This window comes from Petromyzon marinus, chromosome 30, assembly GCF_048934315.1.
Source record: "Petromyzon marinus isolate PM22_M1 ecotype Great Lakes invasive population chromosome 30, UKy_Petmar_22M1.pri1.0, whole genome shotgun sequence".
Classification (NCBI taxonomy): Eukaryota; Metazoa; Chordata; class Hyperoartia; order Petromyzontiformes; family Petromyzontidae; genus Petromyzon; species Petromyzon marinus.
In genome coordinates this window covers 6,335,764-6,443,471 of record NC_133696.1, presented here as the reverse complement: position 1 = coordinate 6,443,471, position 107,708 = coordinate 6,335,764, and the positions used below count along the sequence as shown (strand labels likewise).

Genomic DNA, 107,708 nt, shown 5'->3' with positions numbered 1-107,708 from the left:
TGTATATAGGTGCTGCCGCTTGTATAGCGTCCACAGTCTAGTTCCGGCCGCAAACCTATAAAACTCTGTGAATTTGACGTCATCGGCCATATAACGCCAATGGCTAGACAATGCTGTTTTTGTTGTGTGCCCGTGACATAACCAAAAGCGTCGCGATTCAAATATTCACCATCGACTACATTGTACGTGCACAGCGACTGTGTCCCTTGCCATCCACTGCCGGATGAGAGCCTCCCCACGCTGTGCGAGTGTGTTGAGAATTAGTTTGACCATACTTCACCATGGTGGTCAGTATGGGTCGGTACATCGGGCGTACAGTTTAGCAATTTAATTGGCAGCACTGGCAGTTCTTTTCTGTACCTGCTTAGCTGCCTTGTTCTCCCTTGACCTTGCACATTGCCAGGGCGCTCGGTTCATCGGATGCAACTAAACTAGGGACTTCAAATAGTCCCATGGTTACTGCATATTGCAAATGACAAAATAGATATGCGAACAACGTCTCCTCATCAGCGGTCAGGCCTCCTTTAATCAGTGCTGGTGTAACTGCCGGATGTTACAGGCAAGGACCCCCCCCCCCCCCCCCCCACTTTAACCTGTGGGTACGAGTTCGTCGCAAATGTATATAATACGTGATTATCTTTTAAAACAAATGTATGATGCGTAACTCGCCACGCGAGTGTTGCAAACGAGGTCAATTAATTTGACTCGCACCTTTTCCCGCAAACTGGATCCGTACAGCTCCCAGCTCGAGAGATTCGCGTTGGGCCCACGTTGGTCTCATTGATGCCCTGTTGCGCTTTCACATCTTCGATGTGGCCGACGCCTGTTCCAAAACCAATGGCAACTTTCCACCGAGCACCCCGAGACGGCGCTGCACGAATACCATACGTTTTGTAGTTGCACGAAATTCATTTCTTTGTTATTATTGCGTGGACCGGCTCCGATTAGCTTAAATCAACAAATCGCACCGCTAGTCCCTGCGCGTGTGCGCTCGCTGTGTAAAGTTTGCAGTGGCTGCGACCTTTGTTGCGGTCTCAACCAACGGGAACCTCCGGAGTGATAAGTTCTCGCGGAATAATGTCCGGGTCGCTGGTCGACTTGACTAGGAGGCGCGTGACGAGACAGCCGTGGCGAGATGTACACTGGATGTGGTATGCCAGGTGCGTAAAGATGTTTCGGGTTGCAGGTAACAACTGGCTTCGGTGACGCGTAACTACTAGTAGCCATAGCGGGGGGGGGGGGGTAATGCTGGTCGTGGTATGCCGGGTGCGTAACATTGCTTCGGGTCGCTGGTAGACTGCAGTCGGTGGTGGTACGTGACTATCAGTCACAGCCATAGCGAGAGGTACACTCAGTGGCTGTGGTGTGCAGCGGTGCAGAAATGCTTTGCGGATCACCGTCCTTGGAATGACCCCATCTCAAACGGGGGCACTGGTGGGGTGGACCTCGCGCGTCCATCTGGCCTCTGCGCTCGTCAGCGGTAATGTCCTGTCCGTGGATCTCGTCGCATTGTTCAGGCTTGCAATGTTTTGTCTGCCGGTGTTGGCAATCGTCCGTCTCATGTCGTCATAGTGCACTTGGGGGGGGGGGACAAATGACCAAACTGAACTTTATATTCTTGTTTCTTTCGGTAAAGTCACGTAGAAGGGAAATAATAAAATAATACAAATATAAACAATACAATTCTCACGACGTTTCGATTGTAACGCAAGCAATCATCATCAGGTGTGAAAACCACAGCAAGAAATTATTTTTTTTTATTTCCCTTTTACGTGACTTTACTGAAAGAACCAAGAATATGAATCCCTGCAGTCACGAAAGCTTCAAATCGAAACTTAACTTTTTTTTGTGCGCCATTCAACGCGTGAAGGAAGCTGATACATCAATTAATGCGAGGGCTGAATGTGAATAAATAATTTCACGATCGTACCTTCGTATTTCCTCTGGCTAATGTTTGTGCCGAGTGTGCTGTGCATGGAAATGTGTTGCCTCGTTTCGCTTCCTGGACATCTGTGGAAAAGAGCTTCATAGCTCATCGAATTCCTCCAGGTATAAATGCACCTTTTGATTCTGACTTTGTGCCCCATAGGGACAGTTGCCACTGAAGGTCTCCTGCATTAGTGTGTCTCGATGTACCTCCGATTAGCACGGTTGACTACGCACGGTGCGAAAGAAGTTCACCGTTCATATATGTACTGCATGACAGGGCGCCGTGTAGATAATTAAGCGATGATGATGATGAGCGCATGGGTTAAATACATGGCCACGGTACAATCAGTCCCATCATCATCATCTTTCTAGGGTCAATAAAACGAGCACCATCTTGTGAAGTTGCACTCATACATTGGACGTGACTTTACTTCGCTTGGCAAACGATTTGGTGATGCTGCGTTGGCAGTGGTGCACATTTAACAACTATAAATATTTATCAAAACATTTATTTTCAGGCAGTCTTGAGATTTTTTTTATTTTCTCAGTAAAGCCTAGGGGGGTAAATAACACTCATTTCGCACATGCTGCTTGTAATGCGTGCAGCTTTTGTAAGAACTGATTTCATTGTACAGGTTTCCCGCTCATCGTGCGGGTTCGGTTTGTGCGATTTCGCTTATTTCTAACTCAAAATTCGCTTGAATTCACTTGTGCGGCTATACGGTCGCACTTGGGGCAACATTGTGTGCGTGTGTGTACTGTATGCGCTACTTGGCAGGTAGCTGTCTCGTGCAGTTTCGCTTTGCGCCGCCTTTTGTTTTTTTTAGAACGCATCTGCTACCGCACAACGCGAGAGAAACCTGTATTTATTTGTTGCATGGAGTGAGTGGTGGCAAAAAATTGGTTCACCTCCTCGAGCGAGCAACGTGGCGATCTCAATTTAATTCCTAACAAGCGATATCGGAACCGGTCCTGGGCTCACCCTTCCCTCCTCTGCCCCACACTCTTCGTTGTGGTGAAGTATGGTTAAACCCACCTCCCCATGAGTGTTACAGCGTGGATGGGAGGGTAGAGAGACGTTTTAGCCACCAGTGGATGGGGCAAGATGCGCACAGAACAGAGATGAGAATCTAGGGCCCCCTTGAGCATCTGGCGGGGTCCTAACACTGTTGTGTTTATTTGGGGGGGGGGGGGGGAGGTGCTTTTGCCTAGCACCACCCCTCATGGGGTAAGGGGAAGATGTTACCACGGCCACGGTAACTAACGAGGTAACCGCGGACGATCCGAAGGAAGACCCATGAATATTTAGCGGTTGCGGAAACCTCCCGGGTATCGAGAAAACCAGCCCCCAATAGGCGGTGCCGTGTGGTCTCGTTCGGTGTTACTCGGCTGTCCAAGCCGGTTTGAGTCGCGGGAGTGAGAGAGGATTAGAATGCGACACGGCGACCGAGCGTGAAACGTTGTGGGGGTGGAAAGGAAGACTCGTGAGGTATGGAACGCGCATTTGTGGTAGCGTCGGCCGCGGATTGTAAGACAAGTGTTGGGGGGGGGGGGGTCCCCCTGTAATTTCAAGCAAACTTTGGGGAGGGGCGTCTTATATTCCGGTAGTGTAGCGGTTAGCGCGCTGCGCTATGAACCTGACGACCCGGGTTCGATTCCCGCTCACGGCCAACACCAGTGACGATTATCTGAACCGGTCCTGGGCCTTCCCTAGGTCGACTCAGCCTCAAACGAGTACCTGGTGCGGTGGGTAAAAACATTGCCACTGGGGAGACTAAGGCGGTCGGGCGTGGTGCTGGCCACCCACCCCCTCGTGTACCGTTCCGGCCTTCATAGGTGCTCGCCAACAGCACTTGCCCCTACAATCTGTTAAGGCTATACGGGGGATCTTTGTCTATCGTTGCGTGTCACCAGACTTTGTACAACTCATTAAGAGCGCTCGCGCCGACCTGTATGCGTGCACTATCGCACCCTCGCTCATAATCTCGTAACCTACTGCTCGTCTCGGATCAAGACATTCGTTCCTCTGCGTCCCAAAGACGCGTCTTCCGACTCGCACGGGGTTGCCCGCGCGTCCGTGCTCGCCTCGAGGCTCCCCCGCCCCGTGTCAATGCAACTCCCCCTTACCCCCCACGCGTCTTCTCCCTGACCGAGCGTCTGTTCTTGATGTCTTCAAGGCACGGCTCAAAACTCGCATCGGTTTTTTTACGTATTTATTTTCCTCCTGCTGCTTTTGGTTCTTCGCTTCCTCGCCACAACCCCCGTATGTGTTACTTGCTCCTACACGTTTCTCTCTCTCTCTCTTAGCCGTACGACCTGGGGCGCTACGGTGGCGAAATTTTAACTACCTCGCCTGGTATACAGGAAGTCGTGCGTTCGATCCCGACCCTGACGCCTGCTGCTGTATATTTGGAGTTTGCGTGTCTCTCCCTCTCATCATCATCATTACGGTGGCAGGGAGATGTTAACAACCTCGCCTGGTATACAGGAAGTCGTGGGTTCGATCCCGACCCTGACGATGCCTGCTGCTGTATATTTGGAGTTTGCGTGTCTCTCTCTCATCATCATTACGGTGGCAGGGAGACGTTAACAACCTCGCCTGGTATACAGGAAGTCGTGCGTTCGATCCCGACCCTGACGATGCCTGCTGCTGTATATTTGGAGTTTGCGTGTCTCTCTCTCTCATCATCATTACGGTGGCAGGGATACGTTAACAACCTCGCCTGGTATACAGAAAGTCGTGCGTTCGATCCCGACCCTGACGATGCCTGCTGCTGTATATTTGGAGTTTGCGTGTCTCCCTCTCTCCCCGTGGTCGCGTGGATTTTTCTCCGGGTCCTCTGGTTTTTCCCTCCACGCGTTTAGAGCAGAGGGTCGATAAACCCGCGACTCCAGAGCCGCTTACGGCCCTTTAAGGACCGCTTCGTGGCGTTGTTCATGAAGGATCCCACCGTCTCGTCTTCACCACAGTGCAATGCGGCTCTTGAAATATTTAGGGGCTTTTTACCAAATTAAAAAAAAATATCGCTCTTCGTGTTTTGTTGGTTTCCGAACCCCTACTATACATTTCCCCGTGATAAGCCACTTCGTTGAGCTATCATTTGTGGCCAGGTCGCTTCTGAAAATGAAGAGCTATATAGGTCAGTGGGCCTTACCTAGTAAAATAAAAAATAAAAAAAATTCTAAGACTGCCTCCCACGTGGCCGTAGTAGTGCTGCGTAATTGCTCAAAGCGCTTTTTTATTTCTTTTTTGATAAACACTTAAAAAACTAATGTATTACTGTTATTATTTAGGTGCGTCTTATAATCCGGTAGATGCGCGTGTGACCAGTTTGTACTTCATTGAGCTGCGTCTTATAATCCGGTAGGTGCGTGTGTGTGTGGCCAGATTTGTACAACTTTATTGAGGTGCGTCTTATAAGCCGGTAGGTTCGTGGGTGTATGACCCAGATTTGTACAAATTTATTGAGGTGCAACTCATAATCCGGTAGGCTCGTGTGTGTGACCAGATGTCCACAACTTTATTAAGCTGCGTCTTGTAATCCGGTATGTTCGTGGGTGTGTGACCCAAATTTGTACAACTTTATTGAGCTGCGTCTTATACTTGGGTAGGTTCGTGTGTGTGTGACCAGATGTCTCCAACTCTATTGAGCTGCGTCTTATAATCCGGTAGGTTTGTGTGTGCGACAGATTTTGTACAACTTTATTCGCGCAGGGCATAAAGTTTGAGGTGCGTCTTACTTTCCGGAGCGCCTTGTAGTCGCGTATAAGCTGATCGAATGGCAATTGACTGTTTTGGATCTAAGAATAGGGTTTTTTCCTCTTTTTTTCTGGCAAAAAACTGAAACCTTTTACAAGGAATCATGTGTACATTAACCACAATACTTGTGGTCAGAATGAAAACAAAAAACATACTCTGATAATACGTGCATTGTCCTTGAAACTGATTGGTCCACATCAGAGACAGCTTTCTTTTGAGCCTCGTCTCAAACTGTGCTAGACTAGAGGACGCCAAAAGCCGAACAGCACAAAGGCAATGCCACTATCAGAGTAATGAGAGCTCGGGGTGAGCATCTACATCATGGGACCTCCTTTGCTAGTACCAAAATATAAGAATAGGGGTTTTTCCTCTTTTTATGGTAACCAAACATATTTTGGTATTGGCAAAGGAGGTCAAATTATGTTTTGGATCTTTTCAGTCCATCTCTAAATAGTCTCATCGACCTCACGGGACAGGTATTTGTTTTCATGTGTGCAATCGGCAAGTTTCATATTTAAAATTTCTCGAGTCTGGCTGCTCAGCAACTGCAGCAGGATGCCAGCGATTTGGTGTGCAATTATCATCCTTCTTGCCTTTGGCGTGTTGCAGGAGTGGGCAACTCTCTCATTGTTCACGGCAAACAAAAGTTCGGAATCGACGTCTGGGTTTTTGAGACATCCAACCGCGTTGGTTGCCAGCTGACAGACTGCATCGGTATCTACCGCGAAATAGTCGTGTGCTATGAAGAAGGGCGGTTTTCTGAAACGTTGCCTATCATATATATTACATATTTAAGGCCAACAGTGTGTTATATTGACGAATCTGTTGAGTATTTTTTTATTGATGGCCAGCAGTTCACATTATGATTATTCCCCATTGAGCCACTCCCTAGGCGCACGAGAGACTGCATTGGTGCTATTAATAATAGCACGTGACTTGATTTTAAAAGGTTGATGGATATTAACAATACCACAGTGTGCCTTAAGGAGGTTTTCAGTGAGCGCCTACTACTCGCTTTGACGTGCTTTAGAAGAAACACAATTGGGCTTAATGGGAAATAAAGACGTGAAAGTGTGCACATAAGCAGGCAGCAGACGTATGCGTGGCGTTACACCACTCAACCTCTTGCGTACGATGGCAGCAGTGTGTTGTTCAGGAGCTCGATGCCAATGTCTGAGGTCTGCTGGCCACGACGAGAGGGGCTTCAGCAGAGAGAAACAGAGAGAGAGAGAGAAAAAGTTCGTGTCCTTTTGCTGTCCCTCCGTTGAAGGACCGCAGACCACAGCGGGGTTTTTTTTTAAATTAACGATACGAATGACTGCGAGGCAGAGAGAGGAACTCACGGGTTTGGAGAACACGTGCGGGTTAATTGCGTCATCCAAACGATTGAGAAAAGTGGGCGGGGCTTGAGCCAGGACACGTCGTGGCTCGACGGTGAAGGGTGGTCAGGGAGTGGCAGCCAAGAAATGGAAATGCATCCGAGAGGACAGTCGACACATGGAGACGGAGCGATGCAATCGGTTCGTGGTGCAGCAGGTGCCTGGGTGGATTCGCTACGGCGCAAAGGGGAGCGGTGGCGCAGTGGCTCGCGCGCTGCGCTTCGAACGCGGCGACCCGAGTTCGATGATCTTAACCGGTCCTGGGGCTCCCCTAGATTGACTCGGCCTCAAACTAGTGGCTGGTGCGGTGTGTAAACGTCGCCACCATCTCTCTCCAAATTCTTCGACGTAACAAAGGCAAAGATCCCCCGTATAACCTGAACACACTTTTGGGGCAAGTGCTGGTAGCGAGCGCCTATGAAGGCCAGCACGGCACACGACGGGGTGCTTGGCTAGCAGCAAATAAATAGTAATGATGAATATTAAATTAGATGTTAACTTAAAAAAAATACACGACTTCAATGTTTTAATGCGAGTGTTTAAAATAAACTAAATAGCCCGCATGTGTCGTGACTTTTGGGCCACGCTGGATAATCAGGAGGAAGTTTGTGACGGGTGGCAGATTGCGCGCAGGATGGAGAAGGAGGGAAGGTTACCCACTGTGGACTTTTTGGAGTGAGTCGCAGAGTCACTGGCGGCATTTTGGATGTTGACTGTGCAACCGATATGGCTTCACGGAGCAGGATGTGACGGCAGAGTGCGTTTCGTTCAGCTTGACACAGTTGGACGTACGGGAGGGCAAAATGTCTACCCTCAACTCGTATGTAGGGCACGCGAAACAGACCTCCGGAGTGATCTCATCTCGCCTCACTATCCACACCGAAACCTCACTTGACCCACCACACCTCACTTGAACCACGCCACACCTCACCTCAACACAAGCCCTTCCCGCCCTTTATTGATGTCTGCTCACACAATCCCCAAGGCACGGCGCGACGCGGGGCTATCGTCATTCAGCAGTGGATTGGCAAAAGGCCTGCCTCGACATTGTGTGTACAGCGCTCGTGAACGTCGTTGCTGTACTGCCGACGGAGACGCGTCCGTGCGTGTTCGCGCGCACCGAAGCACGCCTTTGTGAGATTTCCAGTCATCGATAATTGCCGATAATGAATTATTTTTTTTTGCGGGGTGCGTTATTGCACGGTGCAAATATTTTGAGTAACCAATGTGCGGAAGACCGACCGCCCTTCCTTGGCAATAGTCCGCGGGACATTTCCGATGCAAGCAAGCAGCAGCAGCAGCAAAAAACACCCGCAGATGCGACTCGTCACGGATTTACACCTCCTTACTTCGTTGTCGCGAGTTCGTTTGACACGCAGGCTTGCGAGTTCCAATATTATCCATAATAACGTTTTTTTAGGCCTTAGATCGCGTTAAGTATACATGTGTCGTAGCCCTCCGGCAAAGCCCACGTGGGTGTTTGGGTCGCGTGGTGGTGGTGGGACGGGATCGTCGAGTTGCGGTCGAGAAGCGGTGACGCCGCAGTAGTTAAGCAGCGCACCACTTTGCGAGCCGTGAAACCTGAATTGGGGGGGGGGAGGACCCGACTGACAGGATTGGCATCTTCTCCAGTGGCGAGGGAAAAAGTAGAGACATTTTTAGGAAACCGATCCTTCCTTGCCCCCCCCCCCCCCCCCCCCACTTTTCCCACTTCACCAAAGCCACATTCATGAGTGTGGTGAAGTATGGTCAAACACCACCACCCACTCCCTCCACCCCGCAGCATCCACACAAAATCGTGCATCAATTACGATGTTGTGTGGACGCGCCGATGTCGATATCGGCGTGTTGGTGATTACAAGGCGTGACGTCTCGCGGCCTCACATCGTTGTTATTGAGCTGATCTGGCCCGTGCCTTCCAATCACTCCAGCCCAGGTGCCCGCAACATCACAACCCACTGGGGCATTGAAGTGACCCAACAACAAAATGACTCGATCCCGAGGGGCCACTTCAGCCAGCCCCTTGGAACAGCAGGTCTCACGGAAGACGTCTGACTCACCAGCCTTGCTATACATATATCTCTCTACATTATTATATAGTGCGTTCATTCGGAATTATAATCACACACGTCTATTGAGTGGGAGTGGCGTCGCAGTGGTTGGCGCACTGCCCAATGAACCCGAAACGTCGTGATTTTTTGTTATTTTATTTTCACCTACGTGACTTTACCCAATAGAACCAAAGAGTATGGATCCTAGCAGTCACGAAAGCTTTAAATCTAACATTGTCATGATGTCAATGTTGTGCTTGCTTATGGCACTTGCCCCAGCAGTCTATTTAAGGATATGCGGGCGACCTTTGTGTGTCTTTGAGTATGTATGTATGTATGTTGAACTTCTTTTACACTGTGTTAATCGGAGGTGAGGTCATGAACATGAGCAGACTACGATTATTTGAACCGGTCCTGGGTCTCACCTAGGTCGACTCAGCCTCAAATGAGTACCTGGTGCGGTGTGTACACGCTGGGGAGACAAAGACGGCCAGGTGTGGCGCTGGCCACCCACCCCCTATATTGTGCCGCGCTGACCTTCATAGGTGCTCGCTAACAGCACTTGCCCCAAACGTCCGCTAAGGGATCTTTGTCTCGTGAAACACAGGCACGTGTTCTCCTCGCAGTAGCGAGTGCCAGAATGCTGGTGGGAGGGGGGGGGGCTAGGAACATGGAAGGATATTTCATAGAAACGCAAGGCGCTTTATTTCACGTCGATCGAATGGTAACTTTTGCCGTTCACGTATTGCAGATTGTCCTCAAGTGCGGTGAAGTCCGAACATCGTGCTCATCACAAAGCGTCCACGTGGCACGCCCGAGCAGCGACGATGAGAGGCGACGGTAACTGGCATGCCCACGTGCAACGAGTTTGGCGCGGTGGCGGTGGTGGCATAACGTTCGTGCATCACAGCGACAAGTGCCTGGGTTCGATTCCCTGGCTCGGTCTCGTCACTCTCTCCCGTCTCTGTGTGGAGTTTGGATGTTGTGTGTTCTCTCCCCATGTTCTGCGTGGGCTTTATTCAGGGGGCTGGCTCAAGTGGCCCCTCGGGCGCGAGTCATTTTGTTGTTGGGTCACTTCAATGCCCCAGAGGGTTGTGATGATGCGGGCACCTGGGCTGGAGTGATTGGAAGGCACGGGCCAGATCAGCTCAATAACAACGATGGGAGGCCGCGAGACCTCACGGCCTTGTAATCACCAACACGCCGATCTGACGTCGGCGCGTCCACACAACATCGTAATGGATGCACGATTTTGTGTGGATGCGGGGGTGGAGCCATGGGGGCTTTAAATAAACTTGCACCACGGTTTCAACTGCCACGCCGGGAAATCATATCAAACCAGTGACCTCTGGATTGCAAGTCCCGTGCGCTGCTCACCAGTTTCGTTTTCATTTCGTCCTTACCCCGCACCTTCGATGAGCACGGTTGGCTACGTACGGTGCGAAAGAAGTTCTACCTACATATGTTCGTAGACAGCGGCATCCCGTAAAAAAAAATTTGCTCTCGGTAATTTTGTTATGCCCTCTCTTGGTGGCAGTAATCTTCAAAGTGTCGGTGATCGGAGTCTTATTTATCGTCGGCGTTTACTGGGTGAACAGCACGATAGAGCTCAAACTGGAACGGAGGATTTGGGACGTCTTCTCCAAAGGTAAGACTCCAGGTGTCCCTTCGCAACAAGAGACACGCAGGCCCGTTCTTTGAGTGGCGTGGTTTCACTACGTACGGTGCGAAAGAAGTTCAACATACGCACAGTACATACGTACGTACTGACACTCATGGGGGGTGGTTTTCCATTGGCTGGTCGCCGTGCCGAACCAGAACCAATTCGTGTAACGATTACCTGACCCCCCCCCCACTCGCCCCCCCTTCGCCCCCACCCCTCGCCCCCCAACGATTTCAAGGAAAAATGGGGGGGGGGGGCGATTTGGATTGTGATTTCATGAAACAATATTTTTATATTTTGTATTACCGGCACTTTTGTTTTGCTTCGAGGTTATTTTTGCTGACTTTTACGGTTTTGTTAACACCATTAACTCAGATGTAACGTGACCGTATCATGTGGAGCTCATATTCATGAATTGTATATGTACGTGTGTATGTTGAACCTCTTTCGATATGTACACAACCAACCATTCTACTTTTACACACAAACTTGAATGCATCATGTATCATGGACTTTCATTATTTTTTTTATGATGTAGCCTTTAGAACGTTAATCGACATTTCTTATTGCTCTTTTGTGTGTGGACTGCAGATAACGTTGAAGCTACCTTCACAGTGCCAGGTTTGTATGTGTGACTGATAGGCTCCTCATGAACACATCACATGGGAAGGTGGCTGTGTGGATGGATGACTGGGTGGATGGGTGGGTGGCTGAATGTCTGGATGTGTGACTGGGTGGTTGTGTGGATGGGAGTCTGGGTGGATGTGTGGATGTGCTACTGTGTCGATGTGTGGCTGGGTGGATGTGTGGATGTGTGGATGTGTGACTGTGGATGTGTGGCTGGGTGGATGTGTGGATGTGTGGCTGGGTGGATGTGTGGATGTGTAGCTGGGTGGATGTGTGGCTGTGTGGATGTGTGGATGTGTAGCTGGGTGGATGTGTGGCTGTGTAGCTGGGTGGATGTGTGGCTGTGTGGATGTGTGGATGTGTGGCTGAGTGGCTGTGTGGATGTGTGGCTGGGTGACTGGGTGCCTGGGTGGATTTGTGGCCGGGTGGGTGGGTGGATAGGAGGGTGGCTGGGTGGGTGGGTGGCTGGGTTTGTGGCTGGGTGGCTGGGTGGCTGGGTGGCTGGGTGGTTTGGTGGGTGGATAGCTGGGTGGGTGGTTGGGTGGGTGGCTGGGTGGGTGGCTGGGTGGGTGGTTGGGTGGCTGAGTGGGTGGGTGGCTGGGTGGCTGAATGGGTGGGTGGCTAGGTGGTTGGGTGGCTGGGTAGGTGGCTGGGTGGGTGGGTGGGTGCTGGATTGGTGGCACAAGGGTCAGAGCATTGAGTCTACACCGCTAAGACCCTGGGTTCGAATCTGGGTTTTAGCCGCTGGTAATTAAAACTGATTCTCAAGTACGGTAACCTTAATTCGTACTGGAAGTACAGCACAGCACAAACACCGTACAGCACAATTGTGACATGCAGTAAAAACAAACGTTACGAGACTCTGAAATCATCACATCGTAGGAAATTCATCGCATCGTGTAAAATTAACTTGACGCGACCGCCATATCCATGCTCCCGGTTGCCGTTGCGTGCAGCGGCAACGACGAAGGGCAAGTGCGGGAGAGCAGAGGCGTGCCCGCTAGGCCACCTGGCGTTCAGGATGGCGAGCGGAGAGAACACCTTCATCGGGCCCCACATTTGCATCGAGAATCGAACGTGAGTCGTACCGCCCCGTAGGGACTCGGTCTCCCGTGCGACCACGGCGGCTCTCTCCGCAATGGTTGGTTTGTGGGTTGTGGTGGTGGTGGCCGTGGTGAGCGCGTCCGCGTGCGAGTGCGCCGTTTTCTGTGACGGAGTCCGACGTTTTCGCTCCGTGTGCGCCGACCGCGATTCGGGTTCCTAAAGAAGCTCCCAGAACGAGGAGCAGAACGTCGGACGATGTGCCGGAAAGCTCGACTGTTAGTCGCGCGTGTTCAAAATGACAACCACCGAGGTGCTGTGCAGTGGCGAGTTAGCCACGGCTGACATTGGTGGCGAGTTAGCCACGGCTGACATTGGTGGCGAGTTAGCCACGGCTGATTATGGTGGCGAGTTAGCCACGGCTGACATTGGTGGCTAGTTAGCCACGGCTGACATTGGTGGTGAGTTAGCCACGGCTGACATTGGTGGCGAGTTAGCCACGGCTGATATTGGTGGCGAGTTAGCCACGGCTGATTATGGTGGCGAGTTAGCCACGACTGACATTGGTGGCTAGTTAGCCACGGCTGACATTGGTGGTGAGTTAGCCACGGCTGACATTGGTGGCGAGTTAGCCACGGCTGATATTGGTGGCGAGTTAGCCACGGCTGACATTGGTGGCTAGTTAGCCACGGCTGACATTGGTGGCGAGTTAGCCACGGCTGACATTGATGGTGAGTTAGCCACAGCTGACATTGGTGGCGAGTTAGCCACGGCTGTTTTTGGTGGCGAGTTAGCCACGGCTGTTTTTGGTGGCGAGTTAGCCACGGCTGATATTGGTGGCGAGTTAGCCACGGCTGTTTTTGGTGGCGAGTTAGCCACGGCTGATATTGGTGGCGAGTTAGCCACGGCTGTTTTTGGTGGCGAGTTAGCTACGGCTGACATTGGTGGCGAGTTAGCCACAGCTGACATTGGTGGCGAGTGAGCCATGGCTGTCATTGGTGGTGAGTTTGCCATGGCTGACTTCGGTGGCGAGTGAGCCACGGCTGACATTGGTGGCGAGTTAGCCACGGCTGACATTGGTGGCGAGTTAGCCACGGCTGACATTGATGGTGAGTTAGTCATGGCTGACTTCGGTGGCGAGTTAGCCACGGCTGATATTGGTGGCGAGTTAGCCACGGCTGACATTGGTGGCGAGTGAGCCACGGCTGTCATTGGTGGTGAGTTTGCCATGGCTGACTTCGGTGGCTAGTGAGCCACGGCTGACATTGGTGGCGAGTTAGCCACGGCTGACATTGGTGGCGAGTTAGCCACGGCTGACATTGGTGGTGAGTTAGCCATGCCTGACTTCGGTGACGAGTTAGCCATGGCTGATATTGGTGGCGAGTTAGCCACGGCTGACATTGGTGGCGAGTTAGCCACGGCTGACATTGGTGGCGAGTTAGCCACGGCTGTTTTCGGTGGCGAGCTAGCCACGGCTGATTTTGGTGGCGAGTTAGCCACGGCTGACATTGGTGGCGAGTTAGCCACGGCTGTTTTCGGTGGCGAGCTAGCCACGGCTGACATTGGTGGCGAGTTAGCCACGGCTGTTTTCGGTGGTGAGTTAGCCACGGCTGACATTGGTGGTGAGTTAGCCACGGCTGATATTGGTGGCGAGTTAGCCACGGCTAACATTGGTGGTGAGTTAGCCACGGTTGACATTGGTCGCGAGTTAGCCACGGCTGACATTGGTGGCGAGTTAACCACGGCTGACTTCGGTGGCGAGTTAGCCACGGCTGACTTCGGTGGCGAGTTAGCCACGGCTGACATTGGTGGCGAGTGATGGTGGTGAGTTTGCCATGGCTGACTTTGGTGGCGAGTGAGCCACGGCTGACATTGGTGGCGAGTTAGCCACGGCTGACATTGGTGGCGAGTTAGCCACGGCTGACATTGGTGGTGAGCTAGTCATGGCTGACATTGGTGGCGAGTTAGCCATGGCTGGCATTGGTGGTGAGTTAGCCACGGCTGACTTCGGTGGCGAGTTAGCCACGGCTGATATTGGTGGCGAGTTAGCCACGGCTGATATTGGTGGCGAGTTAGCCACGGCTGACATTGGTGGTGAGTTAGCCACGGCTGACTTCGGTGGCGAGTTAGCCATGGCTGACATTGGTGGCGAGTTAGCCACGGCTGATATTGGTGGCGAGTTAGCCACGGCTGACATTGGTGGCGAGTTAGCCACGGCTGACATTGGTGGCGAGTTAGCCACGGCTGACTTCGGTGGCGAGTTAGCCACGGCTGACATTGGTGGCGAGTGAGCCACGGCTGTCATTGGTGGTGAGTTTGCCATGGCTGACTTCGGTGGCGAGTGAACCACGGCTGATATTGGTGGCGAGTTAGTCACGGCTGCGAGTTAGCCACGTGATATCTGAACCAGCGCTGGGCCACCCTGCCTAGCCTTCAACTCACACTGAGTAGCGTGGTGAAGCACGGTAACAAAAAATACTCCCCCATGAATAACACAGCAGTGAAAAGTCCTTCATCCAGCAGTACATTGACAACGCGCCCTGCATTTCGCTATGTTATAGGAAAAAGGCACGAGACCTGACAGGGAATTGTGTACATTCACATGCGATCATGCACATTTTCAGTCCAGCTGGGGCACTGAAAACACATTTAGTACATTACGACCGTAATTTATATCGACTGACCGAATATTGTTTTGCCCTGTATGCAGAGTTATGGATGGCGACTTATACAATGTGGGGCTTGGACTTAACATTGCTGTTGTGAATGGTAAGTGGCCGTATTTGGTTATTATAATGCTTAATTTGTTATATTTTTCATGCGTGACAAAAACGAATCCACGTCCACCCCCTGCATTTTATTCCTGGTGCGCTATCAGCGTCATTATTATGAGACAAAGAATCCATTCGGAAATCTCCCAATAGCCCAAGAAATGTTCACTTAAATACTTATGAAAATCTCTTTAAATCACCTTGCGTTTATCTCCACGCGTTATGAAGAAGAACCATTGCCCGGAACATCACCAATTATATATATATTTTTGACAGTCACAATGTTATTAAAAGAGGGGTTTTTTGCTTATCTTTACACGTGGGATTGATACTTGTCACATGGCAGCCAAATGGATATATAAACTCTCAGCGCTGACATTTAGCCAAATTAGTATAACAAAAACGTGAATATGATGACACCATCAACTCGCTGTACTTAAAGGCACCACGGTGGCGAGATGTTAACCACCTCGCCTGGTATGCAGGAGGTTGTGGGTTCAAGCCCGGCCGTGCCGCCTATATACTGTAGCATGTTATCCCCGTTGTCGCGTGAAGTTTTCTCTGGCTTCTCCGGTTTTTCCCTCCACATTTAGAAACAACATCCGTTTGTTGCATTTATCTGCGAAATTTTTACCTAATAATCCACTTTCGTTGCGCTATCATCTGTGGCCAGGTCGCATCTGAAAAAGAGCCATATAGCTCAGTGGGCCTTACCCTGTTAAAATAAACCACAGTTTGATCATTTTTTTACAAAATTTCAGAGGTCGCCGGTTTGATTCCATCTCCTGGCGCTGGCAGTTGAGACAATGGTGCAAGTTTCTCAATCCCCCGACTGCCACCGCCTCTGACCACCCAGTAGTGCACGTGGGTTCGCCACAATTAGTGGATCGGTAAATCACATGTGGTGGGGTAAAGTGTGGGCACTCACACGTACAGCCAGTGTGGAAAAGTAGAGGCTAAAATTCCCTGGAGAGGGGCTCTCTAGAGCTCCCTCTAGTGGAGGCTATTCCACCAGCAGTGGGGATGAGCAAGGAATTGCAGGGCTGCACCATTACCATTTGTTGATTGTAATAAAGGTTACAATCGTCGTACTTTATTGTTTTTAGCCGAGATCTTTGTTTAAAAAAAACTATACATAAGAACCCAGCAGGCTCTCCTCTGCTCATAAATAAAATGTTATAAATAAATTGTTTGACGATGAAAGTAATGATGAACTCGCGCGTTGCACTAGTTGCGCTTGAGAATTTAAGAGGACTAAAACATATCTATCTCGCGCAAGCCTGCCGTAAGTCACGTGCCTTCTGCGTGACTACCCCCTGAACATGCGTTTCGATCCTGACCCTGGCGAATATTTGGCTGCTATAAACTCCCACGTGATGAGCCACTTCGTTGAGCGGTCATTTGTGGCAAGGTCGCTTCTGAAAAAGAGCTATATATAGCTCAGTGGGCTTTACCTCGTAAGAAAAAATATATAGTTTAGTTTTTATTGTATATTTTCTTTAAAGTGATTTGTTTATCTTTCCTCCTACTTTGCACTCCTATCGTGTTTTATATTGTTTGTTGTTGTCACGTTATTACTCGCCCCTACAGGACATCTGTGAAAAATTGCTTTATTGCTCATCGGATTCCTCCAGTATAAATACATATTCTGATTCTGAAAACACACTGCTTCCCCATGCACCTCACTTCTCGCTCGCTCCTTCCTACCTTCTCCCTCCCTCTCTTCTTCCCTCGCCTCTCATCACCACCACCCTCTAGCTCCCGACATCATTCCATCTCCCCGTCCTCCCCTTCCAGCACCAGCGCTCCTCCTCCTCCTCTCTCCCTGCTGCTCATCTCGAGCCCGTGCCCTCCTCTTTGTCCGTCTTGGGGGAGGCGACTTCCGCCCCGGCCTCATTTCCCTCTCCCGTTCCTCTCTCTTCTCCCCGCGCATTGCATCCTCGACTCTGCTGCCCCTTCCCCTTTAGCGTGCCGCGGCTACGACGTTGCTATCGCGTTCAAACCAATTGCACGTCTCATTTTGAACTTTGAAAACAAATTCCTCTCGTTGCACAGGAGCAACAGGCGCTGTTATACACACGGAAGTGTTTGACACGTTCGAAGGTGGTAAGTTTGGCCTGCCCACGCATCTCAATACATGCACTTGTGTGCACGGCTACATGCCTACATCGCAATTGCATGCCCACGTCGTAGCCGGGGTGACCTTCAAACGCATCAGAAGGTCACAAGGTCAATGCGCGCATCTCCTTCATGAGTGGAAAATTAAGAGACAGGCCACGGGACGGCTGTGCTCAAGCACACCCAAACTATGGACCACACAGTCCATGTTGTAGCAGAATGTCAAAACTGCTACAACATAATAGCTCGCTGGTGTAACAAAAAATAAAAACCATCATCGAAGAACCTGGTTTTTGTCTTATTGAAAACGCGCCTATCTCGTCGGCTGAGATTGCAATGGCTTTGCCACGGTTCATCTCACACATTTGGGTGCCACTTTTAATTGATGCTGAGGGTGGTTTCCAGTGGCGATGAGGGATCAATGCGGCCCCAAGGTTCAGAGTGCCGAGCTGCCACCGCTGCGATGTCACGTGACGTGCGATGTCACGTGACGTGCGATGTCACGTGACGTGCGATGTCACGTGGCGTGCGGTTCAACCTCCGGCCACGGTTCGCGCGAATCGCGCGAATGACCGTCACGGCTCCGTACAAAATTTTGTTTACGAGCGCGGTTTCGGGAACGGGGAGGCTCGGGAGATAACCACGGACAAGCGCCGCGAAGGCAGTCGGCGGCTTCCCTGATCCGTGTGGATCAGAGAAGCCGCTTGAAGGGATCTCGGAAGCTGTTTAGTCATACCCGCTTCAGTGGACCTTTGTATAACACAGTAAGCAAACGTTCCATCCCAACGTTGCGCTAACGTTGGTCCAACATTCACAGGGATTCTTTCTTGCAGCGTGCCAATATGTTCAGAAGCTAAATGCCGATGTCTGCTAGTCACGAGAGGGCTTTGTGCGAACGTTTTTTGAGCGATGCAAGGTCCTGTTTTCGGCATTTCAGCTCTCCTGACCATCACCTCGATTGAGAATCAGAATATGCATTTGAGAATCAGAACATTTACTTATGCTCGAGGAATCCGATGAGCTACAAAGCTCTTTTTCACAGTAGAACGACGGCCATTTTCACCTGGTCGACGGCCATCAGTGGTGTTGAAGGTGACACGAATTCGCGTAAGGGGCCGTCCATAAATGACGTCATGCACCTAGGGGGGGGGTCAGACATTTATGACGATGTGTGACGAGGGGGGGGGGGTTTGAGAAATGTGACGTCACATCAAAATGCGCAACTTTAAATAAATATAGACAACACGTTCTACTTATATTCTTGGTTCTTTCGGTAAAGTCACGAAGAAGAGAAACAATAAAATAATTAAAAAATAAAAATATAAAACAATAAAATTCTCACGACGTTTCGACTGCAACACAAGCAATCATCATCAGGCGTGAAAACCACAGCAAGAAAATTTAATTAAGTAGACTTTTTTATAAATGTTGCCTCCTACAACATCAGAGTGCAGCACCACATTTAAATACACACTACAATGACAATAGTTTAAAACGAATTGAAGCATGTTTTATATTGTTTTGGGGGGGGAGGGCAGAGCTTTGTGACGTCATATTTGAGGGGGGGGGTCTGATTTTTTGTGACGCCGTGTGACGAGGAGGAGGGGGGGGTAAAAAAATCGTCCAAAATTGCGTGACGTCATTTATGGACGGCCCCTAACAGGTGCGAAGGCTACAAACCTCCAACACGCCGGCTTAACGTTAACGTCTCGGCGGATGTCGAACTTTTTTTTCAGATATCACAGAGCTCATCAACCTCCTGAAGATCGTAACGGACGGCTCCTTGCTGCTGATTGCTTCGTTTGATGAACCAGCCTCCAAGTAAGTCCCTTGGCCAACAAGTTGTGTACACACCCAGGGCTCAATGCCGCAGAGTTTGAAGTTGATATTGTTTGGCCAGGCGAGAACTCAAGAGACCAGGATTATAGTCTAATTTGTAAGAGCGATGACCTTGGGGCTTTAGTCTGCCACGAGGACGCAGTGAATGCTGCTGTGTGTACACGGGGGACTCCTCTACTTACGAACGTTCGACTTAGGAACTTTCAGAGATACGAACAAGCCTGTCCGTATGTCCAGTTTCCTGTTCAGACCGAGAGTCGTAAGTTCAACCGCCGCACTACGGATGGCGGTGCTGGCATCTATATATGCAGAATGTGAAGAATCAGTGGCATCTACGTCTCTACAGGAGATTATACAACTTGTAAAGCCATTCCCCGTGTTTAGTGTACATGCCGTAACAACGCGTTTGGAATCGACAGGAGTAAAGATGGACTTACGAATAAATCGAATTACGAACAGACCTCTGGAACCTAACTCGTACGTAAGTAGAGGAGTCCCTGTAATTCCAATCGCAGTTAATCTGCGGTGTAACTTTTTTTTCAAACGTGGCAAATTTGGATTTTGACACCGGCACGCGATTGGCCGAACGCTTGCAGATGACGTCACGGGATCTTTAACGTCCCCCCGTGACGCAGAGGGCGCGGGGATTCTCGGGTGGGGGGAAGGGGGCGGCGGTGGCAAGGTGGGGAACGGCAGCCACGGTGCCCTCGGCATTAAGCGTCAATTATTCAAGTTTCATGACAGCTAAATGCGAGCACCGGTGGGTGCAGTTGGCAACAGGGGACCGAGGCTGCTGTGCCCCTCCCCCCTGCCTCCCTTCCTCCTCCCCAATCTGCTGAACGAAGGCAAAGCGCGGGGTCCCCGCCGTTTCACGGGAGGAAGAGGAGGTGGTGGAAGGGCGGGGGTTCCTTGGGGGGGGGAGTAGGGTGGGGGGGGCAGCAGAATTGTATTGCGCAATCGTCTGCACGCGCGGGCCCACCGACTGGGGTTGCCAACCGTCCCGGCCAGACCCGGAAGGGTTTGCAACTCTAGCACCGGCCCTGACTCTGCCGGTGAGAGTGGTCGTCGGCCTTTGCGGAAACTGGATTTCAGCTCGTCTTAAAATAACTAAGGAATGCTTTGTTCTCACTCTGGGGTTGTGCCGGTTTTGTTGCGCGTGCGATAGGCAACACTCGCGTTGAACAGGTTCATCCTCGATAGAAAGAAAGTTCAGCGTACGTTGTGTGCGTGTGTGTGTGTACGTACGTACGGGGCCATCCATTTAGCACGTCCAGATTCAGACATAGACCCATGTACTCACGTAGAGGCACGTAGGCTCATGGAGAGAGACCCGCAGGCTCATCGGGAGAAAGTCTCACAGAGACTTCAAATACTCATACAGCGCCCGTAGACTCACATGTGCCGCCCTTAGACTCGCATAGCGACCCATATACACTACTCACTCATATGAAGACCCATAGATTCGTATAGAAACCCATAGAATCACACAGACACCTATAGACACACCGAGACCCAAAGACTCGCAGAGACCCCGTGTGTGTTAAAACACATGAAATAACCCCGATGTGTCCTGACCTTTTGTGGGTCATCCCTGTTTAATAAACCCACGTCTGCCATCGTGCTGGGCGGATCTCTGTGTCCCCTTGCAGGCTGAACGCAGAAGCTCGCAACTTGTTTGCTGCGATGGGAAGCCGCTTTATAAAGAACATCGCCTACCGGGACACGTGGGTCTTCGTGGGCACGAAAGGCAACGCGAACAGCTCTCTGTTCGAAGCGGTAAGCTCGGGGTGGGGTTTTTTTTCTTCTATTTTTATCGAGGGTTGTTTTTACGTCAGGTGCACGTGCACGTTGAACTTCTTTCGCACCGCACGTAGCCAACCGCGCTCATCGGGAGGTGCCGGGGGGGGGGGGGCGGGAAGGACAACAAACTGACCACAAAAAAGAAGTTCTAAAGAAATTAGTTTGTCAATCTAGAGCAGGGGTGGGGAACGTCCGGCCCGCGGGCCGTATGAGGCCCCGCGAAATAATTTGGTCTCTGGCCCTGCCAAGGCAACTGCAGGCGGGACTCGAAATTCAATAAATCTAGGAGAGCAAACCTGGAAAAGCAGTTGCGAGTAGCAACATCATCAATACCAGCTAACATCATCACACGCCTTACCAAAGAGAAGCAATTCCAGCCATCACATTAGGGGCGAGTTAATTAAATGTTTGACTGAATATAACATACTCTTGGTTCTTTCGGTAAAGTCACGTAGAAGGGAAACAACTTTACCGAAAGAACCAGGACTATGAATATAACGGGCAAATTTTTATGTTGAAAATTTTGTATGGCCCGCGAATGATGTTATAAATATACAAGTGGCCATTGGTAGGAAAAAAAAGGTTCCTCACCCCTGCTTTAGACGAATTCAAAGTTCACAGCCCCCAGTGGATTCCTGCTAGCGGAAGGAAGAGCGTATCCAGACGGCCGCAGAAGAGCATCTGAAAGCGCTCGGTGCGGTGTTCGATGGCCAGTCAAAAGCCGCTGTTGCGGCTGCTGCTGCTGCTGCTGCAAGGATGACCGATTAAAGAATTGCCACACTGAAGAGGAGACCAGGCGGCTCAGAGGACAGAGCGCCGAGCCTAAGCACCGCCGCTGAGATCCTGGGTTCACATCCGGCTTTGCATTTAGAAGTCTTTTTTTGCCGCGAGATAAGCCGCTTCGTCGCGCTAATCATTTGCCATAGCCAGGTCGCCTGTGTAGCTCGGTGGGCTTTACCTGGTAAAATAAAATGAAACAAAAAATGCGAGTTCGGTTCGAGTCGATGATTTTTGCTGAGCCAGGTGACAGTTCCCCGAGAGCACGGCGGGAGTCGCGGTGGCCAGGTGAGCGCACGCACGCCTCGTGTCGCCTCGTGTCTCCTCGTGCTTGAAAGTAAACTTGCGGGGTTTGTTCTCTGTCCTTCCTTCCCTTCCCTCCTGCCTTTTGTAGCACACGAAGAACAACCAGGAGACGAACAAGTACCAGGGTTGGCCGGAACGCGTGGAGATCGACGGCTGCATTCCGCTGAGGAAAAGCGGTGGCGCGACGCTCTGAACGCACACGCACACACACGCACGTGCACACGCACACACACGCACGTACACACACACACACACGCACACACACGCACGCGCACACACACACGCGCGCACACACACGCGCGCACACACACACGCGCACACACACACGCGCACACACACGCATGCACACACGCATGCACACACGCATGCACACACAAAGATAAAGATCCCCCGTATAGCCCGTATAGCCCGTATAGCCCGTATAGCCTTAACAGACTGTTGGGGCAAGTGCACCTATGAAGGCCGGCACGGCACACAAGGGGGTGGGTGGACAACACCATGCCCGGCCGCCTTTGTCTCCCTAGTGGCGATGTTTACACATCGCACCAGGTACTAATTTGAGGCTGAGTCGACCTAGGGGAGGCCCGGGACCGGTTCAGATAATCGTCACCGGGTGTTGGCCGTGAGCGGGAATCGAACCCGGGTCGCCAGGTTCATAGCACAGCGCGCTAACCGCTACACTACCGCTCCCCACTAGATAAAGGCGGCCGGGCGTGGTGTTGGCCACCCTCCCCATTCGTGTACCGTGCCGGCCTTCCAAGGTGCTGCTCGCTAACAGCACTTGCCCCCAACAGTCTGTGAAAGGCTATACGGGGGATCTTTGTCTTTGTGTGTATGCATAGGTTCTCGTTAACAGCACTTGTCCCAACAGTCCATTATCTCTACGGGGATCTTTGTCCTTGGATGTACGCATGCATGGGGGCAGCGGGGGGGGGGGGGGCTCGTGCCTGCATGCACGGGTGAATTTTTACGAATACCCAAATAAACGTGAATAGTAAGCAGAAAGTGAAGAGAAGATCTCTCAGGTTTGGTCAACTTCAAACCCCAATATCCCACCCCCCTTGCCCTCTTCCTCCTCCTCCCACCCTCCCGTCCCTCAGCCTCACCTTAATCACCAACCCGCATTGACCAGCATGGTGAAGTAGGTGTCAAATGACACACACACAGCCCATGCGGTGATCGCGTAGAGGCCCTCATCCAGCAGCGGATTGACAAAGAGGCCGTCAACGTGTTCGCGGAGGATTGTAATTTCACCTGTCGCTATTACCTGTGACTTCACGAACAACCTCCTGGACGCTTGTGAATTCGATCGAGGTGAACAAGTTAGGGTTTCTCCAACAGCAGCTGTCACATTCTCCGATTCAGTGCTTCTCAATCGGGGGTTACATGGAAACCCTGGGGGGGGGGGGGGGGGGGTAACGTGGCAATGTCCCAAGCGTGTACGTGGGGTGATTTATAAACGTGTGAAATTATATCATACATGGGAGTCATTGGTGATTAATCGCGTTTGAATCTGCCAATATAAATTAACAGCAATACAATCTAAATCCACGTGGTAGCCTACAACGATATATATATAAGATCTGTATAAACTCAATTATTATAAACAATGTTGTCTTACGAGTTAGCGTACCTCACAAAATGGACATTTGGTTAAAATATTGATGTTCAATATTGATACATATTTTTCTTTGAACCATTTGGGTCAGGCAAGGGGGGTACTCGGTTGAAACACAATTCAATAAGGTGGTACAGTCGCCAAAAATATGTTTTAAAAACATGTTTTTAAATGCAAGCACTTTTATTTTCTCTCAAAAGTATGAAATTAATAATTTTGACCCCATAATATATCAAATTTGATGTGCTGAATGAAAGTGGGTGGTTTCCTTTCGATGTGTTTAATTTTCTTTATGCAAGCCACCCACTTTTATTCAGCACATCACATTTGATTAATTGAGTACAATTAAAAGTGTGTGCGTTGAAAAAACGTGTTTTTTTACCACATTTAATTTTATTTTAATCTTTAAAAAATAATTAGTATATGTATATATTCATTCTAATATCAAAATCCAGAAAATAATCAAACTAGTGTTATTGTCTGGATAATTCTAATATATTTGAAACAGTGCAATAACATTTTAAGTTTAAAAAAACACGAAGGAGCCCAGAATGGGCGGGACCCGGATTGGTTCTTTAAATTAATTCTTGACTTGTCACGCGAGAGGCGACCACGAGTCTGTGTGTACAACATTTCAGCTCGTTCGGCTTCGTAGATCCCAAGATATTGCGCGTCAAAGATTTGAAAGAATATTAACAGACGACAGGACAAGTTAAATAAAAGTGTAGATCTGGACTTAAAGCTTTCGTGACTGCAGGAATTCATTTTCCCGAAGACGACCGCTTGTGTTGCGATCGAAACTTCGTAGTTTTCTGTTACTTTTGATTATTTTCTTTGAAACTATCTACGTGACTTTACCGAAATACACAAGAATATGAAATAAAAATGTGTAGTAATAATAATGATAAAAGTGTCTAACAATAGTATATTTTTTAAACGTTGAGAACCACGTGCTCTGATTGCTAAATGTACGCTCCCTCGAATTTGAACCACGCTCTGCCTGGCTGGGCTGGCAGTTGGAGGGGAGGGTGGCTGGCCGAATTATTATGTCTACGTGATGACTTTACCGAAAGAACCAGAGAGCATGGATTCCTGCAGTCACGGAAGCTTCAAATCAAGACCGAATTATTATCGTTGCCGAACGGGCACAACTCAGATGGTGGCTCCAAATCCTGTTTCAGTCACTGCAAGGGGTAACGAGCCAGCCCAGTCGCAGATGGACTGCGCTGGAGAAACCTTGAAGAATATGTGATGTCACGTGGATAGGCATTTCTCTATCGTGGGTGCGTGTGGGAGAGAGGACCATGGTGGCTGAATAAGAAAGGTGGCTTTAAAAAAAAACCGCAGACATTTGAAGGGGGTCTCAAAGACTGTGCTGTCAACCCATACTGTTTACCCGTATTCTTGTACAGGGAAATTGAGTACAAAAATGGTTTGTGTAGCTCCCTTGTGATGGGACTTTGCAGGATGAACGTTGAGATTTATAAGGGGCATGGAGTGACCAATAAGATATTAATTGGTCTGTAATCAGGTAGGGCACTGATCAGGGGTTGACAGCCATGACCTCTTGACTGAAAGCTTTCGTGACTGCAGGAATTCACATTCATTGGGTCGTTCTGTAAAGTCACGTAGATAGATTCAAATTAATAAAAATAAAATAAACAAAAAACTACGACGTTTCGATCACAACACAAGTGATCGTCATCAGGAGGAAGAAAGAGGGGGGGGGGGGAAACTGCTGAGTCAGACTGTTTTAAAGGTTTTTCAAAAACGACCTCCTTCCACGGGCCGTTCTCGAGCACACATGAGCTAGCGCAATGCTCTGCGAGCGTTCAGAACGGACGCCTCATTAGGTCGTGGCGGATCTCCTTTTCTCATTCCTGATGCTCTCTCCCTGCTCCCCCACGCCCTGCATCGTCCCCATTCCGCTGTAAATGTGCACCGATGCCAACACTGCCGAGGGCGATATAGGCACGTCAAATATAGACTGGTTGATCGATTTGCACGATGTCGATACGGCGTAGAGTGGAAGGAAAGTTGAGGGAGAAAGGGACAATTTCTGAAAATTGCCCTGTCTGAGGATTAATGTTGTCGATGTTCGCCGTGCCCTAAGATGATGCTGCTGACTGTCTCGCGTCTTGTGTGTGCGGCAACTGTGGTTGTGTGGACCGATGTGTGAGTGACAATCTGTCTTTCTCTCTCTCTTCCCCCACGTTGGTTTCGCTTGGAGCTCCGTGTTTGAAGGAAGGCGGGTTGGCTGCCGAGACTTAAATTGTTTACGAAGTGGTCTCCAAATGTGTCGATCGTGGAGCCAAGACCTGTCTCAGTTTTTTCAGTTCATTTATTTTGGTATAGCCCTGTGAGCCATTCGGCTCTTGAATCGGGTGCAACCACAACAAACAAAAAACAAAAACACGAACAAGAAAAACATCTTAAAGTGACTATGTGACTGTGCAAACAGAAAATCCAAGAAAAAAAACAGCAAAATATCCCTGAAAAAAGCGCCGTACACCAACGCTGTGTGCAAAAAATCCCAGTGGGATGCAAGTCAAACAACAACAACCACAAGAAAACTTAGATTAAGGCCATCAGTCTAACTCCGTACTACAACAAAACAAACATGTCCAAACCAAAAAAACGTTTTCCAAATCACCAAAAAATAAAGCCATAATTGCAACGTAACAGTGATCAAAGGGACTGTGACCGAATTTGTACAATAAACTACATAAATAACATGTAACACCAAATCCTAGAGCCATAGCATGAGTTACTCCACAACAGCAGAGGCATCAGTCGGAGGATCACATTTTTCAATGCACCTTTAAGATCAGCACGCTAAATCAAAATACAGATAATACTTTGCAGCGTCAAACCGAGGCACGGCGGGTCTCACCAGCGTGGCCTATAAAGTGCTCGTGACTCCTCGCTTCTCGGAGGATTCATATCGTCACTTGTATCTATTGGCGGGGGGGAATGGGTTACGTTGAAATAGAAAAAATGTTTGTTGTCCTTTCCCCGCACCTGCGATTAGCACGGTGGGCTACGTACGGTGTGAACGAAGTTCAACATGCAAGTTTCAAGAAATGATTTTGCTTCAAAATTCTATGCAATGCTTTATTGTAGTCCGTCTGCGTCGAGTACTCAGCTCATGGTGTGTGGGCTCTGGTGATGGTGGGGGTTCGTGTGAAATAATAAATAAATGCGTCAATGAGTTTTGCTCACTTCAAGTTGATCTCAGAAGTAGGTCTATGATGTCTTCTTCCACGCGCTGTTCTCTGATGCAATAGTGGTGTCATTTAAATTGCACGAGCCGCCCCAATCTATCATGATACAAGAACATATGGAGAGAGAGAGAGAGGTCTGAATTGCACGCACACAGCCAAGGTGTCAATCAGCTCCTGGATCAGGGCCTCCCTCCCACCCCCCACACCTTTGTGGGACATTGAGGGATATCTTCACCATACTTCACCACGCCGGTCACCGCGGGCTGGTTGAAGTTGAGTGACACATCAACGGTGGACTTTGCCGCAATGCTCCCTCTCCGTGCCGTGGTCGGTGGTCACCCATTCCGAGCGATGTCCAGGCTCAACTTCTCGCTTCGCTTCCGACCTGTGACGAGATCGGACTCGATGCAGGTGATTTTTTTTTGCCGTCGGCAAAACTGGGTACGGTCACGCGAATAAAAGCGCAACAAGTTACACCCATCGCGTTTTGTGAGTGGCGGCTGGAGGCCACGTACGAATGAAAAACCCAGCACATTTAACGTTAACACATGCCCTGTGACGAGACACATATACCGGGGTGAGCATTCAGACAATGTATAAGAATAGGTTTTTCCCCTTTCTGGCAAACAAAACAGGTGTTAAGTTGTTAAAACACCAAATGGGGAAACCCTATTCTTATATTTTGATACTGGCAAGGGAGGTCCCATTATTCAGACAGTCATTCGAAGGGTGAATCAATGCCAGACAAGATCAGCCTATTATACAATCACCCTTTTAACAATAAAGTTAGATCACATGAATATAAATGTGTTATTAACTCGCCACACCCGACGCAACCAATTCGCAAGGGTCGTCACGTGAACAAAACGCGCCAATTAGTTATTTACTAGAGCACAGCGGTGTGTTGGAGAGTAAACCCACCCACAACATTTGAGTTCGACGTTTCGCTGGTGACTACAACAGCCAGCTTCGTCAGGCGATTTGCCGGAATTGGGTTTAAAGACACGTTTATATTTACACGATCTAACCCCCCCAAAAAAATATCTTTGTTAAGGATTATATTGGTCACGAAAGCCTACGGGTTAACCGGACCCTTTTTGACACGTATTAACTTACCACAAACCTTATCTTATTTACGTTTGCCCACCGTCCGTCACTCGTTCTTGATTCAACAGACTAAACAGGACGCGATCGCTCGGCTGGACAGATTTATTTAAATGCTTTTATTTTTTGTTGCCGCTCAAATATTGACAGGAGCTCGTTGGCAGTCCGAGCGCTGAGCAAATAAGTCGCGGCCCGATCGTTGCCGCGTACGTGCACAGCTAAAAAGTCCGAAACATTTGTTTAACCGAACGCTCACAATGGGTCCGGTCCATCACGAACGTGCCCACGCTGATCATACACAGAGTGAGCTCTTTGGAATAACAACAACAGCAACAACAACCCCGTTTTAAATGTTGCAAAAACTGGCTCAGACTCAACGATGGCTCCGCGAACAGGTACCCTGGGCGCCACGGTGGTGAGATGTTAACTACCTCGCCTTGTATACAGAAGTGTCGTGGGTTTGATCCCGACCCAGTTTCCTATTTGGCTGATATAAACTCCCGCGCGATAAGCCACTTCGTTGAGCTATCATTTGTGGCCAGGTCGCTTCTGACAAAAAGAGAGCTATATAGCTCAGTGTGTCTTGCCTTTTAAAACAATTAAAAATAGTAAATACCTAAAATGAAGATATAGTAATAAGTTTTACACTTTTAACTGGCACAAAAACTGACACCTTTATTCAAGGCATCATGTTTGCAATAACCACAACACAAGCAGTCAAAATGCAAACAAAAGAGACAACTCTGATAATAATATGCACTGTCCTTGAATTTGATTGGTCCACACCCGAGACGGCTTTTCTTAGAGCCTAGTCTCCACTGGTGTTGGACCAGAAGACGCCAAAAGGCGTAACACCTATTGCTATATCTTGTTACTGGCAAAGGAGGTCTCATAATGTAAATACCTAAAATCAGTTTATCTCGGTCGTTCGTCTTAACCATCTGCTACCCACCGTCCCTTCTTGTGATGTGGCCTGACCAAGCCCGCCAGCTATATCGCTCAGTGAGCTTTACCTGGTCAAATAAATAAAAATGAATATCTTCATGTTAATAGTCCGCCAGTCACTGGTTCAATGGTGGTGGTGGTGGGCATGTGATGTTCTTGGGAGTCCGATGTCATTCGGGCCACGCTTGGCCAGGAAAGGGGAACGCGACGCGAGGCTGTAAAACTCCACGAGCATCCATCCGCCTGCTGCCGCCTTCATTTCGCTTCACCTGGCCGCAGTGCCACGACAAGCCCCGTCGTTCACAGTCAGTGGCCGCTGATTGATTCAAGTAGATGCATCCTTGTGAAGACGCCACGCCTCATTCAGACGTCAGGCTTCGGAATACATTGTGGCTGTCCTATACGTGGAAATGTCTTGGCGCGGTTTGCATTAGCCCCGGAGCAAGGAATTAAATGCGTGCCCACCACCGCTTCGAAGTCCAGCTCATCCCTCCCTTCCCGCCGCGGGGCAGCCGGCGCAGCTGCACCGCCTGCACACCAACAGTGGCGATTGAATTTCCATGAGGGCAATACGAATACAGAGAGCAGTGCGCTCGCAGAATTGTACAATGGACGTTACGCAGTGCTAGAGTGTGTTGACGCGGAGTGTGTGTGCAATCTGAAGTTATTCTAAACAAATAAAACATGACGTTTTTTTATCGAATTAACTTGCAACGTTGCGACGTTGCTGTGTTGCCGTTAATATGGTGGCTCCCAAAGGCACCGCGTGACATTTAGTTGGATGTTTCTTTAATTACTTAAGCGGATTAAATCGTGGTTTGAAATCACCCATCAAGGGGCTGCTCAATTGACATTTGCACAGGACTGTATGATATCACGTTCTGTAGACACTTACCCTGTATACATAATGGACAAATCTCGTCTCAGAGTGAGCCCGATCATATCAGATTGTGCAAACTCGGCAGGCTGCGCTCCGGCTCTCGTGAGGTCACGGATGCACGACGGACCACACTGCTGAGAAGATGATTGCCTGCAATCTACCAACCCTCGAGGACCTGCACACCTCGAGGACCATGAGGCGAGCGAGGAAGATTGTGGCCGATTCCTCCCACCCTGGACACTCTCTGTTCCAGCTACTCCCTTCCGGCAGAAGGCTGCGGTCCATCAGGACCAAAACCTCACGCCACAAAAACAGTTTCTTCCCATCCACTGCTGGCCTCTTCAACAAGGCCAAGGGCTTACACTGACTTTAACATTTTATCTACAAAATGACACCTTGCCATATTTACACTATGTTACCCTATTTGTATTTTTTATATTTTTAGATTGTATCTTATAGCTACTTTATATTCAATATTTATTCAAAATTTTACATACTTTAGCCCCTTAGTGTTAGTTAGACTTTATACCTTTAGTATAGTTAGACTTTATACCTTTAGTATAGTTAGACTTGTATACCACTTATTTTAGATTTAAGATTACTATATTGTGAATGTATGCTCCTTCCTGCCAAAGTAAATTCCTTGTCTGTGCGAACTTTCATGGCGAATAAAACCCTTTCTGATTCTGATAACAGTTGCTATAGGCTACGCGAGGGTTACGCGGTAGGCAGCACGTGGAGGTGCAGCAAAATAATATAATAAAAAATAATATAATAAAGTAATATAATAATAAAAATAATATAATAAAAATAATATAATAAAAAATAATGTACACCTCTAAAGCGTCTTTCGGCCGGAGATCACAAGTCATTGTACAGACAAAGATCCCCCGTATAGCCTGAACAGGCCGTTGGGGCAAGTGCTGTTAGCGAGCAAACTGTGAAAGCCGGCACGGCACATGAAGGGGTGGGTGACCAGCACCACGCCCGGTCGCCTTTGTCTCCCTTGTGGTGATGTTTACACACCGCAACAGGTACTCATTTGAACTCGGGTCGCCGGGTTCATAGCGCAGCGCGCTAAACGCTACACTGCCGCTATATAACACACACACGGCACACGTGTGCAGGCTCATTGCTGTGCCGTAACTTCTTCTACGGCTCTCCGACTTCACCAACGCCCCGCGTGGTGAAGTATGGTCAAACAATTCATCCCCTCGTCCAACAGTTGATAGGTCATGGCTTTATTGATGATGATGATGATTTGTACTTCAGTGCCCCATTAAACATTGAATGGCAACTGCCTCTCGCGCATCGCAGCTATGCACTTATAGACGCATTACAGATTGTGCAGTTGCAATTATTCGATAAAAACTGAATAAATAGGAAATGTTAAGTTCGAGTGAAGTGCAGTTTAATCGCGACAATGGGGCAATGTTTACGTCTTTGTCCATTTGAACTTCGTGCGTGAACATGCCCACGTGAGGGACGTCCATAAATGACGTCACGCGATTTTGGACGATTTTTGACCCCCCGCCCCCTTCGTCACACGACGTCACAGAAAGTCAGACTCCCCCCCTCAAATATGACGTCACAAAGCTCTGCCCCCCCCCAACCAAAAAAAACACGCTTCAAATCGCTTTAAACTATTGTCATTGTAGTGCGTATTTAATGTGGCGCTGCACTCTGATATTGTAGAAAACATTTATTAAAAAGTCTATTTCATTAAGTAGAACGTGTTGTCTATATTTATATAAAGTTGCGCATTTTGATGTGACGTCACATTTCCCAAACCTCCCCTCGTCACACATCGTCACAAATGTCTGACACCACCCCCCCCCCCCCCAGGTGCGTGACGTCATTTATGGACGGCCCCTGAACGTACAAACGTGAACGTGCACGCGTGAACGATGTTGTGTGGTCGCCGCGTGCGGGGATCGAACTCCGGTGTCTAACGCCGGGGGCACGTCCGTAGCGCTAACCACTGCGCCACCGCTCCCCACTCACTCACTCACTCACAAAGACGGAGATCCTCCGCGTAGCCTCAACAGGCCGTTGGGGCAAGCGATGTTAGCGTGAGGCACCTGTGAAGGTCAGCACGGCACACGAGCTGGGCTGCGCCACGCCCGAGAACGCAACGGTTGTGTACGCACTACACGAGCTACTCATTTGAGGCCGAGTCGACCTCGGGGAGTCCCAGGACCGGTCAGTTCAGATAATCGTCGACCGGCGTTGTGGCCGCGAGCGGGAATCGAACTCCGGGGTCGCCGGGTTCGTGAGCACAGCGCGCTAACCACTGCGCCACCACTCCCTCCACACACACACACACGCGCGCGCGCGCACGCGCACACACATGACAACACGCGGCACCTGCTGGAACCGTGTCGTCATTGACCACGTAGGAGAGAGGATCTGCTTCCTCCACTTCCGACTCGAGCGAACCGAGCGCACCTGGGGCAGGCAGAGGAGGCAGGTTCGTGGTGCGGACGCTACCAGGTGTGAGCCCCCCCCGCCGCCGCGCCCCCCCCCCGCGCGCCCCCCCCCGCCCCCCCCCCACGCTAAGGTGTATTAAAAATCCGTTCCCACAGGTGAGGCGAGAGTTGCGAGTTACCGAAACTGCGCCGAACCGTGCGTGCGTTTACATCCGCGGTGAAGTCAACGAGAGCCAACGTGATCGTATCGCTTGCCCTCTTGCTTGCTATCGGAGACCGCAGCGCCGTCTCTCGTTAACAGCCCGCCAGAAGCCGGCGGGTGGATATTCCACGTTCCTATGACGGGTATGTTGCGCGTCGAGTTTCTCTATCGAGACGACAACTTGTTGACTTTCCCAAACTTATCGGGGGGGGGGGGAGCTGCCGTCATCCAGCAGTGGATTTGATCTTCGGCTGGTGGTGGTGGTGATGATAACGATGGTGATGAGTTACCAAATAATATATACACGAACGAGCGGTGCGATTCAAGTTTATGCCGTCCATAATACTGTGGTGGTTTGCGGTGTACAGCGTCACAGCCTCTGTACCTACGTGGTAGTTTGGTGACTGTGCCATCATCCTCACCCTACTGGGGTAGAGCCCTCGCCGCCCCCTACAATCCAACACCCCCCCCCCCTCCTGCGATACGTAAATCCACTTAGTTTTTTTTATTTTTTTTATTTTGGTATAGCCCTGTGAGCCTTTCGGCTCTTGAATCGGGTGCAACCACAACACACAAAAACAAAAACACGAGCAAGAAAAACATCTCGGCACACCCGCAAACACCCCCCCCCCCATTAATTTGGCACAATTATACGACCCGTGTCACAGGTCAGCTGGCCCCTGATGAATCTGTCGTCTCAATGATATTGTTTTTGAATGGACCGTATACGTTTAAGTAGACGTAATCGACCGTGAATGTTTTGCGTTCCTGCAAACGGAGAAATAGCAGCACAACTGCACGGACGAAACTCCCTGCTGGATGGAGCCTTCTACGTCGCGACCTTTTGCAGACTTCAACGTTGGCATCGAACTCCTGAACGCACAATATCGCTGCCATCGTAGCAAGACTGGTATAGCATGCGTACAGGCATGAATAACGCCCTAGCACATGAAACTTATTATGATTACAGTATTGTCGCCTGGCTCACCGAGAGATTATGATTGCAGTATTGTCGCCTGGCTCATCGAGAGTTCAAATGACGTGCATCGAGGTGAAGGGTGCAGCCCTGCAATTTCGTGCTCACCCCACTACCGGCGGAAGGGCCTCCACTCTCGAGAGAATCTCTCTTAGAGAGAGCTCTCCTCCCCCCACCCGCCTCTTCATCTGGTACTTGAGCCTACACGCTGACCAGACGTCTCGGAAGGAAAGAGGTGTGACGATCCACACGTTACCCCACCACACGCGGGCACGAGCAGCCGATCAACGGAACTGAGAGGGGTGGCCCTTTTCGACCGCTGGGCGGACAGAGGTGGGGGGTTTGCCACGGTTGCGAGATGTTGACGACCTCGCCTGCTATACAAGAGGCCGTGGGTTTGATCCTGACAGCTGGCGCCTGATGTATATTTGGAGTTTCCACGTCTTGTCTTCCCGTGGTTCGCGTGGATTTTTCTTACGGGGGCCTCCGTTTGTTACCTCCACATTTGGAGTAGTTGGCTGCTGTAAATGACCTACGTGATAAGCCGCTTCGTTGACCTGCCATTGTGTATGGCCCAGGTCCCTTCTAAAAAAAGAGGTATATACACACAAGGTGCTTCAAAGAAATGTTGACACTTACATGGGACTATCGTTTTTGTTAATGGAAAAAGAGCGGATAATGCACTGTAACATGATAACAAATGTAACGTTGATAGCTTCAAAAAAGTTAAAGAGTCTCCCACTTGTTCCACCCCTTCCCGTCCCTCCCCTACCCTTTCCGTGACCCCTAAGTACCCTCTATCGCTATCACTCATCCTTCAACCCTTGCACGCCCCTGCCATCTAAATCATTATATTATGTTTCCGTTATTTAAACTATGTCAAGCGCCTTAAGTGAAGGCACTCGGGCTCCATGAAGCCGCGAAACGTTGCGCTCGAAGGCCAGTCCAGTAATTAAGTCGTTCAACCACACGCTTTTTTTCCGCATTGTCTACGGTGACCGTGATAAACAAAAGTGGCAATTAACGTGTTGACGAGACGAGCCCATTGACCACATCGCAAGCACTGCACTGCTGCGGCTGCAGGCTTCACCCCTTTGAAGGATGAATGAGCGGGAGATCCACTCTGCTGCAGAACAAACGGTTGAGTGGATAGCGAATCTAACATTGCATCTTTAATCTGCTGTTATTAAACCAATACCAAAAAAAGACCGTCTCTTTTTCAAGGGTCAATGGTTCATCGTTTATTCACAATGCAGCTGCAGTCTCTGAGTTTGTTTTGTACAATTGGTCAAGGAAGCCATTTCGGCCCCGCAAAAGCGGAATTTGGTTTAGCGTGATGAACAGGTTTTTTTTATTCTACAAGAAGTGCAGTGGGCTGACGAAACATTTCCGGATCAAATCGGCAAGTGTTCCGAACCCTGCTCTCCCCCCCACCCCTCATCATGACTGTATATTAGTCCTCTGCCGAAGCTGAATGAAGGTATTATTTCACCGGAAGCATCGGACGACATTGGCAGCTGAGTTCACGTTGTTTAACCAGGTGGGAACTCAAGATTCCTGGACGAACCGCATCTGCAAGAGTCACTCGGGGTCATTTAGTCTGCCAGTCGGGGGGGGATCGATGATTGCCGCTGTGTGTGTGTGATCTCAAATGAGCTGGGTGCGGGAGTGTAGCGGTTAGCCGCTACGCTGCACTACGAATCCGCCGAGCCCGAGTTGACTCAGCCTCAAATGAGTATGCACTGCATTGTGTAAACATCGCCACTGGGGAGACAAAGGCGGCCGGGCGTGGTGCTGGCCACCCGCCCCTTAATGTGCCGTGCCGGCTTTCACAGGTGCTCGCTAACAGCACTTGGCTCCAACAGTCTGCTTTGATTCCGAATTAATAATTTGTCGCGAAAAAGATTTCAACGTTGGCAAGTGCGGGCCTTGGCGCCGGGCAGCACACAGCAGCCCTTTTTCACTTGCGAATGACGTCGCACGGGGGTCTTCAACGTGCAAGTAAAAAAATTCGTGTTTTAATATTTCCGTGGGTTTTTTTTTACGGCCCCTTTATAACATATGCTACAGGCCCCCCACACTAGCTTAATCCGGCACCGGTGGGGGTCTTTGTACAGACGTTTGTCAGACCACGGGAGGTGGGGGGAGAGGCCTTCACCCAGCAGTGAATTGACAAAGGGCTGTAAACGAAACTCATTCATTGGCCAGCGCAGACATGGTCTATCCACTGCCGGATGAAGGCCTCCCCAAAGCGTCGCGATCACACGGTAATTAAACCAAAGCTGTCCTCATTTCTTTGTTTGGATACAGAGGTGAGTACACACCTGATGTGCTTCTTGTACAGGCTTGCCCAAAGGACAGTGGGGTTGTTCTCTATATTTAACACATCGGGGTTATTTTAATTTATTTCCACGAATGTTCAAACTGACTTCACAATGACGCACGCGTGAATTCTCTTTTGAACTGAATTTAGGGCTTTTTTGTGACATTTGCACCGGTGTCATCTTTGAACGTTCGTCAATGATGTTTTGTCGTCTAAATCCACTCGGGGTTCTTCTTGGTCCAGTTTAGAAAAAGGTGGATTTGAGGTGACCTTCGCAGGAAGAAGAAGAAGACGAAAAATAATGAAAAGGAAAAAAATGTTAACTTAGAGAAAAAATCAATTAAAATGTTTTCATGCCAGTGTTGAAATAATTTCAGTAACCCGATGTGTCCTGACTTTTGGGCCACCGTCTGTATTGCAGCTGACCCTGTACTGACGTCCAGCAAGACCTTGGCATTGTGAGGTTCACTGTTCTCAAGTGACAAGGGCAACATCGCAGACAATGAGGATTCCAGGTGAGACCATTTGACACTGAGCACTCGGCATACGCGTGGTATCAGGTTATCATCACTCAATAAATACAATTGGGAAGTAATATATTGGTGCTAAATTCAAGTAAGCAACGGCAATAACGATACTGACCGAAACGACATCGTGTCGTACGGTACATCGTGAAAGCGGCCAAATACTTTCAACGCGTGATGTTTATTCTGAATGTGGAGGAAAACCGGAAGACCCGGAGATAAATCCACGCGACCACGGTGAGAGAGAGAGAGAGACACGCAAACTCCAAATATAGAGCAGCAGGCGTCAGGGTTGAGATCAAACCCACGACCTCCTGCATACCAGGCGAGGTAATTAACATCTCCTAGTCACTGCGGCGCCTCCACGGTGGGGAAAAGAGGAGGCCGTTGATCACGTTACAAAATTGGCAAATTTGAAACATTACCTGAAATTTACTCAATTGGTCTGTGTAAACATCGCCGCTGGGGGAGATTAAGGCAGCCGCTCGTGGTGCTGGGCACCCCACCCCCTCGTGTGCCGTGCCGGCCTTCCGAGGTGATCGCTAAGAGCCCTTGCCCCAACAGTCCGTTAAAGGCTCTACGATGCCGTGATCCGCGCCCGCAGTGTTCGTGCAGATCGTGGGGGTCGCCCTGTTTCTCATCATGGTGCTGTACGTGGGAAACCGCACGCTGGAGCTCAACCTGGAGAAGAAGATTAAGGACATGTTGCCAGCTGGTGAGAGTTCAAGCCACAGGATAACTGGAATTCACACACACGCCCACACGGCAACGCCGCAGGTGCCTTTTTGTTAAAAATAAAGTGCTTTTGCTCTACTTTACTGAAGGTAATCTGATTAATTTTAGGGTCGGGTGGTGTATATTCGTCCATTAACCTCAGCGGGTTGAATTCCTGCCCACGGTTCACATCAGTGGTGAGCGATATTCCGAAGCGATCCTGGGGCTCCCTTGTTTACCAGTCGGCACTGACCTGCGTAGCGAAGTATGTCCAAACTAACACTACGAATGACACTGCACAGAAAGGCCATCATCCAACCGTGGATTGATAATAGCTGCAAATTATTACCTAGTTTTAAATGAATTATTTCATTCATATTGAAACCTGGTGAGCCTCTTACCAATTGTTATCTCTTGCCATACTGCAGGTCACCTCACTTCTGTTTATGCTCCTTTTACCACGCTGCTCCACTCTGGAGTTCTCTCCCGTACTCTATTTTCCAAAATTCTTAACACAATAAAAAAACCAACTTGCTCAATTCAAGAATTGTAAAACCGTCTATTTGGGGATACTGCTGATGCGTTCGATGGTGATGTACAAGCGTGAAATAACGACGACAACAAAAATGTCCAACGCGTTTGACGTTTCGGGCAATGGTCCTTTCATCGCGTGCGCCTCCTGGCACGTAGTTTTCCTCCTGAGGCGGTGTTATTGACGGACGTGTTGGGTTTTTTTTTATCACGGAAACTTTGCTCAATTCAAGAAATGTGTTCACACTTCTGCTGTTACAACTGAAGTGGTGCTTGGCGTTTTGGGCCTTTCAGCCTGTGCTCAGCAACTGTGGTTTTACAAGAAAATATACAGTGGCAAAGGTGCCTTTTCTTGCCAGTATCAAAATATAACAATAGGTTATGTTTGCATGTTCACCGCAAGTACGCGTGGCGAATGCAGACAGGATGCCTTGCAAAAGGTTTTTGTTTGGTATTTTAACATCTCTTAACACCTGTTTTATTGCCAGAAAGGGTAAAATCTATCCTTATGGTGCCAAAGGTATTAGTTTCCTTTCTTTATCATTTTGTCTGCTTGGTAAAGGAAGAAGGTGAATTTTGGTTGTGTGGAAACAGGTTTCTTTTCAGTAAAAACAGGCAGGCATAACCGGACATTTTGTTTCCTTGGCAACCGTAATGGTTGACTTCAGGTTGAATTTTGATTTAAAGCTTTCGTAACTGCAGTGATGTTTGTTTGCACAACCAGGTTGTGAAACGAGGCCCTAAGATTAGGCTTTACCTGGTGAAAACAGGAATGTGTCTGTTCTACGTAAATTCCGCCTCATTTGCGTCCACAAAAGTACGCATGTCGAACAAATACGGAGCACACAAATGCCGTGGAACCCATGTGACACCGAGTTTGATTTCCAGCCAGGACCAACGTCAGTGGAGAGTGATGTCTGAACCGGCCCTGTGTGCCCACCCCTTCACCAATCCGCGCTGACCAGCGTGGTAAAGTATGGTCAGAGAAACCCTTGAAAGCCACGTGGCACAGAGAGGCCCTCGTCAGTGGAATATCCTCGTGTACAATGGGGTTTCTCTGGGCACTCCAAAATCCCTGGCACACGAGGCCAAACGCCCATTCACGAAATTGGCCAAACATCCCCAATACGGGTTCCTCCAGAAAAAGACTCGGTGAGGCCTTCCTGGTTAGACTACGTGATTGTCATCGGTATCATCATCATCATCATTCGGCTTTGTCTATCCGCTGCTGGATAAAGGCCTCTGCACACCATCGCCATTCCCTCATGGTCCAGTGCTGCTACCGTCTGTCTCACTCTCACGGACCGGACATCTGTGATGAAAGAGCTCCATAGGTCATCGGATTCCCCCAGTCTAAATAAATTTTCAGATCCTGACTCCGGCACTTTTAACCGATCCGGATCACTCCGTCTCCAAGTTGATTGTCCTCTCGAATGCATTATCTTCTTTGGCTGCTATTCTATCACGGGTACCGTCCATCATCCATCATCCCCCTCGAGTGATGTGTCCGACCCATGCCCGCTCACCTTGGGAATTGGTGTACTTATGCATTTTGAACTTATATACTTTATCTGTTCATATTAAGGGTTTTTGGGTTAGATTGCGAAAGTATGAATGTGTCGTAACCCTCCACCACCCGACACAGCCAGTAAGGTTTGTCATCTTAACAATGCCCCAATTAGTTTACTACTTCAGCCCACCGGTGTGTTGGAGAGTAAATCCACAATATTTACAATTTGAATGCAACATTTCTGTGGTAATTACATCCAACATCATCGAGCGATTTGCCAGAATAGCGAGGAAATCCACTTGCTTCCGGTCTTAAATTGTCGCGTTGTTTACGTGACAATCTTTACAGGCTGCGTCGGGTGGTGAAGGGTTACGACACATTTATACTTACACGATCTAACCCAAAAACCTCTATTGTGAATAATATTGGTCGCGAAAGCTCGATCTATTTTACATATTTATTTGTAGTGATTTGGTAACATTTCCTATAATTTGTACACCAAACGTTTTTCTTTGTACTGCTTTTTTTTGTAACTTTCTGACCCACCCCTACTGGACATCTGTGGAAAAAAAGCTTCATAGCTCATTGGATTTCTCCAGGATTAAGATTCTGATTACTCCTCTAATTATAAATCATAGGTCTCGTTTGGTTAAATTGTATAGGTATAATGTACTTTTTTTTTTTTTTACTATTTCACATTACAGTATACCTGCATGATTCAACCCAAAATAAACTAATCATCAAGTTTGTCGAACACGTAAGCTTTTCGCAACAAATATTATTCATGATAACGTTTTTTTGTTGGGTTATATCGCGTAAATATCAACGTGTCGTTAACCCACAGCACCCTACGTAGCCAATTAGTAAGCTTTGTCACGTGTACAAAACCTTCCAATTAGTTACTGCCATTTGGTCGTGAAAGATGATGTAAAAAATGTACTATTATGAATTGTGAATGTAGGTAATGGTAGTAATTGTTATTGTTAGTATGCACTAACGATGTTGTTGTTTTTAATGTCATGTGATGAGTGCAGAAATTAAAATCGTGGCTGTTCAGAGAAAAGGTAATTGCACACAAGACAATTACCCGTTTATACTTTTCAATTATAGTAATTTGAATTCTTCATCATTGTCATCAGACATGATCAGTCCACTGCGGGATGAAGCCCTCCCCAAGGCCTTCGCCATTTGAGGGCACCATGGTGGCTAGATGTTAACTACCTCGCCTGGTTTACAGGAGGTCGTGGGTTCGATCCCGATGCTGATGTCTGCATATTATGAGTTTGCATGCTGTCATGGTAACAGGGGTTTTCCCTTCAGCTCCGCTAGTTTTTCCCTCCACATTTAGAATCAACATGCGTTTTGGGGATTTTGGCTGATGTAAAGCCGCTTCGTTGGGCTATTATTTGTGGCCACGTCGCTTCTGATTAAAGAGCTGTATCGCCCAGTGGACCTTACCTGGTAAAATAAAAAAAAATAGTTTAGTTTCGTTGACATTTAGTCTCTGAATAATAAAAGCATCTCCAACGTCTGTGCATCGCAACCTGCACAGTATAAACAAAGACAGCACAGGTAGAGATGGTGAACCACAGTGCAGTCGAAACTATCATAATAACTGGCTGCTGTAAATACACTGGTCTGGTTCAGAAGGGTGCATAGCCTCACGGACCAAACTGTTTTTAGTCACAGTCACAACAAACACCCCCCCCCCCACCCATCAGTTTATCATACCATTTATTTTTCCGCCCATGCTAAATCTTTTTTGTAAAAAAAAATCACAGTCGCTAAGCACAAGACCAAAAAACCCACAACGCCAAGCGGCCAGCCAGCAACAAACAGCACTCGTGAAATGGGTGCCTAAAAAAGCCATGATTGACTGGAACACCAAGACGTTCTTGGTGTGTGTCTTTGTGTGTCTCTCTCTCTGCATGTGTGTCTGCCTGTGCTTCCTCGGTGTGTGTGTCACACTCGGTGTGTCTTTGTGTGTGTCTCTCTCTGCATGTGTGTCTGCCTGTGCTTCCTTGGTGCGTGTGTCACACTCGGTGTGTCTTTGTGTGTCTCTGTCTGCATGTGCGTCTGCCTGTGTTGTTTCCGTGTCTGTGTTTTATCATTCATTATTACCTGATGATGGTCGCTTGTGTTGCAACCGAAACGTCGTATTCTATTATTTTATTTTATTTTCTACGTGACTTTACCGAAAGAACCAAAGAGTAATTCCTGCAGTCACGAAAGCTTCGAACCCTGTTGTTGTTGTTGTCGCATTGCTTTGTTCGTGTTTTATTGTTGCTATAGTAACCAGGTTGCTATGGTGTCACCAGGTCCCCGTTAAAATGTATCACTTATTGCCCAGTTGGTTTTACCTGCGCCACGAAAATGTAACCTCACCTAATGAACAAGCTTTTCTTAGCCGTGACCGGGTATTGAATTCGGGGCTCTGCGTTCCTAGCCCGTTAACCAGGTGCTCGTCAACTAAGGTGGTAAGTGGAGGTTGGTAAGTGGAGGTTAGTCAGCGGGTATCATATATTATTATTATTATTGTTGAGTGCAGCTACTCACACCCGTGAAATGTGTATTAGTCTCACTGCAAATGTATGGGACTTTAGGTGTCTTCCGTCGTGGTCACGGTGTGTGTGCGTGTTAAGCTGCATGCAAATAAGTGCACGTATACGGCGCGGGAAGCGGTAGCGTAGCGGTATTGGGCCTCCAGTCAGTCAACGCATCCTGAAAATAAGTACCTGGCGCAGCTGTGGGGACATCAGCGCTGGGGAGACAAAGGCGACCGGGCGTTTTGCTGCTCACACCACACCCACTCCTGTACCAATAACTGGATTTTAATCGGTGCTCGCTCACATCACTTTAACCCAACGGGCTCTGTAGGCGACACGGAGTGTTCTCGATTTGAAGTTTTCGTGACTGCGAGGATCCATATTCTTTGGTTCTTTCGGTAAAGTCACGTAGGTGAAAGAAAGAAAAAAAAATCACGACGTTTCGGGCTTAACACAAGCGCCCTACGTCAGGTGGGACCACCACAGCTAGAAACATTTGCTGGGATGGGCAAGAGGGTGCTTGTGTTGCGCCCGAAACGTCGTGATTCTTTTAAAAATCTTTTTTTCTCTTCTTTCTTCACCTACGTGACTTTACCGAAAGAACCAACGAGGGTATACACGGGGTGTCTTTGTCGGCGCGCGTGCGTCCGGAGGAATGTGCGCAGTGGTTTTTAGCACAGTGCGCTGCAGACCTACATTCACCCCAGTTCGATTACCAGCCGAGGTTCAGTGGCAAGTTAGTACCTTGACGTGCATTGGGCAACTCCTTTGTCCGAACAAGATTCCAGCATGTGGAGAAGGACATGGAGCGGAACATCAGACATGATATTCATATTCTTAGTTTTTTCGGTAAAACGTTGAAGAGAAACAACAAAATAACAAAATATATATAAAACAATAAAAAATTCTCACGACGTTTCGACCATAACTCAAACGGTCATCATCATGAGTTATGGTCGAAACGTCGTGAGAATTTTTTATTGTTTTATATATATTTTGTTATTTTGTTGTTTCTCTTCAACGTGACTTTACCGAAAAAACTAAGAATATGAATTACTGCAGTCACGAAAGCTTTAAATCAAAATCAGACATGATGTCAAGTAACGCGCGGCACATCCCGTAAACTCAACGGCAGCTTGAGCGGTGTTTAACTTTTGACTTGAAGCTTTCGTGCCTGCAGGGATCCACGCTCTCTGGGTCTTTCGGTAAAGTCAGGGAGGCTGAGAAAAATAATAACAGATCGCGACGTTTCGGACGCAACACAAGCTTCCGTTATTTTTCTACCGACGTGACTTCACCGAAAGACCCTAAGAGTATTGGTGGTTAACTCTCTGTGTGTGTGTGAGTGTGCTGGGTCTCGTAACTGGAGAGCTTTAGGGGGTTATCTCTGTGTGTGTGTGTGCTGGGTCTCGTAACTGGAGAGCTTTAGGGGGTTATCTCTGTGTGTGTGTGTGTGCTGGGTCTCGTAACTGGAGAGCTTCAGGGGGTTATCTCTGTGTGTGTGTGTGCTGGGTCTCGTAACTGGAGAGCTTTAGGGGGTTATCTCTGTGTGTGTGTGTGCTGGGTCTCGTAACTGGAGAGCTTTAGGGGGTTATCTGTGTGTGTGTGCTGGGTCTCGTAACTGGAGAGCTTTAGGGGGTTATCTGTGTGTGTGTGTGTGCTGGGTCTCGTAACTGGAGAGCTTCAGGGGGTTATCTCTGTGTGTGTGTGTGTGCTGGGTCTCGTAGCTGGAGAGCTTTAGGGGGTTATCTCTCTGTGTGTGTGTGTGTGCTGGGTCTCGTAACTGGAGAGCTTTAGGGGGTTATCTCTATGTGTGTGCATGTGTGCTGGGTCTCGTAACTGGAGAGCTTTAGGGGGTTATCTCTGTGTGTGTGTGTGCTGGGTCTCGTAACTGGAGAGCTTTAGGGGGTTATCTCTCTGTGTGTGTGCGTGTGTGCTGGGTCTCGTAACTGGAGAGCTTCAGGGGGTTATCTCTCTGTGTGTGTGTGTGCTGGGTCTCGTAACTGGAGAGCTTTAGGGGGTTATCTCTGTGTGTGTGTGTGTGCTGGGTCTCGTAACTGGAGAGCTTCAGGGGGTTATCTCTGTGTGTGTGTGTGTGCTGGGTCTCGTAACTGGAGAGCTTCAGGGGGTTATCTCTGTGTGTGTGTGTGTGCTGGGTCTCGTAACTGGAGAGCTTTAGGGGGTTATCTCTGTGTGTGTGTGTGCTGGGTCTCGTAACTGGAGAGCTTCAGGGGGTTATCTCTGTGTGTGTGTGTGCTGGGTCTCGTAACTGGAGAGCTTCAGGGGGTTATCTCTGTGTGTGTGTGTGCTGGGTCTCGTAACTGGAGAGCTTCAGGGGGTTATCTCTGTGTGTGTGCGTGTGCTGGGTCTCGTAACTGGAGAGCTTCAGGGGGTTATCTCTCTGTGTGTGTGCGTGTGTGCTGGGTTTCGTAACTGGAGAGCTTCAGGGGGTTATCTCTGTGTGTGTGTGTGTGCTGGGTCTCGTAACTGGAGAGCTTTAGGGGGTTATCTGTGTGTGTGTGTGCTGGGTCTCGTAACTGGAGAGCTTTAGTGGGTTATCTGTGTGTGTGTGTGCTGGGTCTCGTAACTGGAGAGCTTTAGGGGGTTATCTCTCTGTGTGTGTGCGTGTGTGCTGGGTCTCGTAACTGGAGAGCTTTAGGGGGTTATCTGTGTGTGTGTGTGCTGGGTCTCGTAACTGGAGAGCTTTAGGGGGTTATCTGTGTGTGTGTGTGTGCTGGGTCTCGTAACTGGAGAGCTTTAGGGGGTTATCTCTATGTGTGTGTGTGTGTGCTGGGTCTCGTAACTGGAGAGCTTTAGGGGGTTATCTGTGTGTGTGTGTGTGCTGGGTCTCATAACTGGAGAGCTTTAGGGGGTTATCTCTATGTGTGTGTGTGCTGGGTCTCGTAACTGGAGAGCTTTAGGGGGTTATCTCTGTGTGTGTGTGTGCTGGGTCTCGTAACTGGAGAGCTTCAGGGGGTTATCTCTGTGTGTGTGTGTGCTGGGTCTCGTAACTGGAGAGCTTTAGGGGGTTATCTGTGTGTGCTGGGTCTCGTAACTGGAGAGCTTTAGGGGGTTATCTGTGTGTGTGTGTGTGTGCTGGGTCTCGTAACTGGAGAGCTTTAGGGGGTTATCTCTATGTGTGTGTGTGCTGGGTCTCGTAACTGGAGAGCTTTAGGGGGTTATCTCTGTGTGTGTGTGTGTGCTGGGTCTCGTAACTGGAGAGCTTTAGGGGGTTATCTGTGTGTGTGTGTGCTGGGTCTCGTAACTGGAGAGCTTTAGGGGGTTATCTCTGTGTGCGTGTGTGCTGGGTCTCGTAACTGGAGAGCTTTAGGGGGTTATCTGTGTGTGTGTGTGTGCTGGGTCTCGTAACTGGAGAGCTTTAGGGGGTTATCTGTGTGTGTGTGTGTGCTGGGTCTCGTAACTGGAGAGCTTTAGGGGGTTATCTCTATGTGTGTGCGTGTGTGCTGGGTCTCGTAACTGGAGAGCTTCAGGGGGTTATCTCTCTGTGTGTGTGTGTGCTGGGTCTCGTAACTGGAGAGCTTTAGGGGGTTATCTCTGTGTGTGTGTGTGTGCTGGGTCTCGTAACTGGAGAGCTTCAGGGGGTTATCTCTGTGTGTGTGTGTGTGCTGGGTCTCGTAACTGGAGAGCTTCAGGGGGTTATCTCTGTGTGTGTGTGTGTGCTGGGTCTCGTAACTGGAGAGCTTTAGGGGGTTATCTCTGTGTGTGTGTGTGTGCTGGGTCTCGTAACTGGAGAGCTTTAGGGGGTTATCTCTGTGTGTGTGTGTGCTGGGTCTCGTAACTGGAGAGCTTTAGGGGGTTATCTCTGTGTGTGTGTGTGTGCTGGGTCTCGTAACTGGAGAGCTTTAGGGGGTTATCTCTGTGTGTGTGTGTGTGTGCTGGGTCTCGTAACTGGAGAGCTTTAGGGGGTTATCTCTGTGTGTGTGTGTGTGCTGGGTCTCGTAACTGGAGAGCTTTAGGGGGTTATCTCTGTGTGTGTGTGTGCTGGGTCTCGTAACTGGAGAGCTTTAGGGGGTTATCTCTGTGTGTGTGCGTGTGTGCTGGGTCTCGTAACTGGAGAGCTTTAGGGGGTTATCTGTGTGTGTGTGTGCTGGGTCTCGTAACTGGAGAGCTTTAGGGGGTTATCTCTGTGTGCGTGTGTGCTGGGTCTCGTAACTGGAGAGCTTTAGGGGGTTATCTGTGTGTGTGTGTGTGCTGGGTCTCGTAACTGGAGAGCTTTAGGGGGTTATCTCTATGTGTGTGTGTGCTGGGTCTCGTAACTGGAGAGCTTTAGGGGGTTATCTCTGTGTGTGTGTGTGTGCTGGGTCTCGTAACTGGAGAGCTTTAGGGGGTTATCTCTGTGTGTGTGTGTGCTGGGTCTCGTAACTGGAGAGCTTTAGGGGGTTATCTCTGTGTGTGTGTGTGCTGGGTCTCGTAACTGGAGAGCTTTAGGGGGTTATCTCTGTGTGTGTGTGTGCTGGGTCTCGTAACTGGAGAGCTTTAGGGGGTTATCTCTGTGTGTGTGTGTGTGCTGGGTCTCGTAACTGTAGAGCTTTAGGGGGTTATCTCTGTGTGTGTGTGTGTGCTGGGTCTCGTAACTGGAGAGCTTTAGGGGGTTATCTCTGTGTGTGTGCGTGTGTGCTGGGTCTCGTAACTGGAGAGCTTTAGGGGGTTATCTGTGTGTGTGTGTGTGCTGGGTCTCGTAACTGGAGAGCTTTAGGGGGTTATCTCTGTGTGTGCGTGTGTGCTGGGTCTCGTAACTGGAGAACTTTAGGGGGTTATCTCTGTGTGTGTGCATGTGTGCTGGGTCTCGTAACTGGAGAGCTTTAGGGGGGTTATCTCTGTGTGTGTGTGCTGGGTCTCGTAACTGGAGAGCTTTAGGGGGTTATCTCTCTGTGTGTGTGCATGTGTGCTGGGTCTCGTAACTGGAGAGCTTTAGGGGGTTATCTCTGTGTGTGTGTGTGTGTTGGGTCTCGTAACTGGAGAGCTTTAGGGGGTTATCTCTCTGTGTGTGTGCTGGGTCTCGTAACTGGAGAGCTTTAGGGGGTTATCTCTCTGTGTGTGTGCATGTGTGCTGGGTCTCGTAACTGGAGAGCTTTAGGGGGTTATCTCTGTGTGTGTGTGCTGGGTCTCGTAACTGGAGAGCTTTAGGGGGTTATCTCTCTGTGTGTGTGCATGTGTGCTGGGTCTCGTAACTGGAGAGCTTTAGGGGGTTATCTCTGTGTGTGTGTGCTGGGTCTCGTAACTGGAGAGCTTTAGGGGGTTATCTCTGTGTGTGTGTGTGTGTGCTGGGTCTCGTAACTGGAGAGCTTTAGGGGGTTATCTCTGTGTGTGTGTGTGCTGGGTCTCGTAACTGGAGAGCTTTAGGGGGTTATCTGTGTGTGTGTGTGTGCTGGGTCTCGTAACTGGAGAGCTTTAGGGGGTTATCTCTGTGTGTGTGTGTGTGCTGGGTCTCGTAACTGGAGAGCTTTAGGGGGTTATCTCTGTGTGTGTGTGTGTGCTGGGTCTCGTAACTGGAGAGCTTTAGGGGGTTATCTCTGTGTGTGTGCGTGTGTGCTGGGTCTCGTAACTGGAGAGCTTTAGGGGGTTATCTGTGTGTGTGTGTGCTGGGTCTTGTAACTGGAGAGCTTTAGGGGGTTATCTCTGTGTGTGCGTGTGTGCTGGGTCTCGTAACTGGAGAGCTTTAGGGGGGTTATCTCTGTGTGTGTGTGCTGGGTCTCGTAACTGGAGAGCTTTAGGGGGTTATCTCTCTGTGTGTGTGCATGTGTGCTGGGTCTCGTAACTGGAGAGCTTTAGGGGGTTATCTCTGTGTGTGTGTGTGTTGGGTCTCGTAACTGGAGAGCTTTAGGGGGTTATCTCTCTGTGTGTGTGCTGGGTCTCGTAACTGGAGAGCTTTAGGGGGTTATCTCTGTGTGTGTGTGTGCTGGGTCTCGTAACTGGAGAGCTTTAGGGGGGTTATCTCTCTGTGTGTGTGCATGTGTGCTGGGTCTCGTAACTCGAGAGCTTTAGGGGGGTTATCTCTCTGTGCGTGTGTGCTGGGTCTCGTAACTGGAGAGCTTTAGGGGGTTATCTCTCTGTGTGTGTGTGCTGGGTCTCGTAACTGGAGAGCTTTAGGGGGTTATCTCTGTGTGTGTGTGTGTGCTGGATCTCGTAACTGGAGAGCTTTAGGGGGGTTATCTCTCTGTGTGTGTGCATGTGTGCTGGGTCTCGTAACTGGAGAGCTTTAGGGGGTTATCTCTGAGTGTGTGTGCTGGGTCTCGTAACTGGAGAGCTTTAGGGGGTTATCTCTGTGTGTGTGTGTGCTGGGTCTCGTAACTGGAGAGCTTTAGGGGGGTTATCTCTCTGTGTGTGTGCATGTGTGCTGGGTCTCGTAACTGGAGAGCTTTAGGGGGGTTATCTCTGTGTGTGTGTGCTGGGTCTCGTAACTGGAGAGCTGTAGGGGGGTTATCTCTCTCTGTGTGTGTGTGCTGGGTCTCGTAACTGGAGAGCTTTAGGGGGTTATCTCTGTGTGTGTGCTGGGTCTCATAACTGGAGAGCTTCAGGGGGTTATCTCTGTGTGTGTGTGTGTGCTGGGTCTCGTAACTGGAGAGCTTTAGGGGGTTATCTCTGTGTGTGTGTGTGCCGGGTCTCGTAACTGGAGAGCTTTAGGGGGGTTATCTCTCTGTGTGTGTGCATGTGTGCTGGGTCTCGTAACTGGAGAGCTTTAGGGGGTTATCTCTGTGTGTGTGTGCTGGGTCTCGTAACTGGAGAGCTTTAGGGGGTTATCTCTGTGTGTGTGTGTGTGTGCTGGGTCTCGTAACTGGAGAGCTTTAGGGGGGTTATCTCTGTGTGTGTGTGCATGTGTGCTGGGTCTCGTAACTGGAGAGCTTTAGGGGGGTTATCTCTGTGTGTGTGTGCTGGGTCTCGTAACTGGAGAGCTGTAGGGGGGTTATCTCTCTCTGTGTGTGTGCTGGGTCTCGTAACTGGAGAGCTTTAGGGGGTTATCTCTGTGTGTGTGCGTGTGTGCTGGGTCTCGTAACTGGAGAGCTTCAGGGGGTTATCTCTCTGTGTGTGTGCATGTGCCGGTTCTCATGGCAGAGATCGAGAATATCTCTCCGGAGGAGAAGAAGCCGTATTTCAAGTGCGGTCTCCCAGAACCGTGCCCCGACAACCACCTGCCCTTCCGAGTGCTCACGGGCGCGGCCAACATCGTCGGACCAAAGATCTGCCTGGACGATAAAATGTGAGGGGGTTGGTCGTGTGGCTCGGAGGGTCCCTCGCACCATGTCAGAGAGCGCTCATGTGTCACTCGTCACGTGTCACTCGTCACGTGTCACGCGCCGCACCACCCACACAACCCTCCTCCTCCCCTTCCTCCTGTCCACTCTGCAGACCTCACCGCACCAAAAGCCACCATTGGCACGCTTCAGTTACCGTATTGTGCTGAAGCACTTTGGGACCTGCTTGAGTGTCCGAGATTCACTCCTGCACTGATTTTTTTAAAAATTGTATTGTTTGGGGTGAAGTTCTCGCCAAGCCATCTCTCTCAGTCTCACGATGCAACAATCCATCAATGCATGGGTGTATGTTGAACTTCTTTCACACCGCACATAGCCTACCGTGCTAATCAGAGGTGTGGGTGAAAAACAACAAGCTAAACACGAAAATAAATTCCGAAGAAATGTTTTTCCAATCTAGATTTAAAAGTGCATAGCTCGAGAGGCTTCCTAATATAGGAAGGAAGAGCGTTCCAGACGACCGCAGAAATGCATGAGCAAATCTCGTCGCTCCACCATCACTCCACCATTTCCGCTGAGGTTGTCCTCTCATGGCTGTGTTCCTCCCTTTCCGTGTCTGATGTTCAACTTACGCTTTCAATGTGTTCAATTGAAGGCCTCCCCAAACTGTTTCCATTTGCCCCGGCCTTGCATTTAGCTCCCATGCATGAGCTGATTTCATCTCTCTGTCTCCGTGGTGGATATCATTTTGGGCGCCACGGTGGCAAGATGTTAACTACCTCGCCTGGTATACAGGAGGTCGAAGGTTCGATCCGGACCCTGACGCCTGTTGTATATTTGGAGTGTGCGTGTGTATCTTTCCCCGTGGTCGCGTGGACTTTTCTCCGGTTCCTCCGCATTTTCCCACCACGTTTAGAAACATGCGTCTGTGAAAAAGAGCTTTATCGCTTAGTGGGCCTTATCGGCAACCTGCAACTCATCGGTGGTGCTGAAGCGGTAATAACTTGGCATTTTTGTTCACCCGTTGCGGGTGGAGGGAGGGTGTACGACACAAAATTTTATAAGAAATCACTTATCAATCATGATATTGGTCGCGAAAGCCCACGTGTTGAATTTGTTTTAGATTTACATGGGAAGCGGAGTACCCGGACGAAACCCGTACATACGAGGGGGAGAACACAGGCGGTGGGGGGGGTGTAACACTCAAAGGTTTGCAAAGACTGTCTTACGGATCCACTTGCTGTACTGCCCTCTGCCGGCCAACTTACTTCCCAGCGGGTATGTTGCACAAATCTGTGCATGATCCACCAACCTTGCCTCCAGTGCCTTGGATGGCGGCAGGCCTGCATATCCACCGCGCCAGGCTAACTAAATCAACGTGCAAATGAAAAATGGGCAAAGAAGCGTGGGGAGACGGGAATGCGCACACTCGGAATGAAGGATGAGCAACTGAAAAAGAGGAAAACATGGACGAGGGAACAATCGGAGGTGAAAGGGATGCTATTTAGCCCCCTGTTACAAGCAGCCCCTTTTGCCCACTTCAGTAATTTGTTTCTTGCTGTGGTTGTCCCACCTGATGACGGGCACTTGTGTTGCGCCCGAAACGTCGTGATTTTATTTATTTTATTTTCTACCTACGTGACTTTACCGAAAGAACCAAAGAGAATGGATCCCTGCAGTCACGAAAACTTCAAATTTAGACCATTCCGACTATTAAGAAAAGCTCGCTCGGGGCAGGTCACGTTGCGAGAAGGGATGCTGGCCGATGATCGAGGACAACGACGATGCCGTAGAAGCCGAGGAATGGAACGCACCCGAGAGGGCCTCCATGCCGGAGATGGAGCGATGAAATCAGCTCCTGTACGTGTACTAGATCAGGGGGTCGGCAGACGCGCGGCTCTATGAAGGAACTGCTTGGCGAGGTTATTTAATAAGGACCACCGTCTCGTATTCACGTGCATTGCGGCTCTTGAAATATCGAGTTTATTAGGGAACTCGAAAAAAATGGCACTTCTTGTTATTTTGATTGCCCCACCCCTGTACTGGATGGATTGTTGTTGTATCGTGGAGGGATCTTGGATGATGGGGGACAGTGCCGGATTATCCCAGTAGCAAAAGTAGCTACACATGCTACGGGCCCCGCACTTTCAAGGGCCCCGCGCTAAACTATTTCAAGCAATCAATTCCGGTTCAGTGATTATGCACTTGCTCTATTACTATAGTACTATACCGCCTTCAACTTTAAAGAACGACTGGGTGTTTCAGGTTAGCGATTTGTCGTATTATCTGGCTGTATAGCAAATGAAAAAATACAATTACTCTACTGTTGAAGTAAAAAAAAACTATTTGTTGTTTTATTTAAGGCCCCTTTATAACATATGCTACAGGCCCCGCATTAGCTTAATCTGGCTTTGGGGACAGATTGGGGAGGCCTTCGTCCATTTGTGGATTGATCATGGCTGATGAGTAATAGTCTAATGGACTTGCCGGTTACTGCAATAAATCCTTGCTCTACTGCTGCTGCTGATTGCTGTTTGCTACTGAATGCCGTCGCAGAATAATGAGCAGCGCCAGAAACAACGTGGGACGGGGATTCAACATCGTCATCGTGGATGGTGAGTTTACTTCCATGTTGTTGTTGTCTGTCTTGATATATCATTGTGCGAACCGGTCCCGGGCCTCCCCCGAGGTCGACTCGGCCTCAAGCGAGTGCTCGGTGCGGTGTGTAAACATCGCCACCAAGGGAGATAGAGGCGGCCGGGCGTGGTGCTGGCCAGCCACCCCCTCGTGCGCCGTGCCGGCCTTCGTAGGTGCTTGCTAACAGTCTGTTAAGTCTTTGTATTTGGCTGGAACGTTCCTAGCGGTTAGCACACGCAGATCTTGGCAACCACGATCTGTAGCAGCTGGGAGAAGCTCCACGTGAACTCTCATGGACATTTTGAGAATAATTATCATAATTTAAAAAAATGTGGTTTTGCCTTTTAATAATTTGTACACGAGTGGGTTTAAGGAACTAAAGTGGCAGATTCTCAGCTTAAATTGATCACAGATCAGTCTATTAAGTCAGTCGGTCGACTAAAAGGACCTTGTTGTCGCCGATTAATCGGCTTCCTTTAGCAACAGTGGCAGTCGACGCATCCTGCCTTCCGAAGGCAGGAAACCCCCCTACAAGCCACGCCCCACAGTGACGCGGATAATTAGCATGCCGATGACATCACCGAAAGGGCCCCGCCCATCAACCTCTCATCCACAGGTGATGGGCAGGGTGAAGCTTTTTTTTATCTTTTCCCCAACCGCGTTTGTTACTTGAAGAGCTGAGCAAACGAAGCGATAATCGGAAAGAGTTATCGGTTACTTGTGTAATTGACGAACCCGGGTCTTGCTGTGTGTGTGTGTGTGCATTCTCCTCCGATTCGTGTTGATTCTCAGGAGTGAAGGGAAATGTTTTGGAAGTTCACACCTCGGATGTGTACAATGGAGGTAAGAGAGTTTCCTTGGATGTCTCCTCTTCTTTGCTCCTCTGCCCAACTCAAACTCCAACCTCGAGCACTGTGTAGGTTTTCGCGGTTGTCCCCGACAGTCCTCGTGGGGAGTGGTGGCGCAGCAGTTAGCGCGCTGCGTCACGAACCCAGCGACGCAGGTTCGATTTCCGGCTCGCGGCCAACACCGGTGACTGATTGTCTGAACCGGTTCTGGGCCTCCCCTAGCTCGACTCAGCCTCAAATGAGTACCTGGTGTGATGTGTAAACATCGTCACTGGGGAGACAAAGGCGGCCGGGCGTGGTGGTGACCACCCGCCCCCTTGTGCGCTAACAGCACTTGCCCCAACAGTCTGTTACAGGCTATATGGGAGGGCTTTGTCTGTGGTACGGCCCTCCATTGCGTTTGTCTCGTCACTGCGTGTTGCGTGGCACGGTGTCCGACGTTTCCCTCCACGTGCTGGAAGCTTCTTCAGGAGCAATTAGATCACGACGTTTTGCTCGAGACTACATCGAGCATCATCAGGGCAAGATCCAGGACGTCAAATTTAACAGATCCAGGACGCTGAGACTGTTGGGCAGATCATAAGGTGGCCCAAACCCAGCAATGGTCTATTCCTTATACAAATGGATGTGTTTGTTTATTCCTAGAAATCGCTAAACTCATCGCGTTCCTGAAGACCATAAAGGACGGCTCGATCGCAATCATCGCCTCGTTCGACGACGCGTCCACGAAGTGAGTCTCGCTGCGTTTCATCGCAACAGCAGCAGCAGCAGCAGAAGCGCTAAACTGCCTCACGACACTGCGCCTCTTTTTCATCGGACGCGGTTGTTTTTTTTTTCCGTTCGTTCCTCATCGCGTGCGCTGTTACACAGCAAGTCGTCCTCGTTTAACGCGGTAGATGCCTTCGCGAAAACAATTTCCCCCGTGAGCAACGTAATGATAAAGTGTTTGGTGCGATACGGTGCACGCGCGCGCACAGTGAGATGGCGGGACAAGCAGCTTGGGGTAAGGAGCCGCCGCGTTTCCGTATCATTCCGCCTACCGCGTCGCACCGCTCGGCTGCTGCAGCTCAGGAAAGTAGTTCGTTGTCAACCGCTCGTGAACCGCGTCACGAGGGCGAGCGCAGAGTGTTCCCTCCTCGTGTGTAAGAACCCTGTGGATAGCAAAACACGCGCCAGCGGTGGACTTGCCGCACACGGACGCACTTGCACGGGAGTGCATGTTGCGTTAGATTGTCGGCAGAGGGCAGTGCGGACAAGGATCCATTGTTGGACTCCCACCCGCCCTCCCCGCCCTCCCCCAACGACTTTTCTTGCACATTTAAAATGTTGCCACCTGTGACCCGCACGGCGTGGGCAGGCCTCGTGGTCAGAATGTGACCGCGACGTGGAAGTATACAGCCCACCGTTCGTAACCGCAGCGCGACGTCCGCCGCCTCCGTCGGACACCCCGTGGCACAGGGGCAGGAACCGTTGTGGAAACTGGCAGTTTACGTGTGTGGGGTTCTGAGCAGTGGCGGGTACGGTGTGGTATTGGGTTATCGTGGGTACCGGTACAGTGGTATCGGTATGATGGTGCCGGGTATGGTGGCATGGGTATGGTGGTATTGGGTTTGATGGTAGTTGTGTGGTGGGACCGGGCATGGTGGTTCCTGTATGATGATACCGGTACGGTGGTTCCTGGTAATTGTGGTACCATTTTGGTGGTACCATTATGGTGGTTCCCTTCACATACCAGCACGCCTCGATCGCCGTGTGCATCTACGAAGACGGCGTCGTGTGCTCGCGACATCGGGCGGTGACGGGCACGGCCTTTGGTTAATTTGACCGGCTCGCCGTGCCGCCGCGTAACTGACTTCGGCACAAAACATCCCAACGCTGGAAATTACCCGCGAAGAAATCACTCTATTGAGATCGCACGTGGCTGGCAACAAACAACATCCGTCGCCCTCGACTGCAAGAAGATGACACAGGACCTTTGCTGAAAAGGAGTCTTGCGACTCCGTGATGCTTTCCCGGGAAGCACGCTTAATAATCTCTTTGTTTTACTCGTCCGCTCTGCAGCTTGAACGACGAGGCTCGGGGTCTGCTCGCGGACCTGGGAAGCAAGTTCATCAAGGACCTGGGCATGCGCGACAACTGGGTGTTTATTGGAGGCAAGGGGCTGAACCTCAAAACGTCCTACGAACGGGTAAGGGTTGACCCCCTGTCGAAGCGCAATTACCGGTTAATCGCCGCACGACTCGCATTGTAAATGTTGTGGGTTTACTCTCCAACACACAACCGGTGTGCTGTACTAGTGACGAATTTTTTTTATGTTTTGTTTACGTGACGAAACCTTGCTAATTGGCTGTGTCCGGTGGTGGCGGGTTTTTCGACACATTTCTTTCATGGGACCTCTTTTGTCGGTATCAAAGTATGAAACATAAGAATAGGTTTTACCCTTTCTGGCAAAACAACAGGAGGTGTTAAGATGTTCAAACACCAAATAGAAACCTTTTGCAAGCCATCAAGTCTGCATTAACCACATGTCCTTGTGGTGAACATTCAAACAAACATGCTCTGATAAGAAATGCATTTTCTTTGAAACCGATTGGCCTATACCAGACACTATAATGGTAGGAAACGTAGTGGACTGGAAGCCCAACCGGGATTAATTCACAGGAGGCAGGGGATTCATTGTGTATGTCTGTGGATCTCTGTCCACGTGTATTCGGACACCCGGATAAAATGGGAGGGGCGGGGCTGGTGGAGTGGGGAGGGTGGGGAGGGGAGGGTGGGGAGGGGAGGGTGAGGGGAGGGTGGGGAGGGGCTGGGTGGGGGGTGGGGCTGGGTGGGGGGTGGGAGGGGTGGGGCTGGGTGGGGAGGGGCTGGTCACCCCGTGGTGCCCTTATAAAACTCAACGTTTAACCTACTCACGCCGGCTTGTGCCCACCCTCACAGTCGGGCATATTTGCGGAATACACCACGTGGTGCCGCCATTGACCCTGGCCATTGACCGAGCAACCCAACGTTCCTACTACCAGCTCCCTCCGCAGGAGAATGTGTTTAACGTTCTCTGGTCCTGACACTGGTGAGACCGGGACACATTTATATTCACGCGATCGAACTCAAAAAACCTCCATTATGGATAATGTTTGTCGCGAAAGCCCACTATGTGTTCACCTGCACGCGCTCTCTCATGCCGATGGGCGTCTATGGCTCCAGATTGAGCAGGAAACCGTGCAGGTGAATTTATTGAGAAATTCGAACGCGCTGGCAGTGGCTTTTCTTACATAGACCTACAGTGATATGTGAAGCCTCACTTGTCGACTAGCAGAGGCCCGCTCACAACTCACTCACGGCTCTGCAAACTGTTCATCTGCAAAGATAAAAAAAAAAGATGAAGCACCAAAAATATGTTCATGTGAAGGGGGCGTTTAGTGTGCAGTCATTGGTATGGCTTCCAAATGTTTGCACAGCTCAACCAGGACACATTGGGAGCTGGCAGCCCCCCTCCCTCTGCTAGCCCTGCCCACTTTCGCATAGCCACTCCCACTCAACCGCTATCCCCGCCCACTACTCATGTAGTCCCGCCCACTACTCAGAATGCCTCAGCCACTACTCTACTGGACATCTGTGACTACCGGAAATGAGCTTCATAGCTCATCGGATTCCTGCAGTCTAAATAAAGACTCGGAATGTGATTCCACTCTGGTGGCCCTGGCCTTTGCTCGCATCACGAGTCGAGCGTGAGGCCACACCATCTAAAACACAGTGACAGCCTCTCTGAAACCACCTGGACTATCCCAGCCAAACCGGAGTGTTTGGGTTGTTGGTTCATTAATGACCTGGCTGAGACCATTAGCTCACCACTCTTGATGTCCGTCAGGACGTGTCCAGCGGACTGGCGACCTCTGTGTTGTAAGGCGTTGCTGTGACATCATAGGGAATGACATCACTTCCTGCGATGTCATAATTTCGGTTCGATATTAAACACATTTTTGGATCCACTGTTGGTTCGTATCTAGGTCCAAGTTTTGTGAACAGATCCCTGCACGTGCTGGAGGAGGAGGAGGCTTTCACATGGCTCTGTGGCTACGTGGGCTGACATCCACTCGCACCTACATAACATTGACATTCATCTTCTTTGGTTCTTTCGGTAAAGTCACGTATAAGGGAAATGATAAAATATATATTTTATTGTAATAGGTTTTACCCTTTTAACTGTTAAAAGGGTAAAACCTATTACTATATCTTGTTACTGGCAAAGGAGGTCTCATAATTTATTTTATTGTTTCCCTTATACGTGACTTTACCGAAAGAACCAAGAATATGAATCCCTGCAATCACGAAAGCTTTAAATCAAAATTGACAAACATATTTTTGTTCTCGCATATCTGGCGCTCTCAACTATGTGACAGTCACGTCCAAAAGCATTCGCGAAAGAAAACTCCCTCTTGACGTCAAGGAGAAGGGCGATTACAGTTAGCGACCAGGAGAGGGCGACATTGGCTTGAGCGAGTGCGGAGTGTGGATTGCAAACTAAGCCACGCAAACTATTCACCGCCCCAACATTCGATTAATTCTATCTCACTCGTTTTGACTCTCTCGTTTGTATTGGCTATCATTTGCGTGGTTTTGGTTTCCTCCATAAGCCTTAATGCAACGTGAGCTTATCGTTTGGATTTCAGTTGCATACATCGTAAATGTGCATCCATAAGCTCACGATTTGATGTCACAGCAATAAGGATACATTATTTTTTTCGACGAATCGACGCGTCGCCATGCCTATTAGGGCAATGTCTCTGCTATGAAGTAGGGCCATTACCTGTTGTTGATGCATGTGTTTAGTTGTGGGCCACTACCTGTGCAGTATACAAAAAAAGTTTCTTGTAGTTCGTGAGATAAGTACAGGGACTCCTCTCCTTATGAACGATTCGGGTTCCAGAGGTCTGTTCGTAAGTCAAAATTTACTCCTGTCGATTGCAAAAATGTTGTACGGCATGTACACGAAACACAGGGAATGGCTTTAAAAGATGTCGATGCCACAGCTTGTTCACGTTCTACAGATGTAGATGCCACCACCGGCATCGATTGCGCCGCGGTTTAACTTGCGACTCTCGGTCCGAACAGGCAACTGGACATACGGACAGGTTTGTTCGTAGCTCTGAAAGTTCGTAAGTCGAATGTTCGTAAGTAGAGGAGTCCCTGCATGCATGTGGCTGTCGTTGAAATGTCGATCGTCAGGCGGTGCTCAGAGTAAGAGTAACAGGATAAAGGTACGGCCCCGAAATGTCTTTCTCAAGCCACTGCTGGCAGAAGTGCCTCCACCCGAGGGAGCTCTCGAGGGCAATTGATCCACTCTTCCACGCTGGTCAGTTGTGTTGGAAGATGCGGGAGTATACCCACGCTTGATCCCACTGCACGCACCCTTCTGATGGCGATCGCACTGTGGTGTAACACGGGTCTATACCGCTCGGTTGACAGAAGCAGCGGGGATATTATTATTTTTTTTACTTGGCACATTGCTTCAACTGCCGCACCGGGAGATGGAATCGAACTGGCGACCTCTGCATTGCAAGGCATTGCCGTGACATCATGGAAGTGACATCCCTTCCCGTGATGTCAATATTTCGGAGTCGATCTTCAAACAATGTTATTGGATTCTCTGCGAGGTCGCATCTCCAGGGCCAATGTTCGGTCTTTTCTGAATAACCAGATGAGTGTTAACAGATCCCCAATGACAGTCTGTTCACCGTTGTTGTTGTTGACTTGTCACCCTGGCAGCACATCAAGAGCAACAAGGATACAAACAAGTACGAGGGCTGGCCTGAGCTGTTGGAACTTGAAGGCTGCATCCCTCTGAAGTTGGATTAAGGCTCAGCCACGTGTCTGTGCGGGAATTCACGGCAAATGTTGGGAAAGCACATCCGTATTCATCTTCCGTATTTTCAAACTCCTCTGAAACATGTACAAGCACAACTCGAAAATGTATTGCTTCAATATTCTGTTGCATTCTAAAAATGACTTGATGCAACCCAGATTACCCCTTCAAATAAAGGCAACGCACCATGTTTCTCAACGGCCCTTTATTTCGTTTCCTAGTTAAAGAGTAATACTACAATTCTGTAAGTACAACTTTTTTTTATATATATAAGGCCATTGGCCTCCCTTGGCTTTCCAGACCAACAGCGTTTGCTCGTAAACTCTGAGATGGTTTCGACCTTCTGGGCATCATCAGTAGGGCCGGGCCTATTTAAAAACAAATTACAGCGTTGCTTTTGCATGCTGTCCACTTTTGGAGCTTCGGGAGTGTGAATTTTCGTTGATGGGTTTCCCGTTGAACCGCGTTATATGATTGGCATGGCAAATCCCCCCACCCCTCACCCATTATTCAGCAATGAGGCTTGTTAAATAAATGCTGCGGAGTTGGAAGATTGCACAGAGAAGAAGCCCTGTTCAATATTAATCGCAATATTGTATACAACATTGATTGGAGTTATGCTTCCTAAAAAAAAAATATTTACCAGGTAAGGCCCACTGAGCTATGTAGCTTTTCTTCAGAAGCGACCTGTCCACAAATAATAGCTCAACAAAGTGGTTTATCTTGTGGAAATTTATATCAGTCAAATACTAAATTTCGATTTAAAGCTTTCGTGACTGCAGGGATTCATATTCTTGGTTCTTTCGGTAAAGTCACGTAGAAGGGAAATAATAAAATAATAAAAACCAAACATTTAATAAAATTCTCACGACGTTTCGGCCATCCTCAGGTGAAGAACAGAGCTGTCAGAAAGACAGCTCGCGTTGTGAGAATTGTATTTTATTATGTTTGATTTTTATTATTTTGTGGCCGAAACGTCGTGAGAATATTTTTTTATATAATGTTTTATGTTTATAATTTTATTATTTCCCTTCTACGTGACTTTACCAAAACGGCCACATACTCTCAAACGTATGTTTCTGATTGTGGAGGAAAAAACCTGATGACCCTTAGAGAAATGTACGCGACCACGGGGAGAACATGAAAACTCCAAATATACAGCAGCAGGCGTCAGGGTCGGGATCAAACCCATACACTCCTGCATACCAGGCGAGGTAGTTACCATCTCGTCACCATGGTGCCCTCATATGCTTTCACATATGCTTTTACCCATAATCTTTCACATCAAGGCATGAGTCTATATAAAACATGTGCACTCCAAGTAAGACGTTTTAAGTGAGAAAAATAAGCATGGGGTTTTTTTTCATTTCAAGGTTAGGTAAATTATTCCACTTAGAAAAATAAATGATTATCCTTTTTCATTTTTTCTTTAAATAATAATGTAAATACGTGTGATGGTGTTCAATGGGATGTCATTTTTTTAAGGAATATATTTTTAATTCATATTATTACATTTTCACACACCTTTAAAAGATAAGTCAAATGGAAATAGTGCTTATCTGAAAACAAACCTATTAATTCAAATACCAGTGGAGCATATTCATCCTCTCAGTACTTAATTGCACCCAGAACAGTCTGAAATACTGTTCCAGGAATTGTGTTTGCACTCCACCTCACCTTAATTTATTCTCAGAGTACAGTAATATAATAATATATTTCTTATGTGTAGGCATACCTTTGTATTCTAGTGGTAGTGCCTTACACCTGCTCCAAATCCAGCCCTAGCAGTGTTCCAGAAAATATCGAGCAAGAAATTAAGCCCTGTTTACACTCTTGATACTGCTGGCAAAGTAGTTTAGATCAGTACTTTTTGTAGGGGTGCGTTTGTATGTTTCAATTAGAATTTGACCCTTCTGAAATGTTACACGATTGTGTTTATGAACGGAAGGTGTAAAAGTAGGATTAACAAAAATTGCCCAAATACAACTCTGGCCTGTTTATCTTGTTGGTTTACAAAGTTAAGAAAGGTCCGGCCGCAAAAGTCAGATTTGTTGTGTCCCGTAAATATTAAAGGTTGTAAACTTGTACGGTTTCTAAAGACGATTTATGGTGACAGGTGAAGGTATATGTATGTCTATTGAATAAGTGTCTTATTATTAAATATTTCTGTTCAGGTCATGTGAATTTGAGCATTGATTTTAGACTGCCGAATCATGGGTCATCAGAATGATTTAGCACATTTGTTATTTGAGACATTCTTAAAGCACAAGTATATCACTCGGGCTCTGTGTTTTTCAGACAATTATAGTCTCCCAGTAGTGAGCGATGTTCATATTAGATTCTACCCAATTAAGCAATTTGCGAGTAATTCTTCAAATATGCAATTATTTCAATTGCGACGCTGGGATGTTGAACTTCTTTCGCATCTTACGACATGACATTGTCAACGTCCACTTTGAAGCGGATGGCAACAAGCCGCGAATGCGCATCCGGGTGACCGTGTCGTAGACAATAATCACCGCTCGATGACACGATCTAAAACGCATCGCATAGGCAATTATCCCCCATTGTTGCCGATGGAGGCATAGGCTAGCTTTCGCCGAAAACCAAATTCAAAGGAACTTTGTCTGAGAACCGGTAGTTCAAAGCGAACATTCATGACCACAGGCACTCTAGGCGGAGGGGGCGTCGATATGTTAAACACAGAGGGGTTGGTGGCAGCTCTCTCGCAAAAAAAACACTGTCACGTGTACACGTACACGCAGGCTCATCTCAATACGCGTTTCCCCTTGTGTCCGCCCTTGAGTCTCCCTAGTGTCACCCCCCCCCCCCCCCCTCGTGTTCCCCATGAAGGGCACGTGGGAGTGGGTAGAGAGCCTGTTCCCCCACATTCCCTTTGCTTTCATCACGAGTCAGCTTTTGAATTGGCCTCCTCGTGTTCAGCCCCCACGGCTGTACTCCAAATGTGTCGCACGCACACTGAAGTGAGTGGTCACATGAGCCCCCGGAGTCCGTGAGTTGGCATCTCCTTTGGAACGAAACGTACTGATGTGTTTCTAGTGAAAGTGTGAGCATGTTTGAGAAAGATTTTCTCTCTCTCGATAAACTTTCCCGAGTTGTATGTGAGCAAGCGTTTGCACGTTCGTTTCAGAAGAGCATTGCAGTTAAAACTGTAATGCTGTCCTTCATATGTTCCCGATAAATTACGGTTAAAGATTGCACACTAGTATTCGTGAATTTTCCTTGAAGATGCAATGGGAGAAACATTTTAACTTGCATAATGTAGGGTCAAAATTGGAGGGCGAATGGTTTAAAGGCCCAAAACCTTACCCAGATTGCTGCGTATAACAACAAATCTTTGTGCGTGCGTTAATTACGTTGCATGCCTCCGACTTCATCCTCTCCCCATCACACCAAAGCCATTTTTAACAAACAACAGCGTAATGGTGCAGCACTAAAATTGCTTACTCACGCCACTGCTGCTGGAACGGCCTCCACTGACAGTTCTAGAAAGCGCCTCTGGGAGGGTACTTTTGAGCAGGCGTCTTGGAAGAGGTGGGAATAAACCCACACTTTCATAGGGGCCGTCCATAAATGACGTCACGCGATTTTGGACGATTTTTGACCCCCCCCCCCTTCGTCACACGGTGTCACGAAGTCAGACTCCCCCTCAAATATGACGTCACAAAGCTCTGCCCCTCCCCCCCCCCAAAAAAATATAAAACATTCTTCAAATCGCTTTCAACTATTGTCATTGTAGTGCGTATTTAATGTGGCGCTGCACCCTGATGTTGTAGGAGAAAACATTTATTAAAAAGTATATTTAATTAAGTGGAACGTGTTGTCTATATTTATTTAAAGTTGCGCATTTTGATGTGACGTCACATTTCTCAACCCCCCCCCTCCTCGTCACACATCGTCACAAATATCTGACCCCCCCACATGCGTGACGTCATTTATGGACGGCCCCATAGCTGTCAGCCCCTTATCAGTGCCTACCTTATTACAGACCAAATGAGACCTAATTGGTAAGGCTGAACGATTTGGGGAAAATATCTAATTGCGATTTGTCTGACAGATATTGCGATTGCGATTTGATTTTGGATTCCATTTTTTTAAAGTCAAGCTTCAGTTCAATATTCACTGTGTAATATATTTAAAACACGTGATGGAGCATTACCACATCATACCATCAAAATATGAACTGCTCTATATATTCTAATGCAAGGATGAAAACTTAAAAGATATTAATTGCTTCCCACATGTATTTATTAAAATGTTTAATTGATATAGAACAATCAAACATAGAACAATTGTTAAGTTAAGTAAATAAAGTTATAATAAGAATAACAAATATAACAATTCCAATAAGAAAGTAATCGGACTTTTCAAATTGCAAAAAATCGCAGCCTTTGCGATTTGCCAATCGCATTGTTTCAATTTGCGATTTCGATTTGAAATCGATTAATCGTTCAGCCCTACTGATTGGTCACCCCATGCCCCTTATACATCTCAACGTTCATTCTACAATCTTGACTTAAAGCTTTCGTGACTGCAGGAATTCATATTCTTGGGTATTTCGATAAAGTCACGTAGATAGGTTCAAAGAAAATAACAAAAGAAATTGTTATTATATGTTCATTCTACAAATTCCCATCACAAGGGAGAAACACAAACAAATAGACGATGTTTTTATTGCCCGTATTGAAACGGCTGTACGCCTTATGGACCTGAAAACTCAATTTCCCTGCACAAGAATACGGGGTAAACCGCATGGGAATACGGGTATGCAATGTATCCCACAACACTCTGGCGTACGCATTTATAATGCTGGGCGGACAGAGGTCAGGTGGGGCGGGGTATTTAAGAAACTTGGACAATGTATCGAGTGCCGTGTCTGGGTAATCAAATCGAACGCGCGACCTCCGGAAGGAAACAAACATTGACGGCCCAACATCGTCGTCCATAAACACTGCATTGCAAAGTCCAGAGTGCAAAATGGGACCTTTTTTGTGCGAGTATCAAAGTACGAAATGTTCACCACAAGTACGTGTGCTTAATGCAGACATGATTCCTTGCAAAAAAAATAATTTGGCGTTTGAACATCTTAACACCTTTGATTTAAAGCTTTCGTGACTGCAGGGATTCATATTCTTGGTTCTTTCGGTAAAGTTACGTAGAAAGGAAACAATAAAATAATAAAAATATAAAACAATAAAATTATCACGACGTTTCGACTGCAACACAAGCAATCATCATCAGGTGTGAAAACCATGCTGCTGTGGTATAAACGGTTTGCACACTGGATATGAAAAAAAATAAAACAGGTTTTACCCTTTCACAGCAAGAAAATGTTATTGCTGTGGTTTTCACACCTGATGATGATTGCTTGTGTTGCAGTCGAAACGTCGTGAGAATTTTATCGTTATATATATTTTATTATTTTATTGTTTCCCTTCTACGTGACTTTACCGAAAGAACCAAGAATATATATTAACACCTGTTTTACTGACAGAAAGGGTAAAACCTGTTTTAATTTTTTTCATATCCAGTGTGCAAACCGGTTATACCACAGCAGCATGCAAATTTATGTTATTGAGGCACTGTAGTTCGGTTATTTGTGATGCAGCAGAGGGATAGTATTTGGGTGTCTGTTACTTTTCTTGGGCTCATTTTTCCTGGCCTCACGTTGTTCGTGGGTGGCAGCTCTTGCACAGAAAAGGACACCCGACAACGATGTGTAAACGATGCCTTGTTCAAACAAATATAAAACTGCCACAAACCAATAGAAAGCTAACGTGCAATAAGGCCAATGGATGGATGGGTGTCTCACGGATGATGTTTACCGTGTCAAAGCACCGAATTAGCCAGCACTGCCGAGAACCTGGGGTTGAATCCAGGCTTCAAACTGGGACGAGGCTGCTGGTATTTGCCCAGTCACTAATTTCTGCATATGAACAATCCATATTAATTGTGGTTTTGTCCATCAATTCGGCATAAATCAGAATTAAACATTTTAGTTTGGCACGCGACATATGATGTTTGCAAAACTTCAGGGTCGTATATTCCTCTCTGTGACATTTTATATATTTATTTATAAAAACACTTTTTTTTTCATTTACATTTTTTCTCTGTATACGTTAGATGGAACTGGAACTTAATAAACTGTCATTCCGTACATTTCGATTCATTGCTCATCGTGTTTTATTTGGCCACTCCAGTTTCCTCCTCCACATGACACACTCCAAAATTAAATTGGTCCAGAATTCCAGGCCGGAACCTTTAAAACAACATATAGCACAATATATATTTTGGCCTGAAAGCTAGGCTGATAAATACGTGAGGACAAATACTTGTTGGAAATATTTAAAATAAATAAATGTGTTGTTGCGTGAGAGATAACAAGACCGGTTTTAGAAAAATGCAAGCTCCCCATGTCTCCTTCACGTCAAATGCTAATTGAAATGTCTCGATAGACGCAGCATGTTTTAACCTGGCTCCTACGTGAACCAGGTTAAGTTAAAAAGAAAGTTTCCTCTGAGCCAGCATTGGCGCGTTGAAGTACGGTCAAACAACCCCTATGACGAACACGCCATGGGGGAGGCCAATCATCCAGCAGTGGATTGACAAGAGGCTGCACACGTACACAGAGAGAACACATTAGATCTATTCATGCGGTTGAGTTTCCCGTCACATAAGGACGGCGAGTTGCTGACTGCTGTGGATGGGCTGGAAAAAAACAAGTCTTGTTCAAGGCTTCCTCGTACTGTCTTTAATTTTATTATTTATTTCTAACACTACTACCCGAACGTATTAAAATAACATTTCCCACGCTCGATCACTCCCACATGCTCCGGATTGTAAGACGCGCTCCTCACCCCGCCCCCACACACCTCCCACCGTGTTTAAGCATCAAGTTGTGGATGCGTCTTTATAGTCCCGTAGGTACGCAAGTGTGACCAGGTTTGTACAACTTCTGTATTGACACCGGGTACAAATAGGGTTTTTTTTATTGGGGGGGGGGGGGGGGGCGTCTTATAATCCGGTATAGATTCGTCTGTGTGATTTGTATATCTTTATTGACACCAAAAACAATTGTTTTTTAGGGGGTGGTGCGTCTTACTATTGAGCGCGTCTTATAATCCGGTCAGGATTCGTGCGTGTGCGATTTGTACATCTGTATTGACACCAAAAACAATTGTTTGCGAGGGGGTGGGGTGATGCGTCTTACTCTTGAGTGCGTCTTATAATCCGGTATGGATTCGTGCGTGTGCGATTTGTACATCTGTATTGACACCAAAAACAATTGTTTGCGAGGGGGTGGGGTGATGCGTCTTACTCTTCAGTGCGTCTTATAATCCGGTAAGGATTCGTGCGTGTGCGATTTGTATATCTTTATTGACACCAAAAACGATTGGTGTGGGGGGAGGGGGGCAGGCGGTGGCGGGCGGGGTTGGGGTTGGGGGTGCGGTCTTACCATCGGGTGCGTCTTATAATCCGCAAACGAAACGCGTTGAAGGTGAAACGAAATCAACGTCTGAAGGTAAAAACACCCCGCGGATCTGGCATGGCGAGCCACGTCTGGGTGTGCGTTCCCCACGGCGTCACCGTGACGCGTCCTCTATGAACGTCGCTCGCTCTCTCTCCCTGGCGTTCCTCCCTATTCATTGACATCGTGACCATCGCGCTGGACACACATACACACGCTGCAACGTCTCTCCGCACACAGACACACAGACACACGCTGCAACGTCTCTCCGCACACAGACACACAGACACACGCTGCAACGTCTCTCCGCACACAGACACACACACACGCTCCAACGTCTCTCCGCACACAGACACACGCTGTAACGTCTCCGCACACAGACACACGCGCACGCACGCACACACGCACGCATCACTGGCTGTAACTATTTTATCGACCCTCGGGTAAGTGGATGATGATGATGGTGGTGGGTGGAGGCTGTCGTGTGAGCGGTGAAAACGTTCATAGCGTATCGCCGTGTCGATTCTCGTGTGTGTGTGTGTGCCTCAGTACTACTACTGTACCGCTAAGCCCAGTTGAGTGGCGTGTTTATTCACACTAGATGTCTTTGTGGGTTCACCGGTTTTTATATATACACACAGAGAGAGATATATATTGCGCTGCAAATGTTTAACAATGCGAGGTTGTCTCGGATGCATCCCCAATTAGCCGATGACCAATTTCATCTCTTGAGCTGTAACATTTCTTTTACGGTGGGCAAAAATTCAAACCCGTGTTTTTGGGAGTGGGTTCCAATTGTTGTTACTATGCACTGCTTATATTTACAAATGTCATATACACACACACTCACGCAACACCGTGTATGTATATTTATATCAGGACGTCGTTACAGTGCACAATAGTCTGGATAGAACGTTACGATTTGACGTCGCGGGGTTTTAAAGTGTACGCCGGGAGAGGATTGTCACTTTTGTTGGCTTGGATTGTAATTCAAAAAGTTGCATCAGGCACCCCGCTGCCTCGCCCTCTCTCTCTTCTTCTTATCGTCCTTCTGGGGAACTCGGCAAGAATGTAAACCAACCAGTCGTTCTCTCATGGCATTGCTCGGCCGTGATTGATCACGCACAAAAGTTGTGTTTAAAATCGCTTCTCGAACACGATTCGAACAATGATGATGGTCTGGATTCTAGTGCGTCTTATTTATTGACATCACTCGCGCAGACGGCTCTTTAGCCCTGATTAGAACACGCTAAGAATGTTAATGAAATCTCACACCAGGTCGATGGTCCCCGTGTTCAGAATGTATTCTATTAGTCACAGCAATCTATCCCTTCTAGAACATACTAGTGTATATCAGATTACACCGTCACGATCATAGTGAGGCAATGTAGAGTGCTAAAAAAAAAGTTCAATACTGCCGCGTTAAAGTCGTTCGATACGATTTGCGATTCGATTATCACGATTTAATTTGTTTGCGTTGGGGATCAATATACGTGGGGGCATAGAAGGTGCAGTACAACAATTGTACTGCCCTGGCCGGGCACCACTTAGCGCCTGCAGCCTATAGCGCCTGTTATGCATGGTGGTCACCCATTCGAGGCACTACACAGCTTAGCTTCCGGATCGAACGAGTCAGACCGGGGTCATATTGTCCACATGATTATATTATTACATAACGTAATAATGCCCCTCTTTGATCCGTTTCAGTCGGAAGAATGATCGACACGGTATTTGACTGTTGCCTTGACCCGTCTGCTCGCAACCTCTGTTCAGGATTATCCCTTGAAGTCCAAGCCGGTTGTGGGGCCGTCCTCTAGGTCGACTCAGCCGTGAATTTAGTACGCAACCACAGCACGCGTGTTGTATTGTGAACGTCACGTTGCCGACGGCGTTTTGTATCAACGTCATCGACGGCCGTGCTCCATCCACTGCTGGACCAAGGCCCTCCCCTAAGCCATCGCCATCCCTCCCGGCCTCACGGTCGATGGTGCAACCCATTCAGCTTCACGCTCGCGGAGTTTCCATCGCTCCATCTCCGTGGTTGGACATCCCCTCGGGCGTTGCGTCCTTCTTGATGCCATTCTGTTATAAACCATCACAAAAATTGGAAACTTTGTTTTTTTTTTACTTTACCCAGGTAAAGCTAGTATAGCTATTCTTTTTTCAGAAGCGACCTGGGCACAAACGATAGCCCAAAGAAGTGGCTTATCGCGTGGAAATTTACAGCAGCCAAAACCCCCCGAAACGCATGTTTGAGTCTAAATGCGTAGGGAAAACCAGGAGGGTGCGGATAAAAATCAACGCGTCCACGGTGAGAACATGCAAACTCCAAATACACAGGCGGTCAGGGTTGGGATCGAACCCATGACTTCCTGTATACCAGGCGAGGTAGTTAACATCTCGCCACCGTGGCGCCCCAGGTCACTTTTCACCATTGGTCATCATCCCCTTCTGGCGATGGTGCCCTGCCCCCAAGGCTACACTTTGTCTACTTCAATCAAACATAAAGCCTCTAATGTTGTTGTTTGTTCTCTGGTCCGTGTGTAGTTTCGTTTGTCTTTGTGTTTCTCAGTAATGTCCAGCGTGCACATTGCTTTGTTGTGCACTTTTAGTTTTTGTTCCATTTTGTTTGGGTCATCATATTGTCTGGCTACTATTGCTGACCTCGTATGCACTGATGTAATACTATCCTCAGAGACGTTCCTTATGTCATTTTGTATTATTGATTACAAATTTAGAAAAGCACTCCTTCCTGCCTTATGATTTTATTTTTATTGTTTTATATATAATTTATTATTTTATTGTTTCCCTTCAACGTGACTTTACCGAAAGAGCTAATAATATAATTTTGATCCCCTTTCAAGTCTTTGATGATTTGCCCCTAGATGTACACATCGGTATTCTGTTGTCTTCCTCAAAGTAACGAAGCATTTTCTGTTCTTTAGTTGCTCTGTAACTTATTTTTTTTTGCTCATGTTTTTCATTAACCCGGCTTTTCAGCCCTACATTGTTAAGTTGTTGACTGATTTCCCGTAATTCTTAACCGTTTGCTACTTGCCTTTTGCCCGTCCAAGGACGGGTGTATTGCAGTAAATCTGAAACTTGCAAGCGAAAAGCAAACCGCCACATGATATTCATTGCATTAATGTCCAATTTGTAAGGGCGCGGTGACACAGACTTATTTAATGTTAAGGCTATAATCCCTTGTTCATCATGACGTCCTTTTCATGTGTCTCAACAGCGTTACGGAGATCTGCCTGTGTAGTGAGGGTTGTGAGTTGACGCTGAGGAGGGGGGAGGAGGTGCCTCGCCCCTCCCCCAAGTGGAGTGCCGTCAGCCGCTAATTATTCTTATTGGTAGGGGGGGGGTGTCCATTTGGAGGACGTCACCTGCTCATGATTATTAATGAGGGGGGGAGGGTGCTCCACGTGGAGTGACGTCACCTGCTCATGATTATTCATGGTGGGGGCCATGTGGAGGACGTAACCTTTGAGGGGGGCTGGTCGACGTGGAGTGACGTCATGAGCGTTGCACACGGACATTCTTGGCTCATAGCTAATAATGGAGGGGTGTGGGGGGGTGTCCATTTGGAGGACGTCGACTGCTCATGATTATTAATTAGGGGGGCTGGTCGATGTGGAGTGACGTCACGAGCGTTAAGGACAGACATTCCTGGGTGAACACATTTCTGCGGAGGGAGCTGGTAGGAACGTTGGGTTGCTCGGTCAATGGCCAGGGTCAATGGCGGCACGTGGTGTATTCCGCACAATATACCCGACTGTGAGGGCGGGCACAAGCCGGCGTGAGTAGGTTAAACGTTGAGTTTTATAAGGGCACCACGGGGTGACCAGCCCCTCCCCACCCAGCCCCACCCCTCCCACCCCCCACCCAGCCCGACCCTCCCCACCCAGCCCCTCCCCACCCAGCCCCTCCCTACCCTCCCCTCTCCACCCAGTCCCACCCCTCCCACGTGGACAGACATCCACAGACATACACAATTAATCCCCTGCCTCCTGTGAATTAATCCCGGTCGGGCTTCCAGTCCACTACGTTTCCTACCAGTATTATAGTCGATATATAGAAATGTGAGAATCTGGATAACTGCATCAATCTTCACCAACTCGAATGCCTGTTTATAGATTACAAACGCCAGTCGTAATTATATATGAATATACAGATGATTAATTTGTCTCTTAAAGAATCTGATTAGCAGTACAATGTGTCATTGGTAGAAAACAAGTTTTTTGCGAATCCAGCTTACAATTTCTTTGGTTGGTTAAATTCTAAATTGTTCATTATTTGGGTCTCTGTGACCATTGTGAAGAATTCATATTTTTGTGATAGACTAATGTGTCTGCAATTGTTCACATCAGTTTGGTCTGCCCTCATAGAAACGAATAATGGTAATTTTATCACTTCCCGATTTGAAACAAACATTTTTTTATATGTTAGTCCATGTCAGCCCAAGCTTCCCCGAAATCACGTGGCTTCTGTTTGGCTACTCCCGCCCCCTTTATTATTTACCCCTCGCCCTTTCCCCTATTAAAAAAAAAACACAGCCTTTCCTCTGTGCAGTTAAAGCCAGCTCCTTTCCTTCCCTCCCCTCTCATCACCCTCTCATTCCCAACATCGTAACCATTCTCCCCTTCATGCCCGGCGCGCCTATGGACATATTAAACTAAAGATTATTTTAGTTTACCAGGTAAGGCCTACTGAGCTATATAGCTTTTTTCCCAGAATGCGCCCGATCTCATCTGATCTTGAGATGCTAAGCAGGGTTGAGCCTAGATCGTGCATGGATGGGGCGACCTCCATGCATAACAGCTGCCGAAGGCTGCGAAGTTACGCTGTGGACAGGGGAAGGCAGTATAATTTCTATTCTCCCATTGTCTTTGCACCACACTTTCAGAAATCCGTAATCAAGCAGTGTGGTAAAGTATAGTCGGAAAATCCAAGAGTGGTTTGACAAGGGCTGTATATAATGATCACTGTCTCTGGCCTTAATACTAACTGACTAAATTCTGTATCTCTTAACCCCTCTTAAGTTCATCCTAACACTAACCCCCTTCTCCTTTTATTAACTCTACCGCTTAACACTACCCCTATGCCTGTCTTTTACAATAACCCTAACACCAACCATACCCCTATCTCTCACGCATCCACTATCACGATTGTTACATTTATCTCCTATCCTAACACCCCAGGTCTGAAGTAGAACCGCTAAACCTGTCCAAACATTTCGATTTAAAGCTTTCGTGACTGCAGGGATTCATCTTCTTGGCTCTTTCGGTAAAGTCACGTAGAATGGAAATAAAATAATAAAAATAAAGCAATTTCATTTTTTATTTTATTATGTTTTATTTTTATTATTTTATTTCCATTCTACGTAACATTAGCGAAAGAACCAAGAAGACCTGTCCAAACACTTTAAACCATATGGCAACCTCAACTCTATCCCATATTCAGTCTCTCTCACCATCTAGAGTGTTATGCCATTCTTCTATTCCATAACTCGAGTACAAGTCTGTCATTGCTAGTCCTTACCAGAATCGAGCCATTGCTATTCGTTTTGTATTGACACAATCGAAATTTAAAGAGCGCAAAAATGCAAATAAAAAAAACCTGTCTAAACCACTTCCCTATCCATAGTGCGAATGTCAATACGGCAACATTTTGAAGCTAAACTTGCATTCGACGAACACATGTTTGTAAAGAGTTGATGCTCTTTAAGTTCACTAAAAAAAAAGAGTTCATGCAAAATCAAAACTTACTTTAGTTGAAAAACAATATCTGGCCTTAAATTATATTCTTGCTGTGGTTTTCACACCTGATGATGATTGCTTGTGTTGCAGTCGAAACGTCGTGAGAATTTTATTGTTTTATATTTTTATTATTTGATTATTTCCCTTGTACGTGACTTTACCGAAAGAACCAAGAATATGAATATTAAAATTATATTATTAACTTTTTTGGCCAGCTTTATACAATATCTCCACAGTGTAGTTAAAATTAAACGCTTATCTTTAGAGTTCCTGTTTCACTGGAACGCGTTTACTTCCATGCAGTGCACCACTGTATGGAAGTGGCATCGTTTTCTCCGTACGGTGTGAAAGATGTTCAACATATACACACCGTGTGCTTAATTCTGCAACGTTAATTTGTTGCACGTAAACCTATTGCTGTAAGGATGCGTTTGTCCCTGGTCTCCCTTGCAAAACAGACGTCTTGTCTTGACATGTTCATAGCTGCTCTTAAAGGAAGTGAATTGAATACACGTTACTGTACATAAGTAATCACCGACTTCACATGGGGAGCGGTGGAAAAGTGGTTAGCTCACGGCTCTGAACTAGACGACAAGGTGTTAACTACTGGATATCTATGAAAAAGAGCTTTATAGCTCATCAGATTCATCTTGTATAAATAAAGATTCTGATTCATGGGCATGTCAAGGTGACATGGTCGTACATTTCTCATTCATTCATTCCTTATCACGCGAAGCCTGTGAAAAAAATACTGGTTAACCACACTGGCTAACATTAGTGATTGAGTGATATCTGAACCCCAGTTCGTACCCATTAGTGTGGTGAAGTATGGTAAAAAAATAACCCTCTGTGGCTGGCATGGGGAGGCATTCATTTCGCAGTGGATTTGACAAACTGCTGTTCATTATCATGACAATGTTTTCAACGCCTCACAATTTAAGAGTATAAAATATATGAATATGCATCACATGTACAAAATATTACACGCTTGTACAGTTAAACCTTGGATTTCATTCCGGAAACGTGCTCGTAATCCAAAGCACTCGTATATCAAAGCGAATTTCCCCATAAAAAGTAATGGAAACTCAGATGATTCGTTCCACAACCCAAAAAATACTGTATTCATAAAAAAAAATTATTAATACAAAATACCTTTTTATATTTCATTATTTCTCATGGGGAAATTCGCTTTGATATGCGAGTGCTTTGTATTACGAGCACGTTTCCGGAACGAATTACGCTCGCAATCCAAGGTTTCACCGAAATTCTGTTAGCATGTCCGCTCTGGTGGCGGAGCGTAGCTCTCAACGGCGCGCTCGGCCCTTTTGTCAATCCACTCCTGGACGAGGGCCCCCCCCCCCCCCCCAGGACATTGCAGGTCGTTGAGGTGACCTCCACATACTTTACCACAGTGGCACATGCGAGAGTTGGGAACGGTGGATAGCATCGTCAATGTTTTTTTTTGTCGTCGTCCCTCCGAACCTCTGATTAGCACGGTTGGCTATGTACAGTGGGAAAGAAGTTCAACATGCATACGTACACACGTTGGTGTAGCGTATGTATGTAACTTAAGATTTTGCACCATTGCCCTCTCTTGCCCACAAACTTGGTACAACTCCTCAGTCGGCTGTGACAACCAACAGGGCTTGCACGTTAATCGTCCATCCAAATGACTAACCCAGGCTTCTTCCCTGCTTCACTTGTGAGATCTGATAAGATGGGGTGCATTCTGGGTGATTTGCTCATCGGCACAACGATGTTTATGGTTTAAGTTTCTTTCTGTAGTTACGTCGTAAACTTTGAATCCTCCGGACGATTATCTGATGTGGAATTTTCCCCAGCCCCCCCATTACCCATGACACGGCTTGTCTTCGGGGAGGACAAGGAAGATTTTTTTTTAGCATTATTGACATTTCTGGTTAACGGCAGTTCTGCAGGCGGAACAACAACTGGAAAGTGTGTAAACTAGATTTAACAGACGGAGAGGCGGTTTAGAGAATGTGGCATAGAGATAACGTAAGTTAAACGCGTAACCTTGACTGTTGAGAAAAGTAAACGGGCCTGGATAGCACACATTGCAAGAATGGATCGATGATAGCCATTGGTGGGTATAGTTTAACACAGCAGTAGGCTTTCGCGACCAATATTATCCATCATAAAGGGGTTTTTTTTTTTGGGTGAGATTGCGTAAATATAAATGGGTCATTAAAACCCGCCACCACCGGACAGCCAATTAGTAAGGTTTGTCGCGTAACTGATCAAGTAGTATCTAATTATTTACTACTTGAGCACACTGGTGTTTTGGGGAATAAACCCGCAACATTTCCAATTCGTGTACGAGGTTTCCCTGGTGATTACGACCAGCTTTATCAGGCGATAGCCAGAGTTATCAAGCAGTGGGTAGATTACGGCTGGTGAGACAGCTGTAGGAGGCATTTGTCGGAAGGCAAACGTATTTGTTTGTTTTTTGCGAGGGCTAAAATATTGCAGTACTATAAATTATTTTATCAATTGAAGATAAGAAATGTAGTACACTTAAGTAGTTTTTTTTTCATATTGCTTGTTAATATTCTTGGTTTCTTTCGGTAAAGTCACGGGGGAAACAAAATGATAAAAATATAAAACAATCAAATTCTCACGACGTTTCGACTGCAACACAAGCAATCATCATCAGGTGTGAAAACTACAACAAGAAAATTTGCTTGTTAATGTTTAATTTGTTTAACTTTCCAAAGTTCCCTTTCATTACACTGTACACTACAGGTGTCGTATGTATTGGTGGGTGTTTGGAATATGTTGGCTGGATAGAGTGGACTTTAAGGGGCACGGTACAGATTAGAACAAGAGATGGACTCAGGGGCAGAGCCAGGATTTTGACTTTGGGGGGGCTGACTTCAATTTTCTGAGATATCCAGTGTATGTTTTTCAATGGGCGCCACAAATGTATAAAAAAATAATATTGGATTTGAACGCGGAGTTTATTAATAGGTAGGAGTCGCTGATGTGGCTAATAAGTTCGAGAAGTTAGAAAGGCTGCCGCTCAAGCAGCCTGCAGGGCAGCACAAGGTGGCAGCCTGCATTTTGCAGCAGCCAGATATCCGGTTATCCCGATTACCGACTTTCCCAAAATTTCAGTGGGAGCTGAACCCCCCCCCCCAGCCCCCCCTGTGGCTCCGCCCCTGGATGGACTCATGTGGTAGAGAAGGATGTGGAGCCGAATGGACTTGCCGATGAATGGTACCAGCGGTGTCAAGGTCGACCTCCATGGAGGAGGCTCGTGATGAATGCTGCTTCTGGGTAGTTGGAGGCAGTCGCCCTGCAGCAACAACGGAGGGCAGAGAAGCGACGTTCACAACGAGCGGAGTGCCGGTCGGCAAAAACGCAACAAGTTGCCAGAGTGGGGAGCACAGATGCATCTGCAAGTCATCTCAGTTAATCAACCCACCTGGATCTGTTCCGTGACCTGTCAGCAGGCCTTCAACACTTTACGTGGCCTTAAGGTGCACCTAGCTTGGCACAAGCGTCGTGGTGATGTCACCACCACTAAATTGCGAACGACGGTAGTTGTTTTGGAATACGTGCCGTCAACGTATGTGGTTGCGGTAACATCATGGTCTTGGATATTCTTTTTTAAATAACGCAAAGCACATAGGAGGAGTGGCGGCTGCGCAGTGATTTAAGACCTGCACTCCGAACCTGGTGACCCGAGTTCGATTCCCGGCCACAACTAACATCAATGGCTTTGATATATTAACCAGTTCTGAACCTCTCCCCCCGCTCCACTAACCTGCACTGGCCAACATGGTCATGTTATGATCTGGAGAATAGTCTACAGTGCAGTACTACGGAGAGCCATCTTCTTTCGCACCGTACGTAACCAACCGTGCTTAAACGGAGGTGCGGGGGAAGGACAACAAACTGAACACAAAAAAACTGTTCGAAAAAATGTATTTTTAACTCTCCCTAAAGAAATGAGTTTTCAATTGAAGGTGGCTGTGACGGCGCTGCTCATAATTTGGTAGAGATTGTCTCGTAGAATATTATTCTCAACTGACCGGTGGGGTCTTTTACAGCCCTTTGGAGAGATCATGTCTTGCTATGGAGAAACCCTTTTTCAATAAGGTGATTCTGTTCTTGGTTCTTTCGGTAAAGTCACGTAGAAAAAAATGTAAATAAAAAATTATTTGTTATTTGAATTTATTTTTTTCTTTAATTTTTATTTTCTCTCTACGTGACTTTACCGAAAGAACCAAGAATATGAATTCCTGCGGTCACGAAAGTTTTAAGTCATAATTTAAGGTGATTCTGTACAACTAGATTTTAAATACTCAATTCATGCTGTTAAATACAGGTGGATGGGGATGGGGGGAGTGCTTTCAATAATCTGTACTTCGTCAAAAAATGTTTACAGCACATAGTTTATAGCCAGTATGGTTGACACACAGTTACACATAGTATGAAGGTATAATGATTTATTTAAATATGTTACTGTGTTTGTTAATGTGTGGTTTCGTGTTGCTCTGTGTGTCACGTGACACCTCGGACTTGCTTGTGAAAAACGAGCGCCACGTTGGCGAGATGTTAACTCCCTCGCCCGGTATTCTGGAAGCATGGGTTCGAACCCAACCCTTGACGCCTGCTGTATGCTTGGGAGTTTGCATGTTTTCCCCGTGGTCGCGTGTATTTTTCTCCCGGTCTTCCGGTTTTTCCCTTCACATTTATAAACATGATGCGTTTAGAGTATTTGGCTGTTATAAAAATTTCACACGATGAGCCACTTCCTTTAAGCTGTCATTTGTGGTCAGGTCACTTCTGAAAAAGAGCTATATAGCTCAGTGGGCCTTACCTGGTCAAATAAAACATGGTTTACTTTATAGAGATGTTACATCTCAAGGGATTTTCCAGGCAATATATTTAAATGAGATAAAATAAATAATTGTCTGTCCCCCCCCCCCCCTCACGAGATTACTCCACCCAGCGCTTGTCATGTAGAAAAACTGGAAAATGTCTTTCAAAACGGTACCATCATTTAAATTTAGTTTTAAAGCTTTCGTGACTGCAATGATTCATCTTCTTTGGTTTTTTCGGTAAAGTCACGTAGAATGAGAATAAAATAATAAATTGATAAAATAAAATAACACAATAATATTATAATATAATAATATATTATTATAATATATTATATATTTTATTATATTATTATATTATTATTGTGATATATTATTATATATTATAATATTATAATATATTATTGTGTTATTTTATTTTATCAATTTATTATTTTATTCTCATTCTACGTGACTTTACCGAAAGAACCAAAGAAGATGTACCATCATTTGTATGCTTCATCACTGCACACACACTATGTTTGTGGACTGAAATGTTGCTTTGCACATTTTAAAACCTTATTGCGTTCCCTTTACAGTGCATTCTCACCGTCATCGTCATCATTGTCGACATACTGCCTTTGGTCAAAATCACCGGCAGCGTGTCCGAGTTCATCCCTATCTCGAAAGCGGAGTAGGAGTAGAGTCTGAGTAATTGCTTTGGATGCGTGACCACCAAGCCCAGGGGTCGGCAAACCAAAATAACAAGAAGAGCCGTTCGTTTAGAATTTGGTAAAAATATAGAAATATTTCAAGAGACGAAATGCGCGTTAATAACGTCACGAAGCCGTCTTTGTGTCTAACGTTCCTCCTGGTGTGGTTGTGTCAACATGAGCGTGGGAGAGACAGTCAGTCAAAGTGCAAATTCTGACCACACCGCCACCCACAAGCCCTTGTGTGCCGTTGCGGCTTCCATAGGTGCTCACGAACAGACACACACACACACACCTGTCGGACTCGCCACCACGCCACTACCTTTAGCACAAACCCCCCTAGCCCAGGGGTCGGCAACAAAAAATAGCAAGAACCATTTTTTTCTAATTTTGGTAAAAAAAAAAAGTCAATATTTCGAGAGCTGGAAAAGCCCGTGAATAACGTCACGGAGCGGTCCTTCAAGAACCGCAGTTTGTCGACCCCTGACGATGCCGAACAGGTTTTTGTTGAAGGCCGTCTTCTGGGGAAATGTTTGTGGGCTGCAGAAAACAGTGTGGCAAGAACCATTCTTGTACGGTACGTCTGTGGTTTCTGCATCGTGCATGCTTGCGGTCTTATAACATCCACATCACTAACCTGCACTTCTTTGGGGGGGGATGTGGCATCCTCCAGCCATGTATTGACAAAAGGCTGTAAATCGACATTTACACTTCCCATTTTCGTTCCACGAGACCGGAGTTGTGGCACTTTCTACCCTTTCATACACGGCGAAAGTTTGTGTTTAACTCTTTTTTTCTTTACATAAACGTTTCGTTGGTTAAAGCTTATCTGCAAAGCAATCGTCGAAGAAGTCAGTTGATCAAAAACAAATGCCATTGATTTTTGCGGTGGATGATTAATTCGGGCACCTTAACGAAGGGCGGACCCCCCCTCACCCCATCCCGCCACACCCCCAATGTGACGGCACGCAATGGCACCGCTTCTAGTGGCGCCGGTGACGTCAGCAAGACCCACCCCCTCACCATCACCTCCCGTCCAGCGGCACGTGGAAACGCAGGCTGGGCTATTCCTTCCGCACATTATTGATTAGTTGAGTGATCGAACTGATCAATGGGAGCGTAATCGGATAATCCAGCTCTGATTTAAGCAGGAAGGTACGGTCCCGAAGTTGCTTGCTCAGGCGACTGCTGGCGGGAAGAGCCTCCATAAGTGGCAGCTTTAGAGGGTATTTGGCCTACTCTTCCACGCTGACCAGATGTGTTGGAAGAGGTGGGAGTACCCACGCTTTACTTCACCGAACATGACCTACCTACCGATCGACTAACTGTGGCCTGTACCCATTTATACCGTGGGAGGGATTTAATAAACATGTCCATTATTTTAACCGTCGCACAAGAAGATCCAGTTGAATGGCGGCGAGCTCTGGATTGCAGCGTCCTAACTGTTACGCCGATTTCTGAATTTAAAGTTGAACCATATAAATATTCGGGAGTAGAAAGGCAACTGAAAGAGGAGCAATTCAATAAATCTGCGTTGATGTGGGAGTGGGGGGGGGGGCGGTACCATATCAACGACAATCCTGTAATCTGTCGTGGGCCGTGGAGGGTTAGACCAAATAAATCCGCGACAATGTTTTCGCACCGACGTGGCGTGCCACGGATCAAGAGTTGCTGCGCGATTCCATTTATCCGTGAAAAGTTTGCGGATTAGAGGGGAAACGTGGCACGTGACCCACGGGCAAATTAATCCGCGATTGCTTTGCCGATTGTGAGTTCAGCTACGACCCAAATGGCGCAGTCTAAAAAAAATGCCAATAAGCAAAAATGACATCGGTCACAGCTTTGTCTGTGCAGATGCGAAACGTAAGAGTTATTATTTGCGAAATAGAGACATTCACCATTCCTCATTTCTCTGCAGCTCCGCTACTGCAGCTCTGCGTTAGCCGTGCCAACTTCTACGGATCACGGTGTTGCGTTCCGGCAACTTTTTTCACTCCACCGCGGTGTTCCACTGGAGCAATTGCGGACTGGGAATATAATCCGCGAGTAAAAGGGTTTCGTGTATTATTAGATCAAGGATTTAAATGTCTGTGTTGTTTATTTTATTGTGATATTATTTTGCTGTAATAGTTTCTGCTTTGCTTTTCTGTCTGTTCTCAGGACCTCTTTAAGTTGGTTCGCTGGAGAAGTGAAGCATTGTATTTTCCGGTGCCCATTCAACAATGAGGACTTCAGGTAGGTGTACCACCAATATTGCCGATATAGGTATGTGCAGATCTTCACTTTGAAATCTTCACATATAAACAAAAGATATGTTTTAGTCGGGCAGCCTATTGGCTTTCTAGGTTCAATGCTATCAAGCAGAATTTGTTGAACCAGGAAAACTCTGGGCAGATTGTGATCCTTCTGGGCCTTATCAGCAAAATGCCGTTCGGTTACCTGGTGTTATTTACACGAGCATTCCATATAAACGATTAGACGCTGTTAAACGCAAAAGGCAGTATCCAACACAAAATCACTATACATTGCCATGGAGTGTCATCGGCAAATGCATACATAGGCAGAACTCCATTCCATGTCTTCACTTATGGAAATTCTGCTTATTTTTGAAAGAGATTGTGGTAAGTGACCACAATCATTTCCATGCCTATCGCTTATCTTCTCCATGTGTGTTGCCATTGTAAGCTTAGACAAGAGCTACATTTTAAGCGCCACTGCCAAAGCATTATCACCGAACAATGTGTTTCACTTTAAGCTGGGGTAGCTGGGGGGGGGCATTCACTGCCACCAGCTACCATCACCTTCCCCTAATCTCGGGGTTCTGTGCTCCTTATCAGATCTTGTTGTGTTCTTTGGGCCTGTAACTTCCCGCTGTTGGGCAAAGGCTCGTCCCTCCCCCGTTGAATTTTCTTCCATTCCTTAGTTGAGTCTCTGTCAATTAGCGGTGCATCCCTGCCCCCAGAACTCGGTGATGTCGTCTCACAGCTGTCGTCCCTTTTGCTGGCCGTCTTCGCTGTCCTCCCTGACACAGTTAATGTTGCCTGTGTCTCTCTCGTCGGTTCCCAGTCAGATGGGTCGCGTATGAAATGAGCCGCTGGTGTTTCGGCTTGAGGGTGGTGGCTGTTTGCGCGTGTCCTTGTCGCATGTCTTCTCTCCAGCATTACCCTATTGCTACCGTTCCTCATCTGTGTTTATTGCCCTCTTCCTTCCTTACCAAATTTATTGCCCCGTTTAACTGCTGCCTCCCTGCGCGTTGTTCACCATTGACTATTTACTATTTTTATTTTTTTCCTTGTAAGGCCTACTGCGCTATGTAGCTTTTTCTCAGAAGCGACCTGGTAGTCACATACGATCGCTCAACGAAGTGGCTTGTCACGTGGAAATTTATCGCTGCCAAAAACACTCAAAACGCCGTGACGTTGATTCTAATTGTGGAGGGAAAAACCGGAAGAACCGGAGAAAAATCCACATGACCACGGGGAGAACGTGCAAACTCCAAATATACAGGCGTAAGGGTCGGGATCGAACCCACCGCCTCCTGTATACCAGGTGAGGTAGTTAACATCTTAGTCTTTAGTTGTCTGGCTCAAACTCTGTCCATCCTCCCCTGGCCTTCAGCTTCTTAATTTCACTGTTGATAAGCAGCAGCAATGCTCATTTTGCTGCCTGTTGGTCGCTTTCCCAGCATCCTTCCTGCCTTCAAGAACTCCACCAAGATATCACCACTGACAGTGACCCATTCCACAGCTTCTGCCTCATCTCGGTTATTGTGATCGGACTTCAGCCAGCTCGGGAGCCTTCTCTTTGCCCTCCCCTCGCCCACATCGCTCACGTGTTGTTTCCACTTTTCGCTTGACTTCCCTGTTCAGAGTCAAAGTTGTGGCCGCATACAGTGAGTGCATGAAACACCAATCAATGGCAATCCTTATCTTAGTTTGGTAGTTGGCTTTGCATGCGCTTGTGCGTGTGTGAGAATATCTGTGTGTGTGTGGAGCGGTGGCGCAATGGTTAGCGTACTTGGTTGCCAGCCCAGCGGCCCACGTTTCATTTCCCGGCCACGGCAAACATCGGTGGCGGTTAACGGAACCAGTCCATTGACCTTGCCTACTCGCGCTTCACTGAGTAACTGGTAAGGCATGCAAAACGTCAGCACGGGGGAGACGAATGAGGCCCAGGCATGGTGCCGTGCACACCACACCCGCTTGTGCCAGCCTCGCTAACAGCACTTGGCCCAGCACTCTTGTGTAGGCTACATGGGTGAATGTTTGTGTTTGTGTTTGTGCGTGCGCAGCGATGATACGCATGCTGCTGGCCGGGACTATAACGGTGCTGGTGCTGTATTTAGGCCACCGGATGGTGGAGAGCAAGTTTCACAAGAATCTGCGATTCCTCGTCGACGGTGAGAACCGAGTACCGGAATGTAACGGCGAAGGCGATGGTGATGCGTGAGGGCAAAGGCCCTATGACCAACTAAACCAATCTGGCCAGGTCTCTTAAGTCCCCGCCACACCCCTCCACCCATGCCCATGAACGCCCTACCCAGTGTTGTTCGTTATGCGGAGGCGATGGCGGCGGTGTGTTTTAAACACCACCTCAACCCATGTTTATTTTCTCCCGCGTTCGGTTCTCGAAAGCAGTTCCCCTCTTATCTTATTTAGGGGTGCCACGGTGGCGAGATGTTAACAACCTCGCCCGGGTATTCAGGACGTTGTGAGTGCCATCCCGACCCTGACCCCTGTATATTTAAAGTTTGCATGTTCTCCCCGTGATAACGTGCTATACATTTCCACATAAGCCACTTCGTTTGTGGTCTGGTCACTTCTGAAATGGAGTTATATAGCTCAGTTGGCCTTACCTGGTAAAATACAAATAAATTATATTCTTAGTTCTTTCCCTTCAACGTGACTTTACCGAAAGAACTAAGAATATGAATTACTGCAGTCACGAAAGCTTTAAATCAAAATACAAATAAATTGTTTAGTTTTTGCACACCTTGGCGAACAATGTATATCTTTATCTTGACTTAAAGCTTTCGTGACTGCAGGAATTCATACTCTTTGGGTCTTTCGGTAAAGTCACGTAGATATAAAACATTTTTTAAATTATTTTTTATTTATCTACGTGCCTTTACCGAAAGACCCAAAGAGTGATATCTTTATGTTTGTGATGCACAGTGCTTTCAGTACCCTTCCGGCACCTCCAATTATCACGGTTGGCTACGTATGGTGCAAACGAAGTTCAACATGCATACGTACTCATGGGAAAGGTTAAATAATCTTCTTAAACTAGAAACCTCATTCTGTTTGGGAGGATGCAGCGGTTAGAGCACAAAAAGTCTCGCAATTGGAAGGTTGTAGGTTCAATACCCGTTCGGGCACGGGCGTGGTGGGGGAGGGATCAGCTGAGCCTTAATTCATCCCTCTGGCAAAGTCATCCTTGATTTAGTTGTTTCCCCAATGGATATACTTGGCCTCGTCATACGAACGAGGAATTTCCACCTATGGCCCACCTTCAGCCTTGGTTGCGTTTCCTTCTGACGATTGTTCAGAAGGAGACATCTCTCTGTCGTGCACCTCAAAGTCACGCGGGTGATAAGTTTTTGCGTGTTTTATGACCGAGTAATTACTGTGAGTGGTTGGGGAAACTGTGGGTGAACGTGTACACATCAGAATCCGTTTCCCACGGTATTGTTCCATGCAACCCAGTATGATGATTATCGCGAAATCGGTTTCCCGTACATATGTGGATGGACTTTTTAAGTTAATTTGCATCACGTTTGTGCTCAACTGCACCGGTCGCACAAGTCGAATAATACTTTTTTTTAGAAGTTCTTCAGCTGCAGCTCACTCAACTTAGGCCTGTCCGTACGTCTTCGATTCAACATAACTTTACAACCTATGAGATACATTTTTACCTGTGGTACCCAACTGTTCAGGGGAGTAGGCCTCAACTTCTGTCTGTAGATCACAGAGCAGGCAACTAATTTCAGTTTGGATGAACCTATACCCTCAAAATGATACCGTCACACCCTTGGGTAAAGTTTTCGCACCTCTACCCGGAAGAAGGGCCATTGCCCGAAACGTTGCCTCCTACCGCGTTATCCAGATTGCGAGACACGCTACATTCCCCCGTGTTTTAAAGCAACAGTTGGGGGTGCCTAATTTAAAAACCAATTTCTTTAGAACCGCATTTTGTGTTATATATAGTTTGTTGCTCTTCCCACAGCACCTCCGATTAGCACGGTTGGCTACGTACATTGCGAAAGAAGTTCAACATATGTACACAATCCAGGGGATTGTGTACATATGTTGATGGTGCCACACTTACACAATCCAGGGGAGTGTCTAAGTGTGGCACCAGATTTACGTAATAGTGTGTCTTTCCAGAGTACCATATCTTATCTGGAGAGTATGACACATTAATATTTTCTCCTCTTTAGTGCATTGTTGTCGACTTTTTCCAATGTGTGCTAGTGCACCACTGCCAATGGAGTGTCTCGATTCGTTGTATAAATTGACACAACGTTTATCACCGTCGCAAGTGTCAAAACACTCGTGTGGAATTCCTGGATGCGGTTACACGTGTGTTCGATCCGGTGTACTCTCCACGCGAGTTCTGAATATTGTTCTCTTCTCTGTCTTGTCGCCTCCAGACACAGTCGGCACTCCTCGGCGATCAGGTTAGTAGTGAGTAACTCCATGGCGTTGGGTGCGTTCCGGTGGGGATTACGGTGCTCTGTGTAAAAAAAAAAAAACAGCAGCAGCAGCAGTTTCTGAAAATTTTGCGTTGTGTGGTTATAGGTCCCCTTAAAATAAATAATTGGAGCAAACGTGAAAGGCTGACCGCAAATGTGACTGACAGAAGGCCCACCCTGCACTTGTTCAGGAACTGCCGATGGGGGTTTTTTTCTTTTATAACGCACAAAGGCGGAGTGCTCTTTACATGTGTCTGCGTGTTGTTTGTACCTCGTGGTTATCGGGCCTGCACTTGTTCTGTGATGATGGGGGTTTCTAAATCTTTTTTGTTATTAGCAATAGAGTTTTGTTATATAAAGTGTCCCGATTGCATCCGCATCAACATCCGTCAGTGGCAAATGAGCATTCTCGAGAAAGAAATAATACATAGCTAACTGTTTTTTTTTATAGCAGATATTTAAAAGTTACTGTTTTTAACTGAATTTCCTGGCACGGCAGTTCTAACAATGGTGCAAGTTTCCTAACCCCCCCACCTCAACGCCTCTGTTCGCCCAGCGGTATAAGCAGGGCATGCCACAGTTAGTCGACCAGTGGGCAGGTTAAGTGCAGTGGTGGGGTAAAGTGCGAGGTACCCGCCACCTTCCTTCGAGGAGGTCTCGCCACCGTCGAATTAATAAGTCGAACACCTCTCGAGGATGGCCCTTATGCCAGCAGTGGCATGAGCAAGCACTTGCAGGGGCTGCACCTTTACCGTTTAACCTTCGATGTGGAGGAGGAGGCAGTCGTTCAAAGGCTGAGATCTTGGCCGAGATCTTGAGTTGACTCGAGCAGGGGCAGGAAGTCAACAGATCGCACGAGGGCTGATCTCTCGGACCTCTCTCTATGTGCTGTGAAGAAGGGCAATTGCCCAAAATGTCACCTATTGTGTTTATTTTTCCCATTTCTTTTAAAGGCCACACTGTTATTGACGAACGTTGTTCGTTTGGTGTTGTTTTTGCTCGTCCACCACTGCCAAATGGAGTGGCGTCATCACCAAATAATCTGTTAGATTGGACTTCGTTAGTTTTAAGAGTGCATGCTATGGCTCTGCCATTATTAACCCGATCTGCTTTTCCCTAACCCGGACTTTAGTTCTCAAAATCTGAGAAGGTGCCACAAAACTACGTTGCCATGCGCCGAGAACGAGCGTCTTCGAATTTGGTCAAAAGTTTCTTCCGACCGTGGAACTTCAAGAGCCAAATCCTGCGTCCCTGTCCTGCAAGAACCATCTGTTCTCTCAAGCCTTTTCCCGTTCCAATTATGTACGTACGTGTACGTCATACAACGTAATAATAACTTGAACCTGTACCGAGGCTCCCAGGAGGCCAATGCGTGAGGGCGCGTATGGCGCCTTCTTTCGCCAGCTATCGCATGGTGGCGGTTGTGTCGCTACGGTTACAATGTCTTTAAAATAAACGGCGCTATGCCTCTGAATAAAATGAACACGAACTGTACTTGCGTTTTCAGAGATTCGGCGGTGAACGGGACCCATCCTGCAACTTGCAGATGTCTCAGAATGGGAAAGGGTTAATCCGGCAATATTGTCTTTGATGACTCCAGATTGATTACTTATTGATTACTTATATTAAAAAAAAGTTTGTTAACTAACACTTTGTGTTCATCCTCTTTCTGTTAAGTTTTGCACCTCTGTTCATCTTCCTTGGCCTTTCCTTAATCCGTTGTGGATATTTACACGTTGCGCTTGATTTTCTTGTCGTGCAATTCTTTTGTTGTCCTGCCTCGTATTTGCTCCCGTCACGTGGGTGTCCCTTGGAAATAAATAAATAAATATTGCTTCCCTCCCGTATTTGTCTCACACATCGCCCATGAAGGGGGGGGGGGGGGGCCCTTCCGAGAGTGAATCGATTCAACGCAGGAAAAACTCTGGAGCGGTCTCGACCATCGGGGTCTCAACAGCAGAATTGGGGCTTGCTAGCTTCAGCCGTTGCTGGCGAACTGCCCGATGTTTATAAGCGAGGACTTCCTCCTGTAAAGAGATGTGTTCTCGTTCTTGAATAACAGGCTTTGAGTCTCCATGTACTCTCGCCGCCCGGTTGAAATAAAGGCTCTGACATTTTTCTCGGCAAGCACATGTGAATTGTGTATCTTGCCTTGCAGGTGAGGTAGTGGGTTGGAATGAATATGAAGGTTTTGTTGCTTCGGTTACAGTCACCGTTGCTTCGATGTTAGCTTTAAGACAGCCCGGTGGAACAGTGGCCTGCCATGCGGCGTTGTGGATTACCCATGCACAATACATACTGGAAACGGGGTTTTTTTCTGCAACTCTTTTGTGTCAACCCACTGCTACATGAAGCTATTCTCATGCCCTGTTGGCAGTGAAGGATATTTGACCATACTTCACTGCCAGAGGGTGGGTTGGTGAAGGGGCAGGAAGCATAGCAATAGATTTTGCTGGACTGCCCTCTGCTGCCCACAATATAGACCCGCAGCAGTAGCCTGTATCAGCCGATTGTTATTAATTGTGATTGCTCATCTAGGCATTCTGCAGGCTCAATCTGCTTGGCTTCCGAAATCTCACTGAATTGGGTGCATTCTGGGTGATTTGGTCATAGGCCAGCAATCCCGAGCAACAGGTTGGATTGACGGGGCACGTCGCTAGAAGGGACAATGGCCGGCGGTCAAGACAATGAAACAAGGCAAACGCCTGAGTGCGACCTCCGTGGAGACGGAGCGATGATGTCGATTCATGTACAGGAGCGAAGATGCATTGTGGCATCGCGGGGTGGTTATGGCATGGAAAGGCCATCGTCCAGCAGTGGATAGGTAGACATAGCTGATGATGACGACGATAAATGCGATGTTCATGATGAATGTGGTGGGGGGGAGTCTTTTTTACTCGTTTTTGAGGTTTGCGTGCCACGTGGTAAATGTTTATGTAACAAACCACAAGACTCTCCGAGCGAGTCGCCCCATTTACGAGTACAGTCCTTGCAAGTGCACGGCCATTCCCGACACCTAAGCGTAACCAGTCAATGATTTGCTCTTGCGTATGATGGCAATGTGATCAGGTGCTAAAGGCCAATGTCGAGGTCTCCTAGTCACGATGAAGAGAGAGCTTCAGGAGACGAGAGTTCGTGGCGTTTTTCTGTTCTTCCTCCATTGAAGGGAGCGCAGACTGCAGTTGTTTTACTGTGCGGGCCATAGTTTTGGGCTGCACGATCAAAATTAGCACTGGCATGTCTTTCATTTTCCAACGATGTCGTCTGGCTGAAATAAATCATCTATAAATGTAAATAACAAAATTATACGTTCAAAGCACAAGAAGCCATGGTGGCAAATTCCATCGGTGCTCCACGTCACCACTTCCTTCTGCTAGGTCAGCTAGTTGTTGCACAGTTGTCAACAGACCTTCAAGAACCGCTCTTACAGTTTCTTCATCACCACCGCCATTACTGTCGTCTAGTTTGGGGGGCTTCCCCTTGGTCTCCGACTTTTGGGTGCGACTCTGTAACCTTGCCCCCCCCCATCATTTAAACGTGTCCCACCTATCTCAACCTCCGTGTCGTGTTTTCACGTAAAAACTCCGGTCATCCTCGCATTGGCTTTTTACCTAGCCATCGAAGAAAGACGGTGGTCACTGCATCGCGCGCTTTCAGATGCGCTTCTGCGGCCGTCTGGAACGCTCTTCCTTCCCATATTAGGAAGCTGTGCACTTTTAAATCATCTCGATTTAAAACTGATTTCTTTACAGCTGGTGTTTGTGTTTAGTTTTGTGTCCCTCCCCCACACCTCCGATTAGCACGATTGGCTACATACGGTGCGAAAGAAGTTCAACATACATGCATGATTACATTAACAACAGGTTTTTGTCGCTTTCTTTTAGTCGATCACAGGTCGCGTGCGGTGGGCTAAAGTGTGCGTACTCGCATGTATCCCCCTAACATCAGTTTAACACGTAGGCTTTCGCGACCAATATTATTCATGATAAACTTTTTTGGGTTAGAGCGCGTTATTGATATAAATGATGACGTCACCCTGCTGCTCTATTTAATGCCGGGAGCAAGTGAGGGCTTCATTCTGGCAAATTGCCCGATGATGCTGGATGTAATTACCAGCGAAACGTCGTACTCAAAAATTGTAAATGTTGTGGATTTACTCTTCAACACACCGGTGGGCTAAAGTAGTGAACTATTTGTCTTTTGTCAACATGACACTTTTTTACTGTCTTCTTTGGTTCTTTCGGTAAAGTCACGTAGAATGAGAATAAAATAAGAAATTGATAAAATAAAATAACACAATCAAATTCTCACGACGTTTCGGCCACAACACAAGCGGCCTTCATCAGGTGAAGGGACGAGACTGTCTGGAGGACAGCGCTGGAGCGTTCGTCCCTTCACCTGATGAAGGCTGCTTGTGTTGTGGCCGAAACGTCGTGAGAATTTTATTGTGTTATTTTATTTTATCAATTTATTATTTTATTCTCATTCTACGTGACTTTACCGAAAGAACCAAAGAAGATGAATCCTTGCAGTCACGAAAGCTTTAAATCGAAACTTTTTTACTGATTGGCCGTGTCGGGTGGTGGAGGGTTACGAAACATTGATAAATAACGCGATCTAACCCAAAAAACCTTTATTATGAATCCCCCTAAGATGTGTGGCCTATCGTGGAAGAGTGGGACAGAAGAGACACAGGAGGGCGCTTGTGAGACACTTGTGGGCGCAGCAACTTCTGGCAGCAGTGCCCCAAGGAAGAAATTGCTGTGCCCGCACCCATCATGCGACGTCCGTGCCAACACTAACTCTCACCTCCACAATGCGTTCTAAAAACGAAACTATTTAGACTGTTTTTTTTTTATTTTACCAGGTAAGGCCGACCGATCTCTATGTCGCTATTTTTTTCAGAAGCGGCCTGGCTATCACAAGTGATAGCTCAACGTGGGCTATCACGTGGAAATTTATAGCAGCCAAATACTCTTGAACGCATTTTTCTAAATGTGGAGGGAAAACCCGCGGAGGACCCGGAGAAAAATCCACACGACCACGGGGAGAACATGCAAACTCCAAATGTACAGGCGTCAGGGTCAGGATCAAACCCACGACCTCCCGCATACCGGGCGAGACAGTTTAGCATCTCGCCACCCATGTCACCCTGAACATCTCGCCACCGGATATGATCACGCCCATCTTTACGTTTGCCTGCTTGCTCGTTTTTGTTTGTTTTTAATGTGCGTTGAATCGCAGACCCGAAGCTGCTCGGTTACAAATGCGGGCTTGCCGAGGCGTGCCCGGAGAAACACTTCGCCTTCCGGTTGCTCTCCGGGGCAGCCAACATCGTGGGACCCAAAATCTGCCTGGAGGATCAGATGTGAGCCCTTCTACACACATGCAGCCGCCGCAACAGCCGCACAGCCATTCAAACTGTCACAGCAGTAGGGGCAGGGAGGGAGGGGCAGAAGTGGGGGGGGGGGGGCGCTGTAGGGGGCTGAGCTCCCCACCCCCTACTAAAGGCTCACGCCCCAACTTTTACATTCTTAGGCCCGTTTTCTCAGTCAAGCCTCTCGGCTCAGGCTTGGCCCTGGCTTCAAGTGAGACAAGTTAAACGTGACTCGGAGCCATGCTGTACTTGAGCAGGCTCCGAGCCATGGTCTCTCAGCCATGCTCAGGGTATATCCATGAGCCCGAGCTCTGGCCTGTGGCTGGCGGCGCTCATTCTTACACGACTTTGAAAGCTACTTGGCGGCTCAAAAAACATTAAACGATTTTTTTTACCAGGTAAGGCCCACTGAGCTATATATAGCTCTTTTGCAGAAGCGACCTGGCCACAAATGATCACCCAACGAAAGTGGCTTATCATCGTGCGGAAATTTACAGGTGCCAAATGCTTTAAATGTTTGTTGATTCGAAATGTAGAGGGAAAAACCAGAGAACCCGGAGAAAAATCCACGCGATCACGGGGAGAACATGCAAACTCCAAATTTACAGGCGTCAGGATAGGGGTCAAACCCACAACCTCCTGTATACCAAGTGAGGCAGTTAACATCTCACCACCGCGGTACCCACGGGAAGAGAGTTTCACAACATCTGTGTGTGCGGTGATCCACCAACCCTGACTGCAGCCTCCACAGTGCAGGATCACAGCAGCCACGTGCAGCGTACAAACACCACTGCCCGGCCAAGGCTGTGTTGTGTGATTAATGCAGCGTGCCTGCTGTGGGCAGCAGAGGGCAGTGCTGCAAAACCCATTGCTGCAATGTGCCGTGCAACAACAGGGCAAATCTAACTCGACGACCCACACGGTGCGGGGAGGCCATCATCCAGCAGTGGATTAACATGCATATTCCATTCTAGATTTGAAGCTTTCGTGACTGCAAGGATTCATACTCTTTGTTTTTTTCCGGTAAAGTCATGTAGGTAAAATAAAATAAATGAAAACAACTCGATTAAATCGCGACGTTTCGGAGGCAGCACAAGCTTCCGTCTTCAGGTGGAAACCACCACGGTGACGGTTTCCACCTGAAGACGGAAGCTGGTGTTGCCTCCGAAACGTCGTGATTTAATTGAGTTGTTTTTCATTTATTTTACCTACGTGACTTTACCGAAAAAAACCAAAGAGTATGTATATTCCATTTGTTCAAGTTACAATGTATGCAAATTATATGTATCATTGGTATACTTTGGCTCAACTGCCTTTTCATAGCACGGTGATACAGCAGAAGCTGTATATTAGGACATCACATGATAATAATAGCTCTGATATGAGAAAACACAATGCTTACATTACACTGGTGGGGGGTGAAGGGAAGGGAAACTTCTGGTATATTCATGAGTCTGCTCCTGGGTGGTGGCGGCAGCGGCGAGAGGCCTTCATCTAGCAGTGGATCGATCATGGTTGATAACGATCATGATATCAGGCCGGTGGAAGTGGACAAAACCACAAGCGAGACGTGAGAAAACGAGACTAATTAAATCGCAACCCCCAAATCTTGACAGTTCGTAGAATCACGGTGGGACGATGGGGACGGTGGGCAGGCGGGTGTGAATCATGACCTATCCTGCTACTTGCGCTTGACAAATCGCGGGCATTTTTGGTCGCACAGCGCAGGCCTCTGTCTTGAATCTGCATGCATGACAAACGTAATCCGGCGCGAATTTTCCACGGTTACTCAAGACGCGCGAGCGCGTGTCCGATGTGAGCGACGTCAATTGTACGGAGGCTTATCAATCGTTCAATTAGCCGCCGTCTCCTCCTCCACCGGACATGCGACCCTGCCTGCCGGGGGAAATCGTTTCTGTCTGACAGGTTGTTTCTTTTTTTTTTTGCCGCACATGTTCGGCTAGTCCGTCGTGAGGCTTTTCCGGGGGATCGGCATCTTGCGGCTCCGGTACCGCACGCGGCTCTTTGTTTTTTTAAGGACTGCAGTGCGCGGCTCTTGAAATTCAAAATAAATGGCTCCTCCTTGTTGTGTCTCGGGCAGCCTGCGGCTTTGTAGCAGCGCACGGCTCATTGAGGACTTTTACGTGACTTTATTTATTTAAGAACCTCAGTTTCGTATTCACCACTTGGCATTGTGGCTTTTCAAATATTGGGGGGGGGGGAGGGGGTTTACCGAATTCGAAAATAATGCTTGTTGTTGTTTTGGTTGTCGACCCCTGGGCTTTGCCGACGTTGAAAGTGTTCGCTACGTTGCCGTGCGCCGCTGATGAGTGGGTTTGTGGCTTGTTGTTGAATGTTTTTTTTTTCTCTAAAACAGCGGTGTGAGTTTACTTGCCCTTTTAAATATCCACATTGGTGTGTTTTCGCTCTTGTTTTAAACGTTCAGAACACAAAGCTATTTACCAGACCACTTAATGTTAGCATTCCTTTAAATACAAATAACAAAAATAATATATACTTTTTGCAGTTATTTTGATAAAGCACGAAACAATGCTTTAATCTGATACACATTTGAATATGGCACATGGCTTTTGTTCCCACCTGTTTTACATTCGATTTGTGTGTGTGATGCTTCAAGTAAGATTTGTGTTCGTGATGCATCAAATAAATTGTGCAATAAGATCATAAGATTCTCTCTTACGACAGCGTAGGTTCACGCGGTTGTGATGTGCGGCTCTCCGATGCATTTTTCGGTTGTACCGAGCAATCTTCGGTGCGATGTCTGACATTTCGCTCTCCATGTCCTGGGAGCTTCTTCAAGAACTGTATGATTTTCTTTTTGTACAGAATTATGAGCAGCGTGAAAAACAACGTCGGGAGGGGGATGAATATTGCTGTGGTGAATGGTGAGTGAGTATCCTGGTCGGTGTCAGGCCTCTTAGCTCAATGCAGGAATATATTCATGTGGAAGACGGTCAATTGTAATTTGATGGAAGTTTCAAACAATAACGTAACAGAATTAGCTTTTATATGTATTCGTAGTGTCATATTACATTCTCTTGTATGTATGTTGAACGTCTTTCGCACCGAACAAAGCCAGCCGTGCTGATCGGAGGTGTGGGGTAAGAACAACGAACTAAACAAAAAGCAGCTCTAAAGAAATGAGTTATCAATCTATATTTAAAAGTGCACAGCTCCAATTACTTCCTAATATCGGAAGGAAGAGCGTTCCAGACAGCCGCAGAAGCGCATCTGAAAGCGCGTGACGCAGTGACTGTCTTTCTTCGATGGCGAGCCAAAAGCCGCTGCTGCTGCTGCGAGGATGACATAAGTTCACGCAGTTGTCCTTCAACTTCAAATGTAATTTCTTTGCATCTCTTTTGCTGTCTCTGTCTCCCCCTTTTTTGTCTGGCCACAGGAATGACGGGTGAACTCACGATTACAAAGTCAGTGGACTTGTGGGGAGGGGGTAAGCGAAGGATGTCGGAAGGAAAATAATTCTCGTTTTCCTCCTTAAGCGTCTCTTTAAATAAAATATCTTTACGCGTGTAACTCTCGTTTACCCGCGGACGGATAGACGGTGAGTGCGGGATAAAAAAAAATATACAGCTTGCGGTATTCCACTCGCGCTGCAAACACGCATGCCATTGTTCCATTTACCCAGCCACTCCTCCTTTGCGACCCGGTGACCGGGTAACTCTTACGAACCAAAAAAAAAAACCCCGTCCTGTTGCACGTCTTCATGCCAAATTCTATGCAAGTAAACAACAAATACGTTTTTGGTATCTTTTGCATTTGTTTTGCATTTGCGGTGTTCGATTAATATCCGGGCCATCCCTACCACCGATTCCCACAGATTAATTATCGAGACTTTATCGTGTTTAAGGTGTACGAGTCAAGAGCGGCCCATATTATCAACAATTTTGACCTCTTCAAAGCGATTTGTTTCACAAAGAAAGAAACTGCTTTTGTCTGGGGTTAACACGTACCTCTATGCGTCTCGTGCCCTGTGCTATCCGAAACAAATTTGAGCAAAACAAAAACGTTACTTTAAAATCCACAGGCGCTCTGTCGTACCGCTGCAGGGGGTGGGGTTGGTTACTCATTGAACTGCTGCAGGAAGCAAGGTCATTCGTAGCACGCGTGTCAAATAAAATGATTAGAAAGAAATAGAATTAAAATTCCGGCTCCCACTTACACTTTGTTTGATTTCCGATTTGTCATGTTCGCTGCTTTTCAGATGTTAATGATCTCATCATCTTTCTGAAGAGCATACAGCATGGGTCCATCGTTATGATCGCGTCCTTTGATGACGCGGCCAGCAAGTGAGTCATTTGCTGAACGCGGACCTTCTTGAGCAAACATACATTTCATTATTATCATCACGTGTGAGTGCGTATACTATCTGGGGGGAGCGGTAGTGTAGCGGATAGCGCCATGCGCTACGAACCTGGCAGAGATCCGAGTTCGATTCCTGCCCACGGCCACCACCAGTGACGATTATCTGTACCTGTTTCAGGACCTCCCTTAGGTCGACCTCGCCTCAAATGAGTACCTGATGCGATGTGTAAATGTTGCCACTTTGGACACAAAGGCGGCCGGGCGTGGTGCTGGGCACCCCCCCCCCCCCACCCCCTTATGTGCTGTGTTGGCCTTCATAGGTGCTCGCTAACAGCACTTGCCCCAAAAGTATGTTAAGGCAACACGGGGGATCTTTGTCTTTTGTGGGGGGTGGGCGGTAACGTACGGGTTAGCATGCTGCGGTATGAACCCAGTGACCCGATTTCGATTCCTGCTCAGCTGAGCGATTTTTTTCTCACATTGTTTGAACGTCTCGGTGGCCCGCTTTCCATCGCTGACCATGTGCAACATCGGTGGCAATTGACATTTAAACCCTGTGTAATTCTCTTGCAGTTTTCCCAATCCTATAATTAGTGCCGGAGCACGTGGAGCTAAAGGCCGTCTTGGCGTGGTGCCGTGCCACACGCCCCAGCCATGTGCCGTGCCAAGCGTAATAACGAGCGCTCCGTAATTTGGCTATCACCAAATCGCCCTGAATAATGCTCAAACTCGCCACGGCTCAGAAGTTAAACGCACAGGGGAGTAACCACATTTTTTGCTGTATTGGGAAACAAAAATTTCCGCATTTCAGCAAGGAGGTCAAAAGACGTTAATCGACTCGTGTGACGTGGCCCCACTGGGGCTGCGAGGTATCAAGTAGTCGGCGGTACAGCAAATGGGTTCATGTCGCCATCCTGTGCTGGGCTTTTAAAAAAAAAAAAAATTCCGAGTGTCAACCGTTTTTCATGCTGCCTAGATTTTCTCCAGATACGCTGGTTGCCCATCCACCGCTTTTATTGTATGCGCCGGCCCATTATTGTCCCGCTTGTGTCCTAATCAGACACGCGCGTGACGCCCCTGCGCAGCGAGCAAAAACATCTGGAAAGTTTTGTCGAGAGCGATTGAGGGTGGGGGGGGGGGGGAAGGGGGGGGGGGGTTTGGATTGACGTTATTTTATAATAAATATTTATTGTCGTCGCTCGCAGGTTGAACGACGAGGCTCGGAATATGCTGATGGAGTTGGGTAGCAGCTTCATCGGTAACTTGGGATTCCGTGACAGCTGGGTCTTTGTGGGAGCCAAGGGCATCAGGATGAAGAGCCCATTTGAAAGGGTAAGAAAAGACCTCTCTCTCTCTCTCGGTTTCTCATCTCTCTCCGGCTTCCTGTGATTAATTGAACGTGCGGCGACACTGTTCGAGTGATCGACTCGCGCTCGGAAAAGGTCGCGCGAGTTCAAATACCGGTCGCAGGGTCCTCTTGAGCCACTCGCATTTCTCAGTGCCATTTAAAAAGGGTGCCGCTTTGTTGCGTGACGTGGTTGCCCTGTGGAGGCCTATAACCAGTACGTAGATGTGAGGGTTTATTTTTTTTTGTTGCATTGACATCCACTGGCAATGCTTTATCGCAGTTGAAGCTTGTGTAACTTATTTGTGCCTTTTAAAAGCAGTGTTCTTCACTTATTTTCGGAGGTGGGGGGGGGGGTGGGGGGCACTTCCACCGATAAGACATCAGTGTGAGGGCCGCCAAACATTTAAAACCATTGGTGTTTGACAACACAGTGATGGGGTCCGTCAGGAGCTACACTGAAGGCCACCAAGGGCCGCCAGTGACCCGCGGGCCTTGCAATAAAGAACCATTTGCTTTAAGGTCTTATTAATTCATGTATGTGTTTGAGTTCATCCCTCAAGGGGTTGTTCAATAGAAATATGTACAGTGCTTTACAATCACAGTACCTGTGACCCAGTCAGCCAGAATTTGCGCACCGAGAGATCCCTGGGTGAATTACGCCCTATAAATGTCCCAATTACAATTATTATCTCGTCAGATCCAGGAAGCCACGCAGGGTTATAGCCTGAACATTGCTTGGATGGGCGACCACCGTTTTCGGCTGCGGGGCTACGTCATAGGGCAGCGGAGAACAGCGCGCACTCATCAGCGTGGTAAACTATAGTCAAATAACTATACTCTTTGGTTCTATTCGGTAAAGTCACGTAGTTAAAAAATAAAACAACAAAAATCATGACGTTTCAGCCACAACACAAGTGGCCGAAACAACACAAGTGGCCGAAACGTCGTGATTTTTGTTGTTTTATTTTTTACCTACGTGACTTTACCGAATAGAACCAAAGAGTATGGATCCTTGCAGTCACAAAAGCTTCAAATCTAGAATATAGTCAAATAACCCCCACACGTCCGAGCACGGCGTGGGGAGGCCCTCATTTCCTGCAGTGAATTGGAAAAAAAGGGGCTGTGCATGTACGGCTCCTGTGGGATGGGCTTGGCCCCTGTCGTAGGAACGTGGACATGACACCACTGGCGCAGGGTTGCGATCAGTCGATGGAAATCTTCTCGTGCTCGTTTGAGCAGCAGGCCGCTTCGAAGTTATTCATAAGGTGACCACTGACGCCATCCGAGTCGGCTACGGTTGAGCTCCATCTCTTTGTTGGACACCCTGTAAATATGAAAATAAAAACTATACTAAACTATTTTTTTGTTATTTTACCAGGCAAGGGCCCTCCGAGCTACATAACTCTTTTTCAGAAGTGACCTGGCCACAAATGATAGCTCAACGAAGTGGCTTATCATGTGGAAATTTATAGCAGCCAAACACTCTTAGATGCACGTTTCTAAGTGTGGAAGAAAAAGACGGCGAACCCGGAGAAATATCCACGTGACCATGGGGAGAGGGAAACTCGAAATAGACGGGCGTCAGTATCGGAATCGAACTCGCGACATCCTGCATACCAGGCGAGGGAGTTAACATGTGCAGGGGAAACCCTGCCCGTGTAACTCTCTCCGCTGCAACGTTTCGGCATTCTGAATTGTGTAGTCGTCCGGTAAACTGCGTAGAAGCGAGTAACTGTAGACTCGTTAGGTGAAACGCTGAGGCAGGATGTACATAATCAGTTGAGCGGGAGGCAACTTTGCAGTTTTGTTGAATCGATTTTCCATCCTCAACATTCTCCAGATAAGAACCGTGAACCAAATAAAATGTTACGCATGTAACTCTTCATCCTGGCATATCCAAAGTGGCTTTATCTGCTCGGCATTTCATTTGACAGATGAGAGTTTATAATGGTTGGCCCCCTTCACTTAATATGTTTGCACTAAAAGGCCAACCCTTTTAACACCATGTAACCCACTTCTTTTGTATGGAAACTTAATATGTCTGTCTCGCTGTATCTGGCTCATGTCTTAGACCACACCTCTCTCAATTGGCGGTTTCACCTTTGCCTGGGTGTCCTTTCCTTTCACGCGGAGATACTTTACCTTTATTCATCACGGTCGCTCCCTCATTGTTGCTATGACACTTGCTGTTAGGTTTTCCCTCTACTCGTCAAGTTTCGCTCTTTGTATTGAGCCTTGCCCTTTGGGCTAAATCCTACCGGAATGCAAATATTTTTTTTCACACTTTGGGAAGCTAAGCAGGAATGGGCCTGGATAGGTGCTTGGATGGGTGACCAGCATGCATGACAGGGCCTCTGCGCTACATTGTCTGCAGCAAGAGCGTGGTACAGCAACATTAATTGTTGTACAGTATTGCCGTGTTCCTTACGTTCACCAACCCACACTGACCATGGCCGTGGTCAAATAACCATTCCCGTGACCCACTGAGCTATACAGTTATTTTTCAGAAGCGACCTGGCCACAAATGATAGCTCAACGAAGTGGCTTAGCAAGTGGAAATTTATAGCAGCCATGTACTCTAAACGCGCGTTGATTTTAAACGTGGAGGGAAAAACCGGAGGGCTTGGAGAAAAATCCACGCGACCACGGGGAGAACGTGCAAAGTCCAAATATACAGCCATCAGGGTTGGGATCAAACTCCTGTATACCAGGCGAGGTAGTTAATATCTCGCCACCGTGGCGCCCCAGGAAGAGGCGGGGCAGCTCGGCCCCAGAGCATCCTAGGGAAGACAATGCCCTTCAGTAAGTCCTCGGGACATAAATAGATCCGTAGGGGAAATCCATGCACACGTACAGCTATTCCCTCGTTATTCGCGAACTTGATATCCGCGATTTTGGCTGTCCTCGAATCGCATCTGGAACTTTACAACGACTGCATCGAGAGGTAGAGAAATAAAGAGACGTGTTATTCCGATAATGTTCATGTATTCCGTAGTTTATTTACGTATTCATTTAAGGTAATTCCTTAAAAAGATAGGTTTTCGTAGGCCGGTATCATTATCCGCGAAAATTTCCTATACGCTCGTAATCTCCGGATCGTTTCCCGCGCCAATGACGAGGGAGTGCAGTGCACCTCGTATGCTGCCACTAGGTGGCGGTGTGCGACTGCAATTATTTCCAAGCTGTGTGACCGCATGGTCTGACGGGGAGTGAAACTATCGCAGGACGAAGTTCCCGGCAGATGGTATGTATGATAGCGTCCAGACGAGGTGAGGGAAGCCTCTAGATGTGGCAAATAAAATGTTTAATAACCCTTTTGTTTTGTCTTTTTCACCCTCGCTCTTAAACAGTTGGAACTCTCAAACAGCATTGCACCGCCGCCGTTGTGCGTTAGCGAGTGGCCCGCTGAAGGAGATATCCTAGAACTGATTCTGAGATCCCTTCAAGTTACCTGAGCAATACGAAAAATCCGTGTAATTAAATCATAGTGTGAAAACACTAAAAATCTCACGATTAATGTAACTGAGACTTAAACAATTTAATTCGGCCAGAATGAGCCATAATGCGTTTTTCCCACCGGTTACTTTCACCTGAATAGAAGACTCTTCATTGGAAACCATGTACTGTAATCGGTACGAAAGTGACACCTTACAAAGTCCACTGCAGAAGTTTGTAACTGTACATGCCCATGTCCTTGCTTGTCGTGTTTGGAAACCAGGTGCGGTGATGCACACTTGTGACTCAGATTTGTAAAACCCAAACATATACTGCCTTATACAGCTGCAATATGGCCAGTAGATGGTAGTGTAGCAAGTGGGTTAGTGAAACCCATCATTAATTTTCCAAACACCCCAATGCAGGACCCTCCTGAAAAAGCCTTGAGACTCCAGAGAGGATTTCCTAACTAAATAACAAATGTAAGCATAACACGATTACCCCTCTCACGATCGGCTGCAATTTCCCGATCTGTCGTTTCAGTTGGACTTAGATGTTTTGCAAACATTGTGCGGGGTGCACCGTGGCACCTCTCTGGTCCCTGTAAGGGCTCGTGTTAACCAATTACGTACGCAGAGAATAACTGCTTCTCACGCACGCTAAGCTAGATATACCTGGACCATAATAATAGATTGAACTCGATGGGTTGACATTAATACACCCCGAATACACACCTTGAGCCTTCCAGAGAGAGGCCTCTATCTCTCCTCCTGCTTACTGCCATGGTCTGGAACTGCCCCCCCCTCCCCCCAGTCATCCGTGCCATTCACTCCCTGTTCAAATTAAGGGCTCGGGAGAACAGCGTCTTGAGGCGCGGCCGCATTTACAGAGACCGTATCAATCGACGTATCGTGCTGCGATGCATTGGGAGCGTGCGTTGGGAGCGTGCATTGAGGGCGTGCATTGGGAGCGTGCGTCGATGGCGGCTGACTTTGAGGTAAATCAAAGGGGAAGGGCGGATCTTTTTATTTAATGAACGTCCGATTGCACGGTCGCGTTACGCACCTGGCTAATGGATATGCTGTTCGATTTTGACCGCTTTTTATTTTGTTTGTATAAAAAAAAACTATTGATCGTTTTCGTCCCACTTTTACCTCGTTACTGCCATTTCCTCTCTTTGTCCCCCGCCAAATGTTGTCCCATTTTTGGTTTTAAAGGAAAAAGTGCGTCAACGAGCGGCAATATTCCGCAGATGTTTTCTGCATCATCAATGTTATCCACAAAGACGAGTGATGTCGGAGGCGATTGGAATCACTATTTGTAGGAAAGTAACAATTCTATACCCCCGATAGCAATTCCGTGAATCGTCACAATGTAAGGGTCCCAATTATATTCAACTCTTGTATGTACGTTTGAACTTTTTCGCACCGTACGTAGCCAACCGTGCTCATCGGAGGTGTGGGCGAAGGACAACAACGTATGACTCGTGGACTTTCGGGATGACCTTTCAATATTATTTATATTTCCTAACTTTGAACATGGCACACTGAGGTCCCTGGATGAATTGCACCTTAATAAATGCCAATTGTTATTCTTTCTTTCGTATGGCTGCCAATGTAGATGCAGAGCAGCAACTGCAATTTCACATTCAGGTGGTCAAGCCAGATAACCGTGTCGGCAGCAGCGGTGGTTTATTGCTGTGATGTCTCCTTCATATTTGTGTATCGGGCATTGAATCATTGTACAATCTGTTCTGGATGACCCACAGTCCGGTATCCGCATCTACTGCAATGGTTTGTACGGATGCGGTATAGGGTGGACCATGAGCTTCGTGGAAGATCAACATTCGTATTTGTCATTATAGTTTGGGTTGCATGGTCAGAGTCGCACACACCTGCCGCTTGTATATTTATTTTCCATTCATGAAGGAGGTGGTGCGTGCATCGGCCTGTTGATGTTCTGGTGCGTTTGACGGTTACCCCGGTGTCTTCGAGGAACACAAAATGGCCAAGAACACTTAAGTGGCTTTTTTTGTTTGCGTACCTTTAACCTCGCACCTCCGTGAAGCATGCGGACACAATGACCACCATTCAGTGCTCGTTATCACCGGCACAATTTCCTGTGCCAAATATCCCAGAAACCTTTAGCAGTGGGGTCAGTGAAAATGGCATGGTGATGGGGGGGGGGTGAGGTGGTGGCTGGGGGAGGTGTGGGGAGAAGTGTGAGGGTGTGGGGTGCAGGGTGGGGGGGAACAACCATCCCACATTGCTTTGCTTCTCATTGCCAAAACAAAAACAAGTAATCTGTACCCGCTGCTGTGGTGTTGTGGTTAGCGGCACACTGGGCTTGCTGTGCAGTGGCCACTGCCAGTTTGATTCCATCTCCCAGCTCGGAAGTTAAAATACAACGTTACAGGTTTCTTCAAGGCCCTCCCACCCCCGCCTCTATCCACTCGGCAGTACAAATGGGTACACGGCAGTTAGTCGATGGCCAGCGTGGCAGATTACCGTCATCGCGTGACTTCCAGTGCCGCCTGTGAATCGTCGGCATTGACCCCTTAACGCACAACATCCGCGTGTTTTTAGAGCCGCGCCTCGAAAGCCTTTAACGTCTCTCCCCCACCCCTTTCTTTTTTCCTTCACAGCACATCAAAAATAACAAGGAGACCAACAAATACGAGGGCTGGCCCGAGCTGATCGAACTCGAAGGATGCGTCCCACAGAAAGTGGAATGATGGGCCCATCTTTGCCTCCCGCAAGTTTGAGCGCAGCGCGAAACGTTTTGACGCGCGCATGTTACGTATACGTTTACCGTTTCAGGAATGTTATAAATATTTTTTTAATTGAAGCTATATTTAATTTAATCGGATTTATGCGCGGCGGAGAGTCTCGCCCGCCCATCCGTCGTCTGGTCTCTCTCTGTACAATCCGCGGGAACGGTTTATGTGAATCTTGTAACGATAGCCGGCTGCTTGCGCTCATTAGCCGAACGAAGCACAATTAAGTTTATTTTCGGCGTTTGGCGCACAAGCGCGAGGAGAGATCGAGGTCCGTGCAATTTTCATATCACTTACCGCTCGCGCACGGGGACTCTCAAGCGAAAATCTACGCCGGTTTTTTACTTTCCTCCCCCGGCACGTTCACTGCTCGGGTTCCCTTTGGGTCCCGTTATTATTTACAAGCCCTCCAGCAACGGCCTACTTGGAAACACTTTGGGCTAAGCATTGCCAAGACTGTACACTAGATATGCCACTTACACATTTCTCGCGCGTCCAACGGATACGTTTTCCGCAATCAGCATTTTCTGTTTTAATTCCCGTACCCGATTGAATGTATAATGAGCGTGTAGGTGATTCGTGGAGGTGGAGAGGAGGGTAGGGGGGGGGGTGGGGGTTCTGCTGGTTTGATATTTATGTTCGCCTTGTTATGGTGTTGGAGTTACTTTTCTAAAAACTTTATCGCGGAGAAGTGTCAACTGCAGTGACCTCCTCCGTGGCACCAAGTGCTGCTTCAGGCCATTTCGATTTGCGAAAACCACGTCGAACCTCTTCCTCTTTTGCAGGAGGGGGGGGAGGGGGGAGGTCCTGTTTTTAAGTTGTTTGATCGATAATAGTTTTCCTTTCCTCTTCACGTTTGTATTTGGGAGGAAACCCGGAGTTCCCGAAGAACCCCGCGAACAGACGTGTGGGCAACGACGCTCACAACTCTGCAACGAGTTTGTCGGGCAAAACCTCCTTGCTGTACTTGCCCCGCTCCCGTAGGCACAAGCACGGCCTTGCACCGTTGCCATGTCAATCACCGGTCGACCGGAGACCCCCCCCCCGCTCCCCTCCCTCCGCGGAGCCGCTGGCTTACTGGCATGCCCTGGCCAGACCGTTTTGGTTAGCGATGGGCAAAATGCTAAAACTGCATTGATCGGGTGGGGAGGCGTGCGTAATAGTCCTCCTAATGTCGTTCGTGGTTCTGTGATGTCATGCCAGTGGCAATGAGCAATAACTTGAAGATGGATTGTACGTACGTTGAAAAAAAAAAGTGATTTGCAATCATCGTGCCGACCAGACTGCTGTGGAATCGCTTTAAACTTAAATCAAAAATACTAAATTGGACTCGTATGGATTTACTTCTAACGTTATTCTAAATCAAATAGTGCAAAATATATAAATAATGTGTGCGTGCAACGGGATTGGCTATCATGTGGTTGGCGGTGAACTGAAACGGCAGCCTGAAGCGTGGATTATTTTTTTTAGACACGTTAATGAAGTTTATAGAAAGGAAGACGTTTTAATAATTAGGCTTTTGAAATCCGGCATTTGGGAGACCCTAGAACGAAATTCTTCTCCATTGGGTTGAATTTTTTCCCCCCTCTTGTAAAATATCGTGACATTTTGTATGCATCGGTTTTTTTAGCCAATTTTGGAAATGTAATACTTGACATATGGGTGGCAATGCTACCTAATGTAGAGTTGTCATAATTTGAACGCCTTTTGTATACATGCCTACCGTTAAAAATGCATATTACTCCCACGATAGGCGGTGAAACTAATGTCACGGGTTGGCCCTGAAGGCCAGCCATGCAGAGCCTTTGCGTGCAAAAGTATCGCGCATCGTTGTCTTCACGATTTCGTTGTGTTTGTGTTCCGGATTCGGCATCATGCCGTGTTTATATTCCAGAGCATTTTGTTGTTGTTGTTGTTGTTGGTCTCAATCCCCGCTGCATGACGAGAGCCCCCGCGGTCATGCCTCGTTGGCCACGTGGGATGTTATGGCCGTGCATCACAACGCTGGTCAGCGTGGATTTGTTGGGTTAGGGGAGGAAGTGCAGAATTACAATGGGTTTGGCTGCACTGCCTTCCCGTCTACTGCACACAATGTCTGCGTGTTCCTCACTCATTTTCAGAGGGGGGGGGGGGGGCGGCCCCTTTCGGCGATAAGTTATCGGCTTGAGGGCCGCCACATCGCTACTGAAAAAAGGGGTGTTTTTCCATTTTTTTGTATTGCTGGGGACTGGCAGTGGCCCCCCGCAGGCCTTACAAATGAATAATTCTGGTCTATTACATCTGTGTTGGCAACTCTTATGCATGGCGGTCACCAATTCGAGCACCGATCAGACTCAAACCAGCTTTGCTTCTCAATTCGGGCGCACTGCGGGTGTTTTGGTCAAAGGCCTCACTTCTACACACTGACGCATCCGCGAGAGACGGGCTTTTAATAATTAATTAGCCTGGAATTTTCCTCAACTGCCGAACCAATATTGGAGAATTCGCTGCCATTTTAATTACCTCTAATGCTAGGGGATGAGAGTTCTTCTCGGATCAAAACCGACACCAGGCCTCTAAATCGGTTTTATTTTTCATTGTAAAACACGAGAGCGAGACTTTCTTTCGTTCTTTCTCCACAATGTTGTCCCGATTTTGTGCTATCGGCGTCGCGCTACTGTGGGATGTAAGCGTCCGTTCGGAAACCTCTCGCGGCACAGTGCAATGGAGAACGGCCCACGGCAAGTGGATGCCGCGGAGCTAACGCTGAAGTGCTTTTTCAAGACACCGCGGCGGGGAAATCGGCGGGACCACCCGTCCCGGCGACAACAAACTCGATCGGATGGCGCTCCACCGACAAAAACATTAATTTGCTGGGCGCAATCCGCTCTTGTCAAAGAACGTGGCGGCGATGTTCCTTGCGGACTGGCGCGCTCAGCCTCTATCCCCTGCGTGCACATGGCACGAGCGCTGCTGGTGCCATCGTTCACGGCGTGTTGCGCACGGGCACTGCACGGATGAACGAACAGTAGCTGGTCATGTGACGGTGCGTCAATCAGAATCCATTTTACACGGACGCGATGCAGATGACAGGCAGCACAAACGCGAGATTGAGACCAGACGTACGAGACTCGCAATGTAAAAATGTGACACGGGACGCGACATGGGATGAAGATGTACGATCCAAATGAGACGGTGCAAATCCGCCATGCGATTCCTGCAGTAACATGAAGTATGGGACCTATAACACAACGAGACGGAGCGTACAAGATCTTGCAATAAATTACCAACTGCACGTGAATTCCAAAACGAGACGATGCAAACAAGATGGTCCAAACTAAATAAACTCTAACTGATTCTTGCAACCCCCTGAATCACGACAAATTATCTAATTGCTGGGTGGTTTGGTGAGTGGATGGGTATGTGTGTGTTGAGGTGGGTGGGTGTATATAGGTGGGGAGCAATCGTGCAGCAGTTGGCGCATTGCGCTACGAACCTGGCCACCCGGGTTCGATTCCCGTTCGCGGCAAACACCAGTGCCGATTGTCTGAACCGGTCCTGGGCCTCCCCTAGGTCGACTCAGCCTCAAATGAGTACCTGGTGCGGTGTGTAAACATCGCCACTCGGGGAAACAAAGGCGGCCGGGCGTGGTGCTTGCCACCCACCCTCGCGCGTCCTGTGCCGGCCTTTGTAGGTGCTTGCAAAACAGCGCTTGCCCCAACAGTCTGTTGAGGCTCTACGGGGGGGATCTTTGTATAGGTGGAAAGGTGCAGTTTGAATTGCTGCACGCCCGTTGACCATCAAGGTTGCCACGTGTTGCACACGTGGTGCACACGTGGTTGTGCACTACTGTAATAGAATGCATAGGAAACCCCTCCTCGCTGAGACGTTGGAACAAATATCACGAGTCGTGTGCGTCGCTCACGGACGTGTGGCGATTAGGGGGAAGCCAGCGGAGAGAGTGGAGAGAGACGCGCAATGCGAATCGTTTGAGCTCGGCGCAGATATTTCACCTGCCTGTTCCACCAGCGGTAGCCATGACTTTAGCGGTTCCAGTGTCTTAATGTAGCCAATAAACGGTGGCTTATGCGTTTTCATTATTTTGAACGAGTGGGTTATCAAAGAAGGCAGTCTTATTAGCCATGTAAAAATATCGGTATGGCTAAAGGTTTTGCCATATTTTAAGTGGTAGCAATTCCTGCTTTGGCACGTGATACATGAAATACAACTGTACACTTGCGCTCCTTCGGATTTTCTTTTTTTTTTCGAGCAGCTGAAGGGTTTAATTGGAATCTTTGTTTCGTCATTTGTTGGCCTCATTAAACGCCTAATAAGTTAATACTGGTTGATATTCAAGTGTGCGCGCTTGTTTGCGTGTGTGTGTGTGTGTGTTGAACCCGGCGACCCGAGTTCGATTCCCGCTCACGGCCAACACCAGTGACGATTATCCAAACCTGTCCTGGGCCTCCCCTAGGTCGACTCGGTCTCAAATGAATACCTGGTGCGATGTGTAAAGGTCGCCACTGGGGAGACAAAGGCGGCCGGGCGTGCTGCTGGCTCCACCCCCTGGTGTGCCGCTCAGGCCTTCATAGGTGCTCACTAACGGCACTTGCCCCAACAACATGTTAAGGCTATACGGGACATCTTTGTTTTTTTGCTTTGTTGAACTTCCAGTCCTGTATGGCTGTACGGCAGCTCGACCAAAAAAAAAGTAAAGTACTTGGAAAATAATCTTGCGCTTTGTGGATTGGTGTTGTGTTAACGTGCGGCATAATGCACGTCCTGTTGGTATACGGCGTGTACTCACATGGACGTGGATGGGTTTCTTACGTACGGGAATTCCCTTGTTTTTCACGAGCTTGCTCTCCGCGATTTTGGCTCTCCACGAATTGCATCCGGAACGCGACACGACTGCATTTTTAAACAGTTGTTGAGTGCTTTAATATATATTTTTTTACTTTACGTTTATTATGACCACGTTTTTTTTTGCGTCATGGTAATTTTCATGTATTTCACAACCTCTGTATTTACTTAACGTGATTCAGATCTTCATAGGCCAAATGTGCTATTCACGAGCATCTCCGAAACGTATCCCGCGCAAATAACGAGGGAATGCTGCATGCGTCATGTACTTTTAAGCTACGAACAGTGCAAGTATCTTAATAGAAACGCATTGGTAACTGGATGCCCTTGGAGTCTTTGTGCTTTGTGAGAAATACGAGCCGGTGATGGCTCTCCAATGTGGAACTCTTCAGTTCACGAAGAAACTCCCTGGCAAGTGCAGCGAGGCGTCTGACAGCATGCCAACCAAGACGGCAGCGGGGGGGGGGGGGGGGGGGGGCGCATCCCGAAAACGCGCAACCGGCGAGCCTGCCACCCGCACAACCGCGACAACAATTCGCACTGTGGTCACCTTAACGGACGCGGCGCGCACGCTTCGTCCGTTCCATCGCGTCGCCCCGTCGGCGGTCTATGGACAAGGTCGTTGGCGCAGCGTTGTTGCCAGCTCAGCTCGTGGTCTCTGCTTCATCTTGCCCCCCTCGCCCTCCCGTCTTCCAACTTCGTGGTTCAGTTGTTGTGGTTTGAGCCCATCCGAAATCTTCCTAGGGCACCCTCTTTTCATCTTCAAATGTTATCAATTCTGTGAAATGCCAAAGTGACGTTTTCGATTTTCGTAGGGCAATGTGGTGGATCGCGTGATGCATCGCGTTGCCTGTTTTCATTTCAAGTTCTGGCCCATCTAATATTCAGTTCTTTGTTAATCCACTGCTGGTTGACGTTGTTTGACCATACTTCACCACGCTGGTAAAGGCAGGCTGGTGAAGGAAAGGTGCCCAAGCACCGGTTCCGATAGCACTTGCCACTGATGTTATCTGCGGTCGGTGATCAAACTTAACAGCGCACGGTTCATAGTGCAGTGTGCGGGAACGCTTCACCATCCGCTTCTCATTCTATGTATATTATATTTGTGGTTTAAATTTCCCTCGTGGGGTGCGTAGATGAAGGTTATTTTTCACGCTACTGCATTTTAATTTCCAGGCGAATTTTAACGTCACGTTTGTATATCTCCGAGCTCCAACACTCCTGCTGTCTCTCAACTTGAAATGTAATGATATTTCTGTATCCCATGCCCTCGTGTGTGTCTGTGTTCATGGAGCGGTAGTGTAGCGGTTAACGTGCTGCGCGACAAACTATTACATTGCGTCGGCGGTCTATGGTTTGATTCCTGCTCACGGCCTCATCTGAACCGGCCCTGGGCCTCCCCTAGGTCGACTCTGCCTCAAATAAGTACCTGGTGCAGTGTAGTAAACATCGCCACTAGGGAAACGAAGGCGGGCGGGCGTGGTGTTGGCCACCCACCCCCTCGTGCGTCCTGTGCCGGCCTTCGTAGGTGCTCGCTAACAGCACTTGCTTCAACAGTCTGTTCAGCCCATGCGGGGGATCCTTGTCCTTGTCATACCGAGCCTCTGAGATGTTGGCATTCCCTATTAAAATTGCCTGTAAGTGCTATACCCAATGGGCACGCGTTTCCCAAGCTCTCACAGTGCAATTATAAACAGCCTCCCCTACTCCCGGTGAAGTCGATAAACACCGATGGAAAGAGATTATTCGTCCGTCTGCCCATTGTTACCCCCAAGTCGTCCCCCGCCCGCTCCCATCGTAATCTTCTCACTGTTTACGTCTTCTGCTCGATCCAATATCCTCAAAACCATGTGGGGGAGCCCAGTTCGCAAGTGCGCGCGCCCGCCTACCGTGTAGGAGACGCGGGCGCCCGTAGTTTAAGATCGCGCGCGCCTGGATGTCGCCCTTCATTAAACC

The 107,708-nt window shown here is 47.8% G+C and overlaps 3 protein-coding genes across 7 annotated transcripts; all 3 read left to right on the top strand.

Annotated features, from left to right (window-relative positions):
* Nucleotides 1-3,214: 3,214 nt before the first annotated feature.
* Nucleotides 3,215-23,471, top strand: LOC116947517 (protein FAM3C-like). Its single transcript, XM_032963355.2, has 10 exons — nt 3,215-3,418; nt 9,871-9,959; nt 10,657-10,767; nt 11,374-11,403; nt 12,366-12,486; nt 15,161-15,219; nt 17,277-17,327; nt 19,076-19,160; nt 20,828-20,954; nt 22,150-23,471. Exons 2-10 carry the CDS (start codon nt 9,947-9,949, stop codon nt 22,252-22,254), a joined length of 702 nt encoding a protein of 233 aa, XP_032819246.1. The 5' UTR covers nt 3,215-3,418; nt 9,871-9,946; the 3' UTR covers nt 22,255-23,471.
* Nucleotides 23,472-32,187: 8,716 nt separating this feature from the next.
* LOC116947516 (protein FAM3C-like) lies at nt 32,188-58,347 on the top strand. 2 transcript variants are annotated; one of them, XM_032963353.2, is made up of 10 exons: nt 32,188-32,325; nt 36,184-36,277; nt 36,891-37,001; nt 40,076-40,105; nt 48,662-48,806; nt 51,358-51,416; nt 52,231-52,281; nt 52,932-53,016; nt 54,348-54,474; nt 58,053-58,347. In XM_032963353.2, the coding sequence occupies exons 2-10, from the start codon at nt 36,265-36,267 to the stop codon at nt 58,140-58,142; spliced, it is 711 nt and encodes a 236-aa protein (XP_032819244.1). In that variant the 5' UTR covers nt 32,188-32,325; nt 36,184-36,264; the 3' UTR covers nt 58,143-58,347. The 2 variants fall into 2 exon arrangements, with proteins under 2 accessions (XP_032819244.1, XP_032819245.1); XM_032963354.2 differs by lacking the exon at nt 32,188-32,325 and adding an exon at nt 32,482-32,606.
* Nucleotides 58,348-65,602: 7,255 nt separating this feature from the next.
* On the top strand, nt 65,603-105,228 carry LOC116947515 (protein FAM3C-like). 4 transcript variants are annotated; one of them, XM_032963349.2, is made up of 10 exons: nt 65,603-65,692; nt 79,100-79,174; nt 81,231-81,338; nt 83,592-83,618; nt 88,878-89,001; nt 91,858-91,916; nt 92,429-92,479; nt 93,251-93,335; nt 94,557-94,683; nt 100,779-105,228. In XM_032963349.2, exons 2-10 carry the CDS (start codon nt 79,162-79,164, stop codon nt 100,866-100,868), a joined length of 684 nt encoding a protein of 227 aa, XP_032819240.2. In that variant the 5' UTR covers nt 65,603-65,692; nt 79,100-79,161; the 3' UTR covers nt 100,869-105,228. The 4 variants fall into 4 exon arrangements, with proteins under 4 accessions (XP_032819240.2, XP_032819239.2, XP_075926775.1 ...); XM_032963348.2 differs by lacking the exon at nt 65,603-65,692 and adding an exon at nt 65,748-66,081; XM_076070660.1 differs by lacking the exon at nt 65,603-65,692 and adding an exon at nt 70,317-70,340.
* Nucleotides 105,229-107,708: the final 2,480 nt, after the last annotated feature.

Excerpts from the sequence above, each read along its gene's own strand:
- LOC116947517 (XM_032963355.2), top strand. Across the intron at positions 10,768-11,373 it reads TTGGGACGTCTTCTCCAAAG|ATAACGTTGAAGCTACCTTC; the intron begins GTAAGACTCCAG and ends TGTGGACTGCAG. Across the intron at positions 15,220-17,276 it reads TAACATTGCTGTTGTGAATG|GAGCAACAGGCGCTGTTATA; the intron begins GTAAGTGGCCGT and ends CTCGTTGCACAG.
- LOC116947516 (XM_032963353.2), top strand. Across the intron at positions 40,106-48,661 it reads CGTGGCTGTTCAGAGAAAAG|AGATCGAGAATATCTCTCCG; the intron begins GTAATTGCACAC and ends TTCTCATGGCAG. Across the intron at positions 48,807-51,357 it reads ATCTGCCTGGACGATAAAAT|AATAATGAGCAGCGCCAGAA; the intron begins GTGAGGGGGTTG and ends ATGCCGTCGCAG.
- LOC116947515 (XM_032963349.2), top strand. Across the intron at positions 81,339-83,591 it reads TCTGCGATTCCTCGTCGACG|ACACAGTCGGCACTCCTCGG; the intron begins GTGAGAACCGAG and ends TGTCGCCTCCAG. Across the intron at positions 94,684-100,778 it reads TGAAGAGCCCATTTGAAAGG|CACATCAAAAATAACAAGGA; the intron begins GTAAGAAAAGAC and ends TTTCCTTCACAG.